This window comes from Astatotilapia calliptera, chromosome 16, assembly GCF_900246225.1.
Source record: "Astatotilapia calliptera chromosome 16, fAstCal1.2, whole genome shotgun sequence".
Taxonomy (NCBI): domain Eukaryota; kingdom Metazoa; phylum Chordata; class Actinopteri; order Cichliformes; family Cichlidae; genus Astatotilapia; species Astatotilapia calliptera.
Window position 1 is genome coordinate 10,672,767 of NC_039317.1, and position 142,540 is coordinate 10,815,306.

At 41.6% G+C, this 142,540-nt stretch overlaps 8 protein-coding genes across 14 annotated transcripts in view; 4 read left to right on the forward strand and 4 right to left on the reverse strand.

Annotated features, from left to right (window-relative positions):
- Positions 1 to 12,118: 12,118 nt before the first annotated feature.
- On the reverse strand, positions 12,119 to 68,937 carry satb2 (SATB homeobox 2). Of its 4 annotated transcripts, none has more exons than XM_026145442.1 (15): positions 68,900 to 68,937; positions 60,652 to 60,775; positions 49,029 to 49,244; positions 44,626 to 44,811; positions 34,557 to 34,683; positions 33,465 to 33,588; positions 32,763 to 32,865; positions 30,988 to 31,038; positions 30,316 to 30,908; positions 29,106 to 29,318; positions 28,894 to 28,980; positions 27,968 to 28,120; positions 25,821 to 26,015; positions 13,992 to 14,174; positions 12,119 to 13,894 (listed from the first exon to the last, which is right to left on the reverse strand). In XM_026145442.1, exons 1-15 carry the CDS (start codon positions 68,933 to 68,935, stop codon positions 13,400 to 13,402), a joined length of 2,886 nt encoding a protein of 961 aa, XP_026001227.1. In that variant the 5' UTR covers positions 68,936 to 68,937; the 3' UTR covers positions 12,119 to 13,399. The 4 variants fall into 4 exon arrangements, with proteins under 4 accessions (XP_026001227.1, XP_026001226.1, XP_026001229.1 ...); XM_026145441.1 differs by having other exon boundaries at positions 13,992 to 14,195; XM_026145444.1 differs by lacking the exon at positions 68,900 to 68,937 and adding an exon at positions 62,845 to 62,893 and having other exon boundaries at positions 13,992 to 14,195.
- Positions 68,938 to 87,329: 18,392 nt separating this feature from the next.
- On the reverse strand, positions 87,330 to 94,226 carry dnajb11 (DnaJ heat shock protein family (Hsp40) member B11). The gene is made up of 10 exons (XM_026144657.1): positions 94,003 to 94,226; positions 93,424 to 93,580; positions 91,778 to 91,875; positions 91,555 to 91,687; positions 91,215 to 91,357; positions 89,544 to 89,626; positions 89,413 to 89,470; positions 89,198 to 89,309; positions 88,937 to 89,096; positions 87,330 to 88,372 (listed from the first exon to the last, which is right to left on the reverse strand). The coding sequence occupies exons 1-10, from the start codon at positions 94,074 to 94,076 to the stop codon at positions 88,308 to 88,310; spliced, it is 1,083 nt and encodes a 360-aa protein (XP_026000442.1). The 5' UTR covers positions 94,077 to 94,226; the 3' UTR covers positions 87,330 to 88,307.
- A 149-nt stretch (positions 94,227 to 94,375) lies between these two features.
- Positions 94,376 to 102,216, forward strand: tbccd1 (TBCC domain containing 1). Its single transcript, XM_026144656.1, has 9 exons — positions 94,376 to 94,665; positions 95,396 to 95,460; positions 95,535 to 95,801; positions 95,930 to 96,088; positions 96,269 to 96,385; positions 97,849 to 98,098; positions 98,188 to 98,374; positions 98,640 to 99,170; positions 100,463 to 102,216. The coding sequence occupies exons 2-9, from the start codon at positions 95,398 to 95,400 to the stop codon at positions 100,674 to 100,676; spliced, it is 1,788 nt and encodes a 595-aa protein (XP_026000441.1). The 5' UTR covers positions 94,376 to 94,665; positions 95,396 to 95,397; the 3' UTR covers positions 100,677 to 102,216.
- A 2,072-nt stretch (positions 102,217 to 104,288) lies between these two features.
- crygs2 (crystallin, gamma S2) lies at positions 104,289 to 106,321 on the forward strand. The gene is made up of 3 exons (XM_026144658.1): positions 104,289 to 104,432; positions 104,689 to 104,931; positions 105,913 to 106,321. The coding sequence occupies exons 1-3, from the start codon at positions 104,304 to 104,306 to the stop codon at positions 106,183 to 106,185; spliced, it is 645 nt and encodes a 214-aa protein (XP_026000443.1). The 5' UTR covers positions 104,289 to 104,303; the 3' UTR covers positions 106,186 to 106,321.
- Positions 106,322 to 107,387: 1,066 nt separating this feature from the next.
- On the reverse strand, positions 107,388 to 115,075 carry lcmt2 (leucine carboxyl methyltransferase 2). Its single transcript, XM_026143941.1, has 14 exons — positions 114,437 to 115,075; positions 113,713 to 113,837; positions 113,420 to 113,501; positions 112,911 to 113,091; positions 111,035 to 111,191; positions 110,693 to 110,882; positions 110,412 to 110,519; positions 109,605 to 109,692; positions 109,285 to 109,512; positions 108,961 to 109,197; positions 108,640 to 108,737; positions 108,235 to 108,422; positions 108,010 to 108,145; positions 107,388 to 107,819 (listed from the first exon to the last, which is right to left on the reverse strand). Exons 1-14 carry the CDS (start codon positions 114,482 to 114,484, stop codon positions 107,655 to 107,657), a joined length of 2,031 nt encoding a protein of 676 aa, XP_025999726.1. The 5' UTR covers positions 114,485 to 115,075; the 3' UTR covers positions 107,388 to 107,654.
- A 303-nt stretch (positions 115,076 to 115,378) lies between these two features.
- LOC113007410 (ras-related protein Rab-5B) lies at positions 115,379 to 122,576 on the forward strand. Its single transcript, XM_075410354.1, is given in 7 exon segments — positions 115,379 to 115,569; positions 116,365 to 116,465; positions 116,468 to 116,671; positions 116,775 to 116,926; positions 119,513 to 119,635; positions 120,735 to 120,828; positions 120,952 to 122,576. Coding segments are annotated over 7 exon segments (918 nt in total). The 5' UTR covers positions 115,379 to 115,441; the 3' UTR covers positions 121,068 to 122,576.
- Positions 122,577 to 122,908: 332 nt separating this feature from the next.
- Positions 122,909 to 127,338, reverse strand: dbr1 (debranching RNA lariats 1). The gene is made up of 9 exons (XM_026143946.1): positions 127,165 to 127,338; positions 126,170 to 126,510; positions 125,952 to 126,076; positions 125,789 to 125,869; positions 125,617 to 125,702; positions 125,297 to 125,521; positions 125,130 to 125,207; positions 124,875 to 125,020; positions 122,909 to 123,966 (listed from the first exon to the last, which is right to left on the reverse strand). The coding sequence occupies exons 2-9, from the start codon at positions 126,364 to 126,366 to the stop codon at positions 123,228 to 123,230; spliced, it is 1,677 nt and encodes a 558-aa protein (XP_025999731.1). The 5' UTR covers positions 126,367 to 126,510; positions 127,165 to 127,338; the 3' UTR covers positions 122,909 to 123,227.
- The window catches only part of armc8 (armadillo repeat containing 8), a 22,964-nt gene continuing 7,161 nt past the window's right edge, over positions 126,738 to 142,540 (forward strand). Inside the window, exons 1-17 of one of the 4 annotated variants that reach the window (XM_026143945.1) lie at positions 126,738 to 126,925; positions 129,309 to 129,385; positions 130,611 to 130,682; positions 131,557 to 131,699; positions 131,783 to 131,880; positions 134,168 to 134,260; positions 134,360 to 134,440; positions 134,536 to 134,611; positions 134,681 to 134,771; positions 134,853 to 134,913; positions 135,034 to 135,234; positions 136,705 to 136,800; positions 136,889 to 136,971; positions 137,773 to 137,854; positions 138,009 to 138,095; positions 138,856 to 138,948; positions 139,074 to 139,223. In XM_026143945.1, the coding sequence (XP_025999730.1) occupies positions 130,615 to 130,682; positions 131,557 to 131,699; positions 131,783 to 131,880; positions 134,168 to 134,260; positions 134,360 to 134,440; positions 134,536 to 134,611; positions 134,681 to 134,771; positions 134,853 to 134,913; positions 135,034 to 135,234; positions 136,705 to 136,800; positions 136,889 to 136,971; positions 137,773 to 137,854; positions 138,009 to 138,095; positions 138,856 to 138,948; positions 139,074 to 139,223 (1,503 nt within the window). In that variant the 5' untranslated portion in view covers positions 126,738 to 126,925; positions 129,309 to 129,385; positions 130,611 to 130,614. Of the gene's footprint in view, positions 126,926 to 127,406; positions 127,835 to 127,875; positions 128,629 to 129,308; positions 129,386 to 130,610; positions 130,683 to 131,556; positions 131,700 to 131,782; positions 131,881 to 134,167; positions 134,261 to 134,359; positions 134,441 to 134,535; positions 134,612 to 134,680; positions 134,772 to 134,852; positions 134,914 to 135,033; positions 135,235 to 136,704; positions 136,801 to 136,888; positions 136,972 to 137,772; positions 137,855 to 138,008; positions 138,096 to 138,855; positions 138,949 to 139,073; positions 139,224 to 142,540 lie in introns of those variants that run through there. The other 3 variants (XM_026143944.1, XM_026143942.1, XM_026143943.1) reach the window with 3 other exon arrangements.

Genomic DNA, 142,540 nt, shown 5'->3' on the forward strand with positions numbered 1-142,540 from the left:
TGGAAACACTGAAAACAGGTAATTACGTTATGGAAGTATCTTCATTTTAACTGTGGATATACGGCTGATAAGGAAAGTGGAAGGTTTGTACAGGGCTTAAGGTCATCTTTAACCTTTTAAAGTAGTGGGGTGTAGTTAAGAATAAATCATTCTGACAGCTTGGGTGAAATATTTATTCCTAAATATATTATATTTCCAGTTGTAAGAGACTGTGGAGTATTTTGAGATGCAGAATCCGAATCCCTGTCAGAGAGTGCAGGGATAGTCCATTTTTCCAGTTCATGGTGTAGTCTGAGATTTTGGAAAAGTTGTTATTGATATTGACAGTTTCCTGAAGGGAATTATGTGGATCTTTTAAGGATGACAAAATATCATCTGCATACAAACTGACTTTATGTTCAATGTCTGTGACACAAATTCCTTTGATTTTATTGCTTTTCCTTATTTTTATAGCAAGTGGGTCAATGAAAGAGCAAATAGACGGGGGAGAGTCTCTATGAGGTATACCATGTTTTTATCCATCCGAGTTTGGACAGTCAATATCTCTCATCAAGTATTGTTTGTTTGTTTTCCTCAAGTTGTTTCCTGCAGTTGTTTGGTTCTGTCTGAACCAAAATTCAATAAGTTTGGTTCATTATCCACGCTATTTATATATTATGTATTTAATTTACTTAGTTGTATACTTTTCTCTGGTTTGGAGTATACTGAAGGAGTGCTAGATTTGCTCTTAGTCACTGAAACTAATACTGTATGGTGTACAGTCTAATTGATTTTTGTTTGGTATTCAAGGTCAAGCCATAGGGATTCTGAGTACGACGTATCAGCAGTTGTTGGTTGAATTCTTTCAGCAGCACTTACATTTCACACATCTACCTTCATGAAGAACATGAGGTGGTGGCGGGAAGTGGGAGATGTGGGCATGTGTGCTTCGATTGCTGCTCCTCGACCAAGATGGAGGGATAGACACATTTCGTTCTATAATTCGTTGATCCACTGACTTTTTAACCCAGCACCTTCACAGTCAAAGTGTGAAAATTTTCCACAAATTAACATCCCACAAAAATAATATCTGCAAATCCATCAACCCCAGCTGTGCTTCGCCATTTCTGTTAATCAGTGAAGATTAGCGTGCTACCAGCTGCCAGTATGGCAGTGGATCCATGTAATGCTTTATTGCTATATGCACTTCTCTTCACTTCTGTCCTCTCATTTTATTATAGCACATTGCAGAGAAATCCAGTGCATCCATGTGTTGTTTGTTTCTGTGTGTGCATTAACTACAGCACTGCTCTGTCAGCTGTGTAACTATTTCAGCTGGAGCCCAGCTTGTGGTGATGAATATTGAATACACTGTGTTCCCATGTTAGTGTCTGCGTTTCTAAAATATGTGATAATTCAGGAAGGAAAATTTGTGCAAGTCACATGCTGATCCTGATTTTAATTTATAGACCCAGACTTATTATTTATGTTAACAACAGTAAATATTTAAATCATCCTATTTTTGTTCTGATTGAATAGATGGAAAGCAAACATGGAGGGAGCGAATGTTCCTCCAATCTACAGAATGTTCGTTTGGGTGTATTAAGATAAAACAAACAGAGAGAATAAGTGACAGTGTCCATTCAAGCAGGACATACTACTCAATAGACGACTGATACAGTTAATGCCTAATGAGAATTCACCACTAACATTTGCAAATGATAAAAAGAATAGTTACTAACTGACAGCATGATGCAACTCACAGTGTTTTAGGAGACATTGGGTGGCCGCAGGTGAGAAGGTAGAGCAGCATAGGAAGCACTTCTGCATAGAAATAGTGTTTGTATGAATGAATGAGGCATGTTGTATAAAGAGCTTTGAGTGCTGTTGGATGACACGATATATCCTAAATATATTAATCACCCCCTGGAGGCTGAACGCAGCACAGGTCATCACCTCCTTCCCTCTGTGTTAGTAGACCGGCTATTATCCAAACTAATACAATCAAAGAACCTCTAAATATAATTATAGCATTAAGTTGTATGAGTGTTACCTGATGTGTGTGTAGTTGTTGAGGCCTGTAAAATAGTGTGAAATTTGGGGAGTTGTTGTCTTCACCCATATTTTGCATAGTGTGACTCAGACTCACTTTATTCATGTCACATCCATTCATGCTGTGTCATTTCAGCCCAGTAAAACAGCTGCATGTGAAGTTAGCTAACTCTGAGTTAATTGTTAACTTCAGTTAAATGAAATGACCACACCAGCTACTGAAGGGAACTCGAGCTTCCAGTGCTGCTATCTGTGCTCAAAATGATCACGGGAAAATGTAGTTTGAATGTATTCATTGTTTCTGTAACCCATTAGCTTTGTTGTTGACATGAGTAAAGGAGATATGCACTGACAGGTAACTACAGTGGCACTCACCATTATATTCCATAGACAAGCCACTGTATCTATATATTAGTATAGTATTCACCCCCTTTCTTCATATGTGTTACATGTTTTTAATATAACTTGAGTAGGTAAAACAGTTTTAAATTTAGGATTTCATTTATTAAGAGAAAAAACCAAACCCATGTGAGCCTGTGTAAAAAAAGTAACTACTTCCTTTTATTTGTATTCGGCCATTTTAGGTTTGGACTCTGTGGGAATAATCCCTTTTTGAGCCAGCCTCAAGTAGCTGTTTGTGCTACTGCAAGTTTTTCTGGGGGGCAAATCAAAGCTTCCCTAATTTTCAGTCCTGGAGGCTGAGGTTACACTTTGTTTGAGATTGAACAGCTTCTGAGGCAAGAGATCTGCAAATGAGAAACCACCTGAAACTGCTGGGGATGCCTGCATGAACATGTCAAAGCTCTTTAGTTAAATGCATAAAGTTTGCTTCCCAAGAGAAGTTTACGCTAATGAAGGAATGAAATAATAGTAACTGGAGCAGCCTTTACCAGAAGAAATTTCAACTTTAATGGGAAGACAGAAGATCATGGAAACCCCAGGAAAATATTGGCCTTCAGCTGCTTTGGCCACAACTGGGGAAAAGGAAAGAGCTCCGAGAGCCAAAAGCTGATGAAGGTTCTAAAAGTGTTGAACTTGTCCAGAATCAGCTTTCCTTCAGCTAAAAACTCCCATAAAAACACTGGTGATGAATCATCTGCCTGCAACAGTGCATCTTTGTGCAATAACCAGACTGCAATAAAAACGAGCATGTGACTGCGATTAGTGATCAGTGCTGACTGAATTGGGTTTGATAGGTGAGAAGCTACAGATGACAGTGTGAAGATATAATATATCTGCCAGGCCTGGAAATATAAATAAATACATTCATCTATACATGTAATCACTGACATATATATTTTATGTGCTGGAGTATCTTTAAAAAATTTAATATAGTCAAAAGACTAAGGTGATTACACATAAAGGCAAATATTTAAAGCTCCCTTTTAAACTAATTTTTGATAACCATGGCTCATAAAAGTCATAAATCCAGTATCTCATATTATTAGAATATTTCTAAAGAGTGATTAAAAAAAGGATTTAGATATACCCAGCTTATGAAAAGTATATTCTTTTATGCACTCAGAATTACTGCATTGGCTCCATGAAGGTGATGAGCTTGTGTCACTGCTGAGGCGTTACTCAGGCTTAGGTTGTGTTGATAGCGACCTGCAGCTCATCTGTGTTTTTGGGTCTGGTGTTTCTCATCTTCCTCATGACATTACCCCACAGAACCTTTGTGGAGTTCAGGCCAGGTGAATTTGCTGGCCAATCAAGCACAGTAATACCATGGTTAGCAAAGCATTTAGTAGTAGTTCAGGCGCTGTGGGCAGGTGCTAAATCCTGCTGGACCAAGAAATGGACATGAAGCTTGTCGTCAGATCCTGGTGACTTTGGACCAAAAGCAGCAGAAGCAGCTGATGACATGGCATCCTAAATCAGACTGTGGAAACTTCCTCCGTCCTTTTTGCTTCTTGGATGCTGATTTCTAAATGAAATGCAACATTTTCTTTCTTTGAAAAGAGGACTTTGGCTTGAGTTTTTTCATTTCACATGAATACAGAATACACAAAATTTACCTTTTTGAATTAAATTCAACAAGTAACTCAACAGCTCACTATGTCCACTTTACTGTTCCCATCACTGCCTCATTTTAGTAGTTGTTTCATATGCTCTGTCAGGAAGCATGAGTGGCAGCTGAGATGAAGGCTGATACCTGGGGACGGCCTGAGGCTGCACTGCCCTGCACACACCTGCTTCCCCTTACCCAGCATGCCAGACCTCTGACCCACCCAGCCTCAGAGCCTGAGTCGTGCCTGGGGGAGAGGTGGAGGGTATCGGGGATGAGAGAGCTGATCTGAACTTCTATGCCTGATCTTCTACCTGAAGAGAACAAGCGAGTCTACTGCTGTGGGAAACACTCGCAGCAGCTCCTCTTTAACAAACTCATATCTTATATCCTATGAATGGCGGGCACACTCTTGCCCCATCCTCTAAAAAAATTTTTTGCATTTATATTTCAAGAGAAATAGATTTTCTCCCAGATTTGTGATACATACATGGGTGACTAACCTAAGTTTTGACATTTCATGCTTTCCTAGTTTTGCTTCTTGCCAGGTAGCCTGCTTTTTTAGAAGAACCCTTTATTGTGGTTATTGGTGCAAAAGAGTATATTTTGAACACAACCTTGATCTTTTTCTAAGCGTACCTGAGTAGTTTTACTCATACGAAACTAAGTGGAAAACTCATCCTGCAGACTTGTGGATCAAACTACAGTAGGTTATAACTCCACTACCTCACCTACTTTTGCATAGAAGAGTTTGCTCAGGGATCTTTAGGCCAGTGACAAAAGCAGAGTGCTGCAGGGGCGACTTTCTGTAGCTGTGGTTGATGCTGTTGTTGTAAGGCAGCTCTGAAGTTAGCCGGACCCTAGTCCTCTAACAAAAAGTTAGATTGTTTCACAGACAACATACAAAATTTAGATTCTTAATTTTGATAATAAACGTTTTTGATACTTGTTTACATGTTTTTAAAAAGCTGAATAATCTCTGCAAACACTACTTTTAAACCACTAATTTTATTTTGTAAAACAACCTGAAAACAGCCAAATAAGTCCTTTTTATTTTATATTTGAGAATCCTTGCTGGGTGAAACATGTGGTTCTCACAAATATGCATGTTGATATCTATTATTTTAGGCAAAGCTGATCAGTGAGAATCCAAAGACATGCGTGTTCAGTTAACTGGTGATTCCACATTGGCTGAGAGTGTTTGGATGTCTGTATCCTGGTTCTGCCAAAGGCTTCTTCTTTTTAAAGGCGAGTTTTTCCTTCCCACTGTCGCCAAATGCTTGGGGTTGTGTGATTGGTGGGATTTCTTTCAAATATTGTGGGGTCTTTACTTTACAATATGGAGATTCTTGAGTTGATTGTTGTTGTGAAGTGGCACTATATAAAAAACTGAATTGACTGGTGATCCGTTTCAAACACAACCATAGAATCATTCCAAACAATCCCAAACTCCATATCATTGCTGACTTTGGGAGGTTTAATGATAGATTAAAAAATTAAAAGTTTCCAGTTTAAGATGGGATTCCTTACAGTACAGTTAAACCGCATCCTTCACAAGCGTGTACTACCTTAAAAAAAGGACGTACTGCCTCCATGTACTCAGAGGAAAGTGAGTTTTCAAGTTTCCCTTGAATTGTAATCACAAATACAGCAGTTTTATAAATTAATGCTTTAAACATGTTATTTTCCCAGCTGATGCTTCAAACTAATATTGTCTTCATTATGGCATAGCTGCTGCTGCTGTGGTGGAACAATCCTCGCTCTATGTGTATCCAGTACTTTGGTTTAAAGTGTTTAAGTAAATCCTTTGATGAATGAAATTATTACATTTGCCCTCATCTATATTTTATGCCCCAGTCCAGATTAGTTATTCCAGGGTTTCAAGAAGTGCTGAGTGCAATTTATTTTTAATCACAGCAGCTGTTAGCCTTCTCATATTGAAGATGTTGCCTGACAAAGACCCAGATTGTAAGAGACAAACGTGACCCTACGCGACCTGCTTCATTTTTAATTCAAACAGCATTCAGCATCTTACTGACAAAATAGCCATGTTTGAGTTTTTGTCTGCGCCTCATGCCAAATAAATCCCCTCTCTCAAACACACATCCAATCAAACAAACACAACTGTGGTTTCCAGTCGTCCTCGCTCTGTCCCAAAGCAACATCTGAAAGTATTCTGATCAGCTCGAAATGTCACAAGCCATATATTCAGCAAGAATACGATGAAAGGCTCAGCCCTGACAAGCAGTTGTTAATCTCACCGTAACATTTGGCTAATTGAATGTCTGCTGTTGTTTATTGTTTGTTTCCATGTTGCCCCTCAAGTGACTACCACCGCTGCCTTCTGTTTCTTCAGTGCATTAGTACTGATCTACAGTGTTGCCACGCCACAAACCCAGCAGCTGCCCCAATCCTCTCTGCAGCGCTACGTCAAAGCTCCCAGAGGAGATTGTTCCATGTAAAATCACATTACCCCCCTGTCTTATTCAGTTGTGTGCAGTTTGCTGTCATGGATCAAAAAACACGCTGACAAAATATTTAATAGCAGCGTGTCACAAGAAAAGCTCTTTTCCTGAGATTCTGTGGTGTGTAACAGCTGAAGGGACAGCCAGGTATGACCCACACGTGCTCTCTGAGTGTATCCATGCACTTCTGCTGAGCGCAGCGGGAGGCCACAGGTGTGGGAGCCTATTCGGCAGAGAAACTCCTCTCAGATGCTGCAATGTGGGTAATAATAGTTAGCAGCAACAGCTGTGCCCTGTCTCCCGCCTTCACCTCTAATGCTCTCTAATCATCCCTCTATCAGGCCTAATATCCCACAGTGGTGCCCTCACAGCTGTCTGAGGGACTCTGGGTATCGAGACACCTGTCAATCTCTCTCTCCCCCTAATATGCAAAAACACACAAACAGTCAGACGCCGCAAACAAAAATATCTCATCTAAGAAAAATTCAGCGACCACTGGATTGCACACTTGTGAAAAGCAAGCACCAGGGGTTTGAGTTAGGCATTGCTCGAGTCCTAATAATACTTACTTATCTTACACTGGCAGCCCAGTTTATCCTCTGAAGCTAGCTTGTCTCTCTCCTTTTAAGGCAGCTTTCTTTTGACTGTCCCTCAGAAACAGAAGGTTTGGACAGGAGGTGAGTATGGGTGGGGCACAGCTGAATTTATGTCATTTAAATTTCATGTAAATTTTGTTACACGTGTACAAAGTAAAATGTGACATTTAATGAAATCTGGTCGAATGAAATACGTTCAATTTGCACCAAGACAATGATTAATTATTTGAAGCATTGCTTCATGTTTATGAGGGAAAAGAATCTTGATGCTATATAAATGAAATCATTAAAATTTGATCATTTTGATAATGTTATCTTGTAGAGAAAAGTAAGTAGAAACTACTAACACATTAGGCCTGGAAGTGTCAAATGTTTTTAAAATGGGAGGTCAAATGATCATCCCCCGTTTCCCCAGAGGCTTCCCAGGAGTCATCACCGTGCAGATGCATAGCTCCTATTAGCCATAAGCACACAGACTGCAGCTAGCATCTCAGAGAACCACAGACCTGTGGGTGGTCTCGCCGCGTACGTCGCTGTCTGTCTGCGACTCTGTTCCAGCCGAGCAGAGCTGACTCTCTTCCAACTTCTGACAGCCCCGCTCTTTAACACAGGAGGCTGATAAAACTGCAGCGACACCCCACAGGCTCTCGAGGAGCTTTATGATACTACATATGTGCAAGAGAGGATTTGGGCCTACTGCCGCCTGCTCCGCTCCATCACAAATCCTGGCTCCTAATGACTACCAGCTCTTTAGGACCTGAGGCAGGGGGGTTAAAGCCCACCAATTGAGCGAATAATGAGTTGAATTAGGAGATTTAAGGACGAGGTGGAAGGAGAAGGGAACGGGTGGTGCTGAATGAAAACCAGAGGTGCTTACCGCAAAGCAGAGGAAGCAGTCAGACCGTGTGTTGGATTAGAACGGATGGGTACAGCAGCGGTGAGACGCGCCTGCTTCCCCAAACGCCCTGACAAACACATTTTGAGATGTAATCTCCATTTTAGCACTTACCACGAGAAGAAAGAGGAGACGCAGGCCACAAATACTATTACTGGAATAAATGTCATCACTGAGATGAAATAACGTGGCGGAATACAGCATTTCCATTCAGATTAAGTTGCTGTCCCTTTAAAAGCCGTATTTTGCATAATATTTGCTGGTGCATTTTGGGCTGATGGATTTTGGAGCATTAAACGGAAACCGTGTGTCTCCGTGTTTATGCCAGGCGACAGTTTGATAAAGTTTATTTTTTTTATTCCCTAAAATATCCGCAGAGACCTCCTTACTAATACAATTCTGAGTCCAGGTTTGCTCGAAGAAGAATTGACAGGTTTGAATAACATTACCTTTCAGATCGCACCGTTGGCCACTTATTAGCTTTATCTCGCATAATGTCCTGTTTTATTTAGTTTGAGTCTGATTAGTTTAAATGAAATCTCAGAACTTTGACTAGAAGGGAATGCCTTGTCAGAGCATATTTGCTTAAATTTCCTTAAACATCCATACAGCCTTTAGTAATGGTGCTTTTAAAAGTGTATTGTTTCACTATATAAACACAGGAAGCTGCATTGTCATCCACAATTTCCAGTAAATTCCACCCAAAACAGCCTCTTGGGTTGTATTTTTTTCCCCAGTCTTGGTTTTCTTTGATTGTGAACATGAACAAATGAAGCAATATTTGGTTCCTGTGGCCACACAGTTGACTCGGCCCAGCCTGCTCCCCCACCATCCTCCCTCAAGCCAAGCCCTCTTCAAGTTTATATACAATGCACAACATTGTTCAAAAGACAAAGCGCTGCAAAATGGTCTTTGAAGCCTTTGAACATCATCAAACGAGTCGTTGCAAAGTTAACTTGAGCAGCTAAACATAAACGAGTGAGTCATGCTGAAATAAAGAAATAGATGACAGGTTTCTATCTGATGGCTAATGGTCATACCAGCTTCAACAGTCAAAGGCAAACTTGAACAAAGTATCAGTGAATTCTCACATTTATGAGGCAGCTTCTTCAGATCTGTCAGAACTGTCAGCCTCCTGCAGCATAGACCAGGAAAAAAGGACAGACGGGCTATTTTAAGGGGAGAGCGCAGAGACATCGGTGTACCTCAGCAGGTATAATTATCCTACAGAGGCAGAGTCACAGCGTGAGCTGATTGTCCTCACTCTGAGAAGACAAGCTGAGTGGAAACGCTTCTGCAAGGAGACCTCGGCCCTCCAGCTCATCATCAACACTTAGGCTCCATTGTTTACTGAAGGATCCAACAGACCGACACACACACACACACACGCATGCAGACACACATACACACGCAGACACACACACACACAGACACACAGATTTGACCCAACCCCTGCTTGCAGGTTAAACACTAAGATTGTTATGCCCTGTCACACCTCATCAGACTTAAAACTCGTTAGTGAGGCAATTTAAAGAAAATGTGCATGTATGGGTGTGTGTGTGTGTTTTCTGCTGCTATAGCTGATTGTCCTTAGGTTGCCTGACAAATGAGCTATTTTATTTTACTCATTTCTTCAAGTCAGTATTCAGGATGCCACACGGTTCCTGATTAATCAACTGCTGGTGTGAAAGCCTGTCGTGTTTGTAATGCTGCCAGTCTGAAGTCGCCTGAAGCATCTTAATGTTACAGATACACACAAAATTACAATCAATATGCCATAATAAGACACCTCAGTGTTTCTTTTTTATGTGCATTTGATGATACTAATTAGTTCATGTTAAACTTGGAAAATCTCCAAACCTACCTACAAATTATTAATAATCTATTAATCATAATTTTCTTTTACAAGACTACTCGCAAATTTTTTCCTTTACTTAGTACAAAAGTTTTCTTTCAAGCTTAAGAACTTTCTATACTTTTTTCCTTGACTGATGTTGACTGATTTTACATTATTTTATTTTATAGACGAGTCAAACAAATTCAACTAATGAAATGAACAAAATGTGCTGTAGGCGTCACTTCTTAAAAACTCCTTGGTGGATATTTGGGGTTTTTTTTTTTGTTTATTTCATTTTTTTTATGATGACAAATGCTTTCCAAAGCAAAGCAAATAATTTAGATTTACATAAAAACAAAAACTTTTGGGATTATCGGGACCATTGTTGTTTTGTGTTACAGCTGCTAGAGTCATGCAATGGAAAACAGTGCTATGAGACTGCAGCATGACCAAAACGACTGCATCTGTGTGCGATAAACTTGCGATCTTGTTGCCTTTGAAATGGTTACTTTGAAGCCACAGACCAGGTCTTAGGCCACTCACAATAAGTTGACATCTTCAAAGCAACTTTGGTGTAAAATGGCAATAAGGTGGAGTCGGTCTGCTATATCTCTCCCCATGCAGTTGCAGTGGGTGAATTTGACATTATTATTACTATCTATTTTAAAAAAAGTTACATTCACCCGTGCAGACAGCCTCAGATTGATTGCAACAAGCAGGCAATCTCTCTCCTTTTTTAAATTATATAAAAGTCTATTAAAGAGCCGTTAAGGATAGCTAACAAGATGGCAGAGAGGACAACCTTTTTGTGTGTGACCTAATTTACATTATTTTGTGCCTTTCAGCTGCTGGACAATGCTCCTCCAAGAGAAATGAATGAGCTCGATGCTGGTCATGTTGTGGAGGGACCATTATGATCTTGTTGTGTAACACAGCAAAATCAATATAAGAGAAATATAATAATAATATTAATAACATAAATATGCACAAGACTACACTAAACCATATAATCTACACATACAGCTAATTACAAATATGTATTTGTTTTACGCTAATACAAATATATTCCACTGATTTCCTCCAAAGTTAATCCTGTAATGTGAATAAAAAGTACATTTTTGAAGTAAAGTTACACCAATGGTGGCAGCAAAATTTTTATAATATGAATGGTCATTACATTTGATAAGTTGATAATAACCAAAATAATATTTGTGCCAGTTTAACTGAACCTAGAGAGATTCATTAATTCTACTGCTTCTTGTACATTTCTTTTTCAAACAATCTCATAAAAGAGCAAGGGAAGTAATAATATTGGCAGTGGTCATGTTCACAGGACAGGCTCAGTTTGTTTTTATGTCAGCTTCCAGCAGCTCTAATCGTGTGGCACAGCAGAGAGAAAAAATGCGAGCTGAGAGTGCTGGCAGCCTTTCTGTCTAAATTATTGTCACTCTCTCTGGCTTATTAGAAAAACCAGCCCCAGAGGCTTTACACAGACCTTTAATTGATTGGTCTAGCAAAAGGTTTAGCCCAGTGACAATCTGTGTGTCTTTATGCTCTGGGGTGTTTGAGAGGATGTATAAAATAGAAGTAAAAACAGACACTTTTTGAATTCACAAGTTTTAATTCACTTCAACACTGAACTGAACTAAGATTTCATCAGAACTGCATTTGAGTCTAACCCTGATTCCTGTCATACAGAAAAGCACAACATAATGATATAGAGTGATTGACGTAAAAATTAAAAAGGCAGGTCGTCTTTCTGAGTGTAGCAGCCAATCGGGATAGTCAAACGAGACACTATCCATGCTCAGATATTGTTTCCAACATACTATTTACTTACACATCTGCAAGAGACACCAAACAAAGAAAGAAAAAGAAAAAGATATTTGCTTTCTTTTTAAATAGTTTTGTGACTGAATTTGCTTTTCACAATAAAATGAACCGATTCCACTGAGTTGTCTTAAGGAAAAAAAAAATCTCCAAACTGGCTCAAACAATTAAAGTCACTCAGCAAAATAAAAGTATATCAACAACAATTTATCCCATGTCGGGTATTTACAGACATTAAAAGTGAAGAACAGAGTCAAACCTGCCACATTTCTTTAATGGCTCATAAAAGTAGATTGTCATCAACTGCAGAAAAAAGCACATTTTTACTTTCTTCTTTTTCCAGCAAATTTTCTATTTATGTGAAAAAGAACTATAAAAAAACCCAAAGAAAACTGGCATAATACGACTTGACAGGGCTTTTTTTTTTTCACCCAATAACACTCAGTAACTGCTTCTTTTATTTTCTTTCGCTCTCTCCGCTCCTCTTCTTCCTCTTCTTCCTCTTCTTGTAGGGCAGGGCACTCTTAATGTCTCTTGTTATCCAAACAACCGCCCAGTTCTGCAAACCAATATTTAAAACCATGGAAATAAAAACTAAAAATAGCACGCAATGACAGCATCTCTAACCATAATAACAACAATAATAACAATAATGATAATAATAATCATGGATAAAGATAGCAATAAATAGGGTTGGTGAAGTTTAAGTGCGGGTAGGTGTGGTGAAACACAAGACTGTGGGCACCAATTAGAGAGAGGAGAGGAGGCGGGAGGGAGAGAGTGAGATGGAGAGGAAGAGTGGAAGGGGTGGACTACCACATAGAGAAAGACTGATTGTTTGCTGCTCTGTCTCTTCTTTCCTAACATTTTTTCCCTCTTGCACACGAATGTGAGGGTCCCTCCACGCCACATCCTCTTCGCTGTCCTCCTGCCAAACTGTCCACTGCTCCTCTCCACACTCAGTTTTAAACAGTTTGTCTTTTGCAGCTTTGAGCGGCGAGACAGATGGATGGGAGAAGGGGGACGAGAATACAGCACATCCACTAAATATCAGGGTCCTTGTGATCAGTAAGTGCTAGATTGGACTATTCTGGAGTGTGACTGTGAGGCAGAGGCAGGGAGTATGTGTGTGTGTGTATGTCGGCCTTTACCACAATGAAATAAAGCTTGAAGATGCACAGAGAGTGCTGTGTACCTGCGGTCTCAGGCAGGCAAAAGTATTAGCAACATCAGCGTGTGTCCTGAGGATTTCGTCGTTTTTGTCGAGGACCCAGCCCACCAATTAAGTTCTATATGACTGTGCTCTGTCTTTAAAGAGGAGGAGCGTGGCTTTCCTGGCTGATTAGGATAAATTGGTGCGATTGTTTCGAGGTCAGAGTAGAAAAAGTATTTCCTACGAATGAAAATCTGGGGTGACTTATTTAAACGTTCCTCGGGGGAGTATTCTTTCACATTTATACAACTACTGCCGTATCACAGCACACCAATAACCTGTTTTCTTCTACTGAGGTAATTTCACTCTACAAATCTGCGTTTGGTACTGTACACAGTCTGTCTGATCATTTCAGATGTACAGTGTTTCAGCCCAATGCTGTCTTGGTTAATGTGCCTGGGTAGACGTTAACCTTCCTTTGCTGCCACCCTCCATAATTTCTTGAGTAATTCCTCACTTCCTATCACAGAACATACGTTTCTCGTGCTTCTCTCTTTATCTCTGTCCTCTCTGTTCGTCAGTCTCTACCTCTGGTAGTCAGCCTGCTCTCGAGGACTGGATGAGGAGCTCCCGGGTGCAAGAGGTCCACTAAGCCTGCCTTGCCCCTTGTCCTTGCAATCCTCCTGAGCCGCATTGGACCCTAAAGACAACTGGCTGGAGTTGGAGCTGGAGGATGTCGGAGGCTGGTTCAGCCCCCCACTGCTCCCACTGTTCCCCTCAGTGGGCTGGTAGATCTCCTCAGCCCCATCCTCGCTCGACTCTGGGTCCTCTGAGCCCGAAAGCAACTCCTCTTCCCTGTACTCGCTGACATCAACCCCTCCAGTGGCGGCAGCACCCTCGCCCAGGTCTTTGAGGCGGCCGTGGTGCTTGACGTGATACCGCTGGTTCTGGAAGAACTTAATGATGGTGTGTTTGGGTAGGTCAAGCTGTGCGGACAAAGTATGAATAGCCTCCTGGTCTGGGTACAGGCCAACATCCTGGATGAAGCTCTGCAGGATACCCAGGGCCTCTAGAGAAATCTAGAATACACACAGCCAAGTGTCAAAAACTAGATAAAGAAATGAACAAACCCACATAACAAAATGCAGAATGGGAAAACACGATAACCATCGGTACCTTGGTGCGCGATCGGGGCTTCTTGTTGCTTCCAGCACCGCCAACAGCGCCAGATGCAACACCTGTAGGTCCTCCACCCATATTCTGTGACCTCTCTTCATTCGCTGGGGCAGACAATGGTTCTTCACGCATTGGAGACAGGTGATGCTCCTTCATGGGGCCTGGGGGTGGCCTGTGAAGTGCCTGGCGAGAAAGGCAAAAGAGCTGATTAATGGGGCACAGTGACCCCTGATCAAGACTGCAGCCAGGAGCGAGAGTGCACACTATTTGATCTAAATGTATATAAATGTGTTGTATGAGCATTTATGTGACCGTGGGTTTTTGCACTTTATGCCTCACATTTGATCAGAAATACAGTTTTGCACCTGATAAGTGTTATATTCAGTTTACAAAACCCTGTATGTTACATAACATCTTATAAATCATCCAGTATACCGCCCTCCACCTGCAGTACACAGTAGCCAGGGCTGCAAGGTGAACACAGGGTGAGAACAAGTGCTCACAGTGTCATGGTCTATTAAGCTGCTCCAAGGCTGGCATTCAAACACCAATGCACCCTGGTTACCTTTGACCTAATGTGTGTAAGATTAGCTCTAGTAAAACGCCAACCACCTGTTTGCCAGGAAGTCTCTTATTTACAAACTTATGAGACCCAATCACTATTTAACCAGCAAATTCAAAGCCTCAGAGGGGCAGAGGGTAGAGGGGGAATGAGGACAAAGGAGTCATCATCTGCAATTGGTGCTTAGATAAGGTCAGCAGAAAGCAGCTATTGTTGTAGTTTGATAGTAGAGGACAGGAAACACAAGGAGGAAAACTTGTGAGAGTAAATGAACAAAAACACAACAGAAGAACATATAAGGTACCAAAAAACCAGCAGATAGAGATAGAGCAGAATCAAAACAATTAACTTCATTAGACTGTAACTGACACTCTATTAAACGGACACACCAACAGAACTGCTGTTACTTGATAACATAGGGAATTGGTATCATCACCATATTTATGAACAAAAGAGCTCCAGAATCGAGAAACTGAAAAAACTTCATGTTATCTTTTACTTGATTAGACTTGTATTTATAACAAGTATTCAATAATTAATCAATATTTCATATACAATATACGCTGGCTCTCTTTTAGAACTTCTCTTTTAATAAAGGGGTAAACAGGAGTTTAAAAAAGCATATTCATTGTAAACTACTTCAGCACATTAACTTAGTCACTGTAAGATCAAAGTACATTAGCACTGCTTTTGTGCTCATTTGATCATAGAGGCTATTTTTAGGAGTATTTCATACACATCATGCTAAAAACAAATTTTTCCTTGTTATAGTTACTCGTCAGGAGAAGCCTCCAGACTGGCTGGCTGGTTATTGATCTGTTCTTAAATCTGATCTGGTTGATTTTTACTTTCATATAAAATGAAGACATTGTGTCAAACGCAGCCTGATGAACCAAAACTTAGTTTAAGAAAAACAAAAACAAAACTTCTACTATTGCTGCTTGAACAGCTGGTGCAAGTGTACCTGGGTTTTTATCAACTCAGATTATTCAGTAATCCAGGTTATGACACAAAGAGCTCAAAGTTTAGCAGGATTTATGTGTACAGAGAGCTGCAATAGAAATACATAGAAAAGCGGAGCTTGTGCCGAGAGGATCCTCTGGCTGTCAGGATGGGCCTGATGGCCGTGTGACAGCACTGAGGAGGGCCGGATGAAGTGTTCGGAGGGAACGTGGGGACTTTGGTTGTTTGTCAGAAGGTAGTGGCTGTTGTGAGAGCGTTGCGGTTCTGTCCCGCCCGCTCACTTTAAGAGCAGGGAGGGGCCTCCCCACTGGAATGCCCAGCTATAAATCTGTGGCGCATTAAAATTAAAGGACCCACATAAAGATAATAGTCATTCACTTTTCTCTCCCTCTTTTCAATAATAACAGGGTATTACTTAAATAATATCGAGGGCAGGCCAGACCATGAAATTGCTCCAATTTCATTTCTGGGGCTTTATTTCTGCAGAGGGGGGGGCATTTACAGGAATTCTGTAGGTTTTTCCTTATTTTGCCATTTTTCAAATTGACGGTTTTAGATATTGAAGAAAAAAACAGAAGACTGTAAGAATGCGACAGACTAGCAATACAAAGTTAGAGGCAAAGACCGAAAAGAGAGGAAAAAAAAGAGTCTATCCCTGTTCTAATGAGGACCACACAGCCACAAATATCCCCCATACAAACATACTGAGACACTTAATAGCTAAATTGAGGGTAAACCATAGAGGGGATTGTGAAACCTACCACCCCAAACACACTACCACACAGACCTTCATCATTTCAATGCTTATTTGAGCTGACGGCAGGGACTCTCGGATCAGGGGCCGCACATGCATGCATCGACAGAGGAGCCTGGACTCCTACATGTTATAACGGATATGTTTGAAAGCAGAGGCGAGCACACAGGGCTCCTTCAAAGTTCACCTCCAAATGCTTCTTATCTGTTGTCTTATTCTGCCATACCTGAAGCTTTTCTGTCTCTACCTCCTTTCCACGTCTGTACTCACTTCTAATGCTTCAGGACACTAATGAAGCGAGTCCCGGCCAACCCAACACGACTCCAAAAATTCATAGATGCCAGGAACCCCTGCTCCCACCTCCCCGTGTCCTCTACCTACACCACTCTCTAACTACTTTCTGCAAGCCCTGATTCAGTATTTAAAATAAATGTTTGTACCACACCAAATTTGATTTACCATTTATAATAAATTAGGATCCTAGTTGAATTTTGAGCAGTTCAGCATCATGATCAAACACTTTTGTTGTATATTTTTCCTAAAAACTAGTTTCGACTCGATTTGTTTTGATTGCCTTTTGCATTTTCCACTTTTTACGACTTCAGTCTAACCCTCTGTGTCTTTGCTTCTTGAGCTCCACTATTTCTCAATTAATCACTTTGTTAATCACCGTCACCATACTGGATTCTGTCATCTTACAGAATCCAGTACGGCAAACTCTGGGTGTGTGAGAAAGTAAAAAAATCATGAAACCAATTTTTGGCGAAGGTAATTAAAAGCTAAAACTGAAAAGAAAATCAAAACAGCAAGCCGTGGTCATGTGTCATAGGGGGCTGACCTACAGTCTGGGGTTAGTTACCTAGACTAACTGGGCAAGCTGGAATCGTTGTAGATCACAGGCAAAGAAGTTCTGCTAAAATGCTTTTCATTGCCCAACTACCCATCATTTTTCATTGCCATATGAAGTTCACAATAATGATTCATAAGGCAGCCACCTCTCTGGTAATGATCTGGTTAAGTTTAGGGACCAAAAGTGCTGGGTTACAGTTTGGGAAAGATCATGGTTTGGGTTTAAAACCCATATGTCTAAGGGCAGGGAAAGATCATGGTCATAACTAAATGAGGACTTGCTGTACTCTGTTAAGGTCAGGAAAAGACTGTGGTGGTCACAGGCTCAAAGAAAACAGCAGCAGTTCATACATGTAAGAAACAGAAACATATGAACATGGTCTCCAGTGGAGAACGTGACGTGTTGATACGGCATCCTGATCCTGTTTTTAGGAAAACACCCACTGTGACATCCAGAAGTCTGATGTTGTAGATATCAACTTGGCTACTATTCAGTGTCGGAAAAATTCAGTATGCAACATATGAAAAAGTACATGAAAAGGAACCAAAATGCCAAGATGCATGCATTCAGTGGTACCGAGGAGTGCAACATGAACCCGGCTTTAGTTTGCATTTTTTAAACGTGAGCAATTTAGCTGTTAACGCGACCACTGTAGCATCATTCTGAATATAGACTATTAAAAAATTGTGTTTTATGATCTGACCGAGAAACCAGCGTATACTGCATGCTCAGTAACGTGCACTGGTTTATCCTTCCTGTTTTTCTAATGGGGAACATAATTGACATATTGAACATGATACAGTATTTAAAAAAGACTTGAAATTCACAAGCGAGAGTATAAACTCACCAGAGAAGCCTTTACTCGGGTCATAGAGTATTGGAGTTGCTGTCCCATTTTCGAATGAGCAAATTTACAGAAATATTCACCAAACGTAACATGTCAGACGTGATCTCGATTATGCTACAATTATTCTTAAACGTTTACAGTTTATTTGGCCTGTTTCACCTTTAGTCCCCCTTCCCATGCAGTCCAGCTTGCCTACTTCTCACCATTAAACGTTGGAAAGGACTACATGTCACTTCAGACCAACACAATACAGCCCTGCTCTCCCAAAACCACAAGCACTGGAGCCCAGCGCCAGACCAGCTCTTCTTGTGGCATGATTCAATATTCCTGAAAAACATCCCCCCCTCTCTCTCTTTCCTTCTCACTTCTCCCCTCCCTCTCTCTGTCTTTCTCTCACTCTTCTGGCAGCGCCGTGAGTGCACTGCAGTGAAATGAAAAAGTTTTCTTTAAAAACGTAAATCAAGGCAAATCACGACGCAGAACTATGAAAGAATTATAGAACATGAAATATTCATCTTCCCCTTAATGAGCTCTGGTCCTGCAGGACCTCTAACTCTCGCTCTCTGTCTGTGTGTGTTTTGTTGTGTATGCGTGTGTGTGTGTTTGGTTGTGGGTGGGGGGGGGGGTGACCACAAGAGACGGCATTAACACAGAGATAAATATGTAATGAAGGAAAAATCACTTTTCTGTTGGTTTTTTGCATGACTTCACCTTTCCTGTTAATCAGTGTGTTTTTTATTTTCCCCCTTTTCCCTCCATCTCTGTCTCTGTCTGTCTCTTTCACTCTTGCATTTAAAGAAGTGTGTGTGGTTGCGATTCATGGAGACTGGATCCGGACTAATGGAGTAGATGAGTCACTGCACATAACTTTTTTTTGGTATAATAATGTTTCTTTGATGAAAAACTGTATACACGTAATGTCACTGAGCGCTAGGGTCATGTGTGTATACACATGCACGCACTTGCATTGTCGCATCTTTTTTTCATTCAAACTGTGTGTGTGGTATTCATTCCATTTATCTGCAATTAAACAATTAACTTAATTGTGGTTTGCCAAAAAGCCCAAACTCCACCCTGCAACAGTGAGTGAGGCCACCGGGATGCACTGAAGACTGAGAGACAAACCAGGAGGAAAAGAGAGAGGCAGATATGTTGTCTGGAAGTGAAATGGATAGACTACACAAACTGAAACTGAAAAATGCTGCTTTATCACTTATCGTACAATTATTTTCATATTTTGCAGCGCTAGATCTGCATGAATGTGTGTTTGGTTGTGTTTTTTTCTATTATTAAGCCGTTTTTATTGACAGTGTTTGAAAGATTGTAACATGATTTGTGAGACTAGTTTAGTCATGAAAACTGTCGTTATAAAATTACTTGTTACTAATTACTAATTACTAATGTTATGAATTAACCATCACCATGGATGGAACAGATGTGCCACTTACTAGTGGGCTACCTAGGTAGCTTTTGCTTGTTTACATTAATGGTAATAGAATCATATCTGAGCAGAAATGCTAGCTGGCTACCTCGTCAAATCCCTGATCCATGATGCTAACTTGTATAACAAAGTAAACCTGTGTAATCTGACTTGTGTATGACAAATGCTATTGATTTTCTCCATAACAGTACAGGTCATACAGGCCTAGAAATTGATCACCTGACGACCCTCAGCATCATCTGTTTACTGGGGGAAAAAGTATATTCCCTGACATGTTGGTGAGTGGGTGCCAGAGGCCACTAGCTGTTGCTGGGTGAAATCAGTGGGAGAGTGGGTGCTGCCCCAAAACTTTCTGATGTTTGTCTTTGTCGCTAACAGTTGGCTGCGGTCGCCCACAGTTAGATGACACAAACTGTTCTGCAAACGTTGTCTAACTAACCACTAATCCATCTATCCATTTTCCTCCACTTATCACGGTCGCGTGGGGGCTGGAGCTCATCCCTGGCCAGGTCGTGGAGTCAAACTCATCTGCTAGAGGCCAAAACAATCATTAAGTGATAACTGATAATAAGAGTATTTTCTCTGGAAGTTACGCAGAGGTCATTTAACTGTTTCCTTTAAGACATCTAAGCTGGATTCTATCAGTGGGGAAAAGACTTATAACTACATTTACCAAAAGCAAAACAACATGATGAAATCATTTCACATTAATTTTTATTGCATTAAATTGTTATGGAAGCTCAGTAAGATTTTAGACATAAGATGCTAGACTTTGCTTCAAAGCTCTAGTGTTATTTTTTAGCAGACATTAAATGGCATTAAGCGAAACAGAGTAAAAACAAGCAAATAGAGTCGACTATAGACCTACGCTTTATTTGTACAGTCCTTTTTTTTAATCTCTTGGCAGTTTTTTTTCCTGCTGTTAGTTGTGATCAACTCTGTGAGAGCTGATCACAACAGTTGGTGTCAGTGAACAGCAGCACGTGCTGTCCAATGGAAGTCAGAAATATAAAAGCTTACACAACTCGCTGACAGGACACATTTTGACTTTCTATAATAGGAAATTATGTCAAAGGTGGTTCTGTTTTATTTCCAGTAAGTCGTAACAGTGAGCCAGCATGCTAAGTAATTTAGCTGTCGCTTAAAACTGAGGCAGCTAAAGGAAATGCTGCTATTTTATTGTCTACACCAAAGGAAGGTATGGGTACCATTGCTTTTTACGGTCCAGAGAATCTATTGTTTCACACACTGAGATCAGTTTACTCATCATCAGCACTGCTCGGCTGGTGAAATCAGTTGTGTAACGGCTCTGGTGGGAACTTTCCCAGCTCTAGGAAAAATAATGCCTGGTGATGTCATTGAGGTTGTTTTGGCATTGGGTTGGGTTTGGAGATTTTTATTTATTTATTTATTTATTTTTACAGAAAACTTGTGTTACAAAATAAGGGTGTGGAGTTTAGAAAAATGGGGGGGCGTTTATCAGGCAGGGAGGGTCCAATGAAGATTGATGTTTCATTAAAGACAGCATACAGTCCAGTGAACAGGCTTGACCCATAAGTCAGTTTGTATTTGTCTAGTGTCCCCATTTAGATCACTATTGTTTTAAACACCACATACCTACATCACCTCGAGACCCTCGGTTTCAATGGCTCTGCAGTACTAAATCACCGTGACAACCCAGGAATGGGCCCTGTGTTTTTCTTATCTAATGCTCATATTTTCACAATTTTTTTTGCAAAACAATTTGTCCTACTAGTAAAACAAGTGAGTTAAGAATGTGCATGATATCTTTCATAATATGGTAATGAGTTCATCAATCATTTCCCCCCAAAAAGCGTTCATTTCTTTCAACAATCAGAATGCATATGATTCCCTGCATAGATCTGTGTGCAAAGACAGCTCAAAAATAGCTCTGATTCAGAATGTCAAACTCATTTTACATCGTGGGCCACAGTCACTGTACACAAATCTAACTACACATTTAATCAATGAGATATCTTAATATAAGATTTCCACATGATAAAGACATGTTTGTTGTAGTAAAGAAATCTGTCACAACACTTTGGCCTTAAATTGTATTATTATAGAAATATTATCATTACAGAAACAAATATTATTACAGAAATAATTTAATAATTTTGTGTGGTATGAAATGCCATCAGCAGGAAAAGCTGTGAAAATTGTGAAAATCCAGTTAAAAGTCTAAGATTTACGTTGTCCTTTACATTTTTCACAGTAATCCAATGGACAGATTTTGGCCCCCGGGCCTTATGTTTGACACTCCTGCCCCAGAGCTTATGTGGGAAGATTTCAGTTCTTGCAGCTTTGCTGGCCTGAAATCTCACAGTTAAGTATTGTTTGGAGGATTTCACACAGAAGTGTTCACTGTTATATTTTTTATAATTACAGCAGAGCCAGTGTAGCAAACCTGAGTCTTTGAAAGATTTAAGTGAAAACCTGGATAAAAAATTGAGGCTTTGTCTGAAGCGCAAGTCAGCCTTTGTCCTACAAGTGACTATTTATCTATTTGCATTGTTAATGAACCACAATCATTCAAAGAACAGACAGAGTTTGACCAACTCAAGTTCAAAAGTGATAGAAAATAAACTGTTAATCTACACGTCTGGAAATTTTAGAAAACATAAAAAAGTACAAAATAATTAAGATGCTGAAGATGAACTTTGACCTCCTTTTTTGGAAGCTGTGTCACATTATGATCACTTCTTTGCAAAGAACATTGACACTCAGGTTTCAGTTGAGGACTGGAGAAAGAAATGGGCAGTTTGTTATAGAATATTCAAAAATCTTTTTTTCACTCTCAAAAGATTGTGATAATAACTGCAAGTTTAAAACATAATGACATGATCTTAACTTTGATAAGTCTGGAGCATTTATGATGTTTTCTTCAAAAAAATACTTTTGTATATATTTTTCAAACATTTGCCAGACTCGTGGCATTTGACACATTCTATGAAGTGGCCCCGCTTTGACGAGACAGAAAACAGGAGCGATTTGTTTTGGGGGTTTGGAATTAAGCACCGCTGGGCTAAAGCGAGACACAATGAGTGGAGTAAGGCTTGTAACTTCTGATTCTAGTCCACCACTCCTGGGGTCTCGGCCACTGTGAGCGGTCATACATGCACACACATAAACACCTCCAGACTTGCAGCAGAAATCAATTTAGCAAAAACAATAAAGTAATTATTTATAAGGGCAGACTCTGCCAAATTAGCTGTGGGACGCACTTAACTGCTCGAGCCATGTGAGTGAGAGCTGTAGAGCCAACGCTGGGGCTGTGTCAGTCATGAAGAAATGTGATGCTCACTGAAGTTACAAATACACTCTTACAGCACCTACACACTTCATAGACACGCTCACACAGAGCCGCTAGCATGGTACCGCACATACAGTCCAGTACAAAGCACACACACACACACAAACACACACACACATCAGTGGTATGTGAACATTTGCTTCAGAGAGCAGCACTGCGTTCATTTTTCATGTGTATCCCGGGGTTGGTTGTTACAGTTTTAGAGACCTTCTTATTGTCCAAACACAACAGAGTGCTCACATTACCAACTATCAGTATGAGATTGTGTGTATGTGTGGCAGATGGGACACATGTGTGGTCTGTGGTGGCAGGCTGGCTGGAGCCTGAGGTTGGTGGAGGGCTTCATCTGGGACAGAGCAGGGAAGGGGGGGGCTCTCAAGACAGCAACATGAACACACACACCTCATTTCCGATTAATAAATCACCAGCGTTTCACCACAGTTCTTCTCCCTGTGTCTCTTGGGGTGGGAGTGAGGGTGGGTTGGGGGTGTGTGGGGGGGGGGAGGGTTATTACACAGGCGTTTATGAGTGTAAATTTTATTTTTAGACTTTGGCGAGAGGAGTAGAGGAATGTGTTAATGGTGCCACCACAGCTTCCTTTGCATCTTCCCATCAGTCTTTAATACAAAGCTCTGAATTGGGAGGAGAGAAAAAAGGCTTGGTGGTAGAGTGAAGGTGGGTGGAGCTGCAAAGCAAGCCGTGTAGGATTCATGTCACAATACCAAATGGGAAGTCTGAGCATTGGCCTGTTTTTGATTTATGGCATATGGTATGTACTATATGTGGGCTATAATAGCTTTGGAGCTGGGGGTGACGGGGGCTGTGGGCAGAGTAAGCTGGCGGGTTCAACCAGAGGACCTAGACTCAGTCCAAGCAGTGAATGCTGTTTCTACCGTCGAACCTGATCTTCCACCTCTTTTCAGCGAGGTCAGGAGATGAAGAAGTGACACACTTCCTGTTGCTTCTCTGGACATTACACCGATTTAACATTTTGGGGAATTTGAACCTTTTCATGTTTGCATTTTAAAATTAAACTATAATCAGCTGCTTGATGTTTCTACCTCAAGCAAGAGAAGGGGAACGGGGGTGTTTGTGTTAGGCAGGTTCAACATTAACATAAACACAGATACCTTCATGTACCAACAAGCTCCTCCTCTGGAGTCAAGTATGGTAAACCACAGGCATGTATACAGGGTTTGCATGCTGTGGCAGCACTCCTACATTAAATATAACTATATAACTGATAGAGGCTGTCGCCACTGGATCATGGCACTATTTATAAAAAAAAAAAATTTTTATCGATACTTTCAATTCAATTCAATTTTATTTATATAGCACCAAATCACAACAACAGTTGCCTCAGGGCGCTTTATATTGTACAGTAGACCCTACAATAATAGATACAGAGAAAAACCAAACAATCATATGACCCCTTATGAGCAAGCACTTTGGTGACAGTGGGAAGGATTTACTCCCTTTTAACAGGAAGAAACCTCCAGCAGAACCAGGCTCAGGGAGGGGCGGGGCCATCTGCTCCGACTGGTTGGGGAGAGAGAAGGAAGACAGGATAAAGACATGCTGTGGAAGGCCTGCAACTTAATGCATAATTACAATGGGGGGGGGGGGGGGGGGGGGGGGGGCTACAAGTCAGGAAATAATTAAGCTATAAGTGCATTTTATCTGACACCATAAGTACACAGTTCTTTTCAGGGCGTGGGTCATGTCATGCTGTGACTTTACCTCGCATAACTGGGTATTTTACAGGAAAGAAGAGAATAATTGTACTGTAAGTAATGTACAAAACAGCCTGAGTGTAAAATGACAACTGATGAATGGAAAATCCTTCATGGATTAAAAAAGATTTAATAATGAAGGCACGTTTAACTCACACCATAATACGAAAAATATTGAACAACATTACCTGTTCATTACACACCAGTGAAATTTGTTATGCTATACCTAAAATTAAAAGTAAATACTTGAAATTGCTTTCCGTATAATTTCTGTCTCCTTCCTGTAAAATACTTAAAATTACTGAGGACTACTTAAATTGATTTAGAGCATAACTGTTGCTTTGTTACCCCTTTATTCTACCTTTAAGCATCTGCATGTTAATATAACTGCATTATTCTTTCAAATAAAATACACCTAAATTCAATTTAATTGCAGAGAAATAAAGACCTTTGTCACGGGCCGTATTATAAAGTGCTATCCTACTTTTTAATTGGACTTGACTTACATTTCTAATTTATTTAAGCTTTGCACTAGAAGAAAAAGCAAAACCCAGGCATGCAGATAAAGTTAGGTGGGGCGGCTTCAGCGTGTGTCCAACTGGAGCGCTCACAGTAACCAAAGATGCCAACACGTTTCTGTGCTTCCTCCATCGATCTCCCTTCTCTCTCAAGCCTCCTTCAGCCTCTGCCTCCCTCCTCAAAAACTAATGGGGCATTTCCTCCAGTGCCACACCACCCAGCAACTCTGTTTACTCTTCATTCCACTGGGGCACACAGGGACACACAAACACATGTGCACCCACCACAAGATCAAACAGCACTGCGCAAACTTAGATTAAATAAATATAATGACTCAATAATAATGACAGATTTGGTCTCTGAAGGTAGAGGAATACACTTCCATCTGTTTTAATACGTGAGAAGTGCCATGAAAATGGAGCTCAGTAACAACTATTTCTAATATCATTCTTTACAGCATCTTAGTCATCCTTATCAGTCAGTGTTTATACCGTACTGTGTGTTCAGCACATTCATATCTGCGTACTTTTTAGGAGATTGTAATTAGAAGGGGTGGCCATGTTTTAAAGAAACAGTTCTGAAATAATCGAGTAATCCATCAAAAATAGATTTTAGGACACACGTGTTTGTAGGTATGAAGACCAAGCACTTTCTCCCGATTTCAAGTTGTAAATATTATGAGATGAGGTGATGTGCAGGAAATCTGTTCAGTGTGTTTACTAGAGACACCGTCTTTGTGCCAGCTGTAAATAAAATCCACCCATTGTATACCGCATCTGGATATGGAGTGTTGAGGTGCACGTTACCTCCACATGCAAACACTTACCTGTGTGTCCTGTGGCATGTGGAGGACGGTGTGCAGCCTCTCGCTATGATGGTGTCTGGACTCCTCCTCGTACGAAAGATCTCTGTCGGCCTGCGGCAGCGTCAGGAACCTCCTGATGGTGCACAGGTTCTCCCACAGAGTGCGGTTCTCAGGGCTGGGGTTCTCCTTCCACCGAAGTAGCTCGCACAGCCAGCCCTGAAGAGGAGACAAAGATGTATGCGTGGGGGGGGGGAAAGGTGAGGTTAAAAAGAAAGGAAGTGTGGACTGTGCGATAGCTGACAGGGATGTTAATGGGTGACTTCTGCTACTGTGTCATACACAGTGAGAAAGAATTGTTATGCAATTTTTTACGACCTTTCTCTCTCACACACGTGCACGCAGAGCAGATGACTCTGCATCTACTCTGTTTGGAAAGTGGCAGCGGGGATGAGCATGACAAGTGGCAACTGAGATAGACATGAATGAGTTTATTCATCCATTATCTGAGTCTGTGTTACAGCAGTGGAAGCAGATCTGCCTCTCCACAGCCACCACCTCCAACTCCTATGTGTTCCCAAGCCAACTGAGAGACATAATCTCTCCAGCATCTCTCTCAGCCCTAGGGCCTCCTCCTGGCAGGACAAATTGGAAACACCTCACTCAGCAAGTGCCCAGAAGACATCCTGATCAGATGCCTGAACTAAATCTGTTGGTTCCTTTTGATGTGTGTTTTGAACCCCAAGCTCCTCACCCTATCCCTAAAGAAGAGCCCAGGTACCCTTTAGAGGAAACGTATTTCATCTGCTTACATCTACAATCTAATTCTTTTGATTAGTATGCAGAGCTTACGGCTAAGATGAAGGTGGGAATGCAAATTCACCCATAAACTAACAGCATTGCTTTCACAGCCAGCTCTCTTCACAACAGAGTGGTGAAGCTGCGCCAATCCGTCTGTCAATGTGCTCCACTCCACTCGATCATGAACGAGAATCAAAGATACTTAAACTTGTCCACTTGGGGCAGCACCTCGTCCTTGGCTGAGATCTATAGCATTCTCATCCCACCCCCCCATTGAGAGTCACGGCTCAACGAGGCTGACACAACCACATCATCTGCGACAAGCACAGACAAGATCGTGAGACCACCTAACCTGACACCCTCCACCCCGGGGAGGGAAGCTCGAATTAAAATAAAAAGTTGTAAAAGTTGGAAGGATGCAGGATGTGTGAGGTAAAGGAAGACGGAGGAAGGAGAGACGGAGAAGATTCAATTATATCTGCTAGACTGGTTCAGTTTGTGACACCAGCTGTTGTGTTCAACCAGCCACCTCGGGCAGCATGCACCGCTAATCGCCTGATCATCTCTCGCTCTCTCTCTCTCCCCCCGCTTGCTTGCTGTCCTTGCTTGCTGGCCAGCTGCAGCAGATGGGTGCAGTGAGCCATGACCCTCAGCCACCCCCAGACCCACCAACCAGGGGTACCTCGCTAAATACACACAAAAGCAACGCACATACTGTATACATGTTGTCAAGCCTTCTTTATAGACCACCTACATCCCATGTGAGTCACATCCTGCAACATCAAGTTGCTACAAATTTAAAAAACTATTTTTTTAAAGAATTCCTATTATTGTTTCAGTCATCGTGGTCTGAAATTAAGACCAAGAAGCAAAAACTGAAGTGTTTCCTTTTTCATTTTTATCCAAAAATTAGAAGTAAATACATATAAATATAAATAATGTCTTAATGCGTGCGGCCAAGATTCAAAATTTAAAAAAAACAATAGAGGTATAAATAATTGCAGCCAGTGTTAATGTCAAACATTATGTCACCAGAGCTTTAAGAGCATAACTGATCACACACGTCCGGTTTGAAGTGATGGTGAAACAGCTGATGAACATTTAGATCGTGTTACCGGCAGAGTACCAGCTTTGCTGGCTCTACTCAGTCCCACAACTTTTGTAGTTTGTAATAAATCGTTATTAATTCAAATGATTTTGGTTCAATCGTGATGCTCACTAACAAGTTGACTATCTAACTCACAGGGTACAAAAAATATCAGCTACGCTATCGCAGTACATATAAATATGTGACTGCACTTGGAATCTGACCTGAAAAACAAACACTTTAAGTCATTTTGTAGGCTTGTTTTCCCCAACAGTCTCCTCACCTGGCTTTTGTTGGCCGCCACCTTTGCGAACAGAGCTTGGGACACTTTGGCTCGCTTCATCTCTTGCTGAATTTCATCATAGATGCCTGATGTAATGTTGACCAGTGACTCCAGCTTCAGTGGGAGGTCGGAGGGCGGGCCAGACGGCTTGGGCTGGGAGACAGGATAATGATGTAATGCAGAGCACAATTTTTTAAAAAGGAACTTTATTGTGCTTCGACAGAACAAGATGAGTGATAAACAGTCACAGAGGCGTACCGCGTATTGTTTAAGGCTTGTTATTTACTTTATGAATCTACTATGAAATTTAACCACAAAAACAAACACATATGAGGAGAGGTTATCAGCTGATGATCAGGCCAAGTCGCTCTGAGAACAGACATGCAGTGTTCCCAGTACAAGCATCAGCTGCACATCTGCAGCGCATGTCCCCACATGAGTTGTGTTTACAGATCAAAGTCATTAAGTCCTCCTCTTTTGTCTTTCTTTGTTGTTTCTGTTTGAATGAACATGTATTGGCTCTCAGAAAGCTTGTATACACAGCGTTTGAAGTCATCCACAAGACATGTAGAGACCAGCTAGCTTACATTCCCCCAGTGTAAACGATGCTGAGATAATTTTACATAGCCATAATAAGAATAGCGCACCAATTCACCCAGATCCATGAATGGGCATTTGTCCTGACATCAGGGGTACTTCTTATCACTGATGTTGCTCCACGTGCTTGTGGAAGGAAATTTCCAAATACTGTATAATGTCCTTTATGTTTACAATATGTCCCTCTGATGGCTTTGAAGCTGTTTTCCATTATAAATGGAATTTGTTAAGATAAAAACTTTCAAATCCCAGCGCAGGTTTTAGGATGAAGCACATGACATGCTGCAGTCTACTTTGTGAGGGCAAGTTAAAGATGGTAGATAACTCACAGAGTTACAGATCTTGGCCTTGTTCTTCCAGATTGAGGCCCAGGTATCTGGGATTTTCTGGTCCTCCAAGCTCCTCTCCCACACTTTCTAAGCTCATACATAACACAAGGCATGTTAGCATCACATATGATTACTCATACAAAACACCGCTGTTTTCTCGCTCGATGCACTGCTATGGCAACCGCAGTTTATGGCCCGTTGGGCACACTAACCTGTGAAAGGCGTGGTGCGCCGGGGTTGGAGGAGTTGGAGGGGGGAAGGCCGACCGAAGGGTTCATAGTGCGCTCTCTCTCTTCCTGGTAGATTCGGTCTCGCTCGCTCTCAGGCAGGTTGAGGAAGTTCTGCATGGCCTTCAAATTCACCAGCAGAGACTGCGAGGCCGTGCGAGGGTCCTCCTCCTTCCTCAGGATCTCTGAGAGCAGGCCCTGACCAACACAAACGCACACAGCAGGATATGTTATTGCATCTCCCTAGCATGGAAAATTGAAATATATGGTCCCTTTCCCATGCTTCAAGTGTACTGTTGAAGCTCCATTAATGCTATTCTTGGACTCGTTTGGCTTCTTTGTTTAAACCCAGACTGGCAATTTGCTTTTTCCTTTCATTTCACAAATGCATATCAAAAGTATCCAGAATTTTTTTTTTTTTTAAAAACCTCTAAACCAAATGTTCAAAACTAGACAATCCTCACTTTTATTAAGCTGACACAAAGACATGTTTATCATTTTGACTTGAAAAATAGATTTTGTCAAATGTAAATCACTTTGAAGCTGCTCGTTTTCTCGTATAAACGTACAACTAGACACTTAAAAGTATTTGCATATTGGTTTGAGCTTCTCAAATACAGAGGCTACCTACCACAAAGTGATGCACCAGTGAAAAACACCTGGCCTCTAGACCAATAGGTCTATCAGCCACCTCCCATTACTTTGATCTAATGGGCCGTGCAGTAACCAGTTTAGCACAGCCTGAATGCATCAGGTGTTTGTGCTGCTGCGATGGTGGAGGAGGAGACTGAATGACGCAGCGAGCAACCCAGCCACGCTTCTGATAAGCCCACCAAAAATACCAAAAGGTGGGTGACCATAAATTAGCCGAGTTGTTTTTCTGAGTGTGTGTGTTTGTGAAAATCAGACCAGTAAGGGCAACTGGCATTTGTTTCTACCCAGTAAACCTCTTCTCACCTGATATGATCCATATAATGTAAGAAATGTGTGTGGGTATTTTTGGTCTCGTCTGACGGATTAACGCCATTGAATGCCATATTTCAGTTTTTAGATTTAAAAACCTCTGCATACGTTTTATTCAACTAGAAACTTGATTTCCTTTCTCTGTCACATCGCCTTCCTCCTCTTCCTCTCATTTTCCCCTTACAACTTCCTCTCCTGACGCCTTAGCCTTGACCTTTCTCTGCGTTCCTACCTGTGTACGGTTGAAAGCCACACGGGCGAACACAGCCTGGGACACGCTAGCTCTCTTCAGCTCATCCCTGACCTGCTGGTAGATTTCAGAGGAGACTTCAGAAGCAGAGGGGTTGCTTCCAGGGTGGTCACCGCCAGCTTTGGATGGACCACGTGGGATCGGCGGGTGGTTCAGAAACTGTTGGTTGAGAGCTTGAGGGTGCTGGTGAGCCAGCAGGCGGCTCACGGCTAGCTGCTGGTTGATGAGGTGGGCCATGGCGAGCTGTTGCCGTACCAGCTGCGGGGAGAGTTGAGGAGAGAGCAGTCCACCTGGGCCCAGCAGGGGCTGCAGGGCACCAGGCGGTGGAGGTGGGGGAGGAGGAGGCACCTGCCCTGTACGGAGAGGAGGGCTGTGATGGAGGGGACCATGAGGTGAGGGCTGCTGCTGAGGAGGAGGAGGAGGTGGTTGCTGAGGTGTCTGGGAGGGTGCCTGCGAATCTGGAGATTTGAGGAGGGGACTGCTGGCTCCCAGGTGACCAAGCTGTGCCAGGCCAGCCAGATGAGGTGGAGGTCTCTGGCCCAACACACAGAAGTCGGCCATGTTGTCTCTCTCAACTGGAGATAATCAGAGAGTGTGTTCAAATAAATATCTTCATTTAAGCACAGTATCAGAAAAATGGATTATATTCCTTACTTTTTATGTCAGCAGCATCTCGTCCAGACCACATCTTCTCCAAGTAATCTCCTGCTCAACAAAACAAACGGAAGATCAGAAGAGTGACATGATGCTGCTGGTGTAAAGCTATGACTTTGCGTCAGCATCCATTTAAAGAAGAGAGCTAAGCTTTTGAGCCAAAGTTAAAGTTCCTAACGTGTCCAAAAATCAATGTAAGTATATACATTTACATATGCTGATGCTGATTGTGTCATGGGTTCTCGGCTGAAAGCTCCACAACAGCTCTGAAGAAACTGTCATGTCAACATCTGTGGAGCAGGACTGATGGAGGAAATGTTGAATGTAATTTAACACCAGCTCGTAGCAGGAGCGCAGCAGGCTCCGGCATAACTCCATCCTCTCTCACTTTCTTCTTACATCCTCTCTCCTCTTCTGGCCTAGTGTTTATTCTGTTATTATTACATTATTATAATGTAGCTTTTGGGAGTGGGACAAGCTGGTGTGGTTAAGTAAAAGAAGGGATATTATGGGGACTATATGACTGAATATCACATCCAATCAGTGTCACTGTAACCATTTACATAAAGCCATCCTGATTTCTACTCCTCCACATCTTCTAAGATGCATGATTCACAAGTTGGACTGGACTCCAGTTGTAGATATTAAACACAGATACGCATGTATAACTCTAAGTCAGGCTGTAACAATTAAAAGTGATACTTTTATATATATATTGGATATAGCAGCAACAATTGTTTTAATAACTGTGAGACAAAATAATAGTAACAATGACTTGACATTTAACACTTAACATTAGCATAGGTCCCATTACCAAGGCAGACCTCATGGATGGAACTAATCTACTGCTTCTAATCAGTCAACTGGACCTTTTAGCTACGACAATCTAACCTGTGAGCATCTTTCTGGAAAGTGAGAGGCTGAAAATGGCTCTTGTGAGTGACTTCAAACCTGCAACACCCTAACCGAGAGAGTGACAGAGTTACTGAGGGCTTCATCCTTTCTCAAATCTAAGGTTTTGCTCTGACTTGTATCCAATATTTTATTTTATTTCATTTATTAGTTTTTGCTGGATACACCAGCAGCTGGAATACTGAGCAAGCTCTCGATATTCAGGGCTTGTGTGAGTGTTTGTTTATTCACATAGAGGGCAAGTGGCACCTGGATGACTTGCAGTGTTAAGTCTTTGCTAGAAGTACGTTCTGGAATAAACCACTGAACCTTTTCGCCCACCTATGCTACTGTCCCTCTCTATGGCTTAAGAAACTCAGCCCAAGCTGACCAGTCACGCTTCTTGCACTCCTCATGTGGTGTATCAAGGGTTGCCATAAAGATGTGTGGTTACATGTAGCTCACATATGTTGTAGCTGCATGGCTAAAATAAAAGTGAGTTGGGCCTTTTAGTAGCTAGTTATAAAATTCTGCTGTCTTCAGAGCTGCATTATAGACAATGTGGGATTAGATGTTGAAAAAATGGTTTCGATCATCTTTTGTCCATTTAATGTTATAGGAGTGCAGTGTTGCATCAGTGGAGCACTCATTTAATGCTCTTCATTGCAGCTCTCGCTCAAGAGTTTGCACTCTCAGATAATCTTGTGTGACTTATTTCAAAGTATATTGCAGAAGAAGTAAAACTGTGTTATCATTTCACCAGAAAAGTAGACAGATTTGTATGTTTTTATTATTTTACTCCAGAAATCATTTTACAACTCCTTGGCCACTGGTCCAACTACCAGATGATTTAAGAACTCTGGCTCAAACTCTATTAGCCTCACCTTTGATTTTTTTATACTTCTTGTACCAACGACCGAATTCTTGACATTTGGCAGTGGATACGTTGGCATAGTAGGAACTGTTCACTATGGAGGAAATCATGCTCTGAGAGGGAACAAGAGGGGAGAGATAATTAATAACCAGCATAATATGAAATGCTTAGACTCACGCAACAACCACATGGCATGCACACATAAACACATACAACATGCACTCTTGCGCGCACACAATAGAAACAGACAAACATTAATCATGACTGGAAGCCACCCATGGAAACTCGAGCCAGTACGGTGCAGCGAGGGAATCTCCAGCCACATACACATATGCTTGCAATTGATGCAGTGATCGACACCCCCACCAGAGATCCATTTAAACACAGTATGCAAACACTTCTCAGACACGAGTGAGAATAGGACCAGGCTAGAGGGCCAAACATACAGCTGAGGACTTTAACACGGCACTTAAACTTTTGGGGTGGAGTTTGATTAAAAGCTTGCAACAATAGCTCGTGGCTGTTTCTAAATGTGCCCAAATGGATCTCGTGAGGGCTGTCTGTAGCCAGGGTGTGTGAAGAGCTTGTCACTAAAATACATGTGTAAAGATATCTCTTGTAGAGGATCATTGTACTTAGAGCACTTTTTGCATGCAGATTAACTCCTTGATATGAAGACGCAGTAGAGATGCTACATTCTGGTGAGTCATACCTGTGATAGAGGACACTCTTTGGCCAGAGTACTTTGGTTCATTTCCTTTAGAAGCTCTTTGAGAGCATTCCTGACAGTTGCATGGTTCCACTGTTCGCAGGGCAGATCCTCCAGCTTTGAAAAACTATACAAACCAAAACCACACATCAGTTTGTTAGGCTCATTTTTGGACAGGAGCACAACCACTAACCTACCTCCACATCTACCTGTAGGTTATAGAGGGAGACAAAAGTAGTTTTGCACTTGTATCAGTTAGCATATTTTATTCTGTCACAGTCACCTCTTTTGACACATAAGGTCAGGGGTTAGATTACTTATCGCCAACGACTGGTTGGTTTAAATCCTACAAGGTTTATTTAAGTTTAAAAAGTAGTTTAATGTTAAACTAAGCCACCATTAGGTTCATATTTGCTCATGTAACTCTAAGCAAGAAAAGAAATGTAAACCGGAATGAACACATAACCCCAACCATAATCCAAGCATCATGTATTAACATCAACCACAAACCACTACTTCCCATCTAGGGTCTATCTCCTTTTAATCTTTCTGGTTTTATTTAATTTTAACCTCAAATAAATAATTTCAACTCGGAGCACGAAGCATGTGAAACGTCTGCCTTTGCCATGGATACATGAATAAACATGTAAACAAACCTGGCTGGTATGCGCCAAGACAATAACAATAATAACCCTCTCATCTGGAGTTTATCTGGTTTTATCTACCCATCAAGATTCTGCTTCACCATTTCTCGGGAACCGACAGTTCCTGGCACGCGGGCTCTCCCTGACGGAGACAGATAATAGATAATTCCCTACCGGGTTGTTTAAATAGAACTTTAGTGTTTCAATATTGTTGCTTTCAAATTTGATATATATGGTAAATTCCTGAACTGCAATCAGCTGCAATGACATCAGCAGCCCAGTGGACCAAGTATCTGATCTAACACACACACACACACACACATACACACTGTACCCATAAAATACAGACTTACAAGTCTCTGCTACAGTGCTGCACACAGTTTGTTCTAAAGTCTAATGAATGAGAAAAAAAAACATCCTCTCACATCTGTCTTTCAAAACACAGTCTGACCTTTGTAGTTGAATGCGTAATGTGACCATGTGGTAAACCTCCATCAACATGTCAGCAACTGTTGCTTCTGGAGCATCAGTCAAAAAGTGAATGGGAAGAGGATTCCACTTTCCCACCTTTATGATGCCTGAAAAGAGAGAGCACATACTTCTGTCAATTTTCAATCATTGTTAAACAACCTTTTGACATCACACAACAGAGGAAGTACAAAACTCAGCAGACTATGATGGAAAGCAGCAAAAGAGATTTTCACCCAAGCACTCACTGTGACTAGTAAAGTGTTTCATCTCTACAGTGCTGCACGCTAACTGTAGCTTAGAAAAGTGTTGTACATTTTAGACGGCTTGGCTTTGATTGTTATTAACCATGAGAAGTGGTGTTTAAATAAAGAGTGGCCTCCTGTGTGTTGGATGGCCATCACTCTATTGACTGGTGTTTTTCTTTAAAGACAGCAGTTGCAGTCAGATTGAAAAGACTGTCTCTCGTCCACAGCATGTCTTTATCCTGTCTTCCTTCTCTCTCCCCAACCAGTCGGAGCAGATGGCCCCGCCCCTCCCTGAGCCTGGTTCTGACGGAGGTTTCTTCCTGTTAAAAGGGAGTTTTTCCTTCCCACTGTCACCAAAGTGTTTGCTCATAAGGGGTCATATGATTGTTGGGTTTTTCTCTGTATGTATTATTCTAGGGTCTACCTTACAATATAAAGCACCTTGAGGTGACTGTTCTTGTGATTTGGCGCTGTGCAAATAAAATTGAATTGAATTGAACACACCACCTTCACCTACTGTTCAATTTACTGTTTATTGCCCTTGTTTTATTCTGAGAATGTTAGATGGATGGGAATGTTAACAGACACTTTGAAGACTGGGATAATGTACATTTAAAATGCTCTGGAGACACCCACTAGTTAGGAAAGTCCTGCCTTGCCAAGTGGCTCTGACTGAGAAATCAAAAGTATAGCCCGATTGATCTTCCTGTACAACTTAATGGAGACCATCGTTTACAAAATGACAATTTTCTTTTAGATTTCCAAATTTCTTTTCCCAACCAAAGGAGTCTCTTCTGCTGGCCATGAGAAAGAAGCATTTTTAAGGTACTTTCACACAGGCATCATTTTCCCACCCAGAAGCTAAGCATATGATCTAAACAGCCAGTTTAGATCATTCAAGCCCTGCAATATTTATCCCTACATGTTGATTTTATTTCTGTTGCTCAAAAATTGCAATTATTTTTTCAAATCTACACATCACCATCTCTCAGTGTTCTGGTTACATGGATACAGAGTCAAGAGACACAACATCATAAACCCCTCTGCAAATAGATCTGTGAGAAATTCTGCTGCCGGACTGGGCTAAATTGGATTTCGGCTGATGTTTGAAACATTCTGGGGTCTTTGTCAGCGCAAACAGAAACATGCTTTTTCTTTTTGAATTATGAGGCACTCGTGTTTCTGCGGGTCTGCACTGCCACGATACTGTTGATCTCTTGATTTAAGGAATCTAGTTGAATCTCTTTAAGAATATTAGCGTAATACGCACAGTCACACACGAGCATTTCACCTTTACCAGAACACACGAGCAGACACACACAGTACCGCACTCACTCACATGGGTTTTTCATGCGGACTGGCTGGAGCTGTGAAAACTAAACAAAGCTAATCGCATTACTATCCTCTAAATGAGATCCAGACGGGTCCTGAGAAGCTCCCTCGCTCTCTCGCTCTCTTTTTTCATCCCCTTATTCCCTCCCACCTCTCCTCCATATCTCCCCCTGTCCTTTCCTCCCGCCTTTCTCTGAGTTGTCCTCTCTGATCTCCCTCTCTCCTTTAGCTGTGATTACAGCTCAGTTATATCTTTGATTCCACTCAGGCAGAGCTGTGTTGTTAATTATTTGGTCATACAGAGAGAGCATCATTAAAACCCTATGCACAAAAAAGTCTGAACCCCCTTAAGGGAGGAAAAGAACCCTAGAGCAGCGGTCCCCAACCTTTTTTGCGCCACGGACCGGTTTATGCCCGACATTATTTTCACGGACCGGCCTTTAAGGTGTCGCGGATAAATACAACAAAATAAAACTAGTACCGGTACCGAAAAAAATAAGATTTATTCATAACGCACCTGAAAAGACCCAGGAAAACCGAGTTAACATTAAAAACGATAACAAAATAACCCTGAAAACCGATAAAAACCCTGAAAACCATACATTTCACACCTGAGCTTCAACTCTCGCGGCCCGGAACCAAACGACTCAAGAGACGTCTGCAGAAGCAGGCCTGGGAAAGAGCAGCCACCTGCCATCATCGGACGTGGAATTAGAGGAACGAGAACAAAGATGTAAATAAGAGGAAAAGGCGTGAAGATGGAAGTTAAAACTGCCTCATGGTCATACGGCTTTGAATCTGCTAAGAACATGTTTACATATGCAGACAGAAGCATTAAAGAAGGTTAAAAAGATTGGAGTGCTCTCACTTCCCACACGTGCACGCACAGTTCAGATGAGGGAGGCTTACGGTGCTTCTAACGGAAAATGTTAAACGTTAAAAGAAATGAACAATCACGCTTTTAAAATCTGCACTCATCAATCATGCAATCGCATGTATATTGTGCGCCTATAAAAATACATGTATAAGGAAGGCAAGGCAGAGGAGCTAAATGCAAGATACACAGAAGTCTAAAATCCAAATCTTTAGTCAGAAGTAGAGAAAGGCTGGCAGTGAGGGAGCAGGCAAAGGGCAATCTCCATTTCACAGCCCAAAAGGATCATGGGAAAAATAAGAAATGCATCAGGAATACAGGGATTGCTCGAAGACCCAATTAAACAGACAAGGTGATCTGTTAGGAGAAAGAAACTGCAGAGTTTATACAGAGAGGTATGCGATCAACTCACTGGACACAGGCAGGGAACAGGTGTGGAAGAAAACAGGTGAGACTAATGAGGGTGTGGCACGCAATAAAGAAGAGGGAAAACGAGCTAAGGGAGGAAATCAAACCGGAAATAATGCAGCACTATATAATATGTGACATGTTCTTTTCTAAAACCCAAACAACAACAGCAGCAGAGAACAGCCTCACCCCCTGGCTACTAATTTTCTGCATGTAGCATCAGCACATCTGAGAACAAGCCAACAATTCCACTGATGCCAAGTTGGGTGGAAGCAAACGGGTGAATAAGCAGACAAACACAAACTCACACAGGACACATGACAGCATGCAGAGACGTGGACGCATGCATGCAGCAGTTCACATGCAAACACGCACGCACTCACACACTCACGCTCAGTGTGACGGTAAATACATTAATAATTGATTCATCTTTTCTTTTTTTTGGTCTGCTGTTCAATGGGCTCTGCTTCTCGTCTACGTTTAAAAGTAGAAATCATTGTTCCCATTTCCACATTAAAATTCCGCCTCCCAGAGACACGCTTTTATGTGGCCGGCTGGTGGCTTGGCTCATGTCTAAGGGTGCCCATCCACACAAATGCAAATCCAAACACACACTTAATGTCTCTGACTCCTTGTGTCGACACCCGTACAGCCCTGCACGCCACTGGATGCCACTATGCGCGCGCACACTCAGATATACACATGTTAATCCAATTCGGCATTTTAGAGAGGCCGAAGCCGGCACACACATGTGAGACCTCGAAAATGGTTCCAGGTTCTGCCCCTGGAAACACACTGACTGAAACCGCACACGTCAGACTCTGATGTCTATCATTTGAGGTACTCCTCTAAATAAAAATCCATCAGGCTGTCATTTCAGGGAGTGAAACACGTCTTCTGTCTACTCTAACGGCCCAGCGGGAGCGAAAGCTTCAGTAACGGCACCAGTTGGTCTTATGATGCAACTCACTGGATACAGAACTCTCTGAGCTCTACGTTCTCACCAGTGATGACCCTAATCCTAACCCTTTGAAATCAGAGGATGTATTTTTTTTCCTTTTCACTCCCCCAAGTATTGAAAATTGGGAACCACAAAGTAGTCACTCTCAAAAGTTATATTTTTTTTCCAAAAAATTTGGGGTTTTAGTTCACAACTAGGATTTGGGTTATTGCCAGTGCCACTGATTGAGTATATACAATCATGCACGCTTATAAGGCACCAGGCTCTCCAAAGTCTTGGCATTCAAATTTAAAGATATCTAAAGAGACCAACAACTTACATATTCTATGAGGTAAAATTATTATTTCTGTCAAAAAGCCAGTGATATAAAGGCTTCAGGTTTGGTTGTAAAGACAATCCTGACTGCAAGTTGCAACTGTTCAAACACAGCATACACTCAGTCGTCTGTAGGTAGTACGCTGACTTCTATCTCTGTGTTCCTCTTACAATCCTATAGGTTGCCTGTGACCTAGTTAGAGGTCGAGATGGTGCTGGATACATAAATTTCCATTTATGTGGAATATTTGGGCAAACTGGTTATGGACTGTGTGGCTAAAATACAACCATGACCCTAACACTACCCCGAGTGTTTCACTGCTAGCCTGATAAATACTAACAAGTTAAAAACTGATTTTGATCATCTGCCTTTATGAAGCAGTGAGTCCAGTTTTAGAGTGATGTTCACAGACATGACTTTAAAGCTAGATGGTGTTTGGGATGGAGCTCTCGAATGGAAAGACTCGGTTTGGTTTCAGTTAAAAAAAGACGATGATTTTGGTTTTATGTAAATAAACACGTTGTGTCTCAGGTCACTGTGGGCTCTCTGTGTGTTTAAACTCAACAGGATCTTTTCTTAACCTCAACTCACAGTTTCAGTAAAACCTTTGAAAAGTTTCTTTAAAGATACATATTGTACTTGTGAATTTTGACTAATACGCTGATTTTATTATGATCCTGTCTGTGAGTCGCCAGCTGCAAAAAGCAAAATTTTCTCATTTCGGTAAATCAAACATTTTTTGCAAGGGCTGCTATGATCATTTCTAATAAAAGGGTCGAAAATAGACCTGGCAAACCTACAAATCAAAAGGTGTCCTTAATAATTGCTTTTCACAGATTCACAAAGCACTAATAAGTAATTTATTAAGCAGTAAAGCTTAGCTTTTAACTGATAAGAATGTGTTATAACAAAGTGGTGTCCAAAATGTAACGACATGCTGTCAGAAGCAATTCACAGCCAGTTTAAAGTCATATGTCCAGTAAACTGCAGCTCTGCAGCACTGACCCTTTTTGGCCTGTTAGACGTGGCACAGCAACAATGCTCTCTCTCTCGCTCTCTCTCAGTGACCACTGTTAACTGTTTGCTCACTAAATCCTTAAAATACAGGTCTGCTCTCATCCAATCTATAAAAGCCTTCAAACCCTTATAATTGAAATAAACAATATCTCCCAGTTAATTACTGGGCTAAGCTAATTAAAGAAAGGCCGTGGTCCTTGCCGGGGACTTTAAATACAACGCCGGGACGCAAGAATGCAGGACACAATTCAAACAGGGAGAAAATAGCTGGGACTCTGTGTAATTTTGGTTGTGGACCGCAGGGGAAAAAATGTATAATTTAAGCCAGAAATTATTCATTTAACATAAACGCTTGTTTTAAAAAACAAAAAGTATTCATTTGAGAGAAGCTGAGGAGAAGTGTGTGTGTGTGTGTGTGTGTGTGTGTGTGTGTGTGTGTGTGTGTGTGTGTGTGTCTAACAGAGAGAGTGTGTTGTGTCTGTGATACTGCATGACTACATGGTATTCCATGCCAAGCGTGCATGCCAGTTTAAGTGCGATTCTATGCCAGTGGATCCTTGCAGGGGTTAAACAGAGTTTACAAGTAACACGTGAACGTTGCTCAAGTCAGCTGCAGGAGTTTAGTTTGTGTGGAGTTGGGATGTCCCATTCAGTCTAGCTTTTTTTTTTTTATTGTTGTTTGTTCATTGATGTGGACAGGAGACCAATGTGGTCTCACTGTTTTCCATGCACACTGATGAGACAGACAGAGAGAGACCTCCCCTGATACTACTCCCCTGATGCTACTAATGGCATTCATCTGCAGACCACAGCAAACACTTGGTATAGCAGTTAGCGTGCTATTTCAGTGCATCAGTGTTGGATGATGTGCATGTGAGTAAAGTTTATTTTTCTAACTAATTTAACAAGGCTTCAATTGTAGCTCTGAATCTTTCCAACCAGAAGAACAAAAGACGAGCAGCATAAGCAGCTCACAACAATCAGTTTATAAATGCTCTTCTTTACACTTTGAATACAAACAGACAATATCAGATTGGCCAATTGGTTTAAGATCACCTCACTATTATCTTATAAAGGAAATAAAATATTTTCTACACTCTCAAATCACCTGGGCCTTTCTATATGATTTCATTTTATGCTTTGGCATAGACAGTACCACTAATAATACACAGCGGGATTAAGATGTTCCATTTTTCCATTGTTATTTTTTCTCACCAAAGAAAGCTATTGCAATTATAACTAATTGAGCTGATGGAAACATCTTAGCAGGCTTTAACACAGAGATGTCAGTGACAGTCAGTGACTTCATCTGACTTTGAGGTGAGCAATTGAACCAACTTCCAATGAGAGCAAAGGTTACTGTTGACTGACATATGACATTAGAGGGTCACAGCCATGGTCAGAAGTTCACTCACACTCAAAAAAGTATTCATCTATAGTGACTTGAAAAATCAAGGATTGGGTGCAGAAGTTTGAATTTATTTTGGGTTTGCATACAGGCTCACACTAATATTTCCTTTTCAAATTCCACCTCTCTTGATAGCTATTAACAATCTTCTAGCATAATTCCAGTCAAAGTTTCAACTTTCTACCTGTTAAGTTGAAGAATTTGGAGGCATTCCTTCTTCACCTTCAATATTCCATCTACTTTGTGTCATGTACTTATACATGGCACAAAACATGCTTCACTGTGGTCAGTGATACTGGTGATACTGGTGTTCCAGCAGTGTCGACTTCATTGCATCTTGGGGTTTTCTGGGTTGCCAGTTACTTTTCGTTTTTCGTCTTTTTCAAGACCTTGGCAAAGTGGCAACACATCCAAATGACATGTACGTACATGCAGCTGTTTGAAGTGATCATCATGGAATTGGCATTGTTTAGAAATTGCTCCAACTTGTGCAAATCGGCAGTTCAGCATCTTCACCATCAGAGTGTGAGCGTTAGATAGAAAGAAATTACACAAAAAAGTGCTTCTATGAATGCAAGTGTGACTGAGTGGATGAGATATGTTGTATAAAGTGTTCAAGTGAAGCAGTAAAGCAGTATATGAGAACCAGTCCATATACCAAGTTCCAGTGATTTTCCCATTGTTTTGTGTATTGATTAATCCAGTGAGTACTAGCAAACAAATCTCTTTTTTTTTGTTGGCAAAGAGAAACTACCAGTTTTAGTCACTCATAATCACTATTTAATTGGACTTGGCCTCGTGAAAATACAAGTCACTTCAGCCATTTATTAAAAGATTCAAGTGAGTGTGTTTATTTGAGCCTATATGCATACTTTTAAAGAAAACCCCAAATAAATTCTAACTTATGCACCCAAGTCATTAAAGATGTATGTTGTAAAATTATACCACCAAGAAAAAGAACCGTTCAAAGAAATCATTAAAATCCCCAAATTACTGTGATGAGCGTATGTAAGCTTTAGACCAGCGGTCCCCAACCCCCGGGCCTCGGACCGGTACCGGGCCGCGAGAGTTGAGGCTCAGGTGTGAAATGTATAGTTTCCAGGGTTTTTATCGGTTTTCAGCGTTATTTTGTTATCGTTTTTAGCGTTAACTCTGTTTTCCTGGGTCTTTTCACGTGTGTTATGAATAAATCTTCTTTTTTTCAGTACCGGTACTACAATGTAGCTTGCCATCACCAGTGTGTGAATGTGTGTGTGAATGTGTGTGTGAATGGGTGGATGACTGGATATGTAAAGCGCTTTGGGGTCCTTAGGGACTAGTAAAGCGCTATATAAATACAGGCCATTTACCATTTTATTTTGTTGTATTTATCCGCGACACCTTAAAGGCCGGTCCGTGAAAATATTGTCGGGCATAAACCGGTCCGTGGCGCAAAAAAGGTTGGGGACTGCTGCTTTAGACCACAGCTGTACCTGAACAACCACAGCCTGGAGCATCAGCTAGCAATAAACCAGCTTAGAGATGGCTACTTGCAACACTGTAAACATTAGATCCAGATTTCCACAACTCACATAAGCCGTTTTTTAGTTTTCTTTATTTAATGTCATCTTTTTTAACCTGAATATGCAGCAGTACTTCCTGTATAGACTTATCCTCATCTGGTTTTTTGGTGCTGTGAGCTACCTTAGCAGGCACAGTCAGTTAAATCACAGAAATCTATAGTAGACATATTATAGGACAGTGATTTCCAAACATGTACAGTGGAGCAAATCAGATCATTTAAATTAAACTCCTACAGGAAGGTCAGCTTAAAAGAAAAAAACGTATTATACTATATTATTAATATTGCATGCATTGCTGCATATGCTACTGCACAAACAGTAGCATATGCGGTCACCAGATGATGTATCATATTTAGGACGATATGCAAAACAAGATTTCTTTTTGTCCTGAATACCAGGACCTTATATGGCAGATGCATACACACACAAACAATCGAGATTTCAAACAGATGGGGATCTCCCACCATTTTCAAAGTATTGCAATAGCTGTGTTGCTCACTGTCACTCTGTTGTTACCATTTTATAGTGATGTGAGGCAACTCCCGCAGATGGAATATTCTGCATACTTGAGAAAAGACAGCAGTAAATGACACTGTCCTGTTTCAGATGACTACCATGTGTGCAACAATAAATTATAGTTTTTTTTCTTTTTCTCTGCTTCATAAACATTCTCACACATACTGTACGCACACACACACACACACACGCACACACACACATAGACAATATATTTTTGTCTCGGGAGACATTCCTGTCCAGCTCTTTGTTGTGTCTTTAATGAGTTTTACAGGCTCTGTCTGTGCTTCAGTTGTGTTTTTGAAGCATTCTTTAGCTTATTGCCACTGTAATAGTTCAGTGTCTGCTCCAAATAGGCAACCTCACATCCACTTTTGTTCTCAGACCACTGATTAGAGGGAGAGTCTTCTTTCATTCTTGTCTTGACCTTTGAGCTGCAGGACATTTAACTCTGACACAGTATTATAGTTTACACTGTGAGCCTCAGTGAAACTTTTGTCATGCTATCAACAAGAGTCAGCATGACATAGCATGTTAAGAATCTAAGTAATAGTATAGTGACAGGATTACCGGTAGTCTTTCTGTATTTACCTAGTGTTTTACTTTGTTTAGCAGCATCGTTGTTGTTGCGTTTGGGTTCCTTTTGATGTTGACTTAATGTCTGGAGTTTGATTTTGAATTTGATAAAGGAGGGGTTTTTTGGTTCAACTGTTATAACACTATTAATAATCTAAGTTACACTCATTTTAGGCTACCTTTGAGCTTTCCAGTCTTTACGTTAAGCTAAGCTAATAGGCTGCTTGTTGTAGCTTTGCAAATAGACTAAAAATGACTGATAATCATCACTCTTATTTAGTTTCTAACCCTTAGTTAAGGAGGAATACTCATTTACAAGTATTAATCTCAGGCTACATGAAAGGCTAACTAGCTGCTAGTTAGTTAGCAGCTACCTAGCTGCTAGTTAGCCTCGCATAAAGACTGGAAACAGATGTAGGTTTGCCTTTGAGATAGCTGTTTGCAGCATATTTGTAATATATAATCTAGTTTTACACACATGAACAGGTGTATTTTATGTATGAACCTACTGCAGCCTGAGGCTTACCAAACTCATACTCTGCCCATTCATGCTCTCAAACTTTGATGGTTTGTCTGCGTCTTGGCTGACAAACAAATAATCATTTGCTGCGTAGTTATACTTTAGTTTGGGGGTTTTGGTCTTTGAGAGGACAGCAAACCTGTTAGCGTTAGCACAGTCACATTTATACAGTGTAGCATGTAGATATTCTGACAAGTGTCTTATACAATTACACCGTTCACTTTCAAGAATTTGTCTCAGTGTAAGAACGTGTGTCTTTTAAAACATGGAGAGAATAGGCGCATTACAGATGTAACAGCATGTCTTTGACTGACCGTGGGCTTGTGCTGCAGAGCTGTGGGAGTACCCGAGGGCCAGCAGAGCTGTCTCCACCAGCTGAGAGAAGAGTATATCCTTCCTGACCAGGACAAACTCTGCATGCTCCTCTCGTCCCTCACATCCGTCTGTCTGGATCCCTCCATCTGACTGCTCCACCACACAGAAGACTGGAATCATCAGACCTGTTGTGGAGGACAATAAAAAGAAGAAGGAGAAAAGCAACAGGAAGATTTTTTAATGCCTGGCTTTAATTGTCTGCGATCACATGGCATTTCATCCCTCATAGATAGAAAACATGTGGATTATATTCACTGCGGGTTAAGCTTGTAATCAATTCATCCTTTTTCTTTCACACTGTTGAGTATTGCAACACCTGAAACTCTCAATATGCGGCAACCAGCTAGGAATGGAAAATGATATGCAATCTTACATAGACTCTAACAGTGTTGTTCCCTGCACGCTGCACGCTCACAGGCATTTCATCTAACGGACTATTAGATAAGTAGTCATAATAATGGTTCCCATAGCACGTATGCAAAACCAATATACAAAAGACTTAAGGGTGAAAGCAGCAGCTGCTTATCTTAGTTTATTAATAACATAAAAATAAAAATGTGACAACAGTGTCGCAACCAGAAAAAGTGGAAGAGCTGTGGCAAAAGATGATTAATATATGGTAAAAGAGAGGTGTAGGGTCACAGCTTCTTGAATTAACATGATAAGTCTTTCTCGAGTATGCAAATTTAAACCAGGTGAAAAACTCAAACCAGATTCTCTGGAAAATTCTACCACACACACACACACACACACACACACACACACACACACACACACACACACACACACACACACACACACACACACACACACACACACACATTCCAAAGGCCATCACATCTATTTCCTGTACACTTATCATGCCCTTCACTAACAGTGTGGAAGCTTATCTTGTCTTATGAGAACTTTCTCTCTGCGCTCATCAAGTGAAGAAGTTCTTGTCCCTCATTAATACCACACACGCATACACAGACGCGCATGCATGCATTCATGAAAGCAAAATCCTTGACTTGGTTTTAATGCCATCAGCAGCAATGCTTTGAACCACATCGCTGCAATACATGTGCAAGTTTAAAGATTTTATCACATCATATATACACATAGATAGATAGAGACAGTGACAGACTCACAGCATCTGCATGATTTTCATCTGTCACATTCTCTTCAGAACTGAGCTGGGGTTGTCTGTTGTCTAAAACCAACAATTCAACACTCACACCTACTTCACTGAGCAGCAGTTCATGCATGTGAAAGAGCTGAAGTTCAGTAGGCAAGATTTGGATTTTTCTCACTAAAGAAAAAGATCTGCTGAAGGAGAACTTGTTAGTTTTCTTCTGTAATACTGCCATGTTTCAATTTTAGTAGGTTAAAGGGGCTCTAAGGTGAGAAATGTTGTAATCTGAACTGGATTGCATTAAACCAAATGGATTTCATTTTTAAATAGCTTGGAGAAAAGGCTTAAAGACAGAAAAATATAAGCCTTACAGGTCTGAGTGACTTATGACAACATCTACAGCTTCTGACGATAACAGCTGATGTCTCTCTTACTCCACGGCTAATTGGTGGATGCCTTTTATTTTAAAATCCTGTAGTTCTCTTTTATTTTGTTTCCTCTCAAACTTTTTGTCTGACGCCCCTGTAACACTGTCATCCAGGTCTTGATTATTCATGTGCTTCTTCCTCTTTCTTCATTATCTGCTTAAGGTAAGAATCCAATCCCAAAATTTCTTCCTCTCGGCTCTTTAGTGGAATATCAATCCGTCCTCTCCAATATCCGCCTTTTTCCTAAAAGGCTTTTGGTTTTGGGCCACCTGTCAACCAGCAATTAATTAAAGCCCTCTGAAGAAATGACGGACTGTGGCATTAGGCAGCGTCCCAGCACTAATAATGCTCAGCATGGCGTGTGTTTTACTGCATGAATACCACACAATAACACACACAGACACACGGAGGCATGCTTGTCTCCTTTTCCCGGCACACACACACATCCATACAAACACTTTAGGGTGCATGCAGCATTAGCTCCCCCTGCACCCCGATCCATCCCACCCGTTGTTTTAATCAGTCAATTTCTATATTTCTATTTCCTCCTCATTAATCACTCTGCTCCCAGTCCTCCAGGCTCTCATGGAGTGAATTACACACTGGAGCACCATGCCAATTCAAGTAAGTGAATTTCCCCCAACAGGGAAATATAACTGTCAACACAGAGCAGCTCCCTCCGACCAGCACTCCTCTCTCCCTCTCTCTCTGCCTCTATCTCGCTCTTTCCTCCGTCTCCACCTCAATCTGTCTTCTCTCATATGCAGTGTCCTGTGATTTGCCCGCCGACTGTATGATCTGGTTTGGACGATGTGATGTAGCCTCAAACCTCTAATCCCTCTAATATGTATAGGGATGAGTGAACAGGGATATTAAAATAAGATATGTGTATGCAAGCAGTGGAAGGGGGTGTGTGTATCTTGGCAGCTTTTCTTTGTTGTGAGTGTCGCAGCCTGGAAGTTGGTGGACATATGGTGTTTGTGTGTGTGTGGCCCCCTCCTCATGGCAGCAGTGGTTTGGAGGAGACACGTTGAGTTTCCTGTCTTTGAAAACAACCCATCATTACTGCAGTCCAACCAACCATCCATCCGTTCAGCTCAGAAAAGCCCGCCCCCTGTCTCCTTCCTTTTTTACACTTTATCATCCATTCTTGCTTCAACACTTTCTTTCTTCTTCTCTTCTTACTGTGGTCAAACCTGAGCTTCTTGTTGATTTGTTAGCTGCTCTTCCAAAAACCTCACGCAGATTCATCGCTACTAACTCACAGTTTGTAGCCAAGCACTGCTCAAAGCCACAGATATTTATGCTGGATCCTAGAGTTTTGCAGAAATATGCAGCATGACTTTTGATGCAAATTTGCATAAAGTCTAGCAAATTTTCACTTTTGCATTCTACATTACTAATTGCTCATTATTTATTTATATAAATAAAATAGAATTACACTTGAATTATATTATACATGGCAGAAAATAAGTAAAAGCAAATAAGGTCCACTATGTAGACCCTAAAATTAAACAGTGTTTCCATCTTTCCCTTTAGTGGTACTCAAAAAGTAATTCTCACAATTCTCATAACATGTATCATTTAAACATTAATACAGAGACTCTAAAAAAAGAAAATAATTCTCTGACCTGAATTTTCCCAGAGCGAGTAAGAGGGTACACATCGTGACCTAAATAACTAACGGTGTGGGGCGTCCCAAAGATGCAAAGATCAGGCTGATTGTTCTGAATGTTTTGTCTAGACTAAGCTCTGTAGTCCACGAGGAGCTGCTCTTTCACTTACTTATCTCTATGCTCCAGAGCAGCTTTGCAATCTGACAATTTTACATTTTCATTCAAGTACACCACCAAATCTCATCCAGCCTGTTTTCAACTAAATACCTTCATTTGATATCAAAGTGCACACTTCAAATAATATCTTGGTCATTAGAATTTTCAGTTAACATAAAACGAGTAATGAATAAAAGGAGTAAATTGAAATTCATGATGTGCAAATGTTTTAAAATCTCAACCAGACAAAGTGTGTAAAAGTGAGTTTAAGAGATTAAAAAAACTGCAAACACCCAGCAACATGAAACCCCAAAACACAGACGGGGAACTGCATCCCCTCGTGCAGCTGCACATTAACAAGAACCAACTTTGACAATGAATGCAGGGATCAATAAGCCACGGTGACTTGTATAAATCTTGTTTATATGGAGCAATCTCCTTTATTTGGTAAGCCTGTGTTATACCGTTCCCCCCAGACTTATACATTAACTGGACAGAAGCAGCTTGAGCATCTCCCCTCAGCACCGCCACATTACTACATGGCACACTGTGCCAAACTCCACTCATGGGCGGGATGTGGTTCACTGTAAAGCCAAAAGCTGCTTTTGGGGTTTGATTAACGTAAGCGCTTTAAAACCTCTGACACCGTGATCACACAGCTTTCTCTGATATATATTTTTTTATAATCGAATGATCCACAAACTCAGGGATTTATGGATTTTAAATAATTGCAGTAATCAATAGCTTGATGATCATTTGTTTTCATTAAATAAAAGATGACAGCGTTTAACTTTGACAGTTTAATCCAAACTAATTAATGTATTTCTATGACTTCTATTTCTATATTTTGAAAAAGGAAGAGCCAATTTTGTGGGTAACGTGCTAATAATTTATGCATCAGTACAAGTTACTTTCTTTGTTGCCTGATTGCCAAGACTCTAGAAGTAGTGTTTGTTTTTTGAAAAATCTATCTTCTGATAGAAATTTGCTTTCTTTTATTCACGCCTCGTGATCAATATGAGCCTTACCTCCGAGGGGTCTCAGTGGGGCTCCGTTGTGGCGTATTCGTGGCCCAGTGGGACTCCCGTTGAGCTCCAACCGGCCTTTCTTCCCCGGTGGTGGGAGGCCGCTGAGATCTGGGCTGCCCCCCCTCTGCTCGGGACTGTCCTGGGTGATGGGACTCTCCCCTCCTCGCTCCATCCTCCTCCAGGCTCCCAGAGGATCTCCAGCCAGAGAGAATGAGTCTGCAAAAAAAAAGTTTTACAGTATGATTAGCAGAATTTCAAAAATAAGACATTGATATCTGTATTTTTCAGACGGGCAAAACGAGGAATTTGTTCTCCTGCAAGTTTGTGTATATACAAGTCAAAGCCTGATGTATCATGTTTCTTTGTGCCATAGAAATCCACTTTCCTGCTGCTGTAAACACACACTGCTACACTAAATCTATATTGATTTGTGGCTAACAAATGCACAATTTAGTGCTGTGTGAGTGTTAAATATTTGTCAACCATTTTCAAAGATTTATATCTTCAGTAATTAAAGGGCTTGGGACTGAGCGCTACGGGCAGGAAAACAAAGAAGTCAGGAAGCTCTAAGAGGCAGTTCACAGCACCTATTTATGTTGAATGTTATCTCAGGCTGTTGGGTGGCCTCCTGTGATGCACACAGCACCTCCTCTCCACCACCCGTTTGAACTCTTCATGGATTTTTATGCCACAACGTTATCTTTTGCTTACTATCTATCTCATAGATCCTTTTTTTATCCCGTTTGTTGTCATAGTTTCCCCGTGCTCCTCTTTCCCCTCACCCCTCACCTGATGGGGTGGCTGCCCCTCCCTGAACTTGGTTCTGCCGGAGGTCGGTTGCTCTTAAAGGAGAGTCCTCCCCGTGGCCTTTAGCTTACAGTATAAAGCTTTTATCAGCATAAATAAAACTCTAGCCAAGAGAACAGATGTCATTTTAAAGGTAAACTGTAAACTTTTTGTATTACACAATGAACTAATTAAATTTCCCATTCCATGTTGCAGTAAATAATGTAATAAATATATTCATAAATTATATTTAAAAGCAAACGAATAAACAAAGGAAAAGAGAGATGGGCAGATTGTATATCTGGGAGCTTCACACTACCCGTGCTATCACATGGTCAGTACCTCATAACATTGCTACCTTTAACATGTAGGCCTCCATGTGCTGATATACTGATGAGAGCGTGAGCCTCGTGGGCTTCCATCCCCTGATGAGCGCGTGTCAGCCAAAAGTCTAATATAGGATAATGCCATTAGCTCTGCTTCCAAGCCTGACAGGGGACACATGCCAAAGTATCAAAGAGCAGCCAGCTCACTCAGGCCAAATGGACTGCTTTTATTTACATAAGAGCCCTGGACAATATCAGCCGGCATGTGTGACCCTCAGTGAACACAGAGATTAGAAACTGTCAGTAGAAAAAGGCAAACGTGAGGCTTTTTTTTAATTTACTGCACTATTTTCCATACTGTAACTATGCTGTGGGCAGATTTGCAAGCCCAACAGAAACACAGGGTCTTTGGTTTTTGGACACTGGACAGAAATTCACCAGAACAAATGAGGGAGAATCCATGGTTATTGTTTGAATTTCTTAATATTTCTGCAGGCTTTACTGGCGCTGTTTTTATTGTGGTGGTGTCACTCACTCTTCTTCCTCCTCTTTCGTTCCGCCTCGTCTTTTCTCTACCTTCACTACCAAGCTTTCCTTCTTACACAACAACAGCTGAAAAGAAAACAAGCAACCACCACAAGAAGAAGAAAAAAAAGTAAACATACTGACAATCTGAGACGTTTTAAGAGCCTGGGCTAAATTTCAAAATGAATAATAAATTAAAAACATTAGCTTTGGAGTGATTAAAAAGTGTGGGTGGGAGGCACAGAGGCCAAAAATGTAAGCGGCAGAGTTTAATAAAAGTGGCTTAAAGGACAACAAAAAAAAGAAAGAGAAAGACAAGTTCAGAGAGTTACACAGAGTGGAAAGCAGTGGGTTTAAATACGAGTACAATGGTAGCTGTAATTCTCAGTGTGAGGCTTCCTGAGAAAAACAAGAGGCTTTGCAAATAAATCTAACCACTACCAGCGATGAAAAACAACTGAATATAACACAAGACTGAGATCAATTCAGTGGCTGCTGGCAGCTGCAGATGATAAGTGTTACTATACTTATCAAAATCATTAATGATGCAATTTTTTCCATTCACCCGTTTGATCGGTTTGCACCTACACGTCCTGAGTGGAAGTGCCGTCTGAATGGCAGGGGTTTGGTTTGATTCAAGTCACGTGCATCCGACGGGATTTTCATACTGTTTACTCCACCTTGCAGACCTCCAACAGCACAAGTAATTTGTCACATTTAGCACATTTATCTCTCCTATTTGGTCACAAAGTGCAACAAATAATGAAGTCAACTGTTTTATCTATTTATTTAGTTGCTGCAGTATCTGTGTCACTGATCATAGGTTAGGTTATAGGCAAATATTTTATCCTGAGTGGAAATGTATTTTGAATGGTGGGGGTCAAGAGTTTAGGGTTTGGGATTCTGTGATTGTTGATATTCTGAGAGACAAGCAACATTTCAGAAAGTAGAAAATGTGAAAACGTTACCTTTTAATCCAACTCTCATACATTAATTATCACATTAAGCTTGGCTTTAGGTAGAAAAGTATGTAGAAATTCTAGCCATAGGAGTGCACACCCACACCTTATAAGGATCGTGGGTGCTGGTCCTAACCGTGACCCAGAGGCTATCACAATATGTCATTTCTATTTTTTGGCTTTTTTTTCTCATTCATTCATTTATGAGGTGTGATTGTGCGTCTGACTTATTGTTTTGGAGCTAGGGCTTGTTGGTGTTTTTGTCTTTGACGTCAGAGGGTTCGAAGGATGAAACTATTTCATTTCACTTGTTCTGCCTCTCATTTACAAATAATCCTCCAAAGAGTCTGATTTCATCACCAACAGGTCCCATCCTGCTTAAGCTCCCCACACTGCTACTAGTGATCTCTATCGAGACCTGCACATGCCGACATCTCACCATCTCACCTAAGACTTACATGCAAGAACACACAATCTATGACCAGTTTCTTAATCTCTAAATGCATTCTGCCTCAATTATACTTCATTTGATGCAGGAGATAATGTTACTGAGCCATGCATTTTTTTCTTTCTTGTTAACCTTACTCACTCACTTGGTGGCGTGCCTGAGATAAGACACTCCCGTTAGGACGACAGCAGAATGTCTTTTAGGAATATAGCATTACACTGAGTTGTATTTCTGAGAGAGTTCAACTTTTCCACAACTCTGTTAGCCAAAAAATAACTAAATATTAGTCTTACTAACAGAGTGTAATGACTACAAGTCATTTAAATGATACATTTAGGGTCTGAGTCAATGTTATTGAAGACCAGAAACAAACTTTTCTCTCAATTCTTTAATCCAACTTTTTTTTTTTTTTGCACCGAATACTCAGTTTTGCCTTCTACCAAAATACAGATTTAGGGTGGGGTTGGTGGAGTTGTCTTCCATCAACTCAGCGCTAAGTAGTTTTGAAAGGCTTGATATAGTGTTTCAGCAATTCAGCCCTTCAAGCCCTCCTTTGTCATCATTTCATAATGCACTGAGTGTTTTAAACAGATGACAGATACATGCCAGTTTAGCCCTCACACTTATGCTCTGGTCCCAGATCCAGATGTTTCTGTAATAAGTGCATCGTGTGGTTCGACATTGTCCTGCTGAGATAAGCAAGACCAGGAGTTTCAATCTTATGAGATCTAAGTCATCGAGGGGCTCTAACCCTTTTGCCCTTTTGCATTCTGCAGAAGAGTTTTTGGAAAAGTGTGAATAGATTTTGATATGTCTCAGTTAGACTGATCACTTTCTTTGTTGCGTGCTTGCCAAAACCCAAGATAAGAAAAAAATCAATATTCTCGTTGTCAACAGTTTGAGGGTTAAATGCAGAACTGTTACACAATGACAGTGACACTGTAAGCACCTTTTAAAACAATATATATATATATATATATGTTTGTATGCTCCTATATTATAGTAGCTGCTATGAGTTTGAATAATTCGGTTTATTCATTTCTTTTAGGATAAAAAAAAAATCTAACTTGCAAATTTATGACAGCTGCAGCTCATATCAGCAGTAAAGCTTTGTGCAGGGTAATCTACTTTATAATATATGTAGAGCAAATGTGCAATTATATTTAGGTATTTAGATTTTAATTGAGGCATCGTGCAGAAAGACTGCAGATGATATGCTGGGTGTATCCTAGGTAAAGCTCCACTGTGTGAAAACACTCCATACTTGCTTAATTTAATAGTATTTCAATCTAAATGTACTCAAAGCACCAAACTGGAGCAGACAGCGATGTTCATCATTAACACACTGTTCCCTCAGTTTTTATTTCAGCTGTCTTCCTTGTAAAAACCCTAAAACTGTGTCAAGTGGTGAAAATAACTTGGGTGTGTGCGTGCGTGTGTGTGTGTGTGTGTGTGTGTGTGTGTGTGTGTGTGTGTGTGTGTGTGTGTGTGTGTGTTTGTGTCACTGTATCACGTAAACATCCTGCAACAGACTGATAAATGCTAATCTATTTTATGCAATTATTACAGGCTAGTTTCACAATAGCCTTTTATTCTGAAGAATGTCTTTAAGTGAGTGTCTTTACAATGCATCACATGTTAATGGCTTAGACTGTCATTAAAATCATGGATTTAGCCTTCAGAAAGTCAGATCGTTATCATCCGCATCCTAAATTCATCTGCGGTGCATTGTGTGATAAGGTGTGTGATAGTTAAAGCAGTTAATAAAGAGGCGATAAGATGGGCTGTTACATCTTTCTGCTATGGAGACAAGGATCAAATGTAATGTCTTTTTGATAAGGAGAGGGTCATGACACATTTACCAATTTACTGCTTCTCTGGCCAACTGTCAGAGCTCTTGGAAAACTGTAAAATGACTTGTTTTTATAACAGCTGATTTTATTTTAGCAGACGTAAGTATTTCTCCTTCTTTTTTTAATCTCACCCTTTAATGCGTGCTCTGAGAGTGTCAGAAAGAGTTCTGTTTGTCCCGCGTAATCTTTGATAGTGGGACAACCTCATGTTTTGATGATAAGCCACTATCAAATTCCACATTATTACTCTGTTCTAGACATAACAAATACATACTGGAGGCCAAGGACGAGATTGCAGAGCAAAAATGAGGACACACCCAGAGAAATAGAAGAGTAGGACACGACAACAAACACACCTATAAACAATGTGTCCAGCTCAAAGACGTAAACACACACAAACAGAGGCTAACGTGTAATTCAAAGCCAGCCTAAACTCTGCAAATCAAGACAGATGACAAACACTGACTGGTAGTCCCGTCCATGTGAAACACACACCGAAGGGTGGCTGGGGTAAGCCGGGAGCCTCTGGTCACCGTTTAATTCTACTTTTTAAAGATGATCGCTGCATCATGTGGGTTTTTATTTTTGTCTCACCTGGATTGTAAGGCTTGTTTAAAAGTGTGGACGCGTGCTCAAAATGTCAGAGCAACGAATGTTTAGAAGATGGACCAAAAGAAGGAACCTCCTGCCTCCCACCTTCACACACACACACACACACACACACACACACACACACACACACACACACACACACACACACACACACACACAGTTAATCCCATTGTGATAAGTGTTACAGGAAACAGGGCAGTAAACACCACAGCCCCAGCACTCACTCACTCACTCACACATACACACACACACGCACACGTTGAGATTTTAAACAAAGGCAAAAAGTTGTTAAAAAGTTACAGAGTGAGCCAAGCAGCGGGATAAGCTGCTCAGTCCTCCGTACGCGTATGAAAGCATTAGCAGGAAATCCTCCTGACCTCTAAGACTGCCGTCGTAGAGACGCTTATAGAAGAGAAGCCAAACTTACACAGACTTGCGAGTCTCTCCTGTAACTGCCTGTCCGATATCTCTCTTTACCGTTATGATATGTGTCTGCTAATGAAGGTTTCTGCCTTCAACATGCAAAACCAGCCAGAGAGAGAGAGAGAGCAAGAGGGAGGAAGAGAAAAAGTGACCTATGAGGGCATTATTAGCAATGATAACAGGGGAGAAAGAGAGAGGCGTCACCTATAGGGAAATATCCACAGATACGGCTGTTCTTCCCGTTTGACATCCAGTTTTATAGCAGGGCTATCAAGCTATTGGTTAATGCTTGGCTCTGCAGCACAGATAAAAGAAGGCAAGCAGGCAGGAGGAGGAGGAGGAGTAGGAAGAGGAGGGGGCAAAATTAAAAGCCCTGTCGTCAAAGATGTTCAGAATGTACACACACGTATATGCAGGGAGGCATGAACACGGCATGTGACGCAAAGACTGCCTGAACATTACCCACAGAGAGAAGCGAGCCACTCCCCCCAAAAAGCTAGTTTGGTTCGGTTCAAGTGGATTGATGTGGATCTGATCCTGTGGATCCACCGACTCGGATTTTAAACGTCTGAACTGTTTGACTTCATGGTGTTACTTTTGTCCTGTCTCCCTCGCCCTCAGCCTGTCTCGGCAGATGGCCGCCCCTCCCTGAGTCTGGTTTTCTTTCTAATGTTGTAGGGTCTTTACCTTACAATAGAAAGTGCCTTGAAGTGACATATTGTAGTCAAAGTTGTGTTTCCTTAAAGAACTTCTGAGATTCTGATTTGGGTAAAGTAACATTGTTCCAACACAGAGGTACACCGGCCGAGGTTGCTGCCAATGTGACAACTAATCTATGACGACCTTACCCTAACCCTAATCCGAGGCCCTCAGAGTGTCTTTTATGTTTTAAATTGTTAGAGAAAAAGTTTTCCCTTTCCCCAAAATATAGGGTTACTTATCTTTCTGATACTCTCGAGTCCTTAGTCACACTTTGAGGCAACTGTTGTTGTGGATTGTTGCTATAAAAAATAAAACTGAGCTGAATTAGTTCACGCCTTTAAAAAAAAATGAAATAAATCAATGACTAGAATTGTTGCCAATTTATTCAAAGTATTTATTTATTTATCGTTGATCAATGAACAGATCATTTTAGCTCAAGTTATCAGCTTACATTCTGAATGTCTGTGGAATTAATGAAACTACAGGGATGCAGTGAATCTGGGATTGTAACCCGGCACTGACACTAAATAGAACACATCTTTCACGTCATTTCTTCCCCCTCTTTGTTTGAAGGAAATTGAAAAATCTTTCATTTAAAAAGTAACCAAACTGTATTAAAGTCTTCTGGCTCTTTGTTACACAGTTTTAAAAATTATTTAGTGAGCTCAAAATTTATGCAACACAGCAGATAAATATCAGCCAGTGATGGTGGGAAATGTCGATGTCAATATCAATCAGTTAGACCAGTATCCCAGCTGAAACTACCAACAGACAGTGCTGCAGAAATGTATTCAGATCCATGTGGCCAGATATTTATTTATTAATCAATCTGGTTCCTGGATGTCTGCAGAAATAATTAAATTAGAGCTAGACCTATTGTGAAGCATGGATTATAAATACCCATAGAGACTTTTTATTTACCTATTACTTATTTTTTGTGGTTTGTTATTTTCTACTTTGCTCCCTGGAGACAAAAGAAAATGTTCATGTTGAAAAAGTAACAGAATTTTTTTGTAGATTTTCAGCTCTTTATTAAAGAGTTTTGGATTATTTGGCCGAAATAAAAGTTGATGTAACACAACAGCTAAATATCGACTACAGATATCAGTAAATATTATCTTATTTATCAGTAAACATGGCTAGTGTTTTCTTCACTGATGTATCAGTGCATCCCTAAATGACGGCACCGGCATTAGGAAGTCAATCTGTTAATTTTGCATCACTTTTACTGACACTAATAATTAATACGTGAGACAATGCAAAGGAATAAAAAATACACTGAGGGGGAAGTTAAAAAAGTGTCACTTTCTAAATGTGTTTTTGAAAGTCTGAAAGCAACATGAGGAACTACATGAACATTTTTATGTGGCTGATTATGAGGAATGATTGCTGTTCGGGAAGGTTACATTAGTGCGGAATTTGCTGTTTATGGCCATCAGATGTGTTACTGTGATGTGGAGAGCATTGGTGTGAGGGGGGAGGCGGGCGGGACGGACCTTTAAGAGAAACACAACTATTTTGAAGCTCTGAGGTGGTTCCACGCACTCAGACACACGCAAACTCACATCCGCGCAGACGGAGTGAAGAAAGCAAGCAGAGTGAGGGGGCGAGACGATGGCCCTTCTGGCAAACATTTTTGGCTCTCTCGTAAACATCTCATTCGATAACGCGAGGATGAAGAGCGAGCATTTACTGCCTCGCCCTTCCATTTGGGAGGATGCGCACGCTCTTCCGCGTAAAGACAGACGCGGAGCCACACAAACCACAGCCAGCGTGCTACACAGACTCTGCTTTAACACATCCAGGGACCACACACTGACTCAGAGCACAGCCACTCACAGCGGGGACGAATGCGGTGCACGAGACGCAAACACATGCGCGTGCTCATCCAAAACGACGATGCTGGACACAACCAGGTTCTTGTAACAGTGAGGAGGTGTAGATTCAAACTGCACTACATCATAAAAAAAAGTTACTGTTACTTTGCCCGCAGAGGAGAGAAGTAGCTGGAGGGAAATGGTAAAATTTTACTGTGACATCCACACACACACTGATGCCAAACCATTCACCACAGCTCACGCAGGCCTCACCAGAATGAGAATAACTGTAGGTATTACTTTAGGGGGTGGGGGGTTCCTCAGGCTTTAAGAGCTTCATTTATGATCACCAGGTCAGTGAGACCATTATGAAACAGGCTGAATGGGAGATATAACAGTGTATATGTGAGCGCACAGAGCAGCAGTGACGCCCATAGCATCATCATCAGCGCCCACACACATTTTCTAATCTAATCTACGGTTCAATAGCACACCTATAATATATGTGAACAGATAGTCGGGTTCATGGAGAAAGAGAGTCCCTGAAATATTTCCAGTGGACCATTTAAGGGTAGATGAAACCTCAGTTTCTTGTAGCTGGATAACTCCTGAAAGCCCAAAGTATATCCAGATATTAAAGTTAAGAGAAATAAAGACTTCTCAATAAATGAAAGAATGGCTATTTTTAGGTGTTCGGGCCAAGCTTTAAAAAGCATCACCATCAGGTTTTTATTTTTATTTTTTAAATATACAAAAACAGAGTTAGAGTTCCACACTATCTCCTCCTCTCTCTTCAACTTTTTGAACCTGTGAGTAAACTCTGAGCAGACAGGCAGCCCCAGAAAGCGGCCATCACTGCAGCCGAAACGAATTCATTTTTCCTCGCGGTTGGCTAAAATATATAAATAAATATATAAAATCCTGCATCCCCCCCCCCCTTTCCCCCTTTCACATACACATATTTTAAAGGAGCTCTGCTGTCTTGAGAGAATGAGAAAAGGTGGACACTGAGGTGCAGCTTGCGCGCACCTTGCTGTCGGCAGTTTTCGTTATTTCATAATTAGAAACTGCAACTCATAAAATGTAAATATTCTAAATATTAATATTAATATTAGTTAGCTTGACCAACCAAAACAACAAAATAAGAAAACGTAGATCACACACACACACACACACACACACACACACACTCACCCCTGTGTGTGTGTGTGTGTGTGTGTGTGTGTGTGTGTGTGTGTGTGTGTGTGTGTGTGTGTGTGTGTGTGTACATATATATATTAAAAAAGAAAACCTGACGTGTGTGCGAAGGGAAGCTGGCACTTCACGCGAGTCAAACTCCATGAGAAAAACACTCTAAACACGAGCGCTGCTTTGGATTCTTGGTGGTTTGGAGACGAAGAAGGAACTGAGTCAGCCTGCAGTTTCTTAAAGGTCAGAGAGGACGGACAGACTCCAGCATGAGGAACCTCGGCTTTTACGCACAGAGCCGAAATAAAAGGAATCACTTTAAAATCAAGCGAGGGGAAAGGGGGACAGAGCACTGCCTTTCTTTTAGATATGAACTTTGCTTTATTAACAACACATACACAACACTGTTAACTGTGACGTGGAAACAGAAGAAGTGTGGCTTTGTCTTGGGGGGGAAAAGCTTTTTAAAAAGCGTTTGTGTTTAGCAGGACAAACTATTGCTCCTGACATGACGGTCTGCAGAGGGACTGTTTCTCATTTGGAGCCAAACGCATTTGGCTCTGGTTTCTTCTGATTACGCGCAGCAGACATGGAGGCCTTTTGCTCCCAAACCTCTTCCTATATCTGAATACTTGAATCTGAATCCCCCCCCCAATATTTTACAGACCTCTAAAGCAGCAGGTAACTTTTAGATTCTGAGTGTGCGATGTGTCGCAGAGGTTAGAAGGCCCCTGTAGCAGCAGGAAACACTTGGACGCTGTCGTACACCTCTCTGCTCCCCTCGCTATGTTTTATTCATCACTCGTCCCGTTTTCTGGTGAATATGTGTCTCTCTGCAAACGAAACAGTGTAAAACTAACGAGGGGTGGTGGTAAGGGGTTATTTAAGCTCAGCACGTGTTAATTTGTAACACCTCTCAAAGTAATTCGTCATGAATTATATTTTTTAGAGGTTAAAAAGTTACAAAGTGAAGAAATCCTGTGACGCATTCTATTTTCCTTCTCTCTAGTTTACTGAAAATATAACTTCATTTTTTGTCTGTGTATTTTAAACCTGCGCACACACACACACACACACACACACACACACACACACACACACACACACACACACACACACACACACACACACACACACACACAGGGGTGAGTTATCCTGATCCTTTACTTTAAAAATAAAATTAAACATTGCGTTATTTTCACGCTGTTTGTGTTTTTATCAAAGCGCCAATTAATTAATTAATAAAGGGAAGATGTGAACTAAAGGCAAACATTTTTTTTTAATATCTAAATATGTTTGAAGAATAGCTCGTTCAAAAATGAAAATATAAAATAATAGTACGTAATTTTATAGACATATATAATATTTCTCTATGGATAATATTTCAAACACTTCTTATGAAAGTGACCTCCCGTCAAACACGAAGACTAATTAGGAGAAATAACCCGTATGTAATTAGAAAGCAGAGCGTTTTTCTACATTAAGGAAATTATAGGAAGCCGTGAGCTGTAATTTTCGACACTTTTTGAGGCAGAAATATGATTTTCACTCTCTAATTTTATTTACTTATTATACTTACTTCTACTTAATTACTACTATAAATACTGTTAAAGATAACGTAATGCCAATAGCCTTGAGTATGCAATAATTAGTACATTATTAGTCCTTAAATGGAATGATTACAAGTAAAACTTTTACTAATTATCATAGCTATTTTTATTATGTTATTATGAATCACTCACTTTTCGCAAGGAAGCATAAAATCAAAGTCCCTGGAGTTTCCTGTCGGCTGGTTGGATTGTGTAGCATTTGTTTGGACTTTGCAGAGAAATCTCTACATGATCTTACAGTCTTCAGTACAGACTTGCTGCTGACAGTCCGTGTGTGTGTGTGTGTGTGTGTGTGTGTGTGTGTGTGTGTGTGTGTGTGTGTGTGTGTGTGTGTGTGTGTGTGTGTGTGTGTGTGTGTGTGTGTGTGTACTCACTGTTTACGACGTGTCTGTAGCGCTGCTGCCCGCTGAGGAGGCTTTGTCCATTGATCAGGAGTATTGAATCCAGGGCTGGGCTTTGATTCGACTCCTGGGTCACGCGGGTCCTGTGCTGCTGGGTCTGGAGTCGAGACCGCGCAGGAGATCCACAGAGAAGAAAAGTTGATTTATTGGTAGTGAAGGCTGAAGGGTTTGAGTGTGTGTGTGTGTGTGTGTGTGTGTGTGTGTGTGTGTGTGTGTGTGTGTGTGTGTGTGTGTGTGTGTGTGTGTGTGTGTGTGTGTGTGTGTGTGTGGATAGCGCCCAAAGCAGCGGAGCGAGCGGAGATGAGAAGGAAAGAAAAGGGAGAGTTTGTGGACAGCAGCGCACACACGTAAATGTGTTCGGCTCTTTTTGTAAATCTTCGTCCCCTCTTTAAAGCGTCTGCCCGCCTTTTAGCTCAAAAGGCGTCTCTGTGGCACAAGTGTGCTCTCCTCTAAACTCATGGCATCATCCTCGGAAGAGAGAGAGAGAAAATGTTCACAAACAGCGCGACGCACCGCGAAAAAAACGCTATACAGTCCGGGCAAAGAAAAGCAATCTGACCGAAAAGCAAGAAAAGAAAACAACCAGCGAAGTTCGAGTTGCGGTGTCACAGCGGGGTTTAACAACGCAGAGGACCGGTTTCTAATCAGTGTATGTCACTTTCAATCTTTCCTGTGCCAACGGGCGCGCTGACTTGTAAGAGGGAGGAGAGAAGGGAGGAGAGACAAAAGCGGAGGGAAGCAAGGGAGGGTGGAGAGGGGGCGTCAAAAGCGGCTAATCTAACCCATGAACGCGTTTTGTGGGCCGGATCTCTCTCACAGGACATACAGCTCTTCTTCTTCTTCTTCCTCCTTCATATTTGAAGTATTTGGAGATTCAGATGAAGGGAAGGGGGTGGGGTTGTTCGGACTTTATGATCTCTCCTTGCAAAGAGGAGCAGCTGAGTTTTCCTGACTCATATCTCCCTCAGATCTCTGTGCCATAACAAGCGCACACCTATCAGAGCGACCTTGACGCGTGCGCTCTGCTGTCACCTTTTCTTCGATTAGAATGATTGTGCCTCACGCAGCAGTAACTTATCGCGCTGCTATCAGCGCCGCAGCTTTCCTCTAATACCCTCAGGCATGTCAGTATCATCCGAGCTGAAGTCCATGTGCTGATACATGTTAATAAGTAGCCTAATAATAAGTCAAGGATGAGCTCTCTCCCTCTCTCTCTGTTCTTATTAGATGGCTCAATAGAACAGCAGTGGGCAGTGCTGTGGGATCCCTGTTAATGATAAACCTGCGACTTGACAGACAGATGCCACTGCGCCCTGTCTAATAGATAAGGGAGCCAGCTAGGGTCAAATGGCCTAAAGGCTTTTTTTTTAACCCTTGTTTTGAAAATATCGTTGTCACGAAGTCACGCAAGACAGAAAAAATGTGGAACAAATGTAGGTGAGAATGAGATTTGTTTTTTGTTTGTTTTAGCTGTGCTGAAGTTCTGCGTGAAAACCTTCAAGATTGTATTTCTGATGTTTATATTAATGCTGTTTTTGAACTATTTTAAAGGCACTACTGTTTCTGCTCTCCGCGTCCTATCCGGCCTGCGTGCGCGCACATTTGCATGCAGCCTCACTGTAAACTGCAAACATGTCGAGGCTCTCGCGCACATTGTTGCAAGCCCATTCGAACTGAGAGAAATGAAGCCATCGGTTTACAACATCTGCAACAGGAACGCACTGCTGGCTGCAGCTTTTTCATGGAGCAAGTAACCGTGCGGCACCGGTGAGGAGAAGAAGTGGGTGAGGAGAAGGGGAGGCGGGGTCACGCATTTACTGCTCTCTCTCACTCTCGGCCTATGGGTTCAGTACTGGGGGAGGCAGCGGGGTCCAACAACAACACGAAAAAAACAGACATAAAGTGTGCGCAAGCAGTACGCCTGCCTGCTGGGGAAAGGAGACGGCACGGGCCTGCATACTGGAGATCTGTTAGTAACAGGTAAAAAGTGACGCGTGACCACAGATTTATAGCGAAGATCAATCGTGGAAAAGACACTAAACCCCGCAGGGCTTCATTAAGAGAGAGACGCCAGTTGGTTCTTCCCCACTCTCCATCAAGAGGGCGATTATCTTTAACACTCTCCCAAAAACCATAAAACAACAACAGACACATCCTTTCACTCACCTTTCCTCCGAGACCTCGACGGGAACGTGAAGACACCTGGCAGCACCGCCAGCTCCCGCCGACGCGCAGCGAGAATTAAGCGGGACCAGAGAAGCGAAGCGAGAATTAAGTGGCAGAGAGCCAGTCCGCTTCTCGGCGCTCATTCGTCAATAATATTAAATATGATAATGACGGTGATGTCTGCGCTCGCGATGGGGGGGGAGTAGCCGGCAACAGCGTGGGACTGCAAGAAATGCAGGCCTCTTAGAGGCGATATGACAAAACGTGTGTGCATAAAAGCGAGAGTGATAAGAGCTTATTGAACATTTCATGAAATGTCAGACGGTTGTTGAAAACGAGCACATTTGTTGGTTTATACTGGGTGTGCTGGATTCTCGCAGAGCTCGTTAGACGTTCAAAACAGGAGCGTTAAAGTCCGTTTAAAGCTTTGTTTCTTACCAGACATGCAGGCTGCTGGATGCAGAGTGAGCGCGGTTTTGGATAATAACGCGCTCCAAACTTTCCCCTCAATACCAAAAAAAACGCATGCGCCCTGAGCTATTATCTTTATTTATGTCAGAATGTTATTTTGAAATTAATTAAAGTCTTGGATACACGACGAACTTCGTCTGAATTTCTCTTCGTTTTTCGATTTTTATTCCCCTTTGTCAGCTATTTTTTGTTTTTGTTTTTTTAATCGCTGATGTGAGCAGTGTCGTGTTCGCAGTTTTTTAAAAATCCATCCTTTGAACCAGGCTGTTCAAAGGAAAGTTGCATAAAACAAAATATAATGTGTAATCACTGCAGATGTGGAACAAGGATCACCAGAATAGAGTCAGAGTTCTCCGCGTATCTAAATATTTAAAGTACTTCGTTTGGCTCAAGAAAAAACAAAACAGATATAATGGGTCCTTATTGTGTAGTTAAATTCCGAGTTTTTTTCCGCAGTTAAACGGGGCCCGAGCGTGTTGTGTTTACCCAAAGAACTGTCCCGTTAATAAGCCGCATCATGTGGCTTTCACCTCCTCATGCGAAGACACCGAGCTGGAGCAGGCGCTCTGAATTATTAAAGGCCGTGGGGACAGAGACTCTCCGCTGCATCACTCACTCAGATTCTTCCCTCTATCTGTTTTCCACTTCTCGGGGAACTGGGAATCTAGGAACGAAGCCAAACAAGCGCAAAAAATAAAATAAAAAAATACGTGGAATAGTATGAAAAATTGATCCCTGAAATATTCCTGATGGAAACGAATTCAAGGGACTGGAGTGAATAATTGATTCCGCAGATCGAAAAGCTCAAGAAGAACGCGAGTGATTAGAGACTAATGTGCTGCAGGTATCATTACTGAGCGAGAGCGCATCTGTCGGGCAGGTAAAGGCCCCGAGGATCCCCACCCCAAAATAAATAAATAAATATATGCATTTTCCTTGTTTCACATCTAGGGAGCAGCGCAATTTATAGAAAGTGATCTTGTGATTTTAAACAGAGCAGACCTCCGGCACAAAACTAATTTCAAATTCAAGAAGTCAGCGGAATCATTTGGAGAAGAATGCGTCTGGCTTGGATCAGGCGAAAATGACGCATTAATAAATAAGCGCGGTTTGTTTCAGCCTCGAGTTTACACAGTGGAAGCTTATAGGCGCAGGAGCATGTCCGCTGTGGGGACAGTGGGGTTAGCAAGGGCCTTGCACCAGAGCGTCATTAATCTCACAGTGTCCGGTGCCACCTGATGAGCGCGCACAAAGAGCCGCTGATGGAATGTATCGGCGGACATTTACTCACATTACTGCGGCTTTATACTCCCACTCATCTATATTTGGATTCTAATGTTTTACTGTGTACTTAATATCATTTATTATTTTTATAGCTTTATTCACAGATTATGTTTACACATTTCAAAGAGTAAATATGCTAATATGTGTAATACATGTAGAGATGAAGCTGCCAACAACTATATAAAAACTTCTATACATTGATGAATCAATATTCATGATGAAATAATACACATATGATTTAATGAGTACTTCTACTTTAGGTACTTGCAGTATATTTATATATTTGAAGCCTGTAGCGTTCCATTATTATGGAGCTTAAGCAGGATGATGGTTTTGCTTGAGAAAATTGTTCAATCAAAATTGAACAATCACTTTGTAAAACAAATACTCAATATAAAGCCCACTGCCTTCCAGTTCTTGGCATTGTATTTATTCCTTATCAAATGTTTTGTTATTGGCCCCCACCCGTGTCACCCCATTTCAAAATATTCTGGAAACGCCCCTGCGCAACCAAATACAAAGCCGTTTCTTGCCCTTAATCTCAGTGACAGCATCTAAGTGCTCCTCTGAGCTGTTTTGCTTAGACGTAGTCATATTTCTGTGTTTGATCACGAGTGCATGTTTCACATCGCTCTTCGTGCACCACTCAGGCTGTGCCGTGCATTTGCCATCTGGTTCCGTATGGCTTTCCAGCCGCCTGTTGTCACCTTGTTAAGTGCGGGCCAGAGGGGAGCGGAGGCGTCATTTGTGCGAACAGCGCAGCTGTGTGGCGAAGAAGAAAAGAGACGCAGCAGAGGCTCGAGTCCTGATGGGAAGCCGTCAGCGGTTATGTGTCGCGGTTGAGTCGTGAGATGGATTTCAGCTAGTTTAGAAACGCTTAAAAAAATTGTTAGAACTAAGCGCCAAACACTGACTGAATACTGACTTTTTTTCTTTCTGAAAAACAAATACGAGTAAATCTGAAATAGTTTTAAATTCTTTTTTTTTCTTTTGAAATAAAGATTTGCTTTAATTGTTTAAAAAAACCGTTTGCAAGACAAACACTAATATTTAAATGTAACTGTCTGATCCTTAATAGAAAGTACTGCCATAATGACAAATTAGGATCAATACACACAAAAGCAACACGGAGTACGAACTGACTGACAGCATGACGCTGATCACCTATCAGGCTGTCGTACATTCTTTTCTTAAAAACATAAAACGAATAAATAAAATATAAGTTTTTAGAAAATATATACAAAACATAAGGGAAACTCTTGACTGGAGCTTCTTCTGGACTTCCTGATGAGACCACGTGTTTCTTAACTCCACAGAAAAGATCATTTATTGACGTGAATGGTGAAAGAAGGGTGGAAATAATTCTCTCAGATATAAACTGACCCCAAAATTAAAAAGAGAAGAAAAATTGTGAATTTAAGAGGCAGAAATGATGTCGGAAATATTAAAGTTAAAATTCCAAAATGCCGGAATTGCTCATTTTATGACAACAAAATCGAACCGGCATAGTATTTAATAATAATAATAATAATAATAATAATAATAATAATAATAATAATAATAATAATAATAATAATAATAATAATAATAATAATAATAATAACAACAACAATAATAATAACTGGAACAGTAGTATAAGTAATAATATTGACGATACTAATAATAATAACAATAAGAATAATAATTATTATTCTTATTGTTGTTGTTGTTGTTGTTGTTAATAACAATAATAAAATGTAAAAGTCCAAACTAATATTGCGTCATTAATATCATTTAAAAATATTTATAAACTCGCTTGTTTTGCTGAATGTTATTTGGATTTATTATTATTAGTGGGAATAGTTGTAGTATTAGTATTATTACTACATTGCGGCGTTCTGTTAGGGCCGACTCAAACGTGTTGTAACTTGCGTTTTCCAGTTTTTCCGCTAAATTAAGCGGCCATGTTTCGAATCAGCGCTAATTGAAAACGAAAGTAAGTCAGCCCTAACGAACAGCAGGCCTGTGACCCGAAGCAGACCATTAAACAAAAAGCTCCGAGCGAACATAAATACGTTTTTCACAAACACCCATTTCACATTTGTTTGTTTGCGCTTTGCTTGATTGGAGCGAATGAGGGGAAATGAAAGGTACGGGCCTGAAGCTTAAAGCAGGCCACCTCCTCACTGCTCCAACAGTATCCCGTTAAGACACTTAATGAACGGAGTATTTAAGTTTGGGTTGTTTTTGTTTTACTTTTTTTTACTCTGTCTAATACGTCAGCTCCAAAAATGCTGTGAGATTTAAAGCGTAAAGTATGAGCCAATGAGGCCCAAATGGCTTGTTTTTAAGGATGTATCTCCTTTCCGTCGAGGATTAATTTGTCTTTTACGGCACTTTCAACCCTTTTTTCCAAATTGCTTCCATGCAGAGGTCACGACTCACGAGTCCATTATTGCACCTTCACACCATTTCTCACTGGATCACTGCTTTTACTCTGAAAGCATTAGCACCACAAACACCAGTTTGGAGGGGGGGGGATTATATTAAAATAAAAATACATATATTAAAAAATGCCGACTCTTTAATATTAATAACCAATTAGATAGATAGAACAGCTAGTGTCATATTATATATGTAATATGATTATTTTATACTATATACTGTCATATTATGAACATTATAAAAATGAGAAAAGCTCTAATAACTTCTAAGAATCCTGGGCTGATTAGATCTTATGATGATGGAAAAGTGTTGCAGAAGGATCAGAGGAACAAAATCTTCCTAATAGCAGCTGATTAAGCATAATCACTGCTGTCAATGCTGCTATTTCTACTGAAAGTGGCTAAAATGCTTTTGCACTGACCAGCTTTAGAAAATGACATCCAAACATAGAAACCCTTTGCAGATTTTACCTTTTCCAGTATTATTAAGGAATTCAACAGCAGATTCAACTTTTTATTTTCCTTTGAGGCACACATATCCAAGGAAAATCAAGTCAGAATCATTTAACAGACTTGGCAGTAACAGGTTGACCTTTAGATTCCAAAACAAAGTGCAGGAGGTTCGTCGTGGGAGCAAATTGCATCTATCAGCTACACCAGCTATAATGCCCTCATGCCTATCTCGGGGTCTCAGCGTCTGGGCTCCTTGAGCTCCGATATGCAACACAGAGGACTGTTTTCCTTTCGGTAAAAGCCGTGGCCCTCGCTGGCAGCCCCCGCCACCTCTTTTCCTCCCAATAAGTTCTTACCTGAAATCAAATCCGGCTGCTTAACGAGGGGAGAGCGAGTTGGAGGGAGAAAGGCAATTGTGAGCGTCAGCACTCTGCACTATGTCATTGGGCACAAGTATTTGACAGCTGGAATGATCTATAAATACTTCATTAAAGTGTGTACGAGCTCCCTTCTCTTGTGCCTCATGGTCCACTTCTGGTAAGATTTACAAATGATAACATAAACAAAAAAAAGAAAAAGAAATTCAATTCTCATTTGAAAAGAATTGGAGGAGGAGGAGGAGAGGGGGGTTTGATTGGCGCCCATGAGCAACAAAACAGCGGAGGTCTCTGTAATGAGGTTTGGAAAGTGTGTTCAGTGTTTGAGGGGCCAGGGTTTACTTGACCTGCCAGAGGGATTCTCTTCCAAAATGGACAGAGAGCCAGACGCAGAGCTCAGCTGTCCAGGCGTTCACCACCAGCTACACTAAATCTGTTAGGAAATATGGGAAAGAGTACCCGAGCTTCTCTAAGGGCCGCAGACAAATGAGGTGGACTCATCAAAAAAGGTGAGCCTAATTCCTCCTGCAGCTTGGCCCTTAATATTTAGCCTCGGTGAAATAAAAAATTAAGCCCTCTCGCTGCCTTTTTGTTTTCCCCCCACCATGAAATGTATCCCTTGTAGCCCCTAGATTGAGACACCCAACATACAGGACAGCCACGCCAGTAAAACAAAATGCTCTCTGCCTCTAAGATCATTTGTCCTTGCACTCACACTGACTCGTAAAACCACTTTAACTTCAGCTGCGTTTCTGCGTCGCTCTAAGGCTGACACAATCACGCTGGCAAACACTCCCCACGTCAAGCTGTCTGTACTAATAAACAAGGCGGTCGGCCTCGTATTCCTGCGAGCCCCGTGTCCAGAGCGGCCTGATGTGTGCAGGAAATGGATATGCTTTAAAAGTGTCTGCTGGGGCAGAGGAGAGAGTGAAAAATGGAATCAGAGAGAGGTCACAGGTCACACTGCTACCAACTGAAACAACAGGGTTGGGGGTAAAACTGTACATACGAAAAGCCCGCCCACAAAACACGCATACGGGCTCTTACCATGAAGCATGCTGGTCCTCGGAGGCTGCTGGACATGCGTGCTCCACGGTCCCTGTCACAGCTTTCCCACACATCTCGTCTCTGACTCCTCGACCACCAGGACACAGACGAGCAAACAGCCTTGCGGGTAAACAAGGGTGTGTGGGGTATAGTGTAGTGGATGGTTTCACTTTGCAGGTCTCCCCCCTGGGTGGGTGGAGCCACTGCATTCAAAGTAAATGTCAATCATTTACTGTCAGACACCAGCAGAGAAGCTTTTGTCTCTTAGAGTAAATCCCTTTGATTTGTCTAAAGGAAGTCAATGATTGAAAACACGCACCGAAGGAAACCTATACTGGGCTGTCGAGTATTTAGTGTGTGTAAATACGCTAATGTGTGTGTCTGTGTGTGTTCTGTGGGATTCCTGAGCGGCCGTCAGAGCGATCAGCCTGGCTGCGCCGAGTCTGCGGGGTCAGAGGTGACCTCGGTGCTGTGATCTTGTGTTTGTTATTGCTGTGCTGCCCTTGGACGGGTTAACATAGCACACACTGCATCAGCTGGTCTGTGCACTTCCTGTCTCGCTCACACACACACACACACACACACACACACACACACACACACACACACACACACACACACACACACACACTGCTCAGCCACAAGGCCTGTGAGAGCCGTCTGAGGGTCACTTCCACATGTGTTGATGGGCCCTGAGTGAGCTAATCTAAACTGGTGAAATGTTATCCTACTACAGGGAGGACAGGAGCTCAGCTGGCCCCCACTGCTGCTCTCTTCATCCTCTAATGTGCAGGAGAACATGGAGAGATTTAGTTATGCATGTTACTGTGGTTCAGTGGAATATTTTACCTTGTCACTTTTTTTACATTTTCATTTAAGATATTTTCCAGAAAACACAGGTTTGGATCCATAGTTGCTAGTTTGAGCTAACTGGGACATGGACTGCTTCCTCTTACTCTTTCATTTTAAAATCTTAGATTTTGTTGGTTTGTTGGAACATTTTTACCTTTAATTTCTTTAATGTAACAAAACAAACCCAATATTTTAGTCACCTGTCTGCAGCAGTTCCTGGGCACATGTGGACACCAGCATCTACAGCGTGACCATTACACAGTATTTTGCATTTAACTATAAGCAACAGGTGTGTGATAATGCAGTAAATAAACACACCTCCCAAAAGCCAAATCCTTTTTAAAAGCACCGTGTGTAAATGAAAGGAATTTATCTTTTAATTAGATATCAACATCAGTTTATTTGTTTTATTGTTTATTTTTATTTGATTTTTTTTTTTAAATGTGTTTTTCCTGAATTAATTCTCTGAAGTGTAATTAGGCGATTTTACCATAAACCCATATTTTGGAGGGGAGGGTTTTTTGCGTGTAAATGTGGACGCGTGTCCGCTGACATGATTTTTTTCATTGCTCCCTCACTTCCAAAACTTGGCAGAACAATTTACTAAAAACTAAAATTACATATTACTAGTTATGCAGGTTAAGAGGCAGGGTTAGGGCTGGGCAACTAGCAAATGACATGCAGGAAATAAAAACATTTATTAAGAAATATTTAACTTCACTTTAAAAATGTGTTGTCAATGCCTGACTTTTTTTTTTTTAGGATAAAAGTATTTAAATGTCTGACATTATTTTAAATAAATACATCTGAAATTCACTGTTTGCATGTTGCTACCTGGAATTATATTTGTTCCATTCTTTGTGCAGCTTTAATTCACACCAGCAAAACACTCCTGGTGTCCTTTTTCTGTCCCTGACTTCCTGCCATGCTTACCTGAGTTATGCAGCTCGAAGCGGCTTCAGTAAAAAAAAATAGACAGAGTGGAAAGTCACTTCTGTGACTGTTTTTGTGTTTGGTGGAATCTCAAGCGAGTGGCTGCAGTTTGATCTGAGACCACAGAGGAGGGCTTCTCGTGCACTTTACTGAAGTACAGTTTTAATACACTTGAAAGTTATTTCCTGATTTCATTTATTTATTAATTTGTATTGTTTTTGCTATGCTGCATTTGTACTTCATTAAAAAATTAATATTATTTATTATTTCACGAATAAATCAAAAATCAGGCTCTAATAATAAAATCTATGTGATTCAGTGTGCCACTCCACACCCCAGTCCTACACTTATCTTCTGCCATTGCCTGTGATTCTGTCACATTTTCAAAAAATGAAAAGCAAATGTATTTATTAATTAAATCTTTGTTAAATATATCACATGGACAAAAGTGTGTAAAGTAAAACTTACTTCTCTTAATCTTTGAATTGTGGTGTTTTCAGGAGCGCGTTCAGTGAGAGGAAAATCAGCCACAGGCAGGAAATCATCATCCTGTACAACTCCTCCATCTAATGCACCTTCCACACTGTGATAGTTACACCCTTTTGCACAAACTATACAGGGAAAAAACAAATAACAACATTTTACAGGTTAAAGTAAAATGTCAGTGGTACATGTTTAATCTCTGTATTATTCTGGATATTTATAATTAAGCTATTTGACTATATTAGAGCTATTTCTCATATTTTGTAACTTTGTAATATATTGTATTATTTAATATAGTTCCGTCTGTTACTGTTCTTCTTGTGTTGGAGCAGCTCTAACCACATAATTTCCTTAATAAAGTATTGTGATTCTGATTTTCAGTCCCTTAGAAATGTCTTTACAGTTAGTTTCGAAAGAATTGGCTCATTCTAAAAGGATCATTGAATTTAAGTGTGGTACTGTTAACAGGATGCCCCCATTTCACCAGCTCAGCTAGCGAAATTTTGGTGAGATTGCAAAGTGGACGTGTTGAGGAACCACAGTACTTTGACCACATCATTACAGAGCGGAGCTGCAGAGTTCCAAGCACCAAAACTGTGTCCTGGGAGCTTCGTGTCATTGGTTTCTATGAGCGAGCAGGTTCAAACTGGCGGCAGCAGAAGAGGAGTTAAAGACTTAGCGATGACCCCAAACTCCAACTCTAACTCATTAGAACATGTAATGTGTGTTTTTTTAATCGTTCTCCTAAGTCTTAAAATAATCATTCTAATTGACACACGTCAACAGCTATTTATATTCTTTTTAAAAACAGATAGATACTTTATTACTGTCACACAGGGAAATTTCAAACCACGATAACAAAAATCCTCTAATGCTAAAAAAGCTAAAATTGATGAAATCATTAAACTGAAACAGATAAAACTCAGAGGCTTAAATAGCTGAAGTAATATTTAACCCAAAATGCCCCATGTTATTCCAAGAAAATGAAGATACAGTCCTATCTGTTATATTTCACAAAACCTGTATCAAAGATGAAAACCAGCACAAACATACTAAGGTGAGTGCCACAGTGAGTCTACTTTAGAAACATGAACAGGTAGAAACAGAGGCTGATTGTTACCTTTGAAGTTCTGGGTCTGGTTGCTGAGTTGATATTTACTCAGCTATATTGTTAGCGTTAGCATGCTGTGTGTGCAGGTGCTTGCAATGAGCCAAAGTTGTGTTAGCAGCATAGTACAGCTATTCCTCCAACATACAAACTGAAATCAGCTGATTGTAGCTCAAGTGTGAGTGGAAACGATAAGAGGGATCGACAGGCAAGCAGCTAACAATCCAAGGAACTGGACTACTGGGATTGTAGAGCGATATTTCAGGTTGTATGAATGATGTGGACGTGTATTAAACATGTCCACTGATCTGCTGTGTCTATCAGCTTTGGCCTCCAGACCCCTCTGTGGTGCAGCCACATTAGAGAGCTGTGGAGGCCGTGGTGCTGACTGTAGCTGTGCCAGCAGAGGTATGCTAGTGGTGTCAGAGGATAGTTCTGTGTGCGTCACAGGTCTCCTCTGAGTGTGGTGGTCGGCTGGCCACCCACCTCTTCCATTTTCATACTTCAATCACTCAACAAGTACCCTCTAATATAGAACATATTTAGGGGGGTGTGGTGGACCACAGAGGTGAACATGTATGAGAGATTGAAAGAAAAAGAGAGTATCCACTTAATCAGTCATTATTTACAGTCCAGGGAGGTTTAAAATCAACATGTTCAGGAACCAGGGCCAGACCTTATGGCTTTATAACTGCTGTTCAAATAATCACGACACAGATACCAGATACGAATAATTCCTCCTCAACTCCTGCCTCCTTCACCTCCTTTCCTCAGCCACGCCCTTCAGGTTATTTTCTAATGTCCCTCCCAACTAATAAAACGATTTATCGTGTGCAGTTCCTTTTCTGAGTGGATGCAGCACCTGCTTTTCTTTGCCTCTTTTACATATGACAGACTTTATAAGCTCACATAAATGCTCAAGAAAAACGGTTACATTTAATAAAATTCTTTGCTTGTGTAAATCTGTGTGTATATACACACGCGTGCACACAAATATTTGCATGAGTGTGTGAAATGTTTTGCAAAAGCTGTGAAATGAAAAGAAATGGGAATCCTGAGTGAGGCGATAATGACTGATGGAGCTGCTCAAAGGAAACAGAAGCATTAATATGTATGCCGAGCGGTCTGGTTTGGCACGTGAGCGTGTATGTGTGTGTGTGTGTGTGTCAGGGGGCTGGTAGTGGAGGAGTTGGAATGACAAGGCAGATGAGGGGAATGGTGAAAGTCTGACGCTGCCAGAACCTGCCATGTGTCATTGATTAACCACGCAGAGTTGCAATGATTTAGTTGACAAAGCATCACATTAGTGCTATGGATCCAAATATGTGTGTGTGTGTGAGTGTGTGTGTGTAGATTAATGATCCAGGGAAAACCAGATACTTGTTGAAATAAAATGAGGTGCCAAAGTGATATCATGCCATTGTTTTATTTCTCACGGTGCTATTCGTCTTTTATAACTGGGGGAACGGCTGCAATACTTTTGTGATGATTTATGCAAAAACACTTTGCAGCAACAATAAATATTAAAACAGAAATCAGGAAACTGGCATGTTTGGTCATTTTGATAGAAAGTGTGGTAACTGCAATAGAAGCCTAATATAATTCAGTTGATTAGTGTCGTGCCACTAGTGTCAGTGTCGGAAACAACAAGAGAACTTTCTATTTTCCACCCAGGGAGACGTGCCTTTCTTTTTATTCTACGGTGCAGCTGGAAATGGTTTCATGTACTTCAAGTTTATGGACCTTACTCATCTCTTAAAAGTGTGTAAATCCACTCCAGTTGGTAGCTGAGTCCTTTTTCTGGATAAAATATGCTGGTTCAGTCTGTAAAGAGCATGAAACTACATCTTCTATACTGTGTCTGCAAATACAGGAAAAAGTGTGTGCATGTGAAGAGAGAGCAGTTGGCCAGGCAGACTAGACAAGAGCAATGTTTAGGGAAGTTAAGAGCCGACACTTTTCTTAAACTGGAGCTGGACCTGTTTTATCTCATCGTGATGAGAGAAAGAGGGAGAAGGGTCCTTGCAGGGACAAGGCCAGGTCTAGGGTTGTGTGGTGGGTAGAGGAGGAGGGAGGGTAAAGCTGTTGTCGGCCTGAGGGCTCGTCTGTTTGTCTGTGTGTGTGTGTGTGTGTGTGTGTGTGTGTGTGTGTGTGTGTGTGTGTGTGTGTGTGTGTGTGTGTGTGTGTGTCTGGAAGCTGCGGAAGACTCTGCTCTTGGGGCTAACTGATTAGGCCATAATTTCAGGGGTATCTTGTTGGAGCAGTCCCCTTTGCACCTACCACCGCCACCCCTGGGAGGAGCTGGAGTCGGTGCAATAAGACCCCGGGCATATCAACACACACACACACACACACACACACACACACACACACACACACACACACACACACATTAACATGCGTGCCTATGGAGTGATGGATAAGCAGACGTGGGGATTGAGAACAGGAAGTGATGATTTAAACAGCTATGCCAGTGACTGAACTCTACCCTCTCCCCTAAGTAAGAAACATGAATGTGGAAGGAAAAGGTAAGCGCTGAGATATATGTTTCACAGACATGTCGTCAGTACAAAGTCATCAATGTACCATTGGATCAACAGCATATCACATGACTGCTCAAGTCTGCAGTTCTCCTGTTTTTTTCTTTTAGCATATTTCAGCTAATTGTTTGATTTTTGTCCCACTTTGCTATTATACTTGATACTGTTTTCTAATTTGGTAAGTGCCTTTACTTTAAGGCTTTAAAAACCTAAAAATCAGTCATATGCTGCAGAGCAGTCTTCTTCTTAAATCTGCACTCTTTGAACCATTCGGGAGGTTTTCATGTATGCAAAGTTCTAAGAAAGACACAAGCCAACAGGACAGGGTGAAGTTAGTGCATGAGTAAATTTAAGTATTGTAAAACATCAAGTATTTTACTGGAAAGGAGATAAATGATTCTGTAAGCAATTTTAAGTAATGCATAGCTTCCTGTATTTTACAGTGAAAGAAGAACGAATTACATTGTATGTAGATTTAAGTAGTGTAATTTTATATAGTGCCCGACTTCTGGGTATTTTACAGAAAATGAGACCGAAATTATACTGCAAGTAATTTTAAGTACAAAAAAATGAGCCTATGGTTTGATATAAGAACAAAGACTTTTGTACACTCTACTCTATATTCTCCATGCTCTGAAAAGTACAGCATATTTACGATATAAGATGGGGACATATTACCAAATGGATGGCCGCCCATCACTGAGCCCAGTTCTGCTGGAGGTTTCTTCCTGTTAAACTGGAGTTTTTCCTTCCCAGAGTCACCAAAGTGCTTGCTCATAGGGGTCATGTGATTGTTGGGGTTTCCTCTGTTTTCCTTGCATCATTGTAAGGTCTTTACCTTACAGTATAAAGACATTGAGGCATCTGTTGTTGTTATATGGCGCTATATAAATTAAAATTGAATTGAATTAACACACTGCTTAAAATGACTTAAGCTGTACTTAAAATTGCTTACAGTAGCATTTGTGTCACATTTCCTTAGTTATGCGACACCTAAAATTGCTCATGCATCATGAAAAAATGATTTACATATTATTCAATGGTTCTTATGGTATATTTACTTAATTACTTGACTTGTTACTGCTTCGTTCCAGTGTACCTATCTTTATGTAGTATATGCAGTATAAATATATGAAGTTAAAAATAATTATATTGTAATTTCAAATAAAGTATATTGGAATTACAATTAATTACTGGGAATTTTGCACTTAAATCACAAAGTGTTTTGTACGATTTTATCAGTTTCTCACCCCATGAGTAGGATTTCTGGCCCTCACTTCTGTACGCTGTTTCAGTTCATTGATTGCGGAGGTTCGTTGGTTTGCAAGCATTTGTTTATTGATGTTTTGCAGCCGTGACCGCTTACCGCGTGACATTAATTTGTCGGCCATTTTGGACATATAACAAACTTGGCACATCAATTCAGTGAAAAACCTACTAAACATTACATTGATGAGATAAACTATAGCAACTATGAGCAAACAAACAAGTGTTTATACTCTGTCGGAGGAATTAAAACACTTTAATGGCAAACATCTTGTTCGTTATATGGGGAAATTAGGCCTGGAGATGGATGCTTACTTACTCCCCCCAACTTTGTTGATGCTGTGAAGTGCGACTCTGGTACCACTCATTATGCTATCAGCGACCCCCTTTAAATTATGCTGGACCTGAAGCCCTACAAAGGTTTGGAAGCTTATCAGTAGTTTTTGTAAGAAAGAGTCAGCGGACCTGATTTTAACACATTTTGATATTGACGCAAAATGGGAAAGTAATTTAAACTATTGATCAGAGGAAAGAGTTTTAGGATGCTAGAGTATAAAATTAACTGACATTACATTAGCTTGTGACGCTATGTTGTTGTTTAGCTGGTGTTAGCTAGTTTTTACATTAACTGGTTAGACTTGTTTACATATTCCACTCTCCTTGTTCCAGATGTTACATCCACAGATTTGTCACTTTCACTCTGTTTGCCAGTGTGTCACACGGTTTGACAAGATTAAAGACAACATAAAAAAAAGTTTCCATCTCCAGCTCGTGCAAATGCATTTTATCTGATGATAAAATTATTTGTATTAAAAAAACAAAAAAGCCTTTCACCTGTGATTCTGTAATCTAAATCATGAGCTGATATTTTCCCCACAACACCACTAATCAGTTCACAAAACATCTCCATGCATCCTGTTCACGGCTTCGCCTTCACTGGCAGCTGATTTAGGAAACACGCCCACGTTAACTGGTGCTAGTCACAGTTTAAGGTGGGCATTACATGAAGGTGACAGACAGGTGAGGGAGTCTGCAGGATGTACGGAGGTAAACTCCACATACACAGGAGTTTGGTGTGACACAACAAAACGATCATGACCCCTCCACCACTATGCTGGAGCCTGGAATGGCCATGTTTGGATGAGAGTGCTAAGCTATTGGCTAACACTACAAAGACTGGTTTGGAAGCAGCCATCATGGACTGTGCGGGCACACTGCACTTGCACAAATACATGCTAATTAGTTAGCACCTAACTGATTAATATACAAATAAAATATTAGAATTTCACTCACCAAAACTGAAGCACAGACTCCTCATGAGGACATTTCCATATTGCAGCCATCATTCCAATGACCCCAACTCCAGTCCTGAATCCTAAGTAGTCTTAGTCATTGCTAGCCTAGATTACTTGCTTCTCCCCTGATTGCTAGGACCTTCAAGAATGTTTTTTTTAAACTGAGAACATAGGATCATCATTGAAGATGACTTTCTAGGAGTCATTCTTCAGCAGGAAATCTATGCCATAGTTACATTGTAATCACAAAGCCCTTTGAAACCCTACGCTGTAACCTACACTACTTATCACTGCTATGCAGATGATATTCAGCTATATATCTCCTTTAAGCCCCAAGATGTTTCCAAGCTACAGATTTTGCATAGGTGCATAGACTCCATTACAGGTTGGATGGCTGAAAACTTTCTTCAACTAAATGAGGAGAAGACTGAAGTCCTCGTTTGTGCTCCTAAAAACTTGTGCCTAGTGTTATGGAAAACTTGGGTCCACTTGCTACTTTTGACAAACCTTTTATCAGGAACCTCAGTGTAACTTTTGACTCAGCTCTGACTTTGGACGCTAAATCTCTGGTCCGCTCCTGTTTTTATCACTTGAGAAACATTGCTAAGCGGAGTCCCATTGTATCGCACTCCGAATTAGAAATTGGCATTCATGCATTTGTTTCATCTCGTCTGGATTATTGTAATTCTTTGTTTACTTGTTTATGTAAAGCCTCTGCAAGTTGTTGCTGCTGCAAAGCTTCTGACTAAGTCCTCCAAATATTCCCATGTCACACCCCTACTGATTCAGCTGCACTGCCTCCCTATTAAATTCAGAATCCACTTTAAGGTTTTGACTTTGACATTCAGAGCTCTGCAAGGACAAGCACCAACATATATCAGTGACCTTTTACATCCATACATTCCCAGCAGGTCCCTGAGGTCATGTGATCAGGGCTTGCTGGTTGTCCAACACACGAGGCTGAAAACAAAAGGCGACAAAGCTTTTGTAACTGTGGCCCCCAGACTGTGAAGTCTCTCCCTTTGAGCCTGAGATCTGTGGACTCAGTGGTCGCTTTTATAAAAACAGCTAAAAACTCATCTTTTTAATGTTTTAGCTTCTGTGAAGCACTTTGTGATTTTTATCTTGAAAGGTCCTATATAAATAAAATGTTACTTACTTTAATTACTTAATTTTACTTACTTACTATTGTGATTAGCCTGTTGACTTCTGCTGTACATTTCTGGCCATTTTTTATTTTTTTGTACCAGTGAGAGAATAACAATCGTTGTCTCAGTATAAGGAATAACAATCATAGCATCAATAAAGGGACTCACAAATGTAAAAATAAAATTCCTGGGGCAAGATTGGAGAGACATGAGGGAATGTAGAAAGAAGTGGAAAATCTTGAGCGACAAATATGTTTGCCCCTGGAAAAAAAACAAAAAGCTGACCACAACAAAGAGCGGGTACCCGGGAGGGAAAAAAGTCCCAGTTTTTTATTTGTTTCTGTCGACTGGCACCACATATAAAACACCAGGACATGACCACAAGGTAATTGACGCATAATGCACCAGCACAAGCATAAATGCTGGGAACAATGTCGGCATTTACGTAGATTACGTGGTACACTCTACAAAGATTCACAGCAGAACTCTAAATCAGACCCCAGAGGGTTGCTTCATTCACTCCCCTGAGAATAGGAGAGGCTCAGCAGACAGCAGTCAGCTACAGATGCTGTCAGTGAAAGAAGTCACACCCCCAATAATTCAAACTGTAATAAAATCTAAAACACTTATCAAATATTTACCTGCTGCACAGTTGCTATGAAGGGCTAAGACTTGACTTGGTTTTGAAGTTGACCTCATTTGTCCACTTAAAGTACAGCAAGTTTTTGGACCTTGCACATTGGCTTAATTTGCAAGCCCTCAAGGTTGCTGCTTGATAGTGCCTCTATCTGCACAGGACGTCATCAACTACCTGATAATTACTGCAACATTTAGCACCTAAAGCAGATGTTTGCCTCACACGTTGGCAGAGACGTGAGTAAATATTGGACTTATTAGGTGGCCTGAATTCTAACATTGTTTTTAGCCTTTGAAGGTTCTTAAAATTTCAGCTATGTTTAAAATTCCCACCCCGAGTGTCTATGTCTCCATCACAGCACAGAAGTGGGATTTTTTTAATTTTTTTTGACATTAAAAATTCTAACTGTTTGTGATATACAATGTAACAAAAAAGGAGAACAAATGCTGTTCCTTTTGTTCCACATAAGAAATGTAAACATAAAATAAAGGCAGCTATCCGGCCTTTATGACCACCTTCCGCTGAAGCTCAGCTAACGCAGCTCGGACCTCAGCACCATCTCCGATCATCAGCACCAGACATTTTCTGACCTTCAACAAAGAATCTCCACAACCTCTTATCTGATCCTCTCTCGTAAAGCTTCGAATGAGTGCTGTCACGGGTATCGACCAATGAGGACCTGTCTGATCTTGAGTGGCGTTTTCATTCCCGAGCCAAACAATCCTTGTGGACAAACTGCCCTTTCTGTCTGTGAACTCCAAAGTCCAGTTCATCCCCGTTCACTAGATTAGATAACCTGGTTTTAAAGGCAGGGATACTGTTTGCTCAGTGACTCCTCTCTGCACTAATAGCATCTGATCTAATGGGAGATTGCGACCTGCTTGTTGACAGTGGAGGCCCACGCAGCGTCATGGCAATGGCCAAACAACACAGGGAAACAAAGCTGGGCTGAGCTTTAGTACCTGTAATTACTGGATAAATATCAGCTTCTTTGCTTAAAATGGACTGCAATAAATATGTTGCCTTAATTACAGCTATTATATTGTCTGTACTGGCTGAAATATGAAGGCTGGTGAAGACTGCATCAAAGTGGGCTGCTAGCTTTCTTTTTTGCACTAAAATATATAGAGAGTACACACAAACTATTGTTGAGTTTGAATATATGATTATTCTGTGTGAAATTTCTGCAGCCACGTTTATCAGGACACATCAGTGTGGAATTGTTGCCAGTAGCGAGTAGCGGTGGTGTGATATTTCAGGCAAATATGCGCATTTGCTGCTCTGTGAGGAAACACAGGAGCAGAGCGGCATGGCTGAACCCTTTCCTGCAACACATAGCAAGCAAACTGATGAACACAAACACAGTGACAGCAAAAACTGAAAAACACTTCCCAGTGAGACTTCACTGACCAGTTGGTGATGTCACAGCAGCTACATCCATCTGTGCTGGCCAATCATGGCCCTGCCTTTTCTGCTATTGGAAAGACTTGAATTCAACCCAGTGTCAGTCATTCACCAATTCACATTCATCCTCAGCAATATTCTGCTTATTAGGGGTTTGGAAATTATGCAAACAGTACATACAGCTGTCATGAAAATGTCTAAAATGGGTTCAAATCACATGCAGCCCTTTTTTTAATTCTATTTTTATAACATTTGACTGACATTTTTGGTTGTTTTGTAATCTGACAGACACAAACTAGTATTGCCAGACAGCAGTTTTTAAAAATGGCATGTTTATGCCATGTAAATGATGATTCTCATGGGGTTATATCCCATTGTGTTGTGTACTAGTGAGCTTACTTATGAGTCTCTGGACAGTTGAAACGTATTGTTCCCACATGCTAGGGTGGCACGGTGATGGAGTGGTTTTGCAGGGGTTTCAGATGTGCTGCTTGTCTGAGGAGAATTATTCTCTTGTTGTGGGAATTGTTTGTTTTGAACCAAACTGGGCTTTTTTTAGATGTCTTTTCAAGAACCCAAGGAGACTGCTTGTCACCTCTCACTTTTTAGCCACATCTCAATGTTCTTTAGACATCTGGCAAAGTCATCTTTACTGTCTTTTCACTGTGTTTAATCCAAGTTTTTGATGCTGTTTTTCTTTGTGAGTTGGGATAAAATAGGCTGAGCTTTCCTCCCGGCGCAAAGTCCTGCATCCAAAGTTCAGTGTTGAAAACTTACCTCAGTTACCTCAGTTGTTTACCCTTTTCATGCCTTTTGAAAACCATCAATTTTTTTCTGTAATATTTCTTTCTTTTGCATGTTTTCTCTGACTATCTCTCTCTTTCTCTTTTTCTGTCTACCCCTCTGGCTGAGTGCTTCAGTCCAAGCTCAAGAGGCAGATTCGGCTGTGTATGCGGGCCCAGCCTGGCCCCGGCCTGCCCAGCGTCAGGCTAAGTGCCTCTGACAGCCCACCACACAGTTATTAACTGTGATCCGCCACCACGGGGCCTGGGCAACCCTGCGCCGAGGGGAGGGTCCACCAGAGGGCTCTGCTCTAAACACAAAGACTGCTTTCACTTTGCTCTCAGTTTCCTCTGCACTCCACCGTAGAGCCTATACCCTTCCCGCACTCGCTAATACATATTCACATAATTTAATATGCACTACGTGCACTCTTTCCTAATATTTGCTGTCTGTGTTAGCCCGGAGCTGCTGGGAACCTGACCTGATTTGGTGCATGGAATTTTATTTTAAAAAATATCTGTGAAGAAGGTTATTTTATGAAAGCGTATCTGGGATCACATACAATCCAGTCAAACTCACAACCACAGGACATACAGCGCTACTTCATCAGCTTATGGAACGTCATCCATAGACTTGTGGCTTTCATCCATATAGGTGGTCCGCAGCATTGTTTGTCCTGCACTCACCCTCCTATGTGCCGGCTGCCCCTTCTCTTCCTCACAGGATGTGGGAGAGGGGAGAGTCATCACCCCTTCAAACAACAACACAACACGGGTCATTAGAAGACAAAATTGGGATTGAAATAAATAAATGTTAGTGAGGGGAGGACAGAGAAAGAGAGAGACAGACAGACAGAAGAGGAGAGAGAGTGAGATCCATAATGACAGTTGACTATGTTTAGCCCCCAGAAAGGCACTGGGATAAACAGCAGCTTGTCCTAGCTAACAGGACGGCTTTAAGTCGCTGAATTGAAACCCCCAAAGCCACTTTTTCCTGCCCACATCAGCCATAATGAGAGCCCCAACATTCAATTGTTGAATAGTTGAGGCTTTTGCCTTTGAGGTGACTGGCTTTAATATAGAAACACGGCATACACAGTGGAGCAATGGACATCCCCAGCAGTGTTCAAAGCTGTGGCGGGATAAGGACACGGCTGACATGCATTATTCCTTACAAAAGCTGCCCTTTGTTTGCTTTACGCTCAGATCCCACAAATTGTAGGCTTCGTCCGTCAACATTTCTTATTTCAGTCCTTTTTTCTCCTCCTTGCCCCCCCAGCCCCCCTCCTGCTGTCCTTCCTGGCCTTGGCATGTGTTTGTGCTTTACTGCATTGATAACGCCAAAAACACACGCACACTTAAAACAATGACACTGTAAAAAGAACAAGTCCACTGACCTTTTTTTGTTGTCAGTCTGCGATCCGTTCACACAGGTCAAATGTAGATGACACATAACCTTCCTGCTGACCTTTTTTATTAACAGGTGTAAACTATTCTGGTTTGGGCAGGATTTGTAAGGCGTGTAAGAAAATAACCTAGCATTAAAACATGACTACTTTCAAACAGTTAACCAAAAATAAATACAGGATGGATCATTTATTCTTTTGGGGTTTTTTTTGTTTGTTTGTTTTTCAAGTTGTATTGATGGGAATTTATACATTTCAGAAGATATGATTCATGTGAATTGATTCAATCTTCATAGCCTCCAATGCTAAAATACCCAAGATAAAAACCTTATTTATAGGTCATTTCTGCCTTCATGAATATTTTGTAGGGTGAATTTTCTATCACATACCCTTTTACTCTTTTAAGGTTTCAAAAGGTTTTTTTGTTAAAGAAAAATCAAAACAACACTGGTTCATAGAAATGTATTCAGCTATGGCTCCAATTATTTCCTGTGCTTCTGGCAACTTTGCTCAATACTTTCATTTGCTGGTCAAATAATAGCCCTGGTGACCTGTCTAGGGTGTACAACCCGCTCAATAGTAGCTGGATAGCTTTTATTTATATGTTGTTTAGCACTAATTAGCCGATATCTGTGTCTCTGTGTTGCGCCTGCACAGCTTATGGATGCAGCTTGTTAGCCAAACTAGTTAACATTAGCTCTCCATCCCAATCCAATCCGGTTGATCTGATATCCTCGTGTTGGTGTTGTTCCCAGATCATCATGAAAATGTTGTTCCAGGATCAACATTGCAAGTGACCAATCAGAATGTTGTGACGTCATACTTTTGCGACTTCGGGAAAAACCGGCGTAAAACAAAAAACTGTACTAAAGCTGCATGAAACCGCCTCTGTCCGCCGATCAATGGACTCTGACCCTAACCCTAACCCTAACCGTAACCCTTTAATAAACAGTAAGCAGAATTGATATTGTCCTTGCAACATTGGAATTTCATAAATGCACGAATGGCTTGGCGCGCAAAAGAATAACGTCACAACAATGTGATTGGTCACTTGCAATGTTGAACCTGGAACAACATTTTCATGATGATCTGGGAACAACACCAACACGAGGATATCAGATCATCCGTCCTAATCCTGTCTGCACAAAGTAATGCTGTCGAAGGCTTCGTACTGCCACTCCACAAATCCTTGGGTGATGTCAGATGGCTACATCCGTTTTTTATATACAGTTTATGGTTTTTACAGCGAAGCACCAAAGCATCAAATCACAGCGGAGTTGTTAATACACCACAAAGCTTTCATACTCCTCAGCCGATTCCAGTTTCATGCTGTGTTTAAAATGCTTTCAGAGACAGAATCATTTTTTAGAAGAAAAGTTTCATGTTCTGCTCTGAGTAATGCCTCGGCGTCATTTTAAGCCTTTTTACAAACCCTGCGTCTGACAGGTCAGGCACCATTAACCAAGCACACTGCCGAGTCAGAGCAGGTCACAACACCCGTTGGCGCCACCACACACACACACACAGACACACACGCAGAACAGATTGCTCAATTAGCCCTCCTTTAGCCTGTGCCTCTCTTAACCCTGCAGCTACGCTTAGAAGCCATTACACTCAGGGTCAAGTGTGATCCCTGTGCTTATCTGCATCAACAACTGGCAAGTGTAGGCGTGCTTTTGCATGCACACACATTTTACACACAAATCTTACAGGCCTCTGGTGAGCACTGGGAGTAATAAAAAGTGATTTAGTGAAGGATGTGATTGAAGAGGCAATGCTGCCCTCATGTGCTCTGCAATTTGTAATTACAAGTGGTTAAAACTGATTATTTGTGGATGGATGGTAAATCCCCAACATAACTCACTCAGGCATCTCCTCTCAGAACCACATCTCACAAAGTGGGTGACCAAAAGTTACCTCATGCTACTTTTCACTCCTTCACTTCTTTTCAGTCCTGAACAATTATGACAACAGGAGCTACTTGATATTGCTGTGAAAACCCAACTGCAGCAACTGATCCAACTGAGAAACAATTTCTTCGTCTGCTATGGTTCCTTAAATGACCTGAGCCTCAGTGGTGCTATCAGGATGTTGCAGAAGGAGGCAGTGTTGAGGTGAAACAGTGAGATGTTTTATCTGAGCCTGATGTCAAAGCTTCTCGTCTCCTCTCCAGAGCCTCATCACTCTGAAAATGACTAAGGGATGTGTGGTGGGCTGAAGAGGAAACTCCCTTTACCACAGCCCTGCTATCTCTGTGGGAGTTCATTATACACACAGACTGGCCACACACATGAGCACACACGCATACACACAGTCATTCATATGCATGCAATATCCACTGTGGGAGACTATTACACACATGCAGTCTGAGATGTGAACCCTGTGGGGCAGATGTGTACACCATTCACCACATTATAAATATGATTCTGTGGGCATCCCCTGCCCCACCCATGCAGGCAGACTCCCCTGCAGAGTTCCACCCACAAGGTCAGCGGCTGTGGGATAAAGGGGTGAACGTGGAAGCCGTTATAGTAAAGCCGTAGAGGGGTCATAGGGTGAGAATATGTCACATGGACCACACATACATGCACATCTGTACAGATGTGGGGACCTTCATGCTTCCAATGCTAGAGTGACTCAAACGTTGCCTTTATAATGAAAAGTTCTTCACTACACTAAAACAAACTGCTGTACAAATACAGGAAACCTATACAGTTATTTCCTGCCTTTTATGAATACATGTGACTGCTTCAAATTCTCATGATTAATGTAAATATTACCAGGAAGCTACTGTGTAATTTTACAGTATCATACAGTAGTTTCTCTTCAGCAAAAAAAACAAACCCTTTGACTTTAAATCCTTAACTTAGTCGTGCTGGTATAGTTAGTAAAATAGTTATCTCTAGTTCTGCAGCTGATTGTGGGCTGCAGTGTTTCAGTGTATGTTAGACTGAGTGTTAACGTTTAGCTAAAGCAGCATTCATCGTCGGGCTGCTTATTATCATTGAATACAGCACCGTTCCAGTAACTTAAGTTGTCTAATGACTAAATGAAGACGGTGAATTTAGGCTACATGCATGCTGTTGTGTCTTACAGCAATAAATTGTTTGTGGCAATTGCAGTAAGAATACTAAAAAAAACTGTACTAAACAATCAAAAATGCTATGAAAAAAAACTGTTTAATGTTAGTAAATCAGTCTGGTGGTATTTCACTGTAATTTAACAGAGTGCAACTTTTTACGGGACTCCAAGAAGTCCTGTGTGTCAGCACCTATAAAAGGTGAACTTTTGGCGGTTTGCCGGTTTGAAGCATTCAGGTGTGTGTTAACATAATCTTCCTAGAAGTGGACATCGCACCAAATTCACTTCTCTGTGTACCAAAGTATTGTAGATCAAATCTGAGGCCAACTTTCCTCAAATTGGGTCATACAACAAGACAGTGATCCCAAGTACAGCAGCACATCTACAATAAGGTGGCTGAAAAAGAAAAGAAGCTGTTGAACCCGACTTAAATGCTATGCTGGGACCTTAAGAGAGCTTTCATAAATGAATGTCTGCAAATCTCAACTGAAGCAACGCTGTAAAGAAAATTCCTCCACAGCGATAAAGTCATTCAGAAAAGAACTGCAGTTATTATTCCTGAAGGTGCTTCTACAACATTTCGAGTCACGGGTGCATTTTTAAAACTTTCTTTTTCACATGGCTGTATTATCCTAACCTGTCCAGGGTGTGCCCCACCTCCCACTCCAAGCTGGTTTGGATAGGCAGAAGAGAATTGATGGATGTATTATCCTACTGCAGTATGAATCTTCCTAATCAGATGAAAACCAATCTAAAAAAAGAATTTAGTGTTTGATCAGGGTTTAGTCCATTTGTCCAAAGTAGCGACTAACCAACCCGCCAGTTTCCTCATCGAGGAACCGTCTGCCACAGCAGACTTCCAGTGCATGCATAGTTTTATGCTGAGAAAACTACTTTTTGAATACGATAAATACTTCAGAATAGTAGATGAAAAACGATGCTGTATTTGTCACCATCACAGTGGAACTTGACAGCAATGTCCTGTTAAAAACTTGAACCACAGCCTTATAACAAGTGAACAGGTTGATTTATGTGTCTATTAGACACAGGTCTTTTTTATGAAGGTGTTAACATTATTACTTTCGTTTGACTCTAGACTTTAAAATCTCATTATCAATTCTACATATCAAGACTTGTATTTTAACATGTTTTATTATCAATTGTGATTTCCCAAATTTATGCGATTATCTCACCAAGATCTCAGAATTACGACCACAATACAAACGGATTATTTTTACAAACCCATTGCCCTGTAATGCAACTTACCCCCATATGTAAATTCATGTCAGCACCAAATTCTCCCAAAGCACCCAAAGATGCAACCATTTCTACACATCAGTACATCCAATTCTTGTGTGTGGAAAAAAAACAAAAACCTTTTAGTTTTTCCTCCTTCCTTGTAACTTTAGAGCTTTAACTTTTAGGCTTTCTAAGCTTGTTATTTACTTGACTCTGACATCATCTACTGGTGAATCTGGGGTACAACATGCCAACAGAATTTGTAGAAATCTTTATTTATATTGTCAATCAAAAGTACAATATCCCCTAGGAAATGTAAAAACTGCCAAATAATTTACATTTAAGGCCACGACACTCAGAAGTGGGAGGCAGCATCAGGCTTAAGAGTCAAGGTAAATCAGAAAAGCCCATTATAGTCAACAGGGACGCTGTTACTTCATAGAGTGAAGTCCCTTTGAGCTATAGAGTGTCAGAGGTGTGGAAAACACACGCTGGAGCAAACTGCCTTCACTGTTTAACTTAAGAGGTCAACTCCTGTCACAGTGAACGTGGGGCTGTGCAATGCTGACAGTTCTTCAGTCACATCATGTCAAACAGAAACGCGCCAACATAAGTTAGGAAAACTCAAACACAACAAACAGGTTTGGATTTGTTCTTTCCTATTGACAGAGTATTATTGAACAGGAGTCAGGCCAGAGCAACAACAGTTCCATCACTCAACAAGTGATGCTGTTACATTCATAAAACTCATCTAAAACAAAAAGACCAGAAATGGAGAAACTTCTGCTCTTGCACAGGTTGAACATTCTTCAGATATCCAGTTTGTCAGTAGCTCATCCTTCAGCAGACGCAGAGGGCTGTAACGGTGTCCTGTCCACAAAGGAGCAGCGGTTGACACATGTGTAGGTGCTTTCAGATACAAAGAAGTAAACTTGACATACAAATATGGACAAAAAGACCTACTGTTACAGGGTAATGCAGGGAATGAAAAGGTTCAGAGTGTCCATTTTTACACCTCACATAAAACATCTGCTGTTGTGCTACTGCTGAGAAGATGTAGAACATTTAAAAAGTAAAAACAAATTGGATTCAAGCCATCCTGAGACAAATCTGAAAAATAATAAATACACCCTGGCTAGGATTACAGATCACGCTCCTGCTGACTGAACAAGTGTGTCTGTGTGTGTGTGTTTGGGTGGTATGTGAATCAGTTCAGGCGCTGTTGCTCGGTGCGTTAGTATCCTTGTAGTCCGTTGTAAACCTTCTGTACAGATCCCTGTTTCAGAAGATTCCGAATACCTGCAACGACACGGTGACAGCTGCTGTTAAAAACCTTTCCCCGCGAGCAGATCGAACTACAACATCATTGATCCTGTTCAGAAATGAGAACATGTAACAAAGACTGTTCTTCTGTCCCATTCAATTAAATTAAAATGCATATAGAATAACTACTTGGCATATAAACCTTTTCTGAAGACAAACTTTAAAAAATAAAAAAAAGGTATAACTTTAATTTATAAACTCTAAATTCAACTATTTGTTTTTGGCATCTCTCTTTGTAAATTTGAATCACTGACAGGGGACCAATCCTTATTTTCTGTTATGTACGTAGTGTTCTTATGGTTGACACGGCCCAAGTTTGGTCAACTCAGACATTCAGTCACCTGCTCTTCAAATCTTTTGCTTAGGAGGGGCAGCCAATCAGAAGAACTTGAAAGAGCTAACATGCCTCGTTTAAAAGAGAAGCAGGAAAGCCTTGTAAGATAAATAAGGACTAAATGAGCAGAATACAGTAGGTCCCCTTAAGATATGATGTGTCCTTAACTTCTCCCAGACCACCCTTTAACACTGCCACACTCTGACCTTCTCTCTGCTGGTCGTCGAGCTGTGTCTGAGGAAAGTCTACATCGAAGGTGATGATGAGGGAACCTCGAATGTTGACGTTGTCAAAGTTGGGCAGTCCCTCTCCTTTCTTCCACATTCGAGCACTGGGCTTTGTGATCTTATCCCTCACTATGTGGACCTGCCAGGCAAAGACAGACAAACATTTACTATCAATCTTATACATGTTTTTATTTTTCCCCAAATAATCTAATCTTTCAAAACAAGAAGCATATACAGAACCTTGTGTCCATCCAAATGTACTATATCCATCTCAAAGCCAACCAGTGCCTCCACCAGAGAGATGGTGACATTAGTGTAGAGATCATCTCCTCTGCGCTCAAACACAGGATGTCTATAAAGTAGAAACATCCCCACATCACTTGTCTGTCACTATACTTATATTCTAATTGGTGCACGCCTCTCTCTCTCTCTCACACACAGAAATCTGTTCATACTTCAACACTTTGATGCGAAATCGAAGGTCTCCAGGCTCTCCATCGATGTGAGGTTCCCCTGTGGTCAGAGTAAAATGTTAGAAACAGGGAGTGACAAAAAGCTAACAAATTAAGATTTACAAAGCAGTTACCTTCTCCAATAAAAGGGTACTCCATCTCATCTCTCACTCCTTGCTCGATCTCTACCTCTAAGGTCCTCTCTTCATTCACCAGCCTGAAGATAAGATAACATCAGAGGATGTATTTGTTAATACAATTTATTGGTCAATTTATTAAGTACGTTAAGCTGAAATCTAGGATTCCTGATGTGTTTTTCAAAATATCCCATAAGCATCCCCCCCCCATTTCTTTCAGTCTGCTGTTGAACTTTGTGACTCAGAACTTGTTCTAGTGGAATGCAGTCATGTGGACGCTGTACCAGTCCATCATGGTGAAGGGAGAGCCGAGTGTAAAAGCAAAGATCTCAGTTTACTAGTTGATCTACGTGCCTACCCTCGCCTATGGTCATAAACTTAGCAGTGATTGAAAGAACAAGACACAAGTGGCAGAAATGAGCTTTCCAAAGATCATCTGGCCTGTCCCTTAGAGCAGCGGTCCCCAACCGCTGGAAACCGCTGTGAGTCGTTTGGTACTAGACCGCGAGAGTAGAGGCTCGGGTGTGAAATTCACAGTTTTTAGCATTATTTTTTTTATCATTTTTTATCGTTAATTCGGTGTCCCTGGGTCTCTTCCCGTGTGTTATGAATAAATCTTTTTTTTTGGTACTGGTTTTATTTTGTTGTATTTATCCGCGACACCTTAAAGGCCAGTCCGTGGCGCAAAAAAGGTTGGGAACCGCTGCCTTAGAGTGTGAGAAAGCCAATAATTGAAGAGGGGCTAAGAGCAGAGCTGCTACACCTCCACATCAAAAGGTGCAAGTTGAGGTGGTTTGGGCATGCCCATGGGGAGGAGGACATGCTGAAGCTCCCCTGGATAAGCAGGAGCAGTTGGCTAGGGAGAGGAAGGTCCAGGGTTCTCTGCCTAGACTCCTGCCCCCACAACCCAGTCACGGATACATGGAAGAAAATGGATGGGTGGGTGGCATATTTGTTTACATCACATTAACAGGTTTTGTTGGTAACAGTGTAATAATGTAGCTTGATCGTCTATCTTGAGATCTGGATCTGTATTCTCGGGTTCATTTCAAATCCAATCATAAGGTCTTGGCAACTAAAACACACCCTGATGGAGAAAGAAGATCAACTCTGCCAGAAACTTCGCACATCAGGAAATAAGAACCAGAAGTGCTTGAAACGAGAAGCAATACATGATCTAAAAATCAGTACTGACTTTGATACATGTAATAAACACACCTGACATCTGCAGCAACAGATCAATGTCATTCTGAGAGAGCTAGACCAACATACAACCTGAAGCAGTTATCAAAAATTAAAATGGAAGCATCGCAGATTCAAACCCTGTAGCTGTACAATCGGTGGCCAAGTCCAAACTTTTTCATTGGTGTCCAAAATGGGGTTATCATTTATAAAATTGAGTAGTAACATCTGTACTGTGGACTTGTGTTGCTCAATATCAGTCCATTTGTTTTACTGGTGCAGCAGAGTTGCTTTGTTTGATTGAGAGTTCAACATATTCCTCATAATGCCTCACAAACAGCAGGTGGGTGGGGCTTCTGCACCAGAGCTGTGTGCCTGAGATGACCACATTAGGGACATTTTCTATGATGTCACAGCCATGTAGCATAGAAAATAAGGAAAAGCATAATAGGCCCCATTTAATGATGACAACAGGAGCTGACTTACTTCACATTGGGACACTCATCGCACACCATTTCCTGAGTCATCTGGAAACGTCCAGGTCCAAGCTGGGTCGTCCTCATTTCCTGTCTGCAATTACACTTCCTTTTACCAGGAGCTTCTTTAGCTACAGGCTTGTTACGTACAACCTGTATACAGCGGGAAAAATAAGTGTTGATAACATGAAAATCTACAGGTAGTAAATTAGACGATTCATCGGTAAGCCTTGCAGTTTGATGACTGAATGAAGTGACACTATAGCTAGCTCCTATTTGTGGAACAAACTTGAAATGTGAATAAAGGACGGTAAAGACTGTTCGTTTGGAAACCAGGAGTTTCTCCACACCTCCACAAAGTTCCCAGAGTAAACTTCTTCCAGTGTAACCTCCAGGTCCAGTACTATGTCATTTCCTCTGGGAATATTCCTGTCCTGCTGCTGTCGGTTGCCACCAAACATGAACCCAAAGTCACCAAAGAAGCTACAGAGGGAGGAACAGTAGCATGAGTGGACATTATACATGCATTTAGCTGAACCTGGCATAAAATCCAGCTGACCTCATGAAACCAACCTGGAGAAGATATCGTTGTGAGAGCTGTGGTGACCCTCTTTGAGCCCGTCCTCTCCATACATGTCATATTGTTTCCTTTTCTCCTCATCTGAGAGGACCTACAAACAGACAACCTGTCAATCACACAATGGCCACATGCCGCAGTCTTTGTTCTCTCCGCTGATACAACGTGTGAGTGTCATAATTCAATGTAAAAAAAACACAAGAAAAAAAAAAAAAAAAATGTCGATGGGCTCTTGAAAGCTGTGTTAGTTTTTGAAATTGACTGATTCATTAAAGAATGAAATGAAAAGTCAGTGAACTGTTACTACTGAAACTATCTTAAAGCTTACGTATAAAATATATACTTTTTCAAATATGAGAATACAAACAGTTGACCCATTAGAAGGAACAGCCAGCAATTACATTGTGGCTCTAGAAGTGCCTTCACCTGAGAAAAGCAGCAATGGCTCCATTCTTAGAAGATGAGATTTTGGAAATTCATTGAAAACTTTTACGGCTGTTACTACTGCTAATCAGTTTGTCATTATCTCCCGTTGTTTCAACCACAGACTATAGATAAAAGATTATCTCGCATCATTAAGCATCAAGCTGAACCTCATTTCTTTTTGTCACCCTTTTTGAAACTAGATATAAGTGAGAGGCAGATCAGACTGTACTGGGAAATAATCTTCTTGACTAACAGTGAGCATAATTTACAACATGAAGATTATGTTGTAACAGGACTTGAAACTAGTAAGTGAGCTCCTCAACCAACGAAGGTGTTTACTGAGGTGACAGAGAGCTCTCTTCCCTCATTCAGCAACAACAGGCAAAAAATCCAAGTGGGGAGGTCCCAAGTTAAACTTTTCTCAACTTCAAGGTGAGCACCTGAAGAGACTACCAAAGAATGTTGGATATGTTGCTGTTCCTACATTTAGTAAGCCATTTCAAACTCTGGTTTTGAAATATTTTTATTTGTTATATATTGTACCACCACTTTAGATTTCTTTAAACAAATACCTACTGAACTTTATGGTTGAGATTGTTATCGTTTTGGTGCCTGAGGTACCTCAATAGCAACAATAACAATAAAAAAAAAAACTAAAAAAACTAAAAAATAAAAAATAAAAACTCAAAAGAATTTGTAGATCTTGTCAATTATTTTCTATTATTTTTATTATATTGTCATTCATTTAGAGATACATTTATAGACCCACCTCGACTAATGAAACTCGATTAATAACCAATTTCAGTTTTGTGTTACAAATCAGTGAACTCGCTGCGGCATCCTTCCGTTTTTAAAAGAAACGTGAACGTTTGACACGGAAACACCTGCAGCGCTTATCCGAATCCACTCCCACTCATCCACGTCTGAATTTTCAATACACCAGCTGTGCTGCCTGACAGCCAATCAGATTCAGCCACACGGTCTAATCGTCCAATCGCAGAGATCTTACCAACAACAACCAAATTTCAGGCTTATAAAACAGTTGTATCGGCGTCTTGGGCGCTTTTATACTCACATAGGATTAAATCTGCGCTACTGTCCCCGAACACAGCTGATACTATGAAAATATAACAGTCTTTTAACTCAAAAACAATTTCATTGTTGCTCATCTCGGATATCACTAGCATCAAGAACACAACAATGGCTACACATCTACCTCATAGGCTGCCCCCAAGTCTGCGAACTTGTCCTGGGCTTGCGGGTCGTCTTGGTTTCTGTCGGGGTGTAACTGCAAAGCCAGCTTTCTGTAGGCCTTCTTGATGTCCCTGATTGATGCACTCTTGCTCACCCCCAAGATTTTATAGAAATCTCGCCTACAGGAGAGAGGAAGATGGCACAAATGAGGCAGACACAGGAGGCACAGAGGTAGAAGAAAAACGGGAAACCGTTATCAAATGGCAATGATGCTACTTTTAGATTGTAGCTAACTCGGTGTTTTACAATCTCCGGGGGGGTAAGCCAGTGTGGCTTCCATAGACAGTATGCAGCAGCTTCATCTGTCGTAATGGCTAGCTCCAAGCTAACTAAGCTAGGTAGTCACTTAAAACACGGCCCTTACAAGTGGTGGATACACTTTTTACTGAGTGGGGAAAAGACAACGAAAGCACTTATTAGCAAGTTAGCTCTGTGTGTCAGACTGTTCCACGCATGGAGAGCACGTCTAGACCAATCACAGTGAAACATGTGTACCAGCTGGCGATGCTGTTTCGCCGCTGTCCGAGCGAACACCACTTACCCGGCAAGCACCGCCGTAGTAGCATAAAGAAGCAGGCAGCACACGTTACACAGATTCATCCCTTTAGCAGCCATAGATGTCAGGATTTCTCAAGGAGGTAGCAAAGAACAACCGGCTTTTTAAAGCTCGGATCCCAGCTGCCAGTCAGTCAGCCACAAGCCTTCTTCCTCCTGTCAGAGAAAGCCCGCCCACTGGATGTCGGCAAATCATCCTCTCCCGAAAAACTCTGCCCAGCGTTAAAGAGACAGCTCACACCTTTCTCAGCAGCCCTTTTTTGTCATATATAACTGTTTGCGCCGATGTTTTTTGGGTTTGTTTGGGGTTTTTTGTTTTTTGCTTTTGTTTTTGTTTTTTGTTACATGTATAAGTACAACTAATAAAAAAACTGAACATTTCGGTGAATAAAAAAACCCGGGCACCATGCATGCTCATAGTGCAGGCTGAAGCGCGCCCCCGGGAGCTGCGCGCAACAGATGTCTGCTGAGATCTGAGTGGAGAGGAGGGCGCCAAATAGGAAGGACGGCAGATGTGCGTCTGACAACAAACCAGGAACCACTGCACTCGTCCTCCTCTGTATACCCACCTATGAGTCCTTGACCTGTCGGCCCTTTTCTCATTCAGGCCGAAGATCCCAGTAACAGGACGAGGACACAAAGTCTGACAGTAAGATCCAGAGCTGTCCTAGCTCAGCTAGCTAACTGGAGCTAAGCTAAGCTGGCCAGCCCTACTTTTTTATGTTAGAGTTAACTTTATGAGCAAATATCAGTGCGCCTGGTATTCGGCTTCATTTCTTGTTGTGCCACAGCAAAAACAAGTGAGTTTTGTGCATATATTTACTGTGTTACTGGATTGATGTTAGCTTAGTTTTGATTAGCTTGTCAAACTTGAAATTAGATGCCTAGTGTTGATGGCACGAGCAGCCTGGTTGCCAGGAAGATATTTTTCAACCTGTAATTAAACGGTCATTTTTGAAGATTAGGTCTGTTGTTGCTGTACTAAAAAAAAAAAACAACAAAGAGAAGGTTCATGAAATGCGATGAGTTTAAAAAAAATGAGTAAAAGCAGAACATCCTGCGCTGTATCTGAATTGATATACAGTTGTGTGTGTGCAGAGTTAAAGTGGCTGGAGTATGAGTGACATGGTGAACTAAACAGTGTGGACAGAGGTTGAGTCTGTGCGAAATAACAAAGCATTATGTTATTGTAACTGTCCAGTTTGACCAGTTTAACTGCTAGTGCTCCCCAGCTCCTTCCCTGGTTCGTGACTAATAATCATAATCCAGTAATGGCTCTGTCATTGTGATTTAAAAGTGCATTGTACTTATACGGTGTCAAATACTCAAGTAATTAATTATCGGTGTATGTCACATGGTTTTGTACTCTAACTCTTCAGACATGGAGGCAAACGGTGTGAGCATATGGCCACGCATGGAACCGTTCCTACTTGGTGCCCTACAGGTAAATATACTTCCACTATGATATCAGCCAATAGCTGTAAATCTTGTAAATAGCATGAATTACTATCGTTGTAGGTGGCACCGTCCTCCAAGCTAAACCTACACTATCTTCGAAAGATGGCTATCTATGTGCGAACAAGGAATGGCTGCTTCCCCATCCTGAGCTGGCCCATGTGGAGGCATATCGCCTGTGGAAAGTTGCAGCTTCCAGAAGACCTTGCGTGGCTCTACTTTGAGACCTATGACCTTCTGATAGGTCATACACCAGAGGAGAGGCTGGAGTGGGCTGAGTGTCTTTCCCAGTGTTCTACTAAAAGTGAGCTGGACCAGCAGAGGAACAAGGTTAAATAAAGTTTAAATATTTATTCCAAGGACTGATAGTATTGTAACCTTGCCGTCAGATTTGAAGGAAGAGCGGCTGCATATTGATAGGTAACCTGTGGTTTTTTTCCCTTTCCTTTGTGCACCAGTTGTCTGTGGACACTCTGCAGTTTCTCCTTTTCCTCTACATTCAGCAGCTGAACCGCGTGTCTCTGCGCACCTCTCTGATTGGGGAAGAGTGGCCCAGCCATCGCACTCGCTCCCCGTCTCCATCAGACAGAGAGTCCAAGACTAGCTATCAGAACAAGGTTCTCTTTGCCATGAAACATAAAACAGAATGACCAACAATGCAGCAGGATTTATAGTATTGTGTAGTTCTAATTAGATCTGGTGCAAATTATTGTATGGTGGTGTATATGAAGTTAACCACTTATAGTCCTGTTTTGTTCCTGTTTTGTTCCTGTTTTGTTCCTGTTTTGGTTCTGCAGAATTGGGATGATCAGGCTCACCTGTCCTTCGTGCAAAGCCATCTGGCAGAGATTTTGGAGCTGCTAGTGGAGCCTGGTCAACTGTCGCAATCTGGACAGGCCCTAAGAGACTGCCAGGTCTGGGAAGAGCAAGCACACATCCTGCGTTAGGTCACAGACACAATCTAGATATTTTTAACAATATTTGGTGCTAGCCAGAGTATTTAAGATACCAGTATATTTAATATATCTTCTTAAATATATTCTTATAGACATATATGTAGAAGCAATCCCTGTGAGCTAATCAGTCTATTTCAGGTAGTTGTTGCCTCTCTTGCATCTTTATCTTGTCTCTGAGAGTAATTATCTCTAATGTTGTATTCTGAAGCTTGATTTCTACCTCTGCACTGAATCTGTGCAGAGCCTACATGATAGTCAAATGTTGTTGCCAACATTTCTGCTTGTGCTGGTGTGCCCATGTTGCTCTGCATCTCTTTGCCGAAACACTAGTTAGCAATGGCGTTCTTCTTTGAGTTGATCTGTTCTTTTGCAGCCAATTTGAAAACTGGTATCAGAAGAGAAAGTAGCTGTAAATGTGTAAAAAGAAATGGCAGTGTCTAAAGCATCAGACATAGACATTGCTGGCTGCGTCAATGTGATGTGAACATGTCTGTGTAGTTTCACATCAGGTTACTGCATGCATTACAGCATAAGATTTCAGAACAGTTCAGTTAATGCAGAAGATAAAATTCTGCAACAGGCATACCACTCACTGTGAGCATCGAGCGCTACCCACCTTCTGCTCAAACCCACTGTGCATGAAGGGCAGCCAATTAGAAGAAAGTTGGCTGGAAGGGAGAAGACCTAAAATAGTTTGTTTCAGGTAGATGATAAACTGTGGAGCTGTACAACGTTGCTTCAGGTTATTGAGGTTTACATTAATTCACAAAAGTTCTCGTAAGGTCCTCCAATAGCATTTCAGTCAGGTTAAGGTCTGGATTTAAAAACCCCACTTTGATTCTTTTCCTTTTCAGCCATCCAGCTGTTTGCTGCCGTTTGACTCTAGAATACTTTGGTATACAGAGGAGCTGATGTTGACTCAGTGACTGTAAAGTGTTTTTTGCAGAGACGAGGCTTTTTCCTAACAGTCCTCCCATTCTTTTTCTAACTGTATTGTTACCAACTTTAACATTTAACATCTTTCTGCAGAATGATAATAAATAGCCTAACCCCCTTCCCGACTTCATAGACAGCAACAAGTGCTTCTCTAAGATCAGTGCTGGTGTTGTTCCTCCTTCACATTGTAATAACACACACCTGAATGCCCCAGAGCAGAAAACTGTCAGAACCTCTGCATTTACAGAGGTGGTCAGTCTGGCGTTTCTGACTTTCCATCTTAATTGATAGATGAGTTAGATTTATGGCTGTACATTTTTTCTTTCACTAGTGTAAATAAAACATTAACAGCAAATTGTAGCTGTTAAAGTAAACTCATTATGTTAAAATTTTTGATTAGAGAATTTCTCTTGTATTAATCTATACTATTTGAAATATAAAAACAAGTCCATACTGTAACTGATTTCTCAGTTATGTTCTATCAGGTATCCCTGGACGCTGTGCGGAGCTTGGGTCTGCTTCTGGAGGGCTCAGTTTGCCAAGGAAAAGCTGTTCAGCCCATTCACCGGCTGCTGACCAAAGGTCCACTCGAAACACAAGCTGGCTACTCCTCGCTCACCCGTTCCTTCCCTCTGCACAATCTCCTCTCCTGCCTCCAGCGCAGCCTCACTCTCAATCCCTTTGGAATAACTGCCTGTCTCCATTCGGGCAAGAAGCTCGCTTGGGCTCAGCAAGGTTTAGTAAAATCATCTGGCATTAGTCCTTCCTCACGGTCTTCACTTTGTGCCTTCTTTTGACCGCCCATGTGTGTTTGTGTGTTCTAGTGGAAGGGGCCATGAAGAGAGCCAAGATAGCCAGGAACACCCACATGGCACCACCTGGTAGTAAAATGGTGCTGATGTCCCAAGTCTTAAAACAGACCCTGGCTAAAACTTCAGACAAGCTGACTGGTGCCAACATTAAAATCCATAGATGTGCTGATGCCTTCATATACCTTCTCTCACCTCTCAGGTAAGGTTGCCTTCTAGTAATAGAAGTTGGGTTATCTTTAGCATACAGGCCAAGAGTGCAAGCACCATACGTGGAATTGATAGGCAGGCAGACTAATGATTAGAAGGAATTGCCCTACTGGGAACCGGTATTCTACAAGAACTGGTTCTCGATTCCCGTTCCTAGGCTGACTGTCAGTTGGCTGATCTCTGGCTGAAAGCGGCAGTTTTCAGTGGCTGTATCTGTACAGTTTATGTTCTTTCTGTTGTGGAATTTGTTCCTTTAGATCAGTCAGTGTGGACAAATGCCGTGACAGCACTGTGGTTCTGGGTCCCGTTGAGACCAGCGTCCACATCCACAGCTGCCAGAATGTGTGGGTGGTGTGCATGGCCGGCCGAATTGTTATTGGAACTTCCTCACGTTGCACCATCCATGCCCTTACGCCCACACGCCCGTTGCTACTGCCGGGAAACACGGACATTACTCTGGGTCCTTTCCACACTTTCTACCCTTCCTTGGAGGATCACATGGCCAGCGTAGGGCTGGCGGTTGTCCCTAATCTCTGGGATCAGCCCTTACTTCTGGTGACCGAGGGCCTTGCCAGCCACTCACTCAATACGTTGTCCAGCCCAGACCCCTCCTGCTACCGCTTGCTGCCACCATCAGAGTTCCACACACTGGTCGTGCCTTTTCAGATGGAGGGAGACACATGTGAGGTGCCCGGTGGTCTGCCTCCTTCATACCAGGCAGCTCTGGACGAAAAGAAGAGGAGAATACAGAACTGGCAGAAGACTGTGATAGAGGCCCGGCTGAGCAAGTGAGTGAGAAATTGACCCCCAAACCTTTATTAAGCAGTGGTTCAGCCACCTATACATGTGTTCAAGTAAGTTTTAGTGTTTCATTATGTAGCGTGCCTTTTAATCAGTGGAAAATTGTAACAGCAAAGGGATTCCAAAAACTCAATATGAATGTCAGTTAACTGCTATGTGTGAGAGATATGCAGTTCAGTGAGCACACTGATGTCAGACGGGTTGCACGAGGCAGTTCTCCACTGGCTCTTTACATTCATAAATAGATGTTCATCTTTTAAAGGAAATACACGTATTTAATGTTAAACTGGCAGGAACACGATTGTATATCTGCATACCAAAAGTTTTGGCAGTGGCACCACTCGATTGGTCAGTGATGTGATATCTAAATTGTCTGTCAGACAAGAGACAAGGCAAGAGTTTTGGACTTGTTTCAAAACATTCGATTTTATATAGTATCCATGTACTGGTCAGAGACCAATGGAGGAACGTTAGTTAAACAGTCGTTTCAAAGATAGTCTTATTGGAAAGTCTTCATTCTGCTTTGAATGTTGTGATTGGATACTATGACTCTAACTATGATGTACAACACTGAAGGTGCTGTGAGGTTCATGTGAGGATTCATGTTTGGAAGCATTAGATTGTGATCCACTCTTTCTGAACTGGGTTACAATTTGTGCTCACAAGAAAATCTGAAAAATCAGAAAGTTTTCAGCTTGAAAAACTGCTACAAATTTATATAGACAAACTAATGCCTCCTACAGAGGCTAGTCTTTGTTTTAACTCCAAAACAGGAATATGATATCCAATCATCTGGAGTGCTGAGCATGCAGGCAGGTAGAGGACTATGGAGGAGTGAAAATTAGAAGACCTTTATTAAAAAGAAGAAGAGCACAGATGGTGGCTATAGTGGACGCTTCATTGGTTTTAATGCTCAGTTTCACTTCAGCTCTTTGTATGTTAGAACTTCGCTCTTGTCTGCGGCTGGTTGGCAGGCCCACATGACCACAAGTAAGAGTGGCCCACAGACCCATTGATCACATACTCTGTACACTGTCTCCATTGACAACATTGACATTGCTACTACTATATACGAGCTATTAAAGTACCAGGTTAAGAAACAGAAAATTAAACACACGCATATTGTTGCTGGAGCATAAATGTAGGAAATAAGGTGAATGATGCTAAGAATTTTCTCTCCTTCATTTCAGAAAGACTTTTTTTGTTAAGCTCTGTTATTTTCAATATTACCGGTATGCCGTTTAAATGCAACTTTCTTTTACGTTCTCTGTCTTTCCAGGGAGCAGAAGCAACAGTTCCAGGAATTGGTGGAAATGAAGTTTCATGAGTGGCTTCTGGAAACGGGTCACAGGCAGGAACTGGACAGCCTAATCCCACCCACAATAGCCTCTGTAAAGGACTCTGATGGGGCAGCAGCAGACACCAACCAAGTGAATGATCCCAAACATATGAGGACTGGACAGGCAGTGGGGCAGTCATCCATGGCGTGTTGAATTTTACTGTTTGCTTTTTTTTGCCAGCAGAATAATTGCACCTGTAAATTAAGGCAGCATGGCCGTTTGCACATGCAGGTTACATATGGTCTTCTTCTCACACGGTGCTGCTGTGAGTTCTTGCTGCTGGTTAAGCTTTTCCAGCAGCTTACAGTTGTGTCCAAGTTCACAGTTCCTTCTTGAGAAAAGGCAGCTAAATGTTTGACATGTCTAAAGTGGGAGTGAATTGGCTTGTTATCAAACAACATCATGTGCCACACACACTCTGTAAAGATGAGGCATGTGTGAAGTCGCCACATGCTTTAAAGAGACATTTTCCTGCTTATTGTCTTCTTCAGAGTGAGGATGAGGAGGAACAAACTAGGCACAACGATTAACTGTGATTGACAGTCGAGTAAATAGACCCTGACACATTGTTTTCAAGCAGTCAGTCTGTTTTTCAAACATAATTTGGTACCAACTGTCCATCCAGTGTGTAGGTGAACTTTGTGTTGCAATAGAGAAACCAAAACCTGTTTGAATTAATTTGATAGACAGCTTTCAGGTGCTGAATTATGGGTAACTGTGGTTCAGTGTGGTCATGGACTATGAAGCAACATTAATAGGATAGCAGAAAGCTATGGTTTTTAAGCTAGCTAACTGAAACAGAGCCTTGATATGTTGAACTTGCTTCCTATCACAGCCCTCTGGAGACCCTGTCGTCTCTTCCATGCACCTACTGACGCCGAATCTTCTCAAACAGACCTCGTATACAAGTTTTCTGAGGGAACCTGCTGAGCATTTAAAGATGTAGATGGAGGATGGATGGATGTAGATGCTGAACATTTTAAGCACTTCGAATCTAAAGGGGCATGTTAGTACCTAGATCGTAATAGTATTATTTTTTAGAATATTAATAAAGCATTTTCGTGTGTGTGTGTGTGTGTATAACCCGTTACTCACATGCTGCTAATAGCTGTAGTGATGCTGTTTTGTGTGCTTGAGTTTGCTCTCACATGACAGTGCAGCTGCTGCAGAGTCGTGCTTGAATTTCTGCAGTACAACAGAACAAGCTAATCTGCTGTTCCAGCTGAGGCAGGATTTAATAAACTGGTGACCAGTTTTCCAAGAAAACTTAAATGTATATTTATTTTTGAATAAAGATGTCGATTTTTAGCACTGAATAATAATTATTTTTCATAAATCTACTTTACCTCTAGAATAACTGTTAGCAGTGAATACCTCCAAGTGTACTTCAGGCAGTTAGCTTCCTCTTTCCACATATACTTTACGGCACGCTGAATTTTGACTTCTATACAAAATATGATGTAAATTATACACAGAAGGCCTGCTTGAAATCATCAGGGCAGCACTGTATTGGAAATAGCAAATGAAGGGAATATGTGCTTAAAACAGTTTCAGGATGAACCGATTCATGCTGTAAATGCCTTAATGCTGTTGTTTACTAAAAAATGGTCCTGTTAATTTGATGCACAGCTCTGTGCAAGAGCACCAAGTCATTTTTAATTGTTAAAAACTGAAATAAAGGTTTTGACTACAACCGGGTCGCATCTTATGTGTTTCTTTGGATATTTACAATAATGTGCAAAAGTCTTCTAACCTTCATTTCTTTGTATTTTATTTCCAAGAAGCCAGACTTTTAGAGTGGTATATTATATATATGTTGGTGCCAATAGTTCTCCAGGCTTTCTGAGAGGCTTTCAAAGATTGTCTTTGGACATTGGCTGCTTTTTCATTCATTTTCAGTTCAGTCCTTGTACCTCACCATTATTTCTTGTTTGTTAAGCCACTTACCACTGAATTTTATTACACGACAGAACGCACAGTAAAATTTTAATTCCGTAAAAGTTGAAACTTTTGTGTAAAATGTAAATAAGAGCAGAATGCAAAGACTTGCAGATTTCATAAATCATTTTTTTATTCAACACAGAAGACAATTAAATGTAGCATTTTCAGGAAAAAAAAAGCTTATTTTGAATTTGATGGCAGCTGCATGTTCCAAGTTTACCACTGTGCTGCAGCGCCTCTTTTAGCATCAGTTGAAGAGAGCAGCTGCTGGAGTTTTGGGAGAGGAGTGTTGCCCTGTTCTTCTCTGATATAAGAGTCTAGTTGCTCCATAGTCCAGAGCCTTCTTTGTCTGATTGTTCATTCACGATGAGCCAAATGTTTTCATTTGAAAGGTCTGCACTGCAGGAAAGTCAATTCAGCACCTGGACTCGTCTACTATGAAGTCATGTTGTTTTGATAGATGCAGTATTCAGTTTAGCATGGTCTTGCTGAGATATTCTTTGTTTTTTGAAAAAGCTACAGGTTTTGTTGCTTTGTATTTCACCTTGATGTTGCCTTTCCAGATGTGCAAGCAGTCAGATCCATAGGCACCAATACCACATACCATCAGAGATTCAGTCTTTTGAACTGAGTGCTGATAACAAGCTGGGTGGTGCCTCTTATATTTTGCCCGGAGGACGTGACATCTGAGCTTTCCAAAAAGAATTTCAGATTTGGATTTCTCTGACCGCAGAACAGTTTGCACTTTGCCTCGGTCCGTTTGAAAGGAGCTTTGGCCCAGAGACGATGGTGTTGTTTCAGGATCATTTTTTCACGTATGGCTTCTTTGACCTGTATTTGGCGCAGTGAACTGTGTTCACAGACAGTGATTTCTGCAAGTGTTCCTGAGCTCATGCCAGTTTTTCCAAAGTCCTTACAATTTTAGACCGAGGAGCATGATTCTGAAATTGTTTGTGTTTACTTCAGAGAACCTCTGCTTCTCTAACATGCTCTTTTTATTTCTGTTGCCAATTAGCCAAATTAGCTGTAAATGTTTCTCCAGCTGTTTCCTTTTAGTAGTGCTTACTTTTAAAGCCTTTCATTGCCCTCATCTATCAAACTCCAAATGAGATCAGTTTAAACATTTGTTATGTTTTCTCTGTTCTATTATGAATAAAATATGGGTTCATATTTATGCGGCACCCCAACCTTTTAAAGTGTTTACAAATCCACTTTAGTCCAAATTATTGGATTGATTAAAAAATCCTGGAAAATAGGATGCATAAGAAACACAACACTGCAAAAGTAAATCACATATTATGAGTAATGTTAAAGAAAATAAGTAGCATCAAGAGCAAAAGTATATAATTGTAAACATTTCATTAAAAGTCACATGCATATTATAACCAGCGCTACAGTGTACATTAAGTACTTGTTTCATACTCACATCTACAACACCACTCACTTTTTCTCCTTATTTTTGTTATTTCAGCACTTTCAGACTGAAATTTTGAAGTGAGGTCACTCCATTTGTGTTTCCCATTTTTACTTATTAGATGTGAATACTTTCACCACTGCTTCATGTGGATCCATCCAAAAAAGCAATAAGTCATGAGTTGGCAGGTCCTTGCCAGGTGGGAGCAAGCTGGTGGAGCTGGCATGTGTAACGGTGGGCACTGGACCCAGCCAGTAGAGTAGTGGGGTCAATGGACGCTTACCCACGCCTGGCCATTATGCCGTAATCCTTCCTCGCTTTTCTGGAAAAACTGAATAGCACTAGAATCACTGACTCAATTTTTGGATCTCATTTTCATGACAAAGCGATTGTTCCCCTTTTGCCTCCACTGTTGCTGTTCATAAATGTGGGAAAGCGGGCATATAAAAGGCACTTGCTCAAAGGCCAGTGCAACATCAAGACCTCAGGGGGAAGCATCACCATCACTCATCATCACCAAGGCTATCCCACACAATATATCCAAGATGGGCAGGGTGAGTCAATGCAAAGAGTTTAGTTTTAATGTGCGGGTTCAAAAGTGCATGTGGGAGAGTACAGAGGTTTGCTGCAGATGTTGTTTCCTTATACTCTGTTGTAAATTAAAGCCTCACTGCTTGTTTGAGCAGCCGTTAACAGTGGCTTTGCTTTAAAATGTCTGAGCTTTCAGACAGGGACCAGGCTTTAGACTGCCTAACAGAGCAAATGTGAAAGGTGGACGAGCACTGAGACTGTTATGCGTTCCCCCCTCAGATCGTCTTCTACGAGGACAAGAACTTCCAGGGCCGTCGCTATGAGTGCGACAGTGACTGCTCAGATTTTCACACCTACCTGAGCCGCTGCAACTCCATCCGGGTGGAGAGTGGAGCCTGGGTGGTGTACGAGAGACCAAACTACATGGGCTACCAGTATGTCTTGAGCAGGGGGGAGTACCCAGAGTATCAGCGCTGGATGGGACTGAACGACCACCTCAGTTCCTGCAAGATGATCCACTTTGTAAGTCAGGCGTTGCCTGCATGCTGCTCTGCTGCAGGTGCACATTTTTTTAGCCTGTCTGTCATTTGTTATTGACTGTGCACTGTGAGCACAGACTGCACGCTCAATGACAAAGAGCTGAAGTCTTCACAATGTTCTCCGCAGGTGTGGAGTCTAATTTTTGAATATCTTAAAAGACTGAAGGCACAGCGGGCTCAGGGCATCCCAAAAAAGCATTTACTATGTGAGAGATGACATCCAGTCATGTTCATGCTACCGCAGTGCTGTGTCGATGGAGACCAGCGTGACATCAGTCTCTTTGTATGAGCAGGCTTTGGTCCAGCTGACCCACAGCCTGCAGCCTCTTTAAATCAATGCAGTTAGTAAATGCGTGTGTACAGTTTGGTTCTATTTATAAAGGCACAAAACAGTGAGCACACTGCAAACAATGAAGGATTGATTAATGTAAGGTATCTCACTGATTATGGCAAATATACCGAGTATACAGTCCTTCAACAGACTAGTTTACCATGATCATCGAGAGGCAAATTATACACTCAGATACTTGTTTGTTATTTTACTTGCAGCTAGCAAGACAATAAACTAACTTTATATTAAAGTGAACCCCAAGAGTCAGATGATCCCACTATGAGCAGCACGTGGCGACTGTGGGGAAAAGAAACGTGCTTCCAATAGAAAGAGACCTCAGGCTTAGGGAGAGACAGCCATGTGCTGTGACCGGCTGAGAGGTGACAGCATCATTAAACACAAGCAAAGACAAATGAAACTAATGAACTACAATTTTAAAAATAATCAATAATTTGGATTAGCTTTTCTCTAAACTGCCACACTGTATCTGACAAACTTCAAACTAGGTGTACATGTAGTGTACGAATTTTCCAATTAGATTCTAATTCTAATCTCATTGTATCCTCCCTTTCCCTTTCTTTTCCCTGCACTAACCTCCATCTTCACCTCCTTTCTCCCTCCCTCACTTTCCAGACCAGTGGGACCCAGTACAAGATGCAGCTTTATGAGAAGGCAGACTTTGGCGGCCAGGCCCTGGAGGCCACAGAGGACTGCCCCTCACTTCTGGAAAAGTTCCGCTGGAGGGAGGTCAACTCCTGTAAGGTCTACGATGGTTGGTGGGTTTTCTACGAGCACTCCAACTACCGTGGACGTCAGTACTTCTTGGAGAAGGGAGAATACCGCAAGCCTGGGGATTGGGGTGCTGCCAGTCCTGCTGTCCAGTCTTTTAGGCGCTTCACTGAATAATTTAAACTCCATCCAAAAATATCAAGAAGACTGTCTGGGCATTATGAGTTAAAAATTTAATTATAACCTTCATCAACTATGTTTGCGATTTTGAACTATGGTCTCAAAAATAAAACCTGCCAAGTAAGCACAATAATCTTTCTGTGGATTATTTCCATGCATGTTTTGAACCATTTTAGCACATAACTAAAGTTTATTCCCTCCTAACTGCACAACGGTGGTTAACACAGTTACCTCACAGCAAGAAGGTCTTGGGTTTGAGTCTCAGCTTTCTGTATCTCTGTGAGTTAACCCTCTGACAGACTGGTGGCCTGTCCAAGTATACCCTGCCTCTCGCCCTGCGACAGGTGGGACACGCTGTCACGGCAAATCTCTCCAACCGTTATTTAACAACACAATTTATTTAAAATGATAGACAAAAAACAAACAAACAAACAAAAACAAAACAGGAAACATCTAAAAACATTTCAAGCATCCACTGATGAAATGCTGCCACCTGGTGGTGAAAGTTATAGTTTAAAAACCCACCCGTCCATTCAAGTTTTCAAATTCAAATTTCGGCTGGAATTCTGTGTCACAGAGGTTTGTACCATTAGGCGGAGTATAGAGCTAGTGTAGCCTCGAGTCTGCCCAGTAGGAGATCATCACTTCATACCAATCTATCAAACTGTTGAAACTTGCTAATTTCAGCAATGTATAAAAAATAAACTTCTAGCAGGCTGTTAAAGTCGTATTATATTTCAATTCAATTTTATTTATACAGCGCCAAATCACAACAACAGTCGCCTCAAAGCGCTTTATATTGCACAGTAGATCGTTCAATAATAGATACAGAGAAAAACCCAACAATCATATGACCCCCTATGAGAAAGCACTTTGGCGACAGTGGGAAGCAAAAACTCCCTTTTAACAGGAAGAAACCTCCGGCAGAACCAGGCTCAGGGAGGGGCGGGGCCATCTGCTGTGACCGGTTGGGGTGAGAGAAGGAAGACAGGATAAAGACTTGACATAAGTCCACTTTCAAGTATAAGTGCACTGAAAAGGCTTCTCAAGGCAAAGACTGGAATTAGTTGGGCTGACACCTTGTTGACAGCTAGCAGCTATGGGCAAGTCAGTCACAGCCACAGCCTTGAAACCCCTTAAATTATATAAGGGGTCTGTATAGTTAAAGGAAGAAATAAGTTATAAAGACAAAACATATCTCTGGAACAGGTTGTAGAAATGTTTATTTCTGCTGTAAAGTTGAACATTATAATATGGGAGTCTCTGCCTCGAGTGGCCACTAGAGGAACTACAGTTTCGGGCACTTCTGCTTCGGCACCCTGGAGGTTGCTGCTCGGTCAATATAAGAGGTTTTCTTATATAATTATGAAAATTACAATAAGAAGCAGGCACTTGTCTGGACCCTTCAACAGACTTGACATAAGTCCACCTTTTGGTACTTTATTTTGGAAATACTCAAGGCTGATTCAGCCCAGCATGAGTTTGAGGTCCACAGTGACAGGCTGAGGGTTCCAGTGAGTCCCAAAAGAGAAACAGTTTCCTCCTCCACCTATCAAGAGCAGCTCTGGATCTTCTGAGTCCGTCATCTCAGAGCAAAATGAGTGGAGCATCAGAGGCCAGGGCACTGAGGTCTACACATGACAGGACATACATTAGTAATTAACATCGGATAATTCAGTTCTGCTTTTCCTCACAGAAGTGGAACAGTGCTAGTTTTTAAGCAACAAACCTGGAGGCTTTAAGGCCTGAGGTCGATGAAGAACATTGGTTGGTGCTAGATTTCCTTTAGAATAACTATAAGTGCAATAAATGATCACTAACCGTGTCCAGACTGTACTCCATACTGCTGCACGTGGTGATGTTGATCACAACAACGCCTGGCACGCCGTCTGAATGCAGCCAGACTCCACCTACCACAACCAGCTTCTCACCACTCACATGGGCACAGTGAGAGTATCTAAAACGAAGCACACAATGGAAATCTCATCAAAGAGTTTCTTTAGCAGAAACTTGGAGTTTGGTTATGGTGTCTGAGGCACAACAGACCTGGGTACAGGAGGGGGCTGTACATCTATTCTCTCCCAGCAGAAGCCTCTTTCAGTTGGTGTCAGGATTACCGTGTCATCCAGGGGCACTCCTGCTCTGCTCAGCCCTCCAAACACCACACCACCACCTTTATATGAGCATGCAGAGTGAGAGTGACGAGCCTCTGGTGCTACGCCCTCTACTGGGATCTGTAAATGACACCCAGTGGTCATGTATGAGTCATGTGCACGTTATGTTCTTGCTCCATACTTGTATTCTTGAAATCTACTAAATGACTCCTTCAAAATATACCTTACATATCTAATATGTGGAGGTTTATATGCATACGGGCCCTGTGTGATGTGATAATAAACTTGTGCGTGCAACATTAAAAATCTGGGTTTAAAATTGTAACAACAAGCAAACCTCAGTCCAGTGCTGCTGGTCGACACTCAGGAAGTATCCATCACCCAAAACGGCCCCTGATTGGTTCTTTCCACCAAACACAAACACAAACTCTCTGCCTGCAGAGATGTGACAGGGAGTCAGTGTGTAACGAAAAAGCAGGGATGGGATAAAAGACTGGCAGAGAGAAGGCGAAGCAAAGATGTGAGAAAAGCATAAAGCAAAAGAACAAATGGAATGAAAAAAGAGAAAAAGAAAGAAAAAGCTACAAACAGGAAGAGGGGAAAAAAAAGAAAGAGTGTAAGGCAAAAGGATCCTACAAGACTTCCTGTTTTCCCTCACCTCTGTGTCTGGTTAGGGTAGCAGAGTGCCTCCATCTTGGCGGTGGTGGACTGCCTGTACACATCATCTCCTCCATACAAAGCTTCGGTGCATCTTGGCCCCCTGACTCCAGAGCACCACAGAGGCTAAAGGTCATTTTGAAAAGGCTTCTGACCGGGTTGAGTGGAGAGGAGCGACCTCCAAATACCACAGCACCCACTCCAGGTATAGGGGTAACTGTGTGGTAAAGTCGCACACCTGGGATAAGAAGGGAAAATTACTAACTTTTCCTGGCTAAATCAAGACCGGCTGCCCCTCCCCCAAAGAAAAAAAAAAACCCCTCACCAACATCTGCTGATGGCTCCACACTGACGGACCTCCAGCCTTCCTGTTCTCTGAGCAGGAGTCTGATCGCTGCTCTTCTGCCTCCTCTGCTGGAGCCTCCTGTTAGCAGGACCCACCCTGGCCTCACTGACGCAGAAGCCATCCCCAGCCCCTCCACGCATACCGGTGTGGTCCGAACACTCAGGGCTGTTGTGCTCCAAGAAGGGCCAACAGATGGCACAGGAGATTCTAAAGCAACAACACAACTTCAACATGCATACAGAACGTCCCATTTCAAATGCTTGTTAGTGTCAAGTCGAGGAGTGAAAAGTGAAAGCTACCTGGAGCTCGAGGGAGTAAAGCCTGCGCCATCAAAGAGCCTCGAGATGCAGTAAGGATGAAGTAATGGGAACATTTTTGGTGCCACTCCTGAGAGCAGACAGGTGAGGAGTCAGTGGTAGAATGTAGTTGTTCCGGTATATCTTCTTTATTTGAACTAACACCAAATTTTATGAAGTTCATTTGTAACTTTTCCATAAAGCTCTTCTTCTACAATCATTGAATGATTCTGATGTTAGCTACTGTGTTGACTGTTTTACTCTTTGTTTAATAGCAGGTTCAAAGATACTTATATTACAAATGATGAAGGTAAAAAGTAAGTGGTACGTGAGAGACAAAATAAAAGACGGGTGTAGCTTTCAGGACTGCAGAGTGAAGCCAGTGTGAAAGTGCCCGGGTTCAAAACTAGAGCATTCTATGGTGAGGTGAAAGAATGAACCATTGCTCCAGCATGCCGTCCATAACGGTTCTCAAAAACCACAGAGAGTGGGCCAGACTGGACACACTCTCCCCTCATAGTTGGAAACTGTAGAGTCAAATAATCCTAACATCTTCATTGTGTGCACTCCTCCCCACAGAGGCTGACACTCAACTACAAACACAGATCGCTTCTTGAATAAGCACTGTGGTTTTCAGCTGTACTAACATTAATTGGAAAAGAGGTTTTCTAAAGGTCACAACAATAAATAAACTTTCGGCAGCGGTTTAGTGATAAATGACAAAATGTGTCATCCAAACCAAATCAAGTGAGCTCTTCTGATCAGTAGTGCACACTTTTATAGAAGATGCAATGCTGAGACCCAGCTGACCTCATATTCATCAAAAGGCTCCAGGCTCTCCAATCTGCATCTCTCCTCCTCAGGGACCAGCCCGAAGAGGAAATTATTCATATCCAGGCACACGCACTCTTCCCAGCCCTGGAGACAAAGACGCCATATATTTAACCTTCACAGGAGGAACAGGGACGTTTTGAATATGCCTCGACTGTGTTTTTTTTTTTATTCAATTGGTACCTGGGTCTGAGGTATTGTGCTTGTTCAAAGAAGTGAAAAGATACAGGAAGTGTCTTGTGTATAGGTTGTGTATTGACCTTGTCCAGGAAGCGGTGCCTTTGTGCGGCGGTGTCTGGGTATTGTCGAAGTGCATGCAGAGTTGAATTGAGTTTCTGGAAATGCTCCTGCATGATCTGACCAAAGGGATCGTGCGGATGGATCTGCTCATACATAACAAAGAGAGACTGTGGCAGGAGCTTTGCTGCCCAACCAATGATGGCATCAGACCTGAAAGACACACAACATCCAACGGCTTTAAATGTGATTTGCTTTGATCATAAATTCTCAGTTTTTGCTACATATTGCCATCATCTAACTAGCGTTACACGCCCAAGTGTATGCAAATTCATCTCTAGTTCACATTTTATACATTACTGCACCATTGTGTTTCCATGTAGGTGAGCACCACTTCAGAAAGAATCAGGGTAGGGGCAGCCCAGTCCAGCCCAGCTACACGCAGAGCCTCTTCCACCTTGGACTCCTCTCTAACATCCACTCCTAACAGACGGTACTGACTGCTGGACACATAGACAGGTCCTGAAGAAACACAAGCAGCCATTCACCAAACTAAACTATGCCATACTAACCTCTTACAGTGGGGCAAAAAAGTATTTAGTCAGCCACCGATTGTGCAAGTTCCCCCACTTAAAATGATGACAGAGGTCAGTAATTTGCACCAGAGGTACACTTCAACTGTGAGAGACAGAATGTGAAAAAAAAATCCATGAATCCACATGGTAGGATTTGTAAAGAATTTATTCGTAAATCAGGGTGGAAAATAAGTATTTGGTCAATAACAAAAATACAACTCAATACTTTGTAACATAACCTTTGTTGGCAATAACAGAGGTCAAACGTTTACTATAGGTCTTTACCAGGTTTGCACACACAGTAGCTGCTATTTTGGCCCATTCCTCCATGCAGATCTTCTCGAGAGCAGTGATGTTTTGGGGCTGTCGCCGAGCAACACGGACTTTCAACTCCCGCCACAGATTTTCTATGGGGTTGAGGTCTGGAGACTGGCTAGGCCACTCCAGGACTTTCAAATGCTTCTTACGGAGCCACTCCTTTGTTGCCCGGGCGGTGTGTTTTGGATCATTGTCATGTTGGAAGACCCAGCCTCGTTTCATCTTCAAAGTTCTCACTGATGGAAGGAGGTTTTGGCTCAAAATCTCACGATACATGGCCCCATTCATTCTGTCCTTAACACGGATCAGTCGTCCTGTCCCCTTGGCAGAAAAACAGCCCCATAGCATGATGTTTCCACCCCCATGCTTCACAGTAGGTATGGTGTTCTTGGGATGCAACTCAGTATTCTTCTTCCTCCAAACACAACGAGTTGAGTTTATACCAAAAAGTTCTACTTTGGTTTCATCTGACCACATGACATTCTCCCAATCCTCTGCTGTATCATCCATGTGCTCTCTGGCAAACTTCAGACGGGCCTGGACATGCACTGGCTTCAGCAGCGGAACACATCTGGCACTGCGGGATTTGATTCCCTGCCGTTGTAGTGTGTTACTGATGGTGACCTTTGTTACTTTGGTCCCAGCTCTCTGCAGGTCATTCACCAGGTCCCCCCGTGTGGTTCTGGGATCTTTGCTCACCGTTCTCATGATCATTTTGACCCCACGGGATGAGATCTTGCGTGGAGCCCCAGATCGAGGGAGATTATCAGTGGTCTTGTATGTCTTCCATTTTCTGATGATTGCTCCCACAGTTGATTTTTTCACACCAAGCTGCTTGCCTATTGTAGATTCACTCTTCCCAGTCTGGTGCAGGTCTACAATACTTTTCCTGGTGTCCTTCGAAAGCTCTTTGGTCTTGGCCATGGCGGAGTTTGGAGTCTGACTGTTTGAGGCTGTGGACAGGTGTCTTTTATACAGATGATGAGTTCAAACAGGTGCCATTCATACAGGTAACGAGTGGGGGACAGAAAAGCTTCTTACAGAAGACGTTACAGGTCTGTGAGAGCCAGAGATTTTCCTTGTTTGAGGTGACCAAATACTTATTTTCCACCCTAATTTACGAATAAATTCTTTACAAATCCTACCATGTGGATTCATGGATTTTTTTTTCACATTCTGTCTCTCACAGTTGAAGTGTACCTCTGGTGCAAATTACTGACCTCTGTCATCATTTTAAGTGGGGGAACTTGCACAATCGGTGGCTGACTAAATACTTTTTTGCCCCACTGTACATCTTTTACCTGACAAATAATTTTTTTAAACCACTACCAAGAAAAAAAAGACAAACCTGTAAGTGACGGTGACTGGGAGTCTATCATCCCCCTTAGTGTTATATTAGAAGTGATGAGGGCAGCCTTGCGCTGAGAGACATCAGGAAAATCTACCTCAAACACAACAGCCCCGCTCAGAGCTCCATCTCCACGTAGGCGGAAATACAAAGAGTCGAAGCCCGCACCCAAAGACAAGATCTAAACCAGGGAAGTGAGGTTGAAAAATAAAGACACCAATCGGAATGGAAACCTATACAAAAGATGGGAACATTTGGTAACATGGAAGATGATGGCAGCCTTAAAGAGAAAAAGCTTTTTAAACATTAAGTCAGTGAACGTTGAGCATTTTTAAATCATATTTGACTCAGATTCTATAGACACTTTTTGTTTTCCTTTGATCAGTGAAATGACCACTACTCTGGATAATGATTTAAAATAACTGCTCTAGTAAGTGCCAAGAGGTATTACATGATTACAAGTGACCTGCTTCCAGAAAGACTGATTGGACGATACGCTGACAGCTTACCTGTCTTTCAGGGCATTTTTCTGTAATCTGAAGGAATTTCCTCACACAGTGGTCCACAGCTTTCCAGCGCACATAATAGCCCCTGAAACATCCAAAGAAACTTTAATTTACACAAGACATTTTTACCCAGTACCCCCTGCCAGCTACATACATACATACATGTGGTGTGCATCACCTCCCCTGCACATGAGAGTAATTCTATTGCTGCTGCTTACTGTATAAATTTTGTTTATAGAGTAAACCATCACCACATACATCCGAGGTGCATGAAAGAAGAGAAAACAATATCTGACCTGTTGATAAGCGGCGCTCTCCTGGCCACTTTGCACACAAAGTGTTGAAGGAAGGCGTCATTGAAGTAGCCCTGTGCTGCAGCAGACACTTTGCTCACCACACTGCTGTCATTGGTTCCCTGCACCTGTTTTAAGGAACAACAAAGAACCAGCAGAAATAAATCTCCCAAAACACAGTGCAAGACTTTTTAAGACCTTTAATGATCTTCTTTCTTATCCTTCCATTGAAGGATGTCACATATACATACAAATGTTGCATATACTCATATCATCATTTTAAAGTATGCACATGTGCAATGAGACTACTGTTACAGGGGTGGATTCTCAAATTAAACATGGCCACAGATTCAAATAATGAGGTTAGCGCATGCATGAGAAGTCCCTAAAGTTTTAGGTAAATATGACTTATTTTTAACTGTGAATCATGCAAAGCTAGTCTAGGGTTCAAGAAACACACAGAGCTGTACTGTGATACATCTTATTCTATTACATATGTACTAGTAACCATCTGGCATGTAGTGCTGTAATAGACAGAGACTGAGCTCATTTTTAATATCTTCTTACACATCTAATATTTTTTGAATACAACCGCAATATTGTGGTTCAACCATCAGCAGCAATATAATTGACATCGTGTACTTCATAATATAGTAGAGCTAAAGTAAACAGTGGTGTGTTTACACATAATGCTGTTAAGTACTGTGAATAGTGAAACAACACTTACGGCGGTGTCCCTCCCCTTCTTCTGCGCTTTTCTGTTTGTTGCTGGCATAGTGACGGCAAGTTATCGCATAACGTCACAATGAAACACCTCCACGTTTCCCACAATGTCTTAAATAAAAACAGACCGACACATTTGTGTGCCTGCACAGCAGTGCACCGGTGAAAACAAGTCAAACATCCTTCACGTGGTATTGACTTCCGAGATATTTCCCAGGATTTCTCCGGCGCCCCCTGCAGCCCGGAGGCTGCATCAGAAAACCACGCGGCTAATCACTGAAACTCCATTCAGACACCAACAGGAAATGTGTTGGTGTCTGTGCCTCGATTATTATGATTATCTGCTAGTTATTGAGCAACTTTTGTCGCCATTAAAACATTAAAATTTGACTAAAAGCTAAAAGCCTCGGGTTAATATTATCAATGACTGCCATATTTTTCTATTTTCAAAAAAGGATTTAAATCTTTGTCGAAAATAAAGGCAATAATTAAATTATACAATGCTTTGTGCATTCGTACAATGATAAAAAGTTTAGTCTCTTTTTTTAAATGGACATTCCGGAATTCTATTGTTTGTGAAACCATTTACCAGGTTTTTTTTTTTAAACTATGTATATATATATTTAAATTTAAATATTAACTTTAGGTAACGCTCCTTAGAGGTTATCAAAAATAATAACCTTCAGAGGAGCTTCTAGAAGGTTGCCAATATATTACCCAAAGAATTCACTACAATAACCCCGTCTACGTTTCCTAGAATACATTTTAAAGATCGGAAAAAATATAAGCAGACGAGAAAGAACGTTTCCAGAGGGGGTGATGTGTTTTCTGAGAATGAATCATTTCTATGAATTTGTCATTCTTACTGTGCGCGGTATTTTGTTCGTCGAACTTGTGTTCTGTGACTCTTATAATTGATCTAAATTTGTATTTTTAAAAAGTACCATATAAAGACGAGTGAAAAAAAATCAAAGGATATGCGGCTCTTCTTTTCTTCCCAGAATTGACAATGCGGCACTCAGTGCGCATGCGCCAATTTCCAGGAAGCGTTAACATTTTTTTCTTTCACCAGCTGATAGCCAAATTGTCAACAGTTAAGTCAGCGCTACCCGCACGGCTGAAACGACACTATACACGGTAAATAGACTTATGTTTTCCTCTCAGTACCTCTGTGTTACTTATACGCTCGGCTGGAACGGCTGTGTTTCTTTGGGCGTCGAAATGCGAGGCTTTGTTTCAGTTTTGTGTCGTCCGAACCGAATGCTCGGATCGCTGTCCCGCTAGCACATAACCCGAGATAAGGGTTGCTGATCTGATAACAGTCATTGTGGGAGTTGCCTCAACACGAGTACGCCAGGATGTCATCCGTCTGCTCTCTTGTCCTGACGCGTGTCAGCGGGGTGCTGAGGTTAATGTTTCAAATGGAGAAAGTGCTGCAGTGCCGGGGGGAGGGGGGTTGTTAGCGTCGAGTGTCTGAGGTGGGAGAGAGCAATTAGAAGCGCAGCATCCCCAGTAAACTCCAGATCAAATGGGCCGCTATTCTCCCCACACATCTCTTATTCAGTGAACGCAGCAGCATGTGAAGGTTGGTACATATTGTGCAATGCAGTTAGGATTTAAACAGGTGCTGGATTGTATGCGAGACCTCCATCCCTCCTATGAGGCTTAAATCTTTAGAACTTATTTCTGGATCGGCTTGGATTTCCGTTTCATGAGGTAAGGCGTGATCACATTGAGAGGTAGTACACGTGAGACATTACAGTCGCAATTAAAACTTGTGCTTGATCGCATAGAAAACTTCTAATCTTTAGAAAGTATGGATCCGCCGGGAGAAGATTTGTTACCTTGAGGAAGAAGGATATGTGTGTGTATATAGGGCAGACAGTGTGTAATCTTGAACCGAAATAAAAGTCTTCTGGCTTTTTCACACAGACCAAACACGACTAGAACAGAGGTCAAGACGTCGTCAGTGAGACGTGACTCTCGGTCTGTTTTGGGAAGCAGCACAAGTGACCAAAAGCACCTGTCTCCACTGAGGGAGGAGGCCCAGCCCCCCTGCTGTCTCTGGTCAGTATGAGCTCCAGAGGGAGCGGAGGCCGCTCCAACGGCACACTAACGCAGACCAAGATTTGCCAGTTCAAGTTGGTGCTGCTGGGGGACATGGCTGTGGGCAAGTCCAGTTTGGTGCTGCGTTTTGTCAAAGGGCAGTTTGATGAGTTCCAAGAGACCACTATAGGAGGTAAGAACTGGGAGAACTCCTAATCAGGTGATTGATTGGGGGGGGGGGGGGGGGGGATTTAAGAACCCCATAATGATCTCTCATGCTTCTTTTTTATGTCCAGCTGCATTCCTGGCACAGTCGGTGTGTCTTGATGATACCACAGTGAAGTTTGAGATCTGGGACACTGCAGGACAGGAGCGATACCACAGCCTGGCTCCCATGTACTATCGTGGCGCTCAGGCTGCTATTGTTGTCTTTGACATCACCAAGCCGGTACGTAGAAATATTTCCTAATTTCAGTTGGTCTTGGCTGCACTGATATTTGTTCTAAAATGTCGGACTGCTGCCGATAGGTATTTTTCAACATTCACAATTCATTTACCTAAATCAATCATGTAAAGATTCTCACTGAAAGACAGTTGTAGAAAAGCGTAAATGTCTCCGACAGCCTAATATCAGTATTAACCTGGAAACTCCTCGAGTTCTTTCCTTTCCTCTTTTTTTTTTTTGTCGTCCCACATTCTCTACATCATTAGACATGGATATATTTGGTATCATTGAAATTCAGGAAGTTAGGTGTGACTATGAAGGTAGAGTAGGCCATCTGATAACTGGAAGGATGGTGGTTCAATCTCCAGCTCCCATGATCCCAGAGCTAGAGTTGGAGGATAACTTCAGGTGAACTTCAGGGTTCACCTGAAGTTATATTCTCTATGATCGTTGGATTTTTCTCTGTATCTATTATTGTAGGATCTACTGTACAATATAAAACGCCTCGAGGCGACTGTTGTTGTGATTTGGCGCTGTATAAATAAAATTGAATTGAATTGAACCCCTGGGTTTTGAATTATGAAGGTGGTACTGAGTTAAATCGCCATGGTAGCTTGTGCTTCACATCTGTATATTCAAGATAAGACATTTGGCAAATGCAAAACCACCACCTACTGATGAATGTCTCTGGGAAATAGTGTCACCATTCCTGGAAGAGCCCCTAAGCCCAGTGTGAAGCTTCAACAAGGAATAAAGATTCTTGAGCGCAACGTGAATGATAGAAACTTTGAACCTTGCATCCAGTTTGTGTACTGGCTGATGTTGAAACACAAATTTGCGTTTTGATCTACTTAATGGTTTACAACATGTTTTTATATTTGTCCTGTGTGACAGTGTAAATCCACCGTCTGGCTGGGCCTTTCTGTGTGGCGTTAGCAGCTTCTTCCCGTGTCTGTGTACTCACAGTTTGAGTCTGATCTTCTTGTGTTGTCATGATGGCCACTGATACTGTAAGGTCTATGAAGTGACAGTCGAAATGTTTTACCAGCTTTCCTTAATGGAGTTTTTATTTTTATGACCACTCAAATCATGTGTCACAACAAATATATTACATTCAACATGTATTATATGTTCGACCACTTCATATTTTTTATGTTTATTAAATTAGATTTTATGTATACAACACTCATTCACAATAACAGTGCACAAGGATGATAATATCCATTGAGCAAGTACTTGGTGACAGCAGGGAGGAAAAACTCAGTTTAAACAGGAACAGATCTCGTACAGAACCATGCTTTAGGCAGATGCCCATAGTTTCCTAACTGGTTCTGGTGGTGATGGGGAAAGGGAAGGCAGAAAAAGAGAATATAGAGAGACGTTAAAATTTGCTCTTTTATTTGTAAAACATCTCCCGGGACCTGTCCATGTTGCAACTGGTTTGTGCTGTAAGCGACACACACCTCCTTCTTGGATGGACTAATCAGGCCGATGACCACCTTTGTGGGATTACTTAGCCTGACTGTCTGTGTTAGACTATGCAAATACAAGTAAAGAAAATCCTGGGGACTCTGAGCAGGAGAAGGAAAGTGCTGTAGAAATTCCACTTCCCAAGTAGGAATATCAGCTGTCTTTTATTTCAAATGTGTTTTCATAAGTGCAGCCCAAACACGCTGCTTTGAATCAGGTTTTGCAAACTTTTAATGGTTGTTATCTACAGTCATGCATATTTGTGTAAATAGTAGGGGTGGGGGAAAAAATCGATACTGTGTAGTATCGTGATATTTTGTTTGCTAATAATGTATCGATACAGGGACAGCAGAAATCGATATTTTGTTACAAAAAAAGTTTTTGTGCTCTGACTTCAGAGCATGTTGATCCTTTTTCTGAGCAAGAATCCTGACATTCCTTCACTGTCCAAATGTGTTTAACTTTAACCGTGTTTAACCGTTCAGTTTGTCAACAATAAAACTGACTGAAATGAGAGAAAGACTGAGTGCGAGACTTTGATATTAGATAAAATGAATATTGATAAAGTTTACCTTTATGTACAGAATCTGAATATCGCAAAATATTTTAAAAAATTGCAATAATATCGTATCGTGCGTTAAGTATTGTGATAATATCGTATCGTAGGATGTATGGTGATTCCCACCTCTAGTAAATAGCAATTCTGAAATCTATCAAAGCATAAATGGAAAACATTTTTGATGTCACACATCTCCAACGTTAGCTGTGACTTTGGGTTCACCTAGTTCTTTTATTGAAATTAACTGATTCTGTACTTACCCATATTATAATCAAGACATTGATTTTTTTTTTAAATTATTTTTTAACACATACTGTGTCTTCAGACTTTTACATTTTAACAAGTAACTTTTTTTCTGTCAGTACCTCAGTCATGCTTCCAACACAGAGGCTTTGAACTTACTGACGTTTCATTTGAATGTCGCACTTTTGAAAGAAGTTATTACATTATACTGCCCAGCTCCATTATTTGCATCAGCTCAAAGGTGAAAAGTTAATCTCATCATATTTGCTTGGTATCTCCATGGTAGTTTATCTGACCTTGGTTCTGTGTTTGTGCAGGAGACGTTTGAGAGAGCCAAGGCCTGGGTGAAGGAGCTGCAGAGGCAGGCCAGTCCTAACATTGTTATTGCCCTGGCTGGAAACAAGGCTGACCTGGCCGAGAAGAGACTGGTGGAGTATGAGGTAACGCACCCCTGTTGGTCCAAATTAAATCATAACCAATTTACTTCCTGAAGACAGAAGCAGTCCTATGGATAGAAGCACCTTGTTAATGAAAGAGGTCAGAGGCCACAGTTGTTGGAGCTGACAGACTATTAAGATTCACATCTTCAGCCTTGAAGCCGTTAGCTGTAACTGCTAGCCTAAAGCAGAAATATGTGGCTGCAAAGGGAACACACTTGCAATTCATAACTAACAAAATAGTCCCCAGTGAATCTTTTGCTTTAATTATCTCACAGCATGAATAAAAAAACCCAACCATGCTTGTTGCAGCAGTGTAGGCTACTACGGTTGGATTTTAATACTGTGGGGAATGCTTTCTGGTCTGACTTTGGCCCACAATACTAGTTAGCTATGGTTTGAATGTGTAAGTGCTGTCACTGACCTTTTGGATCCCGGTACAGCCACACTTCTATTGTCTGAATCCACTAGAACACCTTTGGGATGTACTGTATATGCCTGTACATATAGAAGCTTCTGTTGGAGCTACACACTGTGGCAACCTCTTGTGACAGGAGAGTAGCTGAAAGTGGCTTTGTAACAGTGATGTCAGCATGGAGCAGAATATCAGAGGAAGGTGGTCTCCATGACACCAAGAACTGAGCTCAATAAGAGGAGCCATCCAATTTTAGTTTAGAATGGTAAACTGTATATAAAAGGGTACTCGCCATCCACTGGTTTGGGAATCCGTATTACAAACCTTACATTCTGGCTTACACTACACTATGCTGTGTTTGGTTTGTTTTCAAAATCATTATATGTGGAGCAGAACCAAGGACAAAATTATATGTTAATGCTAGTAAGCTTGGTTAGCAAGCAGCATTCAGACTGTATTAGTCCATTATGCCTCCTTAAGGCTACTTAAAATTAGAGATGGCACGATACCACTTATGTCCGAATCGGTCGGATGTGACTTTTTTTTTATATGTGATGCTGAATTACAGTCATGATTTGTGAATGGAAAACAGTTTAGTTCCTTTCATCTGCAGGTTTTAGCATTTGTGCTAGTAGTTTTTTAAATACTGTGTAATAATTTGATCTTTTCATATGCTGAATGGTAAAGGAAGCCCAGACATATGCCGAAGACACTGGTTTGCTTTTTATGGAAACCTCTGCAAAGACAGCCATGAACGTCAATGAGCTGTTCCTGGCCATTGGTGAGTGTTGTGTTTTATATAAGAATAATTTCTTTCACAGAAGAGACTAATAGACGTCAGGAGTCCTGCCTCGTGAATTATATGCTTGTCACAGTCTAAATAAACCTCTCCTCTTTAATCTAGCAAAAAAGATGCCAAAAACAGACACCCAAAACCCAACGCATGCAGCCCGACATCGGGGAGTCAACCTGCAGGACCCAGATGCTCATTCCACCCGAGCCTGCTGTGGAGGGAACTAGACTTCCACAACTCCCTACCACCTGTATTCTACCATCCACACCACCACAGCCCTACAACCATCTTGTCTCTTTCAATCAACTTACAGGGGGTGAGCCTTTACTCTGCATTCATCTTCCTGTTCAAGCAGAGAGAATAAGAGGAGAGGAAGAACCAAAAAAGCAAGCAGAGATGGAGGACAGAGACAGCGTTTCACACGTGTCTGTTGACCAACAACTCTGATTCCACATTTGGAAAGACACGGTATAGAGAAGACTGAGATTAAGAGGAATGTAGAAGATGGTGGCAAGCCTGTTCTAGTATTTAGCACTAATTGTGAAATTTCTTTCGTGTTCACTCTGCCTTGCATCATTTTCAGTCACGGCCCCGATTGGCACAAACTGAGCAGCACATGTTGCCGAGTGTCCCGAAAGGAGAAAAAAAGGGCCGAGGCATTAAAAGAGCCAAACGGTTGAGATGGCAGTCACCCCCCCCCCAGCTTGCAGCTGCTTGCTTTTCCCCTCTAATAAGATCCTTCTGTGAATAAATACCGAATTGAACCCCGGGAATGAGTTTGAACCCTTCTCTGTCCTGCCCGACCCTCCTGTGGCTCAGTTTGTCTGACACAAGTCAATTCGTACCTATTTAATGTTCCATGTTCCTACTTCTCTTGGCTGCAGACTGATAAGCTTCAGCATCTCTGATTCCTCCCTTATTTAGTCTAAATGGTAACCCAAAAAGTTAAGACGTGAAGTAAACATTTCAACTTCTGACAAGTTCTGAATTAGTGAAACTAAAGCTCAGCAAGTCTGAGAATTATTTATTGAAAGATTGAGGTACATGCAGTTAGTGTGAATAAGCTTGCTGTAGCTCTTTACAGCAGTAATATACACTGGATGTGAAGTGTATAACTATGACATGGACAGGGTTACTAAATCGTTATTCTGATTGGCATCTATAGCTTTCCATCTGGAAATGGTGTTCCCAAATGTCAAGGAATTGATTAAATTCCATTGTCCTCCCTGTTTGGTTTAGACTATGAGGCTTGTAATAAACCTCCTTGGTCTGGAGTATATCTGCACATGTTGTGTTCAGCTTAAATGGCATAACTGTTTCCTTTACCTTACTAGAATGAGCTGTGTGCTCAGTGGCTGTCAAAGGCTTGGCTGAAGAAAATGAGGAAAGAATAGATAAAAAATACACACAAAAAAAACAGAAGTGCCTACTCCCTGTTTTCTTTCTGTCAATCATGTTTGGGGCTTTCTTTGAGTGTGTGCTTTGCAGACAAGGCGCAAGACTACTCCCTGACGTTGGTTTGCACCATAAACCAAAAACCTGGCACCCCGTCATTAGGCTATACCGTACTGGCTCTTTGTATGGATGTAGAGATCCTGTCGAATACACTGTATGTTAAATATTGTCTTAATTTCACTGAGAATGTTTGTTGACTTCAGCAGAGCACACTTGTGAACCTGGAATGGATCGTTTAAAGGACTCTGATCAATGTTATAAATCAGTGGGATTTAAACACACATCTGTGTCCAGAGAAATCTTTTCTTCGGCTTTATTTTCATATCCAAGCATTTTGATGAGAAAAACTGAATTCTCATTAAGACAATTTTCAAATAGTATACAAATGGAAGGCTTAAAAAAAAAAAAAAAAAAAAGTGCCGTTCCTCTCAACACTAACAGCTCACTATATACAAGAAACACATCCACTGTCATTGTTCAGTGTTTTAACGTAGGTTCAGTGGTCTGTATGAGTAAGATAACAAGTAATTAAAACAAAGACTTGCTTTTTCCATCAGCACCTACGGTATGTAAGTGTTCAATAAAGCTGTGAAGTCATTATTTCTGTTTAAAAAAAAAAAAAAAAAAAAAGCTGTTCTCATCTTTCTGGCCTCTTTAATCATCTTGAAATTACAATGTCAGAAAAAGAAAGTGTTCTAAAAAATCTGGTTGGATTAAAATACATAAAAATCATGTTTAAACAACGAAACATTTTGATGGGTATAATTTCTGTGGAAACTGAATCCAGAAACAAATTCTTTGCTTGTGTACAGTCCACCTTTACGGGCATTTTAATAAAGCCATGCCTCTGCTTTGAACAGCTCGTGTGAGTAGCTGCAGGTACATAAATTAATGAATATAAACTAACGGAGAAGTTTACACTGCCTCCCTGACTATCCCTCACACTCGTCATCCTCCGCTGCTGTATAGATCACCTGGTTTCTGCGTTTGATTCTTGGAGTTGGGCCTCTGCTGCCAGCGTCCCCACTCTCAATGCTGGTTCGTTTTAGGATGCGCGCAGCTGTGACGTCCTCATCGTCGCCGCTGCCCTGTCCTGCCCCGTCTGCTCCAAACTGAGCGTGAGCTGGGGTAGAGTGGGAAGGAGGTGGCAGGTTCATGAGGTCGGGCAGAGGAGGGGGCGAGACGCTGCATTTGGGCTCGGGTAGAACCATACGGCTGGGTGTGTGGATTTCACCTGCTTTCGCATCAAAAAGCTCGTCTGCTTTCACCTCTGCTTTCAGCTCCTCCTCCTCCTCCCACTCGTCTTCTATGGTGATCTCATCTGGATTAAATGAACCTGACAATCCTGAAGTATCGGTTGGATACTCGCTGGGCTCGTCAGTACTTCCCAAACTATCTTCATCTTCGTCATCCTCTCCTCCTGTACTGCCCTGAACTCTCGCCACCTCATCTTCTCCCCGCCCGACCTGTGCATAGATGTCTGTGAGACCCAACTTGGCGCAAAGCTCGGTCGTCTGAGGGTTGGTGTTGTAGCTCGGGGTAGCCTGACGATGGGGCTTGTTGGGGTTGTAGGATGGCACCGTTGGACTGAAGTTGTCTGGAATGCCAAGCTCCCCGCTCAGATCCTCCACCACCTGCATCATAGCGGCTTCTGAAGCGCTGAAGTCCCACCTGATGGGTGTATGCAATCCAACATTATAAAAAAAAGTATGAACAAAAACCGCTCAGTCATAATGACCTTTGCTTCAAGCATCTGAAGCAATAACTTGGCAGCTCATTATTAGGCTCCACTATACCGTCTCCCAGTATGGATGCAAATACACTATGTAAAGTATTGTTTTGGCTTCACTGAAAACGTGCGTTGAGCTGATTTAAGCAAATATTGGTGTCCTGAGAAATCTTTCCTTCTGCTTTATTTTCATTATGTAAAATGTATTTTTATGAATAAGCAGTGTGACACACTTCAAATTGCTCCCCACTCAGTTCTGCTTGCTGGCTTTGGTAAGAAGGAAAAGAATGAAAACCCACAGCTGAAGCAGTGAGTTTCATACTTCCTCTCTAACTTGCACAGGTCTAACTAGCTACACCAGCAACTTCATTCTTGGTCTGTCTTGACATTGTAGACAGCTGAGTAGTTTAAAAAAAAATTCCAGTGACTAGCTCTAGTGCTCCTATTGGTTATTAGCATTTTTCTTGCGCTTCAAAAAAAAAAAAAAAAGTGGCATTAATTTGTGGAGAACATGCTGCCAAACAAAACATGCAAATATCAAACTTGTTTTTCCCCATAGAGCTTATTTTTGTTGCTTATTTCACCAAGGCAACACAGGTGGTGATAACATCCTACACAAAAAGGCCTTCCCTGAGCTCGAGTTTCCTTTTACACCTAGAGCTCAGGGAAGTTACAATGCAAAGCTTGTTTTAAGTGCAAGATCCTCTCTTCCAGAGTGACCTTTCCCCTGTTGCATGACACTGGCTATTTGTTCAAGCTAATGTTTTAGTTCTGGGAGACTGAAATCATGCATGCACAACCTAACTCTGCTTTTACAGGCCTTGTTACTTGTATGTCTATACGTGTGTACCGTTCATGCAAGCCATTATTCTCTGGGGGATTCCAGGGGTGAGGAGTGGTCCTCTGTAGGGTGTTGGTAGCCTTGAGAATAGCAAGCCACTCTGGATCATACTCAAGACCCTCAGATGAACCTGGTCTTTCTGGAATATCCACAATCTGAAAAAACAAAAGGTGTTAGCTCACACACTTTAACCCAGACTCTGATCCTAATATATCAATTAAAAAAAAAAAAAAAAAAAAAAAAAAAAAAAAAGAGTTGTCCCACCTGTAAGAATTCCCTGTGGGGCAAACATTTATCCAGAGACAGGAATTTGGTTACGCGTGGTGCACTTTTACCTTTAGGCTGAAAAGAAGAAATCACCGAAATGATGGTTAGAACGATTTTAACCTTATTAGCAGCAGTAATTCTAACTGAACAACTGTCACTCTCACCAGATGCTGCATAATGGCAGCAAATTTCACATGAAGATGTGCAGAGAACCAATAGTTAGGCTGGAGGTGAGCTAGGAGCTCCTCTGCAGCAGGACTTCCCAGAGAGTTTGACTCCACCTCTTGACGAAGGAATTTCTTCTTTCGTAACAGCTCCTTCGTGCTGCCATAGTAGTAGATTCCACGAGGCCAGTCGTGGCTCATGAAAATGTCTATGGGCATCTGGATCTTAGCAGAAATAATCATGTAAAATTAACATTGTATATTTAGCTAAAGAAGTGGACAAACATTTAGAGTTGTGTGGAAGAACTTGCGAGATTTACCTGTTTTAATTTGAAAACCTCGATATTTCTGATGTGGTATGCACTTCGAAGTGTTTCAGGATTATATGGAGGGAATTCATGGTGGCCTTAAAATGAAAACATTCCATGTAAATATGATGCATAGCAGTGGAGCCTCAACTATTTGAAAAGCTAAACAAACAAAAACAAATACCCTTCCTGTAGTCACGTGATTTGAAAATACCAGATAAGCCACCAATTCTGATCCCTTTGTAGCGAATAACACCAGCATAACCTGGAGACAGGTGATTATATAGGTCAGGCTTGTGGCGAGTCAGACAAGCTGGCAAACAAATTTGGAATCAGTCAGTCTCTACCTAGATAATAAATGTTTGGTGCCACCCAGCCTCCATAAGGGAGCTCTTGCAGGTGATTGGAAGCCTCGTGGTTTCCTCCAATGAAAATGGTAAACACCGGAGCCTTCTTCTCCCCAGAATAATACCTGCAACACAGACAATAATAAAGTTTTAAATATCCTTACTCGTGTCTTTGATTTAAAAACCAAACAAAAACACAACATAAACAAAGAACTTACTTGTAAAAGGTCTGCATGGTTCTGTACTTGGCTGGCACTGCCATGCACTTCAAGTCTCCCTCATTTCGCACTGCCTGGAAGTCTCCACAGCAAAGCAGCAGGTCCACCTTCACTCCTTCCTTCTGCTCCAGATACTCAATTGTCTCATAAATCTTGTCCAGCTCCCCATGGCAACAGCCTTCTACTGCAATTTTCATCCTGTGCAAACAGGTGATCTGACAACGTGCAGAGAAATTCACATTCACACTAAAGGATGGCTTCTGTTCTCATCTAAACACCATTAGCCTCTGTGGACACAGTCAAGCCGAGGTCCACGGCCTCCTAAAAGATGATTTGGCAATCTGTAAAGACATACAATGGTGATGATGATTACTTTCACTTAACACACAATTTCGCTAATATACATTTCAGTTGGGTAAATTATTTTTTTTTCACATCTTCTTGGATCATAGTTTTAGTTGCCTTTTAATCACACAGTGGAAAGGGACTTTAATAAGCTACAATACGGTCTTGGATGATCTTAAACAGTGCTAATGAATTACCATGTGACTAAAGCTATCCAGGAGCAATCGGGTAGACACCCGTTTAATTTTAGCGTATGAGCAGAGCTCCTGTTGGACTGTCATGTTTCATTTAGCTAGAAACAATAAATTAAACGAAAGGTATGCGAACTGAAGATGACCCTAGCACCTTTTTTAAGACATTAAAGACTCTACAATGCACGCTGCACCGGCGGGTAGCCCTTGAATACGTGCAGTAAGTATTGCACGATGCTTTTTATTTTTTTTAATTTTTTTTTAATCTGACAAATGTGTCCCATGCTGCTTTAAAGTATTCTCTACTTCGTATCCTCACACTCAAGCAGGGTAGCTACTAGAAGCTCAGGTCCTACGATGCAACAGCTAGCTAGGCTACGTAATTAAGCGAAACAACTCGACAGCGTATATGGAGGAAATTTGTTATATAAGAGCAACGTGAACAAACTGAGTACTTACAGATTTGGGGGTATAATTAGCGAGTATTTTGAGCCGGTTTATAGTCCATAAAGTTGCAAACTTGTGCAAAAAAACATGCTTATGTTTGTGGAAGAAACGAACAGAATGGATGTTCCCACCTCGCCTCTACCAATATGAGCGCATGCGCAATTCTTCATCAAATTCTAGTGACTAGCAGTAGATTCCATTATAAATGTGTAGAATTATATTACTATACTTGTTGCTAAGTCTTGATTTAAAAATATATTGTATTTTAAAAATTTGCGTTTTTATATTTATACCTTAATCTGATGCATAGTTCGCACGACTCAACCTATTGTGTCGAATCAAATTCAAGCAGACAGCAACCACGTCACGTTTATAAACAATATTTACTTTATTGACAAGTCCACGGTCTGTCAGAGAGCTCGCTAAGTTAGCGGTGTTGGTTTTTGTTGCATATCTGCTACGGGACATCACAGCTGAGCCTACGGAAGAATATAGGGGCCTGTTTTAGAAATAACGCTAGCAAAGAGTTGTCTGATTAGGCTACAGTTACTTTTTAAAGGCCCCTCAAAGCTGCTCTGGGGGGTGGAGTGTCTCCAGACTGCTGCGCCGATTGGGGCGCTCCATCGGAGGAAGAGAGATGGCGTGCTTATTGGAGGCCCCACTCCGCATCAGTGTGCTGTCTGTGAGTGCCAGTCTTTATAATTTCAACTAGCATTGTCAGGTTATAGAATGCAAACGGCAACTGCGAGTAGCTGATTTTGTTTGGTCATCTAGAAGCTCTCAAGTATAAAGGTTTTTCTGTTAGCCATAAAGCTAAGTTAAAGGCATTGCAACATGTAGCGGTCCGCCTACGTTGCTGTTGTAGAGAATGATTTTCTTCCTTGCTTTGCCCGGGCGGGCGGGAACCTTCCGAACACAATAAAGAGAATACATGCGAGCTGTGCCCGCTCGCCCCGTCGTTGTAACCTAAAACAAAATTGAGCGAACAAACTAGCTGTCAGTGTTACTCGGAATGAGTTAGCAGCTAATTGCTAAGAGTACCAGTGCTGTCACCAGTTTTGCAGTAGTCAAAACACGTTTATAGAATGCATCATGCACATTGGATAAAAAGTTGTAGGAATGAGATTTTTATTCAAACCACTCAGTATTATTTGATTTTAAGTTATGCGCCGTCTTAATTGCAATAGCAAACTTAACATTGTAAACCTAGCTAACGTTAGGTGCTCCTGCAAGTAACATTAGCAACTGTAGCATACGGTTAAGCTAGCGAAGCAAACTTCGCTAACTCACTGGTTTCCTTACTCTTGAGGGTTTTTTTTTATATGTAGTGTGTCGGCAGTCAGAGCTGTAGTAATTGGTAAGACTCCGGGATTTACTCTAGCAAGTGACACTCACTGCCAACTGTAACTTGGCTAATATAACGCAAAATGTTCCACGAAAAAGCGCATAAGGAGCCCCCGTGAAACGCCCCCCATGGTAGGTGTATGCAGAAAGGAGGCAGTGTGATTGAAGATATCATGGTAACTGATACTTTAGCATCTCAGCTTCACTCTTTTTTTTTTTTTTTTTAAAAAACACGAGTTGATCCGTTATTGTGTATACATACATAATGCTGTATACTTGTGAAATGAATGTTTGCCACAGTGGCTGTCTGAATGAGAGGTACACAGGTACAGAACGTGTTGGGACACCTTGTGAGCTACGTGCTGGCATCAAAGTGTGACTCCGTTGGCAGCTGGAGGACGTTGACTTCTGCGGAAAGTTCTGGTCAAAGCTGCCAGTGACATAAACAAAGTTTTCTGGTGTCGCAGTGTCAAAAAGCTTTTAAAGGCTCCTGCCGTGGAGGCTGCTGTATTTTTTCTGTGTGTAACACAAAAGGTGTTATCTTAGTTGTAAAAAAAAAAAAAAAAATTAAAACTGCCCTTTTTATGTATAATTAATTATTGTTTATTTAATGGTTAATAATTGTTCAGTTAGAAGCCAAATTCCGTAGGCTTTTACTCTGCTGAAATATGTGCACTTTGTCAGTTGTCAGATGTGGAGGACAGCATTTGATAGTGTAGAGAAAAAATACTGTACAAGGTAAATCCAGGGTCAAGTCAGTGATTTCTAAAAGTCATGTTTGTGTTTTTGTTTTGTTTTTTGTTCTAATGCAGGAAGTCACCGCCACTAGTCGCCATTATGTTGACAGACTGTTTGACCCCGACCCACAGAAAGTGCTTCAGGGAGTCATGTAAGTGTGGGTCTGATCGCGTATGATATATACACATGTATATCAGGGTGTTTCCTGTGTCAGAATAGTACTTATGTGAATACACACAAAAATACTGTCGCGCATTATGTAGGCAAGGCAAGAAGTCTGTGCATCTTATAGAGTTTTTTTGTTTTTGTTTGATGCATTATGCTTCAAACTTGCATTATGCTTCAAACTTGTAAATTAAATTGAAGTCTTACATATATTTTTTTTTTCACAGTTTTCATTAATTCTCTTGGTGGAAGGCCAAAACCTGTTTGGTGGGTGGAGACATTGCAGAAAAATCTCTGCGTGTGCTGTTTTGTTTGTTTTTGATTTTTGTTTTAAATTTTGTTTTGCAAAGTGCAGGAAAAAAAGTGTTTGAAAAAATTTTTTTTTCAGTAAATGACAGCTGTCAAATTCTGCTTGCCTCCAATTTGCAGACTTTATTCAGCCACTGCAATAGCACGTCTTTGGGCTTTCCTGATTTTTCTTTCTTTCTTTTTTGTTGAAAATGAATGAAATTGATGGTTAAAAAAAACAAAAACAAACAGTCCACCCTGTTACGTTAAATTCAGCTGTTGTTGTTGCTAAGAGTTTAATTCCACAGGCTGTTTATCATTTACCAACACGTGCTTGTTTTTAATGTCCCAAATTCTAAACATTAGTGACGACAGTGTTGCAGCAGGAGTGTGTGCTTACATGCACAGGCTTAGCTGTTTGTGACTTCGTGTCTCACTCTCACTCTTGGTCTGGACTGCTGTGATTTGGACTCGGACTATTTAGTTATTTTTAACTTGCGGGGAGACTAGCTCTGGTTACGACTTGTATCGTTTCATTAGCCGAGCGCCTGACTGCCTTAACTGCCTCCTAGATCAGTGTGCTTTTCCACTCACCTTGCTGCAGTTTGATATCACATATCATCTGAAGGTACTAACAGAGCAGAAGAAGCTCATGGGGGGAAAAATGCACTTAGATGAAGCCTGTTCATTTCTAATGTGTTACATGAGAATATGTAGAACATGAGCTTGATATCAATGATTTCTATTGTTGTTTTTAAAACTGTCAGCCTGCCTGACCTGTGTCGGCCTGATGTGCTTATAACTTATCAATTAAATGATAACATGCTATAAATCAAGGTGTTCATATTCACTCTTAAGGTTATATTATGTTGTTTCAAATACATTCACATGTCTCATTTGGATGTATTTGTATGCTTTCACAGTGACATGAAGAACGCTGTCATAGGAAACAACAAGCAGAAGGCCAATCTGATTGTCCTCGGAGCCGTGCCGAGGTATGAATCCCCGCACCTCTCACGCTCTCCTGCTCTCTACTTCCTTCTTTAGGTCTTTGAAAAAGTCATTCTAATGCACTTACATGAAGCTGTTGGAACATGGCACGCTTACCCTCTTGTGTCTGTTCCTCCAACCAAATAAGTTGGACCACATTAAAAGCACTTATGGTGCTTTTGAATCCAGTTGTTTTGCAACCCCCAATCTCTTTGATATCATAACAGAGCATGAAACTCACCACAGTACATTACCCCAGCCATCCTCTGAACCCATTTGGTCACAGATACAGAGTAGATGGATACTTAAAAAAGGTCTGTTAGGGCCAAGTTTATTTTTACCCCCAGGTTCTACAGGCTGATGCCTGTTTTGTTGACAGTAGTATAAAGTTGTAGTTCATGATAATATGAAACTACAGCACAGCTGTTAAAGCTATGCAATATAACCTGGTAGTAAATTCTGCTATGTCTTACAGGTTATGCAGGGTTTGTTCTCATGTTGAACCGGCTCCCAGGTTGGAGTTGGGAAAAAGACGTCCTCTCTAGGCAAAGGCTAGAAAAATAGGCTGCTGGGACTTTATTTGTCTTTTTCCACTTCCTATGTATGGTTCTGCTGGAGGTTTCTTCCTGTTAAACGAGAGTTTTTCCTTTCCGCAGTCACAAACTGCTTGCTCATGGAGGGGTCATCTTATTGTTGGGATTTTCTCTCTATTATTGTAGGTTCTTTGTCTTACAGTATAAAGTGCCTTGAGGTGACTGTTGTGTGTTTCAGTGCTCTGTATATAAATTGCATTGGATAGAAGTGATAAGACTTTATTCAACTGTCTTATTAAAAACCTAGAGAAACCCTGACTGTGCTTCCCTCCTCTGTTGGCTCCAGGTTATTATACCTGCTGCAGCAGAGCTCGTCCAGTATGGAGCTGAGGACAGAGTGCGCCGTAGTGTTGGGAAGCCTCGCCATGGGCACTGAGAACAACATCAAGTCCCTGGTGGACTGTCACATCATCCCTGCCCTTCTTCAAGGTTGGGTCAAACACACACGCACACACAGATGTATGCAAATACTGTAGGTGACGTGAGATTACACGTACTCTGTGTGCTTGCAGGTCTCTTATCTCCGGACCTGGTCTTCATTGAAGCTTGCCTTCGATGTCTCAGAACTGTCTTCATCAGTCCAGTCACCCCTGTGCAGCTGCTTTATACTGTAGGTTGCCTTAAATGCCTTCTATACCACATGTGTAGACAAGTTTGGTCATGACAAGCGCAGAGTACCAGTCTCAGGTATTTGTTGTAGCAAATAAATACAGAACAGAGGCACTAATAAAATGTATTATTGGAAGAAATGCAGTGATTAATATGATCTGATTTGATTCAGAGTCTTATCAAATTCTTTGCCACACTTGTTAGCCTCTGCTGCAGCGGACGTGCAGCTTAGAGGTGTTAATTAAACCTCATGGTGGCACAGACAAGTGTGATTGTTCCGCTTGGTAGCAGTATGCTGTGTAAACACCTAAAGCAGTTTAAATGCAGCATATTGATTCTTCTCTGAAAGAAAATGGAATCAGTAATGTGGAGCGACTGTGTCTGTCTCACTGTAACCAGAAATCTACCAGAGCACCCATCTGTCATTTCCTTGTTTGAATAGCTGGCTAGCCAGCATATAAACTGTCTTTCTGTTTAAGCCTTTGTAGCCATCAAAGACTTTAACCATCAGCAGTTTGTTTACGCAAAGAGGATGGACACAGGATACTAACACTGGTGTCAGCTAGACACAGGCATGCAAACCATGTCAGATAAATGTAAATATACTCCAATTGTATTAGTAAAATGAAGCTCTGCGTGGTAACCTGGTGCACCTAATTTTGAGATTTATTCGAGTCGTGCAGTTGTTGAGGAAAAAGTCATTTTTATAACCAAAAACAACAAAACCCTGTTTACCCCTTCAAAGCTTGCTGGGAGTAGTCCTTGAAGCTCTCCTGGTCTGAGTGATTTCAGCCTGCTTACAGAACAAAATGACTGGTTTGCATCAAAAGTTAGTGATGAGTTAGTTAGTGGTGGTCTCTGACTATGCGGCTACTGTTGGAAAAGCCAAGAAACACTTCTGATTGTCGTCATACCGTGACTTTAGTGAGGTGTCGAAACTCATTGTTAGGGGCAAAGGAGAGGTTCTTAAATTTCATCTTTATGAGAGAATTAAAGAAAAGTTCAAAAGTATCCATGCTGTCATGGATACTTACTTGGTCAAACTCATAATCAGCAGGTCAGTCTTTAAAAAAAAAAAAAAAAATACCATCACATTCTTTTATCTCCAACAGAAAGCATGAGGACAGTTTTAGTTAAAGATGTTACTCGCTATTTGACTGAAAGTAAAAAAAAAAAAAAAAAAAGTGTGTGTTAAACAGTCACTCTATTGTTAGCATTGCTAGCAGCAGTGGCTACCCTATTTGCAAGGTTCCGTGCAGAGTATGGTGACTCATCGCTCTTGTTAAGTGGTTGCGAGTGCGTTTCCTCTGACACAGCTGACATGGAACGGTTTATCTTTTACAAAGCACCACAGAAGTACCTGGGTGTTCACCTCAACAATAAACTGGACTGGACTACAAATACAGACATCCTGTATAAGAAGGGCCAGAGTCGACTCCACCCGCTGAGGAGACTGAGGTCCTTCGGAGTCTGCACGACTCTGTTAAGGACATTCTATGACACTGTGGTAGCATCTGCCCTTTTATATGCAGTGGCCTGCAGGGGGAGTGGATGGAGAGGAGGATGTTAGTAAAGCTGACATCCATCATGAACAACCCACATCAGCCACTGCATGAGTATGTGAGTGGGCTGAGCAGCTCCTTTAGTCAGAGACTGAAACACCCTCGCTGCAGGAAGGAGCGCTTTCGCAGATCATTCATCCCAACAGCAGTTAGACTCTATAACCCCTCAATCACAAAGTCATAAGTCACTGGACACTGAACATCCACGGTCACCACTTCATGCATAATGGACCTTCCATGTGTATGGACATGTGCCGGTATATATGTATGTATATGTATACATATGTATATTTTGTGTGTGTGTGTGTGTGTGTACACATGTCTATAAATAGGAATAGTAGTGGTACAATAGTTATGTCAAGCTATATAGTTTGTCTTCCATATTTCCAACCATATCCATAATCACATACTGTGTATGCTACCATTGTATATAGTGCATTCTCTTACTTTTTTTCACTGATTGTACTTATTTGTATTTTTGTATTTCCTTCTGATATCTGTACTTGAGCTGAGGTGATGCAAAAATGTCCCTGTTGTGGGATCAATAAAGTTTTATCTTATCTTATCTCTTAGAACTGAGATTGTCAGGAGTTTATTTTCACCCACCCTGTTTACATTTTCACATCAGAGATGGTTTAAAAGTTGACTATTCTTGAACATGATCACCCATTCTCTCATTGAAATGATTCTGTGTGTATGTTCTCTTTCGTTTGTTTTCTTTTTGAGGACCCCACTGTGATTCCTCATTTAATGTCTCTTCTGAGCAACTCTCTGAGAACCCAGGAGTACATCACCCAGATCTTCTCCCACTGTTGTAAGGTATTTGTTGGTATTTTATTGCCCATAAACACACTGGAGTCCATCACAGTGTCTCTGTTCAGACTGATCGATTGCTGATTTGAGATTTGTTGTGTTCAGACTCCAGAGCACCAGACGATCCTTTTCAACCACGGCGCCATCCAAAATATTGCCCCTTTGCTCATTTCACCCTCTTATAAGGTATAATGGGAGTGTGCATCTTTACCCCGTGTGACCATATGACCTTTGACACACAATACTCTGTAACACTCCATACATCGTCCTCTGTTCTCCAGGTCCGGATGCAGGCGTTAAAGTGTTTCTCAGTCCTGGCGTATGAGAACACTCAGGTCTCCATGACACTGGTGAATGGTGAGGAGCTTTTCTTCTTCTACTTTCTCTCGTCTTTTTCTCCTCTCATGTGCTTTTTTTCCTCATCAGTGCTGGTGGATGGTGAGCTACTCACTCAGGTATTTGTCAAAATGATGCAAAGGGATCAACCCATTGAAATGCAGCTAACAGCAGCCAAATGGTGAGTGGCATAACATTTATTTATTACTGAGTTATATCCTCTGTACCTTTTGTTTATTTGTGACCTCTTCTCCTGTTCCAGTCTAACCTATATGTGTCGAGCGAGTGCCATCAGGACAGACGATAGCTGCATAGTACTAAAGGTCAGATTTTTCCCACATGTTCTTGTGCCTCGCTTCATCATTTCTCTTGTGATACTCTACCAGTGGCACTCCTTTTTTTGTTTTTTCCCCCTTAAATGTGACTTTTTGCTGCTTGTGCAGACCCTGCCATGTCTCGTGCGAATGTGCAGTAAAGAGCATTTGCTCGAGGAAAGGGTGGAGGGTGCAGAGACACTGGCCTATCTCATGGAGCCCGACGTGGAGCTGCAGAGGATCGCAAGCACCACTGATCACCTCGTGGCCATGCTAGCCGACTACTTCAAGTACCCCAGCTCGGTGTCTGCCATCACTGACATCAAGAGGGTGAGTCGTGTCTGTTCAGTTAAGCAGTTTTAATATTTATCTTTTAAAATGAGGAATCTCAGAGAACTTGATTGCATTGTTCATCACACGTCAGTTCAAGACGTTGCCACTGTGGCAACTTTTCATCCATCACGGGCTTTGTGACTTTTAGATTTCCCCTTCTCTAAGCTGCTCTCGATGAAACCAGCTGCTGGTCTAAGGTCTCCCACTGCCCCCATGAAATAGTGTTGTCACAAAACACACACGTATCTGTTTAAATATCCCATTATGCCCACAAGAGGGCAAACCAGTGCTGTGAAGAACACAGAACACTGTTTTTCAAACATGACCAAAATGGCCCATTCAGTGTCTGCTGAGAGTGCAGTCCAGATTTCACAGTTAACGGCCTTCTAATACAATTAATACAATTTTCATATTGATTTTTTTTTTAATTAAAAAATGTGCTTACCTATTGCACCACCTATTAAAAGGTTTTTATATATTTGACTTTGTGTGTAAATTCAAAGTTGTGCACTCACTTGTTGTTGTTTTTTAATGATGTAAGCTGCAGTCATTTCTTCCCTGGAACATAAAATAGTTCAAAGAAATCACTGAAAGCATTACCGTGGCATTCATGCCTACGATGAGTGTCAACTTTTGATCACAACTTTAAATAATTGAGTGTGAATTATATTTGCTGCAGGCACACCTGTGTATGTCTGCTCTGTTCAGTGAGCAGCTGATTTGCTGCCCGTGTGCTGAGTGAGAGGAAAACTAGTTGTGTAGCTATGAGTGATCACGTTTACATGTAAATTTAGTGTAAATCATAGCACAGCTGTGGCCTGTAAATTGTGTGTTTGGAGATTTTTGTCAGAAGATGCAGTTACGAAATGATTTGATTGCTGATGTTTTATAAACAACAATGAAGCGTAGCTAATGCTTCGACCATAGTCACAGTAAAGATGTGGACTCACTAAAAATTGGACCTGTGAATTGAAAGTCGGAGCATTAGAAAGTGCTGACAGTTTCCTTTTGGGATTATCAAAACTTCTTTTCTTCTGTGCGTAACAAATTTGATTGCATCCATTTGGCTCAATAGCGGGATTCTGATGAAAAGTTCAGGGGCTTGTAACATTTGTCTGTGAACCAACAAACTGAACTTGTGCTAATCAGTCTTATAGTTGTAGATGTTTTTCAGGGCATTTAAATATCTGCTGTCTGTGTCCCTAAAACATTTCCTTTCTTGTTTACTAAGACAAATTGAAGGCTGTTGAAATGTATTCCTTTTGCCCAGAAAGACTGTTTAGCTGTTCGATCACTCAGCTTTGACCCGGTAACCCTCAGATTGAGGTCATTTACTGCCTTCAGTTCCCAGGAACAAATACGTAATGCTGATAAACATATTTATTAATCACAAAATGGATCCTTCACCTTGAATAAAAAACCTTTGTCACTTAATGTTCAGCAACAGTTCACTTTGCTGTCTTGCAGCTGGACCACGACCTGAAACACGCACACGAGCTGAGACAAGCAGCTTTCAAACTGTACGCCTCACTGGGCTCCAACGATGAGGAGATCCGCAAAAAGGTGCCCTCTGGTTTACGTCTCTGTTTGCTTATGTAAACGTGTCATTATATGTTTCTGTGCTAACCCGGCCCCTCATGTTGGCTTTCAGATAACAGAGACGGAGAACATGATGGACAGGATAGTCAGTGGCCTATCAGAATCCAGCATTAAAGTCCGTTTGGCGGCTGTCAGGTATGGTGCAAAGTGAGACAGCTGCAAAGACTTGAGGAGGTTAGCACTAAATTTGAGCTTGGTAAAGTTAAAGTGGACCTGTTTTGGCATAGAAAGTTTTCCACTTTAGCCATTTTATTGCTTTAATGTAGATCTTTTAACAGGAAGTCATGTAGATTTGATTGAAATATTATATCCACCCTAATAATCCAATAAACAGTAATGAGCAAAATATTTACTGAACAGAGACGTCCTGCTTTAATGTTTGTTGCTTTCCTCGTGCTGTGCGCACTCATGCTCTGGATCAGATTCATGTCCAAACTGGTACGGATGTATTAGAGAAATTTGCCGTTTCTAATTAAGATCGATATTCTTAAAAGGTTTACAGCAGAGCCACAGCCTTTCGCTGCTTCTGTTTGGGGAAAACTAAGATGTAGGGCAACCTATCAGAATGAAGCTAGCTTAAGGGGGGCGGGACCTTAATGTAAAGGGAGCTGAAGAATTTAGTGTAATAGGTCCACTTGCGGTAATGTTTCCAATGTAACTACAGTAGATCTCATACAGTTGTGTTAGACAAAACGTTACATTACTTTTTAAATCATATAATTAGTATTAATTCTCTGTACACATTTAACCCTTTATGTCAGCTTGCTGTTGCACTCTGGAGGCCTGGCTTGGACCACAGTGGGATTTGCCTGTTGATGAGTAAAACCACAGGCACTTTAATTCAGGCTCCGGTGCTGATCTGGTACATTAAACCAAAGCTTTGACACACTGAATATCTCCATTAAACCACCTGTTTATATTTTTGTTTTGTCCTAGGTGTCTTCACAGTCTTTCTCGGTCGGTGCAGCAGCTGAGAACCAGCTTCCACGATCATGCAGTATGGAAACCCCTGATGAAGGTCACTGGAATTTGACGTTAAAGTTTTGTTTACAGCATATTTTCACAGCTGTTTAGTGGAGCTCTGAGTTTCTCTACCTGACACATTAACGTCGAGCCTGTCTGCGATTGTGAGAGGAAATATCAACTAAGGTTGTGTGTTCTGTTGTACGCAGCTCTTGCAGAACGCCCCGGATGAAGTCCTGGTTATGGCTTCCTCTACACTATGCAATCTACTGCTGGAATTCTCACCCAGCAAAGAGGTACACTCATGGAGACACTCCGGGTTCTGAAATGAATCGAGTTTGCTGACACGTTCATCTCGTTGTTCGGCTGTTTGATTCACAGCTGTCCTAGTTTGGTACAATCTCACCGCTCACACAGCCTCGTTTTCAGCCACAGCAGAAAGCTTTAAAAATTGAGCAGGTGGAACATGTGCTGGTAAACACAGCAGGGCAGGTAGAAGCTCAGAAGCCACATTTCCCTACAGCAAAAGAGATTAACTGCAGGTCTTACACCTACTCTGAGAAGGAACCCAGACTGAAGTGCAGAGAGAAGCGGAGAGAGTGGACGGCTGTGGTTGAGGGAGCGACACCGTGAATGACTAGAGGGAGTTGTAAAGCAGAGAAATGAACTGTTTTCTGATTGTCTGCATTCTGAAGCTGTAAACTCACTAACCCCTCCTCACAGCCCTGCAGGAAGAAGCTGCTTTTAACCAAAAAGCAGGCACACACGTCACACCTGCATTTCTGACACAGGCAAAGCACCAAAAAGAGACAAACCCGGCTCCCACATTTGTATAAGGTGTTTCTACAAGAGCTGATTATGAATGTAGGTAGGCAACAGCCCCATGCAGACAGTATTTGAGAGGAAATGCTCTGCAGACTGCACGACTGATGATGATGATGATGATGCCGTTCCTGATGGAGATGTTAAAAAATAGCTGTTTAGTAAAGTAACGTTTTCTTTTTTTGTTTTTTAATTACTTTAATGTTGAGTCCAGTTGTCTTTGTGTGTCTGCAGCCCATCCTGGAGTCAGGGGTAATGGAATTACTATGCAGTCTAACCCAGAGCGACAGTCCTGCACTGAGAGTCAATGGGATCTGGGCCCTGATGGTGAGCTTTTATTTAATTTTTTTACTTTAAAATATTCCCCTCCACCCTTCGTCTACACTGTAAAAGTGAGCTGCTGTGTTTAGCTTGATGTTAAAATATCCCGACTGACTACTTTGTGTGTTAAGAATATGGCGTTCCAAGCTGATCAGAAGGTGAAGGTGGAGATTGTTCGGTGTTTGGGCACAGAACAGCTGTTCCGCCTGCTATCAGACCCCGACACCAACGTGCTGATGAAGACCCTCGGTCTGCTGCGCAATCTACTGTCGCAACGCGCAGTGAGACACGCAAACACACACATGAACAGACATGAATAAGGCTGCAATTAAAGCTTTTTCTCTTTTGTTTGTTTTGGGGTTTTTTTCATTGTTGGATAAGCTTTCGATTATTGTGTCGATTAACTGCTGAACACTCACCGGCTCAAATTAAATCTCAGATGGAAATCACCTCGTTCTGAGTCAAATTTCAAAGGCTTTGCATTTTTTAAAGCACAAAACTTCACACTGAATCACATTGTAACTTAAATCAGTTTTATTGATATTACAACAACAGTCACAACAAAGTCAATGCTCTACAATAAGCAGTCAGATTAGTTTCTAATAGGAGTGGACAGATAAACAGTAGCGTGTTTCCTGTAGGACGTTGAACTCTTGTGATTTGGTGTAATGCACACTGTTTCTATTGTAAGTGAGTCGCTACAAACTACTAAGTGCTTTGAAGCTTTTGAGCTTTCTTAAGTATGAAAGAATCCATGAATGTTTGGTGAGATTTGTAGTCTTCGGGGGGAATTAAGCCCTCATAGGTTCTTTCAGGGCAAATTGGTCCTTGTTAGAAGGTCAGATTGATGAGTTTATTATAAAAACAGTGATTAAAGTCACATTCAAAGGATTAACTCATGCAGCACAGGGATACAGAGGCCCTCGATTTCGAGTCAGGCCTTGTAGTGGGGCTTTTTGGCAAGCGCGTGGCTGAGGGTCTGGCGCTTTGTAGGTCAGTTGGCGGTCCAATCTCCAGTTGCTAAAATGAGTGGATACAGTGTGGTAGACTAGTGCAGTGTCTGCATCGATACACTGTTGTAGTGAAAACAGAGTTGAGTGTGAAGCCAGACTTGTTGATCTGTGTTTCTACCCTTGCCTGTAGCCACAAGCTAAGGAAAAAGATCAGATTTAAGTGGTGGAAATGGGTTCTTCCTCAGAGAGAGCATGGGAAAACCCGGTCATTTAGGAAGAACTCTAAGTCAAGCTGGGCTCGATGGTCTGATCCTTATATTGGCCCTGTCTGCAGTCACAGATCTGATGGCAGAGGTAGTGTTCTCTGAATCACACAAACACACCAGGAGTTTTTTTTCTCACTTTCAACACAAAGACATGTTTACATACAACGAAAAACAAGTCAGTTTCTGATGTAGGTGTCCATCAGTACAATCTTAGCTCAGATTAGGGGCTCAAAAGGAGTCTGCTGTTTTGGCATATGACTCTGTGAGTGAGGAATGTGAGGCTCCAACGCCAGAGAGACTGTCTCCAGTTCTGGTTCCCATTCATATCCTCACACAGGGAGCCAGTAGCTGGGTAAGCTTGGATAAGCACAAGAAAATTGATGTCTGGATACTAATGAATGAGTGTTAAGCAGCTACAACAGTTTGGTGTGTAGAGCAGCTTCCCAAATTCCACGGTGATGTTTTGTCCCATTACCGATCAAAACCTCTGTTCAGTTTACAGTAGAGCAGAGAAAGCTAATATTAATATTTCCCAGATAATATTTAAGATATTTTTAAAATGTGTACTGTTTGCTGTGGATACTTTGCAGTAATTATGAAATGATGTTGTTAAATGAATAAATAAATTTTAGCTTTCCACTGGTTACATGCAAATATTATCGTGACTATCGTGCTGCGTCAGATTCGATATCAACAAAATCCACTTTCACAAAAGAGTCTAGTTTATGCAACAAATGTACTGCTGCTGTTTGTGAACTGCTCTTAGGTGGCCCATATGTCATAGGCTACGTTCACACTGCAGGTCTTAATACTCAATTCCGATTTTTTTTGATCAATCGGATTTTTTTTTTTCTCTGCTTGTCCACACTACAAATAAAATGTGACAGCAGACGCGCTCTAGTGTGAACCCTCAAAGCGGCTCGCATGCACAAAAGAAGACGACACACACAACGCGCTCTGTTTAGACCCAGAGCAAACAGGATTGTTTGACTGATGGACCTTAATATAAAGACTTGTTTCAGACTTTACGTTTCCCAATTTTGCTTTATGTTATTTTGTCATTTACAAATGGCCTAATAATTATCCTTATTGCTGTTTTAGAGAGGAGCAGTGCTTCAAAGGATAGTTGCAGATTTCTGTCAGAATCTGCAGATTATACAGTATAAATAAAATGTTCACGTTTCTCCAACGTTGTCTTCCAAACAGTTTCACTGGATGGCCAGGAAGCATTCGCGATGTCTTCTCTGGCGCTGATAATTGGCGTCTGTCTTGTGTCAGTGACATAAAAGACGGATTTAATGCGACATGACCGTTCAAACAGCAGTCGCCTTCTAGAACATCAGATATGTATCGGATTCAGTACCACATATGAAAGTGACCCAGGTCGGATTTGAAAATATCGGATTTGTGCTGCTCCTCCTTGAATCGCTACCTTATCGTGGTGGAGGGGTTTGTGTGTCCCAGGGATCCCAGGGGCTATGCCCCCTGGTAGGGTCTCCCATGGCAAATTGGTCCTGGGTGAGGGACCAGACAAAGAGCGATTCAGAAGACCCTTATGAAAAGAATATCGAGGGAACAGTTTACCCTGCCCGGGATAGGGTTACCGGGGCCCTGCCCTGGAGCCAGGCCCGGGGAGGGTGCCCGAGGGCGAGCGTCTGGTGGCCGGGCCTTAGTCCATGGGGCCCGGCCGGGCACAGCCCGAAGAGGAGACATGGGCCCATCCTCCCGCAGGCCCACCACCCGCAGGAGGCGCCATAGGGGTCGGGTGCATTGTGTGCCGGGTGGTGGCCAGGAGCGGAGGCCCTGGCGGACTGACCCCTGGCTGCCAAGACTGGCAATAGGGACATGGAATGTCACCTATCTGGTGGGGAAGGAGCCTGAGTTAGTGCGTGAGGTTGAGAGGTACCGTCTAGATATAGTCGGGCTCACCTCTACGCATGGCTTGGAAGGTGCTCCACCTGGAGACTCTGTTGTCGTGCTGGGAGACTTCAATGCTCACGTGTGTAACGACAGCGAGACCTGGAGGGGCGTGATTGGGAGGAACGGCCTCCCTGATCTGAACCCGGGCGGTGTTTTGTTATTGGACTTCTGTGCTAATCACAGTTTGGCCATAACGAACACCCTGTTCGAACATAAGAGTATCCATAAGTGCACGTGGCACCAGGACGCTCTAGGCCGTAGGTCGATGATCGTATCACCAGACCTGCGACCATATGTTCTGGACACTCGGGTAAAGAGAGGGGCTGAGTTGTCAACTGATCACCACCTGGTGGTGAGTTGGATCAGGTGGCGGGGGAGGACGCTGGACAGACCTGGTGCACCTAAACGCGTAGTGAGGGTGTGCTGGGAACGTCTAGCAGAGGCCCCAGTCCGCAAGAT

What these genes read in the sequence shown, in the direction of transcription:
- satb2 (XM_026145441.1), bottom strand. Translation starts at nt 68,935, where the DNA reads ATGTCCAGCAGCCTCCGAGGACCAGCATGCTTCATG. An exon ending in AGGCCAAGATCTGTAACTCT is followed by an intron (nt 28,121 to 28,893) that starts GTGAGTTATCTA and finishes CCTGTCTCCCAG; the next exon opens with CCCAAGCCGTCTGGCCCGCC. An exon ending in AGCCCCGATCGCGCACCAAG is followed by an intron (nt 13,895 to 13,991) that starts GTACCGATGGTT and finishes TGTGTATTCTAG; the next exon opens with ATTTCTCTAGAGGCCCTGGG.
- dnajb11 (XM_026144657.1), bottom strand. Translation starts at nt 94,076, where the DNA reads ATGGCTGCTAAAGGGATGAATCTGTGTAACGTGTGCTGCCTGCTTCTT. An exon ending in TTTCGCATCAAAGTGTTGAA is followed by an intron (nt 89,310 to 89,412) that starts GTATGAACAGAT and finishes TCTACTTTATAG; the next exon opens with ACATCCTGTGTTTGAGCGCA. An exon ending in TACATTTGGATGGACACAAG is followed by an intron (nt 89,097 to 89,197) that starts GTTCTGTATATG and finishes TTTGCCTGGCAG; the next exon opens with GTCCACATAGTGAGGGATAA.
- tbccd1 (XM_026144656.1), top strand. Translation starts at nt 95,398, where the DNA reads ATGGAGGCAAACGGTGTGAGCATATGGCCACGCATGGAACCGTTCCTA. An exon ending in TGGACCAGCAGAGGAACAAG is followed by an intron (nt 95,802 to 95,929) that starts GTTAAATAAAGT and finishes TTTGTGCACCAG; the next exon opens with TTGTCTGTGGACACTCTGCA. An exon ending in GCTCGCTTGGGCTCAGCAAG is followed by an intron (nt 98,099 to 98,187) that starts GTTTAGTAAAAT and finishes TGTGTGTTCTAG; the next exon opens with TGGAAGGGGCCATGAAGAGA.
- crygs2 (XM_026144658.1), top strand. Translation starts at nt 104,304, where the DNA reads ATGTGGGAAAGCGGGCATATAAAAGGCACTTGCTCAAAGGCCAGTGCA. An exon ending in ATATATCCAAGATGGGCAGG is followed by an intron (nt 104,433 to 104,688) that starts GTGAGTCAATGC and finishes TTCCCCCCTCAG; the next exon opens with ATCGTCTTCTACGAGGACAA. An exon ending in CCTGCAAGATGATCCACTTT is followed by an intron (nt 104,932 to 105,912) that starts GTAAGTCAGGCG and finishes CTCACTTTCCAG; the next exon opens with ACCAGTGGGACCCAGTACAA.
- lcmt2 (XM_026143941.1), bottom strand. Translation starts at nt 114,484, where the DNA reads ATGCCAGCAACAAACAGAAAAGCGCAGAAGAAGGGGAGGGACACCGCC. An exon ending in AGAAGGGGAGGGACACCGCC is followed by an intron (nt 113,838 to 114,436) that starts GTAAGTGTTGTT and finishes TCCTTAAAACAG; the next exon opens with GTGCAGGGAACCAATGACAG. An exon ending in TTTACTCCCTCGAGCTCCAG is followed by an intron (nt 109,513 to 109,604) that starts GTAGCTTTCACT and finishes TTGTTGCTTTAG; the next exon opens with AATCTCCTGTGCCATCTGTT.
- dbr1 (XM_026143946.1), bottom strand. Translation starts at nt 126,366, where the DNA reads ATGAAAATTGCAGTAGAAGGCTGTTGCCATGGGGAGCTGGACAAGATT. An exon ending in ATCACGTGACTACAGGAAGG is followed by an intron (nt 125,703 to 125,788) that starts GTATTTGTTTTT and finishes TTTCATTTTAAG; the next exon opens with GCCACCATGAATTCCCTCCA. An exon ending in AGGTTTTCAAATTAAAACAG is followed by an intron (nt 125,522 to 125,616) that starts GTAAATCTCGCA and finishes ATTTCTGCTAAG; the next exon opens with ATCCAGATGCCCATAGACAT.